Source organism: Pan paniscus, chromosome 2 (assembly GCF_029289425.2).
Source record: "Pan paniscus chromosome 2, NHGRI_mPanPan1-v2.0_pri, whole genome shotgun sequence".
NCBI lineage: Eukaryota > Metazoa > Chordata > Mammalia > Primates > Hominidae > Pan > Pan paniscus.
Window position 1 is genome coordinate 148408532 of NC_085926.1, and position 139510 is coordinate 148548041.

The 139510-nt window shown below is 38.9% G+C and overlaps 3 protein-coding genes, 1 long non-coding RNA gene and 1 pseudogene across 4 annotated transcripts; 2 read left to right on the top strand and 3 right to left on the bottom strand.

Annotated features, from left to right (window-relative positions):
• Nucleotides 1–22137: 22137 nt before the first annotated feature.
• SERP1 (stress associated endoplasmic reticulum protein 1) lies at nucleotides 22138–26318 on the bottom strand. The gene is made up of 3 exons (XM_034957596.3): nucleotides 26184–26318; nucleotides 25835–25910; nucleotides 22138–24634 (listed from the first exon to the last, which is right to left on the bottom strand). Exons 1-3 carry the CDS (start codon nucleotides 26265–26267, stop codon nucleotides 24594–24596), a joined length of 201 nt encoding a protein of 66 aa, XP_034813487.1. The 5' UTR covers nucleotides 26268–26318; the 3' UTR covers nucleotides 22138–24593.
• Nucleotides 26319–26745: 427 nt separating this feature from the next.
• Nucleotides 26746–64478, top strand: EIF2A (eukaryotic translation initiation factor 2A). Its single transcript, XM_003826469.6, has 14 exons — nucleotides 26746–26962; nucleotides 32517–32586; nucleotides 38521–38595; nucleotides 42695–42813; nucleotides 43683–43782; nucleotides 44466–44548; nucleotides 47863–47936; nucleotides 48072–48216; nucleotides 48351–48467; nucleotides 52137–52708; nucleotides 55840–55953; nucleotides 61851–61979; nucleotides 63438–63503; nucleotides 64081–64478. Exons 1-14 carry the CDS (start codon nucleotides 26935–26937, stop codon nucleotides 64144–64146), a joined length of 1758 nt encoding a protein of 585 aa, XP_003826517.3. The 5' UTR covers nucleotides 26746–26934; the 3' UTR covers nucleotides 64147–64478.
• LOC134729909 (uncharacterized) lies at nucleotides 44544–47855 on the bottom strand. Its single transcript, XR_010111468.1, has 2 exons — nucleotides 47072–47855; nucleotides 44544–46289 (listed from the first exon to the last, which is right to left on the bottom strand). It is a non-coding gene; the product is annotated as an uncharacterized LOC134729909 (long non-coding RNA).
• Nucleotides 64479–83467: 18989 nt separating the features above from the next.
• SELENOT (selenoprotein T) lies at nucleotides 83468–110570 on the top strand. Its single transcript, XM_008951872.6, has 6 exons — nucleotides 83468–83622; nucleotides 102510–102620; nucleotides 103168–103294; nucleotides 104946–105033; nucleotides 107144–107297; nucleotides 107793–110570. Exons 1-5 carry the CDS (start codon nucleotides 83486–83488, stop codon nucleotides 107266–107268), a joined length of 588 nt encoding a protein of 195 aa, XP_008950120.2. The 5' UTR covers nucleotides 83468–83485; the 3' UTR covers nucleotides 107269–107297; nucleotides 107793–110570.
• LOC100984282 (histone deacetylase complex subunit SAP30-like) lies at nucleotides 91342–91983 on the bottom strand (annotated as a pseudogene).
• Nucleotides 110571–139510: the final 28940 nt, after the last annotated feature.

A 139510-nucleotide genomic window follows, 5' to 3' on the forward strand; every position in this document is an offset into this window, starting at 1 on the left:
CCACTGACTTCTTCAGGGTGGTCGTTCGCGGTGGTCCTAAGGCGCTCTCATCCTCCACACCTCGCTGGGGTACCGGCGATCTCCTCCAAAGGGTCGCCCCAAACCCCGGCCGCGCCACCCCCAGCTCCAGGGGACCAGCAGCTGGCAGCTCCGCTCTCCCACCCTCAACAATGCCGGGTTTCCTCGCTTCTCCGGCTTTTACAAGAGGTCGGGAGAACGTTTGAATTGTGGTTGCTTCTTCTTTGAATCTTGCAACATTCCTGAAAGCCCTACGGAACCGAAATTTGGAGAGAACACAAATAACAAGTCTAAAAATTATCTTGCCACAGGATAGTAGGTGCTTCCTACCATTACCTAAGTAATTTGACACCATATATTATTTAATACACTTCAGGGTTATACATAAAGGTAAAATGTGATAGCTTGCAACTAATAATTACAGCAATAAGCAAACACATGTTTTTCCTCTTTAGTTTCGCTTTTTAAAATTATCAAATTATTTTTATGGACATAGTAATCAAAATAGAAACAATTTAGCCTAGGAAATTTAGCAAGACTCCATCTCTACAAAAAGTTAAACAATTACTTAGGTGTGGTGGCTGGTACCTGTAGTCCCAGCTACTCCGAAGGCTGAGGTGGGAAAATTGCTTGAGCTGGGGAGGTAGAGGCTACAGTGAGCTGATCACACCACTGCATTACAGCCTGGGCAACAGAGACCTTGTCTCAAAACAAGCAAACAAACAAATATATTAGACATTTTTAAAAAACACCCACATAACCCTATCACAAAAAAATCCACCAAGCTAATATTTTCATATTCTTTTCCCATTTTAGTATGTATATATCAGTACACATATTTTATGTCCTGCCCTTCTCACTTATTATTGATTTCCATGTTACCAAGTCACCTTGTTTCCATATAAGCTTTATGAAATTAATTTACAGGAACTACATGACACTGATTATAATATGCACATATCCTTCAACCTATTATTTCCACTCCTCAGATTCTACTTAAGTATTCAGAGCAAAATTATCAGTCTTTTCTCCCCTGTAAGTTTTTCATTTCTTCCCACATTTAGAGGAAACAGAATGCTTTCCACATCTTACTGCACCCCCTGGCTCTCTTCTGCTCAGTAACAGCAACTGTCTCAGTCAAGCGCCTCTCTGTGGAACACTGCTGTTCCTTCACAGACAAAGCCATAAAATCAGTGAAAAGCAGAGCCAGCTGCTCGCCCACTGCTAGAGGAAGAGGTCATCTCTCTTGCCTTTTATCCCATCTCAAAACATGTTATCCCTCTAATGCCTTTAGAGTTCCCTGGGCTGGGCATACAGAGGTGTCCCCAAAGTGTTTTCAGAACTCTGATAATATAGGAGCAAAATCTGCTGAATCTTCCTTCCTAGAAACAAAAGTGATAAGGCCCAACCTTGAAATCTAGATGAAAATCCTGAATGTAACTTCATCTTTCAAGTTTCTGCAGTGGTTTCCAAAATGCATTTCACAGGGAGCTGTTTGGCATAGGTCAATGAAGAATGGATTTTCTGTTCCCAGAACCTTAAAATATTTATACTCTGTGCATATTCCAGAAATCAACAATAGCCCCCTACTGCCCATCACCAATTCTTCCATAAATAGATAAAGCACCTAATAGGTAACTCCCTGACAGTGGCTAGAATCAAGTGTTCATTTAATGGCCCCTTAGAGTTTCTCAGAAGTTTCTGGAGAAAATGGGAAGAATGATGTTAAAGTGCAGTCAGGTGTCACTTAACAGGAACATCTGAGAAATACGTCACAATTTCACCATTATGTAAACATCTTATGCTGTACTAAACCTAGATAACATAGCTTACTACACACTTAGGCTACATGGTATAGCCTATTGCTTCTAGGCTATAAACCCATACAGCATGTTGCTGTACTGAATGTGGCAGGCAATTGTAACACAATGGTAAGTATTTGTTTATCTAAATATATATAAACATAGAAAAGTTAAAGCATTGCATTATGACATTACGATGGCTTATGACAGCTATGATGTCACTAGGAAATAGGAATTTTTCAATTTCATTATAATTTTATAGGAGCACCGTCATATATGTGGTCAAATGTTGACCAAAACATTACTATACAGTACCTGACTATAGTTCCTTTGCTTTATCCCTGACTCCTACTCCAAAGTTTGGCTCTATCAACTGAGCAAAAGATAGAGGAAAAAATACTGTTTTCTTTCACTATGAAGGTAAAAAATATAACAAAGTCTTCTCGGAAAAATTCCTATAAAATCCAAGGTTAGAACATTTGGAAATAGCAAAAAAGATTATTGGGTATCTCAAATGGAAAACTAAGCACTATTTAGAACCCACCTTTCAGGTTATCTGATTGTACCTTTCCATTGCTTTTGAATTATTTTACAACTCTGTAAATTGTCAATAAGTGATAACAATGCAAAGTTAGTGTTGTTTACAAAGACATTTTGTTAGAGATCCAATTTTCTGCCCCCTGTTGAAAAAGTCAGTTTCTCCATCCATTTGTAAATTCATTTCAGTATTGCTTTGCTCCACATAAATTTGTGCTTCTTTGACTTCTCCTTTGAACTCATTGTTTAACATCTTACTATTTCTTCATTTATAATGACTTAAATAAAATCTTTAACACATGTTCATTTTATATCTGTATAGAGTCATAATTTTACCCCTCTGTGAAAATCATCCTTGGCCAGGCACAGTGACTCGTGCCTATAATTCCAGCACTTTGGGAGACCAAGGCGGGAGGATCACTTGAGCCCAGGAGTTTGAGACCAGCCTGGACAACATAGTGAATTCCCTGTGTTAATTTCACTTAAAAAAAAAAAAAATTTTCCCCTCGTACAAACTCTCAGTCTCCCTGTGACTGAACATCACCAATGATGTTCTGAATGACTCAGGTGAAAAGTGAAGGATTGAGGTAGAATTTGTTGTCTGAGAACAGATCTAACAGCCAGAACAAATAAGTCCTGCATAGGAAGCCAAGTTGGGAGCCAGCGAGGAAGGATAAGGGGGCAGGGACTCAAAGTAGGTGGTCCACTTTCCCTTTGGGGGTAATTTCATCCTTTGGGGGTAATTTCATCTCTACAAAAAATAAAAATAGAAATAAAAATAAAAAATTAGCCAGATGTGATGGCACATGCCTGTAGTCCCAGCTACTCAAGAGGCTGAAGGGGGAGAATTGCTTGGAGGTCAGGGCTGCAGTGAGCCGTGATTGTGCCACTGCATTCCTGCCTGAATGACAGAGCAGTGCCACTGTGACAGAGTGTGCCACTGCATTCCTGCCTGTCTCAAAAAAAAAAAAAAAAAGTGAAAATCATCCTTTAACAAGGTCAAGCCTTCCAATTTCAATAAGAGGACTGGGAAAATCTACCCCTACGTTCAAAGAATTGCTAAATAAAATACAACAATAATTCTCTTGAGTAGCTAAACTCACAAGTTATAAAGGAGAATCTCCAAGTGCCAGAGTGAAGAAGGAATGGAAAACTGAGCACAGCAGATAATCCTGTGGCTGTCCTAGAAGCTACAAAGGGACTAGAGATAAACTCTTGAATCCACAAAGGTTAGGGAGGTGAAGGTGAATAAATTGAGATCTTTGAGTTAAAAAGTGGACCAGCATGAAATGTATCTACTACCAAGTCAGAAAGATGCTTAGGAAGCTTATCTTCCTCTTTTCTGGACTTTGGAGTCCAGAAAATAAAACGTATTTATTTATTTATTTGAATTTTAAAACTTTGGGCCTAATTACCTCAACTCAGATCTGGTGTAAAATTATTGTTATTATTATTATTATTTGAGACAGAGTCTTGCTCTGTTGCCCAGGCTGGAGTGCAGTGGCACAATCTCAGCTCACTGCAACCTCTTCCTCCCGGGTTCAAGTGATTCTCCTGCCTCAGCCCCCCAAGTAGCTGGGATTACAGGTGCCTGCCACCACACCCGGCTGATTTTTGTATTTTTAGTAGAGACGGGGTTTCTCCATTTTGGCCAGGCTGGTCTCAAACTCCTGACCTCAGGTGATCCACCCACCTAAGCCTTCCAAAGTGTTGGGATTACAGGCGTGAGCCACCGCACCCAGTCCGGTGTAAAAATTTCAGAATCCAAGAACTTTAACCCCCAAACCTCGGCTGAAAAATTAACATAAAATAATGTGAGATTCGCAATATCCTTGGGTCCCATGGCTCTTTGCAAAGCCAATGCCCGTTTATGAAAAAATATTTCTACAATTCAAGCCACTGACAATTTTCAAGGAAAACACAGCCCCCACTAAAGATGGGCTACTGTAGAAAATTGTTAAAGCACAATGAATTATTCCACCATAAGTGAGAGTCAGTAAACAAGTACCAAAACTTGAGACAATAAAAAAAAACTGGAAGAAAATAAAATAATTATGTTTAAAATTATTAAAAACATGTTTTTAAAAAAATCACAACCTCTGGTATGAAGAAAGCCAAATTAAAAAAATAATTAAAAAAGAAAAAGAAAACCCAAAGAAAATACGACCTTATTTAAAAAACAAGCAAGATTGCAGAAAAAATCTTAAAAGGAATCAAATAGAAATTTTAGAAGTTAGCCGAGCATGATGGTTCACACCTGTAATACCAGCACTTTGGGAGGCCAAGGTGGGTGGATCACTTGAGGTCAGGAGTTTGAGACCAGCCTGGCCAACATGAAAAAACTCCGTCTCTACTAAAAATACAAAAATTAGCCAGGCGTGGTGGCGGGCACCTGTAATCCCAGCTATTCGGGAAGCTGATGGAGGAGAATTGCTTGAACCTGAGAGGAGGAGGTTGCAGTGAGCCAAGACTGTGCCACTGCACTCCAGCCTGGGCAACAAAGCAAGATCCTGTCTCAAAAAAAAAAAAAAAAAAAAGAAATTTTAGAAGTGAAAAGGAATTATCGGAACTTCAAAGCCACAAAAGACGAGCAAAACAACCCATTAGACCAAACTAAAGAGATCATTATCAAGCTAGGAGGCAGATGAGAAAATGACCCAAAATATTGCTGAGAGATAAAAAGAAGGGATTGCAATGAAGAGATTAGGAAACATAAAGACAACACGAGAAGGTTAAACATATTTTAATAGGAATTCTGGAGGGAAAGAAGAGAATTCTGGAAGGAAAGAGAGAGAAATTTGAAGAGATGAGCTAGGCACACAGTGGCTTGCATCTGTGGATCACTTGAGGCCAGGACTTCAAGACCAGCCTGGACAACATAATGAGACTCCCAATTCGACAAAAAAAAAATTTAAAAATTAACCGGGAGTGGTGGCACAAGCCTGTAGTCCTAGCTATTTGAGAGTCTAAGGTGGGAGGATGGCCTGAGCCTGGGAGGTCAAGGCTACAGTTAGCCCTGATGGTGCCAATACACTCCAGCCAGAGCAACAGAGAAAGACTTTGTCTCTGAAAAATAAAATAAAACAAAGAAATAAAAACGAAGAAATTTGAAGAGATAAAGGGCAGAAAAGTTTCTAGCCTTGGTGAAAGACATAAACCCCAGATTCAAAGATCACTATGTTCACAAAGTTAGAAAAGTAAAATAGACCTACTGTCCCACGTAACTTAGTGAAACTTCAAAACACCAAAATCAAAGATAAAGTCTTTTAATACATTTTAAAGACGCTGAGAAAAAATATATATTACAAAGAAGGACAATAAACTGGCTAGGCACAGTGGCTCACACCTGTAATCCCAGCACTTTGGGAGGCTGAGATGGGCAGATCACTTGAGGTCACAAGTTCAAGACCAGCCTGGCCAACATGGTGAAACCCCATCTCTTCTAAAAACACAAAAATGAGCAGGGTGTGGTGGCACACACCTGTAGTCCCAGCTACTCAGGAGGCTAAGGTGGGAGGATCACTGAGTCCAGGGGGGTTGAGGCTGCAGTGAGCTGTGATTGTGCCACTGCACTCCAGCCTTGGCGACAGAGCAAGACTCTGTCTCAAAAAAAAAAAAAAAAAAAAAAAAGGACAATAAAACTGATAACTGACTTTGTAACAGCAATAATAGAGACGCCAGGAAATAATCTGATCGGCGACCATGGTGACTTGAGACCAGCCTGGGCAACAGGATGAAATCCCATCTCTACAAAAAATACAAAAATTAGCCGAATGTGGTGGCATGCACCTGTAGTCCCAGCTATTAGGAAGGCTGAGGTGGGAGGATCACTGAGTCCAGGGAGGTTGAGGCTGCAGTGAGCCACAATCACGCCACCGCACTCCAGCCTGGGCGGCAGAGTGAGACCCTGTCTATAGATAAATAAATAGAATAACATCTCATGGCTGAGGGAAAATTATTGTCAGCCTAGAAGTGAATACCCAACTCATTCAGGAGAGAAGGCAAATTAAAACATTTTCATATGAAGAGATGAAAAAACTTGTCATTGATAGTTGCTGAAAGAACACTAAGGAATGTACTTCAGGAAAAAGAAAATGGAATCCAGAAAGAATAAGATGCAAGAAGGAATGATAAGCAACGTAAAAACAAAAAAAGCACATGGTTAGAAAAAACAATAATAATAGCTAATTTGGGCAAAAATACTAGATGACATTAATGTAAAATATGGAAGAGATAATTGAAATCAAAGTATTTTACAGTCTTTGGTTCAAGAAGAAAGTAGAAATAAAGATTCATTTTAGACTTCATCAAATATACCTGATTATGTTTAAAAGGTGTTTTTGAGAGAATAGAGATAGAGCATGTAACTATGAAAAACACAGAGGGGAGAATATCATAAGGAAATCTCAAATGGACGCTCTCCCAAATGCGCCAGCGTTCTCCCATACGCAGTATCAGGCCTCCTGTAACTGCTGTGCCCACACACCACAGAGGGAGATAGAGACCCAGCCCTCCACCCAGCTCTGCCCAAGAACAAAGGTAAAAATAGGTATGGTGGTAAGAACAAGAATGAATCTGAAATGAGAATGAATCTGAGAAGGAGAATGGACCAGTAAGCTCAGATAATCTACATGTTGGCAAATGGACAGTTAGAAACAACATTGCTTTGTTTGTTTGTTTGTTTGAGATGGAGTTTCACTCTTGTCACCCAGGCTGGAGTGCAATGGCACAATCTCAGCTCACTGCAACCTCCACCTCCCAGGTTCAAGCGAGTCTCCTGTCTCGGCCAGGCTGGTCTCGAGCTCCTGACCTCAGGTGGTCTGCCTGCCTCTGCCTCCCAGAGTGCTGGGATTACAGGCATGAGCCACCGCATCCGACCGAAACAACATGTTTTGTTGGTCAAAAGAAATTGAAAGAAAAAGTTTGGATAAAGACTTCGGACATTATATGGCTGGGCTTGCAAGACTACTAGACAACAAAGTTACATAATTTTACATTACATTACAAATAAAGCTGGACATCTAAAGGTCCAAGTTGAGCTTCCAGGACAAACCACTGTCAAAAGCAGGTTACGTCTGTTCCAGGAGAGGATGCCTAAATCCAGTCAATGACACTGGAAATGATGAAGACACCGGGGATATTTAAATTGAACTCAACATTTTACATTCCAGTTTTTCAGAGAATTGCTGCACAATTTGGATGATAGCCACAATCCAGGAAGAAGACTTAAAAGATCATCAGAATGAGTGAAGTTTGTTAAAGCAGACTGATTTTTGATGTTTGTTTTAAAATTGTATGTTTCTTTCACAACTTATGATACTGATTTACCTTAAGACAAATGTTAAGCCTACTTGTTCTTTTGTCGTAAGGAATTTATTTGGATGAAAGACAATAACATCTGCTGTTTAGAGAAAAAAAGGAGAAAATGTGTTGCTAGTTTTCCTGCTGTGACCACTTCACCTCCAGTAAATGGATGTTTTGAATAATTCTATGCCCTATAATTATCATGGACTATGTATAAACCCCCAGTTTTAACTAGTTTGTGTACTGATTAAGGTCCTAGGGGAGGCAGAAATCTGCATTTGATATCATAATGCATGGGTCTGGTTTCATATTTTAGTAGCTTGTGGCTATTTTTCTTTTTTACAAATGTTGATATTATACACATTCTTCTCGTAACCTTATGTTACAGAGCAAGACTGTGTCTCAAGAAAAAACAACAATCTTACGTTGTCACCACAAAAAAAAAAATCAACAAAAAGGCATTTCTAAATACAGCTGTAGGAAATTGGGTTTGAATTTGTAAGATTAGTAGTTGCGAAAATTGAACAGTGGGGGGCACCCAATCATTATAAAAATACTAACATTTATTCACTTTTTAAAATATAATGTGATTGAAAAATTTCACAAAGAAGAGATTTTTGTAATCCTTTGCTAAATATGGAGTTTAAAACTTTTTATTTGGAAATAATTTCAAAGTTACAAAATGTTGCAAAAAAATTTTTTAAACTACCAAAAACAGCCATATTTATCCTTTACCCAGATTTACCTATTCAACATTTTATACCATTCACTTCATTATTTTCTCTCTCTTTCTCTCTGGATATAATTATTTTCCTGAACTATTTGCGGGTAAGTTATATACGTCATGGGTCTTTACCCCTAAATATTTTGGCGTGTATTCCCCAATAATGGGGTTATTCAAAAGAGTCTATCTTTTGACAGTAAGCATTACATATATTATTTTTCCAGTACAAAAGATTATGATAAAAATGTCATTTTCCCCCCAAAATCTACATGGTAAGCTACAGTTTTCTGTACTTTATGTAAGTGTAAATTATGATTTCTAAATGAAAAAACAATTTCATATTAATTTCTACAAATTAAGACTTTCTCAAATTATCCCTAAAGTGGGAGAGAGGAAAGAAATACAACTTAATCACCACCAGTTTCTGAAATAGAAGAGCCACAGGTAAACACTACAGTAAATAAAATGTTGCCGGGCATGGTGGCTCACACCTGTAATCCCAGCACTTCAGGAGGCTGAGGTGGGTGGATCACTTGAGGTCATGAGTTCGAGACCAGCCTGGCCAACATGGCAAAACCCTGTCTCTACAAAAATACAAAAATTAGCCTGGCATGGTGGCGCATGCCTGTAATCGCAGCTACTTGAGAGGCTGAGGCACAAGAATCGCTTGAACCCAGGAGGCAGAGGTTTCTGTGAGCCGAGATTGCGCCACTGCACTCCAGCCTGGGCGACAGAGCAAGACTCTGTCTCAAAAGAAAAAAAGAAAGAAAGAAAAAAGAATATGCCATGCTGGAAATCCCAAATCCCAATCAATCCAACAGAAGGAAGTTAAAAGTAAGCAAAATAATAAAAACTAAAATGTACAGTAAACAGAAAGGCAATAAATATGATAGTAAAAATAAATCCAAAACATTACTAATTTTAATATATGCAGATGAATTAAACAGTATTTTTAAACTACATAAAAACATAATTATAATCCACATGTTTATACTAGATACTTAAAACACAAGGACATGGAGAGATTGAACATAAACGAGTAGAAAAAAATACTTTTGGATGCAAACTGCATCCAAAAGAAAGGTGAATACATATATTTATTACACATATTATTTGAATATATAAATATATATTTGAATATGTATTTTTCAGTATGTTTGAATGTATACAGTTGCCCTAGGTATCCATAGATTGGTTCCAGGACCCTGGCAAATACAAAAATCTGTGGATGCTCAAGTCCCTTATATAAAATGGCACAATATTTGAATATAACCTGATATATATTCAATATATGTATATATAGAATATATAATAAAGTATATGGCATTCTCCCATATACTTTAAATCATCTTTAGATAACTTACAACATCTAACACAATGCCTGCATATCATTTCATTCATGTAAATTCAACACAGTACTAGGCATGGTAAGTTCAAGTTTTGCCTTTTGAAACTTTATGGAATTTTGTTCTGAATATTTTCAATCTTTGGAGGGTTGAATTCACAGATGCACACAGATATGGAGGACCAACTATGTATTTGAGTATATACATATCTGTGTGTGTGCATATATCTATATATATATATACACTAAAGATTATATGTAACCGTAATATCAAATATAATAGACTGTAAGTGAAAAAGCACTATTAGAGATTCGGATGGATGTTACATAATGAAAAAGAAATAATCTATCAGAGAGATATCTCTAAATTTGAATATACCTAACAGAGCCTCAAAATATTTAAAGAAAAATATACAGAAATATTGGAAGAAATTTACAAGTCCATAAATCTCTATCAAAAAGTAAAAAACTGATAAGAATCTAGATGTAAACAACATAATTAACAACTTGAACAAAGAAACAAACACAGAACTGGCACCAAAAACTAGAGAATACACTTTTTAAATTATTATTATTATCATTATTATTATTATTTTGAGATGGAGTCTTGCTCTGTCGCCAGGCTGGAGTGCAGTGGTGCGATCTCAGCTCACTGCAACCTCTGCCTCCTGGATTCAAGCGATTCTCCTGCCTCAGCCTCCCGAGTAGCTGGGATTACAGGCACGTACCACCACGCCCACCTAATTTTTGTATTTTTGGTAGAGACGGGGTTTCATCATTTTGGCCAGGATGGTCTCGATCTCCTGATCTCGTGATCCACCCATCTCGGCCTCCCAAAGTGCTGGGATGACAGGCATGAGCCACCACTCCCGGCCTATTATTTTTAATCATATATAGTACATTATAAAAAGTAACCACATAGGGATACCGTCACTCTGATACATTGCTGAAGGGAATATAGAACAGAATAACCTCAATGGAAGGGAATTTGATAATACTGAACTGCATTTATCCTTTGGCTCAGAAATCTTACTTCCAAGAATTTATCCTAAAAACACACTTTCACAAATATGAAAAGATATAATACATAAGGTAATTTATTTCAGTTCTATTTGTAATGGCAAGAGACTGTAAAACTAATGTCTATGAATAATGACTGGTTAAATAAATCATGGCACATCCTGATCATGGAGCTATAAAAAGAAGTGAGGAATATCTCTATACACTTACATGGGCTGATGCCCAGGATATATATTTTTTGATTTTGGTTTCCAGGATATATTTTAAGTGGAGAAAGCAAGATAAAGAAAAGGGTATCTGTGCAATCCTACCATTTATCTAAGAAAGTGAATATTTATATATCCCTATCTCTATTATCTATCTCTTAATAAAAGCATAAAAGAAAGCCTTTTTAAAAAAGGTTATCTAAAACCCAAGAATTGTTCCCCTAGGTACATACCCAAGAGAAAAAAGAAATCACATATGTCCAACACAAAAACTTGTACATGAATGTTCATGGCAACATTATTCATAATAGCCCCCAAATGGAAACAATCCACATGTCCATCAACTGATGAATGGGGAAACATATCAAAAAGAATGAAGTACTGATTCATGCTCTAAAATGAATGAGCCTTGAAAACATTATGTTAAGTAAAAGAAGTCAATCACAAAAGGTCACATACTGTATTATTCCATTTATATGAAAAGTCCAGAGTAGGCAAATCTAGAGAGAAAGTAGATTCTGTGGTTGCTAGAGGTTAGGGGAACGGGGAGGAGCAATGAACATCAATAGGTATGGGGAAGGGAGTGATAGATACAAAGTTTATTTCTGGGGAAATGAAGTATTCTGAAATTTGGTAGTAATGATGGTTGCATAGCTTTGTAAAATATACTAAAAACCATTGAAATGTACACTTTAAAAGGGTGAATGTTATGCCATATTAATCTCACAAAATATTGTAACCTTATCAATAGGAAGAGACAAGAAAGTAGAAAGAACAAGAATAGGAACTGAAGGCAGGCACGGTGGTTCACACCTGTAATCCCAGCAATTTGGGAGGCTGAGGTGGACAGTTCGCTTGAGCCCAGGAGTTGGAGACCAACCTGGCAACATGGTGAAACCCCATCTCAGCACACACAAAAAAATTACAAAAAATTAGCCCGGCATGGTGGCACACATCTATAATCCCAGCTACCCAAGAGGCTGAGGTGGGAGGATCACCTAAGCCCAAGAGGTAGAAGCTGCCTGTAGTGAGCTGTGATCATGCCACTGCACTCCACCCAGGGCAACAGAGTAAGACCCTGTCTCAAAGAAAGAAAACAAGAAATAAGAACTAGATTTCTCTGAATATACCTGGTTTAATAGATTTGATATTAAAACCAAGAAAATATAATATATAGTTACTAAACTGAATTAAAAATATAAAAGCAACCACTGAGATTCTCTTTCTGGCATGGCAACCTGAGGACCTCCATGGACCCACCCCACAATGAAACTGGTGAAAATCATTAAAAAACAAAATTTAAATTCTCTAGAAATGGTCTTAAGGCCATACAGCAAATGAAGAAACATTTATTCGAGAAAACCTACTAAAACTGGCTGGGCATTGTGACTCATGCCTGTAATCCCAGCACTTTGGAAGGCCGAGGCAGGCAGATCACCTGAGAGGTCAGGAGTTCAAGACCAGCTTGGCCAACATGGGGGAACCCCATCTCTACTAAAAAATACAAAAATTGGCTGGGCGAGGTGGTGCATTCCTATAGTCCCAGCTACTCAGGAGGCTGAGGCAGGAGAATCGCTTGAACCCAGGAGGAGGAGGTTGCAGTGAACCAAGATGATGCCACTTGCACTCCAGCCTGGGTGACTGAGTGAGACTCCATCTCAAAAAGAAAAGAAAAGAAAAGAAAACCTACTAAAACTAGTTAGGAATGGTAAGGGTCTATGGCATTTGAGTCATGACCAATTTCCTTCCCCTTCCATATTCAGAGTGATGGGAACCCTACTCCAGGTAGACACAGCCAAGAACACAGGGCTCCCTCTGCCCTCACCTCCCATCTAGAGGGCTGCAGTATCTTCCCATCAGGGCAGCATGTCTCCATTTCTCCTCCTTTCCCAGCTACCTGTTGCAAAGGCTAAGTTCTGGGTGGTGTAGCCGAAAGGTGGGAGCCCCCTTCTTCTACCCAGCCCCCACTCGTGGGATACAGAATCTACTGAGAATACTGGGTCCAATCCCCATCACTCCTGCCCATTCATATAGCAAAGGTTCCATGCCAGCACAGGCAAGTCAAGAATACCAAGGGCTATAGAGCAGAAATTGAAGAAATTGAGTACAGAAAAACAATAGAGAGAATTAATAAACCTGAAAGTTGGTTCTTTTAAAAGAGCAACAAAGTTGACAAACCTTTAGCTAGATTAACCGAGAAAAAGAGAGAAGGCTCAAATGAAAGAGGAAATGTTACCATTAATGTTACAAAATAATAATGATTATAAAGGAATATTGTGAACAACTGTATGCCAAGCAGATAACAGACAAAATGAACAAATTTCTAAAAAGACACAAACTACTAACACTGAATCAAGAAGAAACCAAAAATCTGAACAGACCTCTAACAAGTAAAGAAATTGAATTTGTGGGTGGGCGCAGTGGCTCACACCTGTAACTCCAGCACTTTGGGAGTCTGAGGTGGGAGGATCACTTGAGCCCAAGAGTTTGAGACCAGTGTGGGCAATATAGCGAGGCCCCATCTCTACAAAACAAAAAGTAAATAATTAGCTGGGCGTGGTGACATACACTTGTAGTCCCAGGTACTTGGGAGGCTGAGACAGGAGGATTGCTTGAGCCCAGGAGGTCAAGGCTGCAGTGAGTCATGATCGTGCCACTGCACTCCAGCCTAGGTTACAGAGGAAGACCCTGTCTAAAGGTGGGGAAAAAAAGAAATTGAATTTGTAACAAAACAACTATCCACAAAGAAAAGCCTAGGCCCAGATGGCTTTATTGGTGAATTCTACAAAACATACAAAGAATTCATGGCAATTCTTCACAAGCTTTTCCAGGAAACCAAAGAGAACAACTCCCGACTTATTCTACGAAGCCAGTATTACCCTGATAACAAAACCTACACAACAAGAAATGAAAACTACACCAAGATCTCTTACGAACATAAATGTAAAAATTCTACAGAGATACTAGCAAACCAAAATCTCTACCTGAAAAAGGGCATCTACAAAAAACTCACAACTAACATCATACTTCATGGTAAACAACTGAATGTTTTCTTGTTCTTGTTAAGATCCAGAAGAAAACAAAGATGTCTACTGTTGCCGCTTTTTTTTTTTTTTTTTTTTTTTTTTTTTTTTTTTTTTTTTGCCCAGGCTGGAGTGCAGTGGCAAGATCTCCGGTCACTGCAACCTCTGCCTCCCAGGTACAATCAATTCTCCTCTCAGCCTCCCAAGTAGCTGGGATTACAGGTGTGCACCACCACGCCTGGCTAATTTTTGTATGTTTTGTAGAGACGGGGTTTCACCATGTTGGCCAGGCTGGTCTCGAACTCCGGACCTCAGGTGATCCACCTACCTTGACTTCCCAAAGTGCTGGGATTACCGGCGTGAGCTACCGCACCCAGCCCACTGTTGCCACGTCTATTCAATATTGTACTGGAGGCTAATTCTGACCAGGGTAATTAGACAAGTAAATGAAAGATAAGGCATTCAGACTGGAAAGGAAAGAAGTAAAACTATCTCTATTTGCAGATCAATCTTGTGTGTGGAAAATCCTAATTCACTAAACAACTATTAGCACTAGTAAATGAGCTCTACAAGGTTGCAGGGTACAAGATCAATATACAAAAACAACTGAATGTCTATACAGTAGCAGTGAGCAAAAAGAAAATAAAATTAAGGAAAAAATTCCACTTACAATGGAATCAAAAAGAATAATGTACTTAGAAATAAATTTAACAAGAACAAAACTTACATTCTGAAAACTACAAAACATTGTTGAAAGACAGGAAGGAAGGCTGGGCAAAGGGGCTGTTTGTAATCCCAGCACTTTGGGAGGCCGAGGTGGGAAGATCACTTGAGCCCAGGAGTTTGAGACCAGCCTGGTCAACATAGTGACACCCTGTCTCTACAACAAAGTACAAACAATTAGCCAGCCATGGTGACGAGTACCTGTAGTCCTAGCTATTCAGGAGGCTTACGCAGGAGGATCACTTGAGCCCAGCAGTTTGAGGCTTCCGTGAGCTACTCCACTAAACATGCCTGGGTGACAAAGCAAGACTCTGTCTCTTTAAAAAAACTTTTTTTTAAAGGGATACAAACATAAAATTAAAGACATAAATGAAAACCTATAGTCTTACATTTGAATTGGAAATATCGGTATAAATTATACCAGTATAAATAACAGCATAAATTTTCTCTTAAAAATACATATTTTATAAGCTATGTTCACTAAAAGTCTTAGAAGCAGTAACAACACAGCTGCAATGGACTCCCCTAGAGTCCAGGTTGAAATCTCTAAATACCATATCCTGATAAAAAGAACCAGAACTCCTGGGAAAAAAGGCTGATTCCAAGTTTAGAGAAGGAAATATCTCAGATGAATCCAGGGCATCTTGTTACAACAGTCTCATTTCTATGTGTTTCACATATATAAGCTCATTTAATCTTTATTTTATAGTTGAGGAAACTGAGGCTTAGATTGCCCAAGGTCATATAGATACAAAGTGACAGAAAACAGATACAAATCCAGGCTTCAGAGCCAGCACTTGAAAAGTTACTCAACCTTACTAGTAATCAGAGAATGCATATTAAAACAGTGAGGCAACTTTACCTTCTTATTAGATGGGCAAAAGTTAATATCTGATAAAATGAAATTTTAGCAAGCACTTGAGGATAGAGGAACTCTTGCACATTGTTAGTGGAAACAATGTTTTTTGTACCCTCTTTTGGATAGCAATTTCACCATACCTCATACATTTGAAGATGTACGTACCTCATGCCCAGACATTCCAAATTCCAGACTAGAGAAATTCTGTATACAGTTAAACAAGGAGAAAATATATTAATATAAACACCCATATTCATTACAACCCACATTGCAAACAAGTGGGAATAAGTGGAAACAACTTCAGTATCCCTCATAAGGAAGTTAGATAAACAAATGTGGCTTATTTATAAAAAGTATACTCTATAAAGCAATTCAAATGAATGAAACAGATCCACTGAAGAAACCTCAAAATGATGTTGAGTGTAAAGTTTCATACGACAATGTACAGTTTGATACCACCTCTTTAAATCTTAAAAGTGTTCAAGGGTATGTTTTATTTATAAATGTATACATGTATTCTAAAAGTATCAGGAAAATATGTAAATAGCCTACATTGACTTTAGGGGGCAAATAAGGGGTATTTTCATCCTACCTGTAACATTTTGTTTATATTTTTAAAAAGAGATTTGAAGCAAATATGGCAAAATTTTAACAACTGTGGCATATTGATAATGACATGTAGACATCTCATGTTATTTCATGTATATTTGAACCTTTTATAATTAAAATATTTAAAAATCTAGCATACTGAATTTTTATCTGATATCTGATATGAGGCACAATTTGCTCATTACTAAAAAACAAACAAACAAAAAAGAGGGCCAGGTGCAGTGGCTCATGCCTGTAATCCCAGCACTTTGGGACACCGAGGCAGGAGGATCACTTGAGGCCAGGAGTTCTAGGCTGCAGTGAGCAATGATCGCACCACTGTACTCCAGCCTGGGTGACAGAAAGAGACACTCTCAAAAAAACCCCCAAAAACAAAAACAAACAAACAAACAAAAAGACTGAAGGCTACATTGAAGTGTGGTAACTTTGAGGGAATCCAGAAACAGAAAAGGGTCATTAGTGGAATATTGGTGAAATCCAAATACAGTCCTAAGTTAGTTAAACTATTATTGCTGTACTGTTAATTTCTTGGTTTTGAAAAATATACCATGGATATAATAAGATGTTAATATTAGGGGAAGTGGAGTAAAGGATATACAGGAACTTTCTATGCTATCTTTGCAACCTTTCTGTAAATCTAAGTTTATTTGAAAATGAGGAAGGTATAAAATCAAATTCCATTTTGTTTACTTATTTTGAGACAGAGTCTCACTTTGTGACCCAGGCTGGAGTGCAGTAGTGTGATCTCAGCTCACTGCAGCCTTGACCTCCCAAGCGATCTTTCCACTTCAGCCTCCCAGGTAGCTGGGACTACAAGCATGAGCCACCACATTTGGCTAAGTTTTTTATTTTTTATAGAGATGGGGTCTCACTACATTGCCCAGACTGGTCTCAAACTCCTGGGCTTGAGCAATCCTCCCACCTTGGCTCCCAAAGTGCTGGGATTAAAGACATAAGCCACCACATCCAGGCCAAATTCCATATATTTTCTCTAAACATTTTTCTGTTTTCTTTTAATGGGAATTCAACTTTTCAAGGACAAGTTTTAAGAGCCTATATATTTGCCGAGTGCCTTTTTCATGTCCAGGATGGCATTACCTGTAGGTACAATCACCGCACTTCCCACTGATGGCAATTTTGATGTAAGGTAACAAAAGGGGTGTCATAGGAGCATCTAAAGCAGGGCTAACTAGTGTGGAAGAGTAATCTTTGAGACCAATATGCTCTCAACCTGCTACATGCAAAACATTTTTTAGCGGAAGCTACATAGCAGAATATGATGCATAGTCCTATACAGTTTGAGAAGCCATTTGGAAGGCAAAACTTTGGAAAGGTAAAAGTACAATTTGAGATCTACAAATAGCTAGTGATCCTAGAATGGTAGGTGACTTTCAGCCAAGCCAAATATCAATATGAAGGCTATGATTTCTTTTTGTTTTTAGTCAGGAAGGTCCTTCACCCTATCAAAGCTCTATTGGTTTTGCAGCTCACAAAGTCAGTGGTATCTTATTTGCATAGAATATTTCTAATTTTTCAAAGTGATTTTACCATCATTAGACTTCACTGTATGAGGCAGGTGGGTGTTTCGTTTTCCTCAAGTGAAATGAATGAAGCTCAAGGAGGTTTTGGGATGCAAGACTATGGAACTAGTTAGTGCCAGAGCTGGAACCAGAACTCAGGGCCCTTTTCAATACTTCTCAAAGTTTTGTTTGCAGATAGATCACCTGAGGATCCTGTGAAAATGCAGATTCTGATTCAGTGGGCCTTTGGTGGGGTGTCTGAGACACTGCATTTCTATCAAGCTTCCAGGTTACTGCTGGTCCTCAACCTACACTCTGAGTAGCAGATTAGATCAGGCTGAGTTTTTGTTTTTGTTTGAGTTTTGTTGTTGTTGTTGTTGTTTTGTTTTTGACAGGTTCTGGCTCCATTGCCCAGACTGGAGTGAAGTGGTGTGATCTCAGCTCATTGCAATCTCTGCCTCCAGGGCTCAAGCAATCCTCCCATCTCAGCCTCCCGAGTAGCTGGGACCACAGGCACACACTACCAAGCCCAGCTAATTTTTGTATTTTTTGTGGAGACAGGGTTTCATCATATTGCCCAGGCTGGTCTCGAACTCCTGAGCTCAAGCAACCCACCTGCCTTGGCCTCCCCAAGTGCTGGGAGTATATAGGATTGAGCCACCGCGCCTGGACAAAATCAGGCTGAGTATTAAACTCTGCTGGGTCAGCTTTCCCTGTGTGTATTTGGCAACATAGATGAATTTTAGTGGGATGTTTACAAAAAGAAAAGAATCTGGCCTTGAAAAACATCTTTATACTATTCTCAAGAAAGAACAAATGACTTTCCGGATGACATTCATTGTCTGTGGTACATTTCTTCTCCACTTAATCCACGAGTAATTAACAGGCAGGTTGTGCACCAGTAACTAGGGCTGGAGCTAGGCAGAAACATGCTTGGATACTCCCACTGTAAAATCACCTTTATGATTTAGGCTTTATCTGCAATTACAATCTATCTCAATCCCGAATGTATTTGTGCTTTAGGATCTGCAGTTGTGCGTTTATTGGTGCTGCACATGTCAAACAGAAAACAAAGTTGCAGCGTCTTGGTGGTTTACCCTGGTCTCATGGCACTTCTGGGTGCCAGAAGCTAAATGTGCTGAGTAGGGTGCTCTGTGTGGCTCCATGGATGACACTTTCCCAAAAGGGTGCTGGAGTCTCCTTTGCCCAATGTGAGACTTGGTTTGGCAGCCACACCACATCCTAAATGATAGTCAAAATGGTGTGGACTTACAGTGGGGAATTCCTTTGTGAGAACAAGCTATCTCTACTCAGGGACTGGATTTGGTTTGGAGTATACTCGCCTGGTTTGCATGGGTCTGGCACAGAGAAGGGTGCACTGGTGTGGTGTCCTTGTACCGTCCTATACCCTAGGATGGGGCTGAGACAGAGGGCAGCTGACAGCCCACAAGCACCTGCTCTAACAGCAAGTATGGCTGTTTGACTCTTTCCTTATAACTGGACTGACCAGTGTGGTAAAGTGTCAGCTTTCTTTGATAAAGTGCTTTTTTGTTTTCTCAATGACACATTATGAACCGTTCTCAAATACAACTGAAAGACAAATATCACACTGTTGAAGTACTTCCAAATATCAAGCCTATCCTGGAGGAGTTTGTTTAAAGGGTAAAGAAACTGAATTCTGGTGCTGAGCCCAGTCATCAACCAGAGGTCACCAAGCTTGGAAGTAGTTGGGACGACTGTTATACCAGGGTTAGGGGATTTTACAAAAAGACCTGCTTCTTAAAGATTATTCTGATATAAGGCATTCATCGATCTTTTTCACTTTATCCCTCAACAAATATGTTGAACTCCCACTATATGTGTAAAGCTCTGTACTAGCCAAGGGAGTGATGACGGTAGATGAAGAAATAAAGAAAAGATATGGCCTTTGTCCTTGAGGATTCCATGTCTGAGAAACTAAGAAACAAAAATAATAAACATGTGAACGTAATAAAGCTAACTGGTCCAGAGCTGTAAGCCCCAAAGAGAGTCTTCCTGAATCCCACATCAAGAGAAAGCTTTACAGGAGAGGTGAAATTAAAGCTGGAAAGGGTAGGTAGTATTGTAACGCAGGAAAAGTGGGCAAAACAACCTTAAGTTCAAGGTATCTGAAAAATCAGGGCTAGAACAGTTCTATGGAGGGAAGCTGTGGGGGACAAGGCTGATAGGTAGGTTGTGAAGCCTCCTGAAAACCAAGGCAAAAAGAATTATTTCTTCCCAATGGCAGTGGAAAGCCATTTGAGGTTAATAAATGTTCGGATTTTACCACCATGGAGAACTCATTGAGTTTCGTTAGATTAATACATAATCTTCAAAGGTAAAAGGAAAACATTACATTCTTAATATAAGTGTTTTAAATTGCTAAAAAAAAAATAGAGGAGACATGCTTAAAGCATCATAATTCCTTGACATTCAACATACTAAGTGCCAATTTCATCATTACAAAACCAGTTTTCTAATCCTTGCTCTGCCATTGCTTTATTGGTGTTAGGAAGGACAGTATCTCTAGGCCATATGTCCTCAAATGTAAAATAAAAGGCCCAATCAAGATCATTTCTAAAGCTCCTAAATCAATTATTTCAGTTCAAAATAAATTACTCTCATTCTCCGTTTGGCAGGCTTTCTCCATAACACACTGTTAGAAAATAAAAATTTGTTGTTAGTCCATGTAATGATACTGTAATGTTTTAATAATTTAAATACACAGATGTATTCTATCTGCACTGCAAAGTAGAAATCTGCACACTGGAAAATCTTCATTAAACCCTTTGTTATAAAAAGTATCTCTGGGGAGCACATTGCTTCATTTTTCAGACTACTGGACTGCCTATTAAAAATTTTTATTTTGGCCAGGCATGGTGCCTCTTGCCTGTCATCTCAGCACTTTGGGAGGCTGAGACAGGAGGATCACTTGAGCCTAGGAGTTTAAGAGTAGCCTGGGCAACATAGCAAGACCCCACCTCTATTTTTTTAAAAATTAAAAACAAAATAAAATAATTTATTTTACACTTTTCAACAACACAGATTAAAAAATTTTTAATTTTTTTTTTTTTTTTTTGAGATGGAGTTTCTACTCTTGTTGCCCTGGCTGGAGAGCAATGCTGCAATCCTGGCACACTGCAACCTCCGCCTCCCAGGTTCAAGACATTCTCCTGCCTCAGCCTCCCAAGTAGCTGGGATCACAGGCATGCGCCATCACACCCGGCTAATATTTTATTTTTAGTAGAGACTGGGTTTCACCATGTTGGCCAAGCTGGTCTCGAACTCCTGACTTGAGGTGATCCACCCACCTCGGCCTCCCAAAGTGCTGGGATTACAAGCGTGAGGCACCGCGCCTGGCCCAGATGAAAAATTATTAAAAACTCTAGCAAAATAATTTTTAAAAATGTAACCTTAAATGTATCACAGTGGTAACATTACTAGCCCTTGCATTTTTGTGCTGTACAGGGAGCACCAATAGTAAATTTGTCACTAGTTTTTTTTTTTTAAATGCACCCATAAAAGGACAGATTCCTTTTTCCTTCAAATTGGCAATTTAAAAAAAATTAAAGAATTTCTGTAAAAGCAGAAGCAAAGAGCTCGTGAAAACAGAAGTGTTCTAAGTGTAAGTTTTGCAATCATTCCTATTACCATAAAGTACAAGAAACTTTGGTTCATTTCTGCTCTCCCCCAATTAGCTCTGTGATTGAAAAAAACAAAAAACAACAAAAAAAATTTATCTGGTTTTACTTGTCCTTTGACATACTTATTACAATTGTAGTTATGCTTTCATTTTGTCTGTTCCTTCTCTACTGGTCTGAGATATTTCAGTGTCAGGACTATGTATTCACAGTTCCATACCTGGCATATAAATTGTTCACTGACTAAAATGCATGTTTTTGTTAATCTGTGAATTGAAGCAGTTGGATTAAATTTTCCATGTCCCTTCTTTGTTTCTGTGATATATATTTACTTTGAATTACCTAAGCCTAGGCAGTTAATTTTTCCCTTAATTTCTAGCCTTTTATTGCTCATTAATCCTCTTTCTAAATAAGGACATGTGTCCTAATTCAATTTGAAAATAAAGTAGTACAAGTAGCTACTGTGGTACTAAGTAAGTTTAGACAGGAAATGCTTCTCTGAGGGAGTGCCATAGAGTTTGCTGTTGAAGCCAATCAACTCCTACCTCTTGAAGTTAGGGTTTGCATCTAAAAAATAAATTAAAAAACTACAAAGGCAACTAAAGGCAAATCAAACTTAAGAACAATTTCTAAATGGAGAATCTGATGCTCTAAGTTTCACAAATAAAGCACAATAAAGTTTTGCTGGTGAACCTACTAAGCCCAGGAACATAATCCAGCTCTCCATGGTCGTCCTTTGTACCAACAGAACTCCAGTAACCTCAGTGAGAAGAGTCATGGCCCTGCAGTTGACTATCCACATTTCTTTAATGTAAGTCAAAAGCCCATTACAATGCATCCTGTTACAATGGAAATCTTATTTTTGGAAGTCCACTTAATTATTTTGAGCAACATTATATACAACCCAACAGATACAATAATTGACAACTTGTTGAAATGTTAGAGCTAAACCACAAAGAGTAACTGAGTAATGTTGACAACCCCAATATTTATTCTCATACTGTGCTCAACATTAGATGATCTATAAAATTCAACTGGCAAAGGGAGATCAAAGAATTGTGCTTCATCTTGAGCTTGAATTGGATGACAAGGAGATTAGGAAATCCTAAGTGGAAAAATATTCAAATCATTGTGCTTTCTATGTATTTTTCTTACCACCTATTTCCAGTTATAAACCTTACATCTGTGCCTCTGCATACCATTTAAGTACAATACTAAACATTCTTTAAAATCATTTTCTACTAACTATAAAAGGTACACTCAGATAACTGTAAAATCATTTCCTTTTAGAAGAAAAGCATCAAATATTCAGGGAACTTTATTTTTAAAGAATAAATCAAGTAAGACACAGCTTTCGTTTACCTAAACATGCATAATCCAACCTGAATATAAAATGCACTTAATTGGTGAATTACACATGAAATACAAAGGGAATGCAATTTTACATATGTAAAATGATTGCTAGCTATAGCAATTTAACAGTCAAATTTATCAGAACATTGTACATTAAAAAACACAACAACTTAAAGCCAAATATCTATAGTAAACCAAGGAAAATTCTGATATGGAATGGTTTGACTAAAAGCAAAGAATAAGGCACCTGCTATGAATTTAGCACAACCATAAAACAGAATTAGTTAACCAAGACACTTGTTTCAAAAAGGGAAACAAGTACAGAGACTGATTAACTGGGTGAGAAAGGCAAGTAACAATTTAGTTAAAAACCTGCTGGCCCAAGGTCAGTTGATTCATTTCTTATTCCAGAATAGTTAAGTTCCTGAAAGTCCTTAACCACTCTGCTCCCTTACTGTTCTCCATGTTTGAGGGTATCAGAAGCCCCCTGTGAGGTTCACGCTGTGTATAGACTAGGTAGCAGATTTCCCTTCTGTTCCTCTTAAAACAGCTTATTTTAAAAGAAATATCCTGAGGCAATTAACAAAGCAAACACAAGCAGCTTTCTTTCCAACGCATTAATACATAGACACTGCTCAGGTTTTTTTTCACCGAGTTATGGCTAAGTATACAAATAGCCAATACTTGCAGTTTTCAACAGTACTAGAAAACCCAAAACCTGCCCTATGACCCTCACCCTTACCATTAGTAAAACGTAAATTTGATCAATCATAACCTATAAAGTCATATAACAAAGGGAAGACTAAAGACTGATCATTATCAGTAAATCCATTCAATTCCAGATGCCACTTTAGGCTGATGTGTCTAGTACCCTAATGATTGAAAAAATCATTAATCTAGAAAAAGCACTTCCAAACTAAGGATAACTTCGCAGTTGATGTGCCTTTTTTTGCTATTAAAAGTGCTATTTAACATGCTAAAATGTCTTATGGCACATTGGACTCAACAGCATGTTCTGATGAGTCATCCATTTTTAGCAGTATTTTTCCCTAGAATTTTGTTTGGCATAGTAAACCCCTTTGATATATTAAAATAGTTCTGGTGAAATAAATGTAACATAAACAAACCTTCCCTGACTGACTTCACTCCACCACGGTAGCTTTTAGTGAAACCACAGTAACTGATTAAGTCAGAAAACGATCAAGTTTTTTTTTATGGCATCTTGGGTTACTATACTCACTCATGCAAAATCCAAGGTAGTGTAATGGAAACAATATTGGTAAAATAGATGTTGTGGCTATAAGCATCTCCCTTTATATTAGACATTTAGAAGCTTTTAAAAATTTTTAGATGCTAAAGGTTGTGGCAAAACTAGGCTGTGTAGTTGTTCCATTTATAAGCACCTTATTACAGGACAGTTACATGAACCTATAAGGGAGTGTGCTTTCAGTTCAAAAGAGTAATAAAGTGCCTAGCTATATAAAAACCACAAGACTTCAAATTGTAATTTAAGCTAACTGCAGTTATACATTAGGGTTAACAAAATCTAGACCCTGTCTATGCAGAGTTAGACTAATTGTTCATACTGTTTTAATAACCACATAAAAAAACTTACTCTTAATTGACTGAATAAGTAGGGTCCACTACTGTATCTTAACAATCAAATTTTATTGCTTTATTCATGTGGTGTTTTTTGCAAGGCACTGTGGTATGGACTAGAAAACTTGGAATGACTCATGAAGAAACCTTGGAATGACACATGAAGCATGATAGGAAAGTCATTCTGAGGCAGGATGCTTTACTGAATTGTTTTCAACCAGGGTATCAAACATCAGGAATGAGTTCAAGTTAAAATTCACAGGAGAATGGAAACATCTTAAGGTCAGTCACTTCACATGCCCATCCTGATACTTTGAATAATCTGGAAAATTGCTGTAAAAAGAAAGAGCAAATATTAAAATAAGCTTTGAATAAAACAGGTCTGGTGTCTAACAAATATTTATTAAGGTAGCTGAAGAATCCAAAGGTACTCTTACATTTGCAAATGGTACATAACTTCAGTATAATAAGAAGTGAAGACAGGCCTGTCTGAATAGATAAAACAATGAAATATCCCTGAGTTATTTTTTTATCTTAGCTTCGCTGAACTTTATGTCTAAGTATCCAAGAGAACTTGCAGATAAGTAATCATTTTACAAAGAACTTAAAGCACCAAAGCCAACAGGTTTTTCCAGCATAGAATTATTTTGGTTTATAAGCATCCTTTTAAGGCCTGGCCTGTAACACATGCATGTTTCCTCATTCTCACAAAGCTGAAATTCAATCATCTTCAGGTTATATAAACTGCTTGGCTCTCAACCATTTATCAGGAAAGCTTCCAATTGGTAAGTGAAGAAGAAAGGCAAAGTGAAACGTTAAACAGAAATCTCAGTAATTTTAGAATGTGGAAAACAAACATCTACTTCAATATTAACAGCTTGCATATTAAAATGATAAATGAAGAGAGGAAAGACCTTTTTTTTGTAATCTATTTGCAAAGGCAAGTGTCTGTTACTCTTACAGCAGGCTACCCCGACACTTTTTTTTTAAACCATGTATCAAACGTTTCTTTTATTAACCTAAAAACATTTGACTCACACATTAAAATGCCAATCAGGTACATTTCCTCTATAGTGAATCAATTCTTTGCACAAGCTTTATTTTATAAAATATACTCAATTTTGACATTAAGACATTAGATTCTGGTATATGTTAAATCAAGTTCTAACATCTATAGTACATATTTATAATTTTCTTTGCAAAGACTGATAATGGAGTTACAAAACATTCTAAATTCTCATTTCGTTAGGTTTTGTCCGGTCTTAACATTTATTCCAACTGGATCATTACCAAGACCTGACCTCCTTTTTGATCTCCTGTGAGTACAAATTAAGCTGGGAGAAGTTTCTGGAGCACCACCCTCTGTGCATATGTGGAACAAGTAATTTGGTTCAGACGAAACAGAATTATGTGGAGTCCGCGGCAGGTGGGTTGAGAACTACGCAGGTAGGACTCACTACTGACCGGTCACCACGTCATCCCAAATCCTTTCAACCCAAGACTCTACCTGATGGGAGCCCCCAAGCCACTTACCAGAACCACAGACAACAAAAATGAAGAGAGCCAATAACCAGGGTCCTACAGACGCCTTCTCTTCGGGGGCATTTCTCTGCAAAAGCGAAAATCCACCATTTCAGATGCAGAGAAACCACTCGGACCCCAGGCTCCCACGCCTGCACGCCGGTCGCCGGCCCCCTCAACTCACAGGTCTCCCCTTCCGTTCCCGAACCCCCACATTCTGGCGGCTCGCACACTCGGGCCCCTACCCCTCCACGGCACCAGCCCACGGTCGGCCGGATCCGGGAGAAAACGCGACGCGGCCCCAGGGACCCGGACTCAGCTCCGGATGCGGAACGCAGAGGGGCGCCCGCTCTTTCCTTACCGAGGTCTTGGCGACGTTGCCGCGCTGGGTGATGTTCTTGCTGTGCTTCTCGTTGGCCATACGGATCCTCTGCTTGGCGACCATCTTCGCGGCGCCACCACCTGCCCCGGCCACCCCTCGGACTCGCTCACTCGCCTGCCTCCTCTGGAGCCGCTGCGAGGCGAGGCTCGTGGTGCCCGCACCGCCGGAGCGCCGAGGTTCTCAGGACAGACGCTAGCTACGGCCGCTGGGCCTGGGCGCCGCAAGCGCGAGGTCTGAGCACAAGCCGGGCGCCGGCCGCCGACTGACTGACCGAGCGGGGCAGGTGCGCAGGAGGAAGAGAACTGGCCGCCGGGTCGTTCTCGCGCCGCCGTCGCCGCCGCTTTGGCCGCCGCCGTGAGCGCGGAGTGAAAGAGGAAGGAAACGCAACGCAACAACGGGAATGTGCAGCCCGCCGCCTCGATCTACTTTGGGTTCGGCTGCCAACGTCAGCACTAGACGGACTCCGCCCCGCGGAAGTGCGCGCCCCTCCCGCTGGAGAAGGAGGGCGAAAGCAGGCGCACCCTCCCAAGCTCTGTCAAGCGTCGCCCTAGATTTGCGCGTGCGCGTTCGGGCGCCTTTTCCGCGTCACTCCGTAACCGGAAGTGAATTGGCCCCGAGGCTGATGGCTCCGGAAACACCAATTCGCTGTCTCCACGCATGAGGAGACGTGTAGGGGCCGGGTTCGGCCCTGGTGAACTCTCACCCGAGCGGTTTCTCTTTCCGGGACAACATGGCGCCGTCCACGCCGCTCTTGACAGGTGAGTTCTGAAGAAGCGAGGGACTCTCTTTCTTCAGACTAGTTTCTTATTTTTGTCTTTGCCTTTGAGAACTACCCGAGGAGCCGGGGAGTCTGATCTGCCTTTTCTTGTGGCTTGCGGAAAGGCCAGACTGTTGGCTTTTTTGATGTAGCGTGGCAATCGGAAGTGAAGTCTCCGCCTCTGGGCTTTCGTATTCCCCCTCCCTTTCACCCATCCATCATTCTTGCCTGCGGATTCATCTTCTACAGAAATAGAAGAAGGGGGAGAAAAACAATGTGCTAATTGAATTTGTGGCACATGGGTCTGCAATACTGGTGTTACACGGGCCCTTGTGAAGTCATTTAGGTCTACAATAAGAACAAAGACAAACATGAGTTAGTCCTCTAGAATGATCACGCACTTTAAATACACCTGGACTTAAGTAATTCCAGATTCTGGCCTTCCTGCCTTAATGAGGTTTGTAGGACTGAATAGGGAGAGTGGAGCTGTAATGCAGGTTTCAAATGATGAAGGTGTGGTTGGGAGAGGGTGTAGCAGTGAGCATGATAGAGATATTCTAGCAACATTTGATTTTGAAATGGTTATGAGCATATTAGAAATAGAACATTAGAGGACTCTTGAAATTTTGAAGCTAAAGACTGTAGTGTTGGAGGAGATAATAAACTTAGATTGGAAAATGCTGGGGAAGTTGCTTTACTAGGGTGTGGCTAAGAGTCTTTGCATATGAGTATTACGTAAGGAAAAGAGAGTCGGGAAGGAAAAGAAGGCTTTGGTTAAGTTCTGATAACTATATAGAAGGAAAAAGTCATTAAGAGAAAGGTTGTCTGCATTTAAGGAGGGAGGCTATTCCCTCCCTTCGCCCCCCCGAAAGGAACCTTAAAACATTTTTGCACTTTTTGCCAGTCTACATTTCTATTTTTACATCTTAAAATCTTTGTTATTAAGCGCCATGCCCACTGATGCTCAGTCTGTCTTCTGCAGTTTAGTCATCATTTATCAAACGCCGAGTATAATCTGCTAGATAATATGCCAGGCAAAGACTGTTTAAAAGGCAAAGTTATATAATAAATTTTTTTTTAGGTTCGTAAAGGTAGCTTGTTATTCACAATTTTTAATACTAAATGCTTATTTGAACTCTAATGAAAAAATTACATTCTAAAATCTGATAAATAACCCCTCCTTTAAAAATGCCTACAGTAGGTAGTTCCTCTCTGCTTACAGGGTAGATTCCATCCTATGTAGCATAGTTATGTAACCATTTATAATCCTTGAATTGCTCTTGAGACTCATTTATTTCCTTGCCATCCCATCTTATTTTGTGCTCCATCAATACTGAACTGCTTCTGAGTCCCTTTGAACAACCTGTTTCTTCAGTCTAGTACTATCCTATGCCTCTTGTTGATTTGGCAAACTCTTTTTCATCTGTTGAAATTAAAATTCATTTTAGATATCATTGCTCTGTGAAGCCTTTCGTCACTCTACCCAGATAGAGTCAGTCACTTCCTGGGCTATTTTTGTACCTGAAATATATTTGAAATTTTATTTCACTTACTAAGTAGGATAATTAGACATTCACTTGCCTTTCTCCCCTGCTAGACTGTGAGTCCTTCAGTGTCAGCGACAGGGTCTTATTCATATCTGTCTTCTCAGTACTAGTGAAGTGCCTGGTAGACAATAGATACTCTAAATCAGGGGTCCCCAACCCCTGGGCCGGACTGGTACTGGGCAAGCATTACCACTTGAGCTTCCCCTCCTGTCAGATCAGTGGGGGCATTAGAGCCTCATAAGAGCGCAAACCCTATTTTGAACTGTGCATACAAGAGATCTAGATTAGATTTGTCTGTTTAGACTATCCTTTTAAATTAATGAAGGATAGCCACTTTATAGTAAATTAACCAAGGATGACAATTGTCTTACAGTGCTTACAATCAGGGACTTTGTAAGAGCTTAAATGTTGTCTGTTCAGTCTACTCTTCATATTCTCATATTCTTAGAGGCCCAGAGAGATTAAGTGGTCCGATTCACACTGCAAATTGGCAGGATTAGGATTATACTTATTCAGATTGTTCAACTCTGTGGTCCATTTTTCTTTCACTAGAACAAACTTTAATCTTTTAAACATTCTCAATGTACATATTTCATTCAACAATAGATTATTTTACTTCCAAAATCTTTTGTTAAATTTAGACTCGTGGGATTTTAGAGCTGTGAATAATTTGCAGATTAGCCAGTAAATTTTGTTAACCCCAACTCTTAATTGGGAGTGACAAGCCAAAGCAGGTGAAGAAGGGATTTTTTTTTTTAAACTCGTATAACCTAAAAGCCTCAGTACTGCTAGATCCAGATACGCACATGGCTTCAGAAATCTGTTTTTCTTTCTTTCTTTCTTTCTTTTTTTTTTTTTTTGAGATAGTTTCGCTCTTGTTGCCCAGGCTGGAGTGCAATGGCGCGATCTTGGCTCACTGCAACCTCCACCTCCCAAGTTCAAGCAATTCTTCTGCCTCAGCCTCCTGAGTAGCTGGGATTACAGGCGTGCACCACCACGCCCAGCTAATTTTGTATTTTTAGTAGAGTTGGGGTTTCACCATGTTGGTCAGGTTGGTCTTGAACTCCTGTCCTCGGGTGAGCCACCCGCCTCTGCCTCCCAAAGTGCTGGGATTACAGGTGTGAGCCACCATACCTGGCCAGAAATCTGTTTTTCTTCATCTGTAGGTTCTTGCTTTCCTCCAGATTAAATTCATCTTTAAACTGACATTCAACCAAATGCCCAGCTCCAAAGGAAAGAACACATTTTTGCCAGTAGTCTCAGCAAAAATCTCAAGGCTAGCTGCCTTTGACTTTGCTTGGCTCACCTTTGTATCAGTCAACTTTTAATCATGTAGTCAGGACTAAATTATCTTCCCACTCCTCGATACTCCTGAAAAGAAAATGAGCGCCTCCTAAAGAAGAGGAGCTGGGTGCTAGGCACATAAAACAGCAATGTCCATTACGTGAAATTCACATTGTCTAATCTGCTTGACCAGTTGAAGTCACAGAGATAATTTATTCAAAATTGAGTGATTTTCCTAAACTAATACATAGTTCAGTGAATGTAAGAGTTGGGAAAAGTATCGTATTTTAAAGATGACTACACCCCTGCCATGGGATCCTTGTTTATTGAAGCCCTGTGTTTTTCTCTCTCTAACTCAGGCCTAGAGCAATAAATAGTATATGAATGTCTAAAAAGGCTAGTAAGCTTGGAAAAGATTATGTAGATGTTTAATGTATTTCACACAGCTACTGTGTGAAACTGGCGTTTATTTGTCGTCTTAATGAAAAGAACTGCTTGCATTCTAGATTTTTCTTTCTGCTAGAACATATTGCCAATCCTATTTGATTGAAGAGGGAAATCACTAAAAACAGGGAATCACACAAACTCAGAATATACTATATTAAGCTAACTACGCATTGTATTTAGTTTCACAGATACTTGTAACTAAAAAGGATTCCTTGTTAGAAAGTTACATGTAGAAAAAAATTGTTTCAGTATTGAGAAGTTTTTTAGTCCCTATTTATTTTTGCTTTTATTAGTTTAAAACAGTTTATGTTCTGTTATGGACCTGATTTTGTGTTTTTTCTAATAAACTTTGTATCACAGCTTATCAGGAGTAAATTAAACTGTATATGCTTTTATTAAATTTATTTAATAGAAAAACTAATTAAATCTAGCAAGGCATCTTAGAAGTACAAAATGTCAGTTTGGGCCAGGTGGCTTACAGTAATCCCAGCACTTTGGAAGGCTGAGGGAAGCAGATTGGATTGCTTGAGCTGAGGAGTTTAAGACCAGCCTAGGCAATGTAGTGAAACCTCGTCTCTACAAGAAATATAAAACTTAACATGGCTTGGTGGTGGGTGACATGATCATGGTTCACTGTGGCCTTGACTTCCCAAGTCCAGGTGATCCTCCTGCCTCAGCCGTGCGAATAGCTGGGACTACAGGCATGTGCCACCATGCCCAGCTAATTTTTGTAGAGACAGCATCTCCCTATGTTGCCCAGGCTGGTCTTGAATTCCTGGGCTCAAGCCATCTGCCTGCCTCGGCCTCCCAAAGTACTGGGATTACAGGTGTGAGCCACCACGCCTAGCCTGAGCCCTATTTTGTTTTCCAGCTTCATCATCCTCTAGCCACACAGGCCTTCTTTCCATCCCCTTGACGCTCTGTCATTTTTCTTTCCATGGGGTTTTTGCACTTGTTACTGTTCTCCTTGCTTGTTAACTGCCATTGATCCTTTACATCTCAGTATACAAAACACGTAAGGATGCTTTCCCTAACCTTCCATTTTTAGGTTAAAACTCTCTTTTATACCCTCAGTGGTACCATATACCTTTCCTTTGAAGGACTAAACACAGGTATACGATTCCGTATATTTGGCCAATTATTTGATTACTGTTTGCAAAGTTCAATGAGGTCAGAGACAAGGCTGATTTTCTTTCCTATTATTTCGCCAATGTTCAACACAGGGCCTAGGAGGTAGTTTGTTCGTTTTTTTCCCACTAAGCATTTGTTGACTAAATGAATCTATTTATTTGGTTCAGCTTTAGAAGCATTTAATTCAACCATTTAAAAAAGTATAGTCTAGGCTAGGTGCGGTGGCTCACACCTGTAATCTCAGCACTTTGAGAGGCTGAGGAGGGAGGATTGCCTTAGCCCAGGAGTTCGAGATCAGCCTGGGCAACAGTGTGACTCTGTCTCTACAAAAAAAAAAAAAAAAAAAAAAAAAATAGCCAAGCAGGGTGGCACATGCCTGTAGTCCCAGCTACTTGGGAAACTGAGCCAGGAGCATCACTTAAGTCCAGGAGTTTGAAGTTGCAGTGAGCCTTGATCATGCCACTGTACTCCAGCCTGGGTGACAGCCTGGGTGACAGCAAGACCCTGTCTCAAAAAAATAAAATAAATAAATTTAAACATAGAAATAAGAAGTATAGTCTAGTTCTGTAGATGATTATTTAATCTTGAACTTTGTTTCCACTTAATTTTTTAGGCTATTACTGTCATTGGGGCCTTAATAAATGAATATGTCTCATTCCACTTGTTCTCTTAGTTTGAGAAATTGTGAATATATTAATATTGCCTTATATTTCTAGAAACTTTAAACATATACTTTTTTTGTTACTTTATATAAAGCATACAGCTATCCTGTGTTCTAATATTTCCATTTTACAGATTAGGTCACAGATTCAGAGGTGGTAACGTATCCAAGGTTCCACAGGCAGTTATAAACTTAGGTCAGGCTCTGAATTCATGTCCTCTTTACCACAAGACAACTGCCTTTCTTTCAGTGGTGACAAAGTTTCGAGTTTTATTTAAAAAGTTACATATTTCTCAGCAATTATATGATTTTATGTAACAGAGTAAGAAAATATGCCCTTTTGTTGCTAATATTCTATAGTTCAATGAAATATTTAATGATTTCATTAATATTTTGACTAAAGCTGCTTTTTTAAAAAAGACATTTGTGTTAACTGAGTCTTTATTAACAAAGTAATTGTGGTTCTTTTTATTTTACTTCTTTAGTCCGAGGATCAGAAGGACTGTACATGGTGAATGGACCACCACATTTTACAGAAAGCACAGTGTTTCCAAGGTATGATTTATTTTGTTAAGTAATGTTATAGGGAACATACAGTACAATCTAAAATGGTTTTGTTGGTGGTGTATTTTGAACAAGAAAGGAAAAGAACAGATGAACTCATTTTTATTGTATAATATTAACCGAAGATGAAAAGAATACATATTCTCTATCAAGGAAAATGATCTTCAGATCTGAAAATAGTAACTTAAGCCTATTTATAAGGTAGGGGGAACAATACTAAGAAAAAGTGTAGACACTAGTGTAATTGAATACAAGCCTTTATTTTACAAGAGTTTTATCTTAAGGAATGAGAAAAACTTGCAAATTTGATAGCCAAATCACGGCCAGTAATCTTAGTGAAATCATAATGAAAAAGATATTAAAAAGGGAGGACATATATATGCACATAGTATATAGCTAGCTAGATTAATTTTTTTTCCCCAAAGAAACAATGGACAAGTAAACCAAAAACTAGTTAAAAATGCTTATCTATAGGGGGAGAGAGTTACAGGATGCAGGGGACACATCTGTGAAAGAGCTTTGGTATAGTTTTGACTTTGGACCATATAATTGTTTTAAATTTAAAAATTAAATTAAAGGCTGGGCCCGGTGGCTCACGCCTGTAATCCCAGCACTATGGGAGGCCAAGGCAGGCCAGATCACCTGAGGTCATGTTGCCAGCCTGGCCAACATGGCAAAACCCCATCTCGGCTAAAAATACAAAAATTAGCCGGGTGTGGGGGCAGGCGCCTGTAATCCCAGCTACTCTACTCGGGAGGCTGATGCAGCAGAATCGCTTGAAACCCGGAGGTGGAGGTTGCAGTGAGCCAAAATCAGGGCACTGCACTCCAGCCTGGGCAAAAAGATGAGACTCCGTCTCAAAAAAAAAAAAAAAATTGGGAAACTAAAATAAGTGATTCTAGCTTTATATCAGGTTGGTGGCATAACCATGTGAAGACCTGCAAAATTCTTTTTTTTTGAGACTGAGTTTTGCCCTTGTTGCCCAGGCTAGAGTGCAGTGATGCAATCTCGGCTTAATGCAACCTCTGCCCCCCAGGTTCAAGCGATTCTCCTGCCTCAGCCTCCCAAGTAGGTGGGATTACAGGTGCCTGCCACCATGCCTGGCTAATTTTTTTGTATTTGTAGTAGTGACAGAGTTTCACCGTGTTGGCCAGGCTAGTCTCAAACTCCTGACCTCAGGTGATCCACCTGTCTCATCCTCCCAAAGTGCTGGGATTACAGGCGTGAGCCACCATGCCTGGCCTAATAGTTTTCTTTTTAACTGAAAGTTGATATTGTCATTTGAATCTACTATAGGATAGAGTAAATTAATTGTATTAATGTCATTAGGCACCAAGATTTTTCAGCATTAGAGTGAAAAGATAGACTTGCCTATATCAGTATGAACTCATGATTTCTTTTCATAAAACATTTGCATTTCCTAGTTCTGGCCAATGAAAAGGCCTGGAAGCAGCGATAACACAGTAGCAGTGAATACCCCATCCTCACAGATTGTGATCTCTAAATACAATTCTTCACTAAAAGGAACCACTTCCTTGGAGAAGTGGTCAACTCTAGGTCTGGGACAGAAAATGTACAAGTTGAGGTAGCGACTTTTGTGCCAGAAAGCAAAGCTATAAAAGACTAATGAGATTTTGTTAAAGGGTTGTAGGAAGCAACTTGAAGAGATTCACACCAACCTAAGATGGGAACATTAAGAATTATGAATAGAAAGATAAAACATGTCAAGTATATAAATGCTCCCCCAAAAAATCCCCCCTCCATTTAAACCTAACTGGTCAGCATTGGTGGTTGATGGAGTCCTCACTCATTACTTTGAAAATTGATAAATAAAGGGAAGGAGTCAAGCATTTATCTTGCCTTTCTTATACAAACTGTTTCTCAGAGTAACCAAGTGGTTGATGAGAAAAAGAATTTTATAGACGAATTCCAGTTAATAAATGGAGAATGGATGCTGGATCAGACAATTACCATTTTGTAATCCTCAAGAAATGGATCTAGGCCACTGGTTCTCAAACTTTACCAAGCATCAGAATCATCTGAAAAGCTCGTTAAAATCCAGATTGCAGCTCTCTTTCCAAATGTTCGGATTCATTAGATCAGCGGTAGGGCCCAATAATTTGCATTTTTAACAAATTCCCCAGTGATACTGATGCTGCAAATCTGGGGACCCCCCTTTAAGAACCACTGATCTAGGCAGATGATCATCAAAAGATGCTGAAACCTTTAGCTGAACTGTTTGATGACTGTTAATGGGGAACTTTATAATCAGGCTGTTGTCATCTGACTCTACTGACCAATTTTTATTAGGCCCAGTTCTCTAGAACCTTGCTACAGGAAGCATGGGCCCAACCAAGACCAACTATATTGGCATCACTCCTGAGCCAGTACAGAAATGCATCTCAGGCCCTACCCAACTTACTGAATCAGAATCTGTATTTTAGCTAGATCTTCAGATGATTTATATGCACTTTTTTTTTTTTCCAGAGTCTTGCTCTGCCGCCCAGGCTAGAATGGAGTGGTGTAATCATGGCCCACTGTAGCCTCAATCTCCCAGGCTCAAACAATACTCCTGCCTCAGTATCCCAAGTAGCTGGGACTATAGGCGCATGCCACCATGCCTGGCTAATTTTTGTATGTTTTGTAGAGATGGGGGTCTCACTATGTTGCCCAGGCTGCTCTCCAACTCCTGGGCTCAAGAGATCCAACTGCCTTGGCCTCCCAAAGTGCTGGGATTACAGGCCTCAGCCACCATGCCTGGCCTGTATGCACATTATTTATTTATTTACTTATTTATTTATTTATTTTTTGAGATGGAGTTTCACTCTTGTTGCCCAGGCTGGAGTGCAATGGTACAATCTCGGCTCACTGCAACCTCTGCTTCCTGGGTTCAAGCGATTCTCCTGCCTCAGCCTCCCAAGTAGCTGGGATTATAGGCACCTGCTACCACACCTGGCTAAATTTTTTTCATTTTTAGTAGAGACGTGGTTTCACCATGTTGGCCAGGCTGGTCTCGAACTTCTGACCTCAGGTGATTCACCCTCCTTGGCCTCCCAAAGTGCTGGGATTACAGGTGTGAGCCACCACACCCGGCCCTGTATGCACATTAATGTTTGAGAAGCACTACTCTAGAAAACCCAGTCTGGCTGGGCGCGGTGGCTCATGCCTGTAATCCCAGCGCTTTGGGAGGCCAAGGTGGGTGGATCACTTGAGCCCAGGAGTTCAGGATGAGCCTGGGCAGTATGGCAAAACCCCATATCTATTTAAAAAACAAAAAACAAAAAAAAAACTATGGCAAAGTTATGTGCTACACTTCATTAGGGTATGCTAGTCCCAAGGCTGCAGGAGTAGGGGAGAAAGGGAAATGAGACAGGGAAGGAGTTAAAGCAAGTATGATGGGATATACTGAGCTGACCACAAATCCACAAAATATAGCCAACTTGCTTGGTCATGTGTGCAAAATGTCTCCAGAATGGCTGTATGGAACATTTGTACTTCAGAACAGTCTGTTGTGTGGAGACAGGGTAAGAAGTTTACTGCAGCCTCTTAGCCTGTTTGGGTTGAATCTGAGTGCCAGAGCTCCTCCATGTGCTGCCGCAGTGCATGGTGGAAGCCATGTGGAAGTATGGCCCTTAACTCTGCAGATTCAAAGACAACCAGTGGCGTTAGGAGATGAGGTCTCTTCATTGAATAGTTGAGGCATGGCAGCAGGAAGAGTTAGGTAGATACAAGGAGGCACATGACTGAATCCAGTACAATCTCAGTATCACTAAGAGTAGAACAGAGAGATATTTATGTGTCTCCTGGTGAGTTACTATACAGTAGGAACTGTGCTGTACATATCTTCTACGAAAGTTAAAAAAACTTCAAACTCAGAATTTAGTCAGTCTTTTACATGAGTAGTTCTCAAATGTGGCTGCACAATAGAATGACCTGGGGAGCTGTTAAAAAACCCAGATATCCAATCCAAGTATTGGGTATTAAATGATATTAAGAAGTTAATTTTGTGAGATGAAGTGGCATGGTGGTGATTATGTTTTTAAAAAAATATACTCACTGGTTAGAGATGCATAATCAAGTATAGAGTAATATGATAATGACATCTAGTTTTTGCGTTGGAATGTTGTGGCATGAAAGATAAAAGTGGGGAATAGATAAACAAAATTGGCTCTGAGTTAATAGTTACTTAAGCTTGATGATGAGTGCATAGGTGGATTATCATACTTTTTCTCTATTTTTTGTGTATGTTTGAAATTTTTCATTCAAAAAATTATACCAGAAGGAAAGAGGCAAAATTTCCCAATTGCCAAGACCAAGAAAATAATCGAATTCTGGATTCTGTAGTTTAGTAAGTTTATAATCATTGCGATAAGGGGGTGTTTATTAAGTCAAAATGAGCTTCCTAAGAACAAATTGTTTCAAGCTTATCTTGTTTCCTTTCTGGGTAGAATTTCCAGACAGAATAATAGAATACACATTAGAATAATAGAACTGTAAACATAATTTTGGCAAAATATCTGAGAAATGAGAAAGTCTTTGGGTTGCATGATGATGACAGAATTGTCATTGGTTAAGGTCAGTAAAGTCAGCTGATTAATGAGTTAGTTTTAATTTGAGGGAAGGACTGTTGGTGAGCCACAGGATCTTGTTCAGAGCTCACTGAACAGTCTTATAAATAATTTAGATGATAGCCTAGTAACAGTTTTATAATTTATACATTACATACTTTCGTATGTAATGTAAGGACTGACTAATGTTTTAAAAGAGAAAATCAAGATTTAAGTAGGCCTCAGTAGGCTGAAATGATAGGCCAAAACCTGGGTGGAATTTAATAAAGATAATTGTAAAATTCTGCCGTAAGGTTCAGAAATGAGTTGCATAAGTGTAGGGTAGTATAGGATGGGGAACATCTTGATCATAGCTGTTTATGTGGGAAAGATTTTTTTTATTTTTATTTTTTTGTGTGGTGGAGTCTCACTCTTTCGCCCAGGCTGGACAGTGGCGCAGGGGTTCACTGCAATCTCTGCCTCCTGGATTGAAGCAATTCTCCTGTCTCAGCGTCCTGAGTAGCTGGGACTACAGGTGCCACCACCACACCTGGCTAATTTTTGTATTTTTATTAGAGACAGGGTTTCGCCATGTTGCCCAGCTGGTCTCGAACTCCCGACCTCAGGTGATCCGCCTGCCTTGGCCTCCCAAACTGCTGGGATTACAGGTGTGAGCCATTGCACCATGAGAAAGAGATTTTAAAAATGTTTTATTATCTATAAACTGAGTGTAGGCTGTCATTATTGTGTGATTGCAGAAGCACAAATGTCATCTTCATTTGTGCAGATGAATTAATGCAAAGATAGTGTAAGGGATGTATCAGTCAGTTCTCAATGCTTTTGTTGTTATTTAGCAATTCAAATTATTTTTTAGCCAGGAAGTTCTCATCTCATGTTGTGACTACACTAATGTACATCTACATGTGCACAGATACAAGTTTCTATTTGGGTATTCATTATCACTGGGTGATGTATTCATAGTAAACATCTTCACTTCGGAGATACAGTACTTAGAGTTTTGATTACTTGATAGAATATTCCCAAGTAGTTAGGTGAAGAGCCTCTTATTTTTGTTATACTTTCTATCTCTACACATGAGAAATTGATGGAAGGCCTACCACACAAACTTATTCACCCAAAAGGGCTCTATTTTTTTCTTAAAATCCATCTGTTAGTATGAAATCATTTTCCAGCTTACTTTACAGTGATAGCATTGCATTTTAAAGTATTTTGGCAGATGAAAGCATTTTGGAATTTTCTGAAATTTGTGCAAGTTCTTAGTTATTAAATTGATAGTGAAATGATTGACTTTATAATCAGATTTTTTTGAAAAGTATTAATGCTTATTCATTTAAACCTTTTTTTTTGTCATTTTCAGGGAATCTGGGAAGAATTGCAAAGTCTATACCTTTAGTAAGGATGGGACCTTGTTTGCCTGGGGCAATGGAGAAAAGTTAGTGTTCATTTACATAACATATTTTGTGTGTCACGAATATAAACACAACTGGCATTATTTGAATAACAGATATTTGAGTGTCATTAATAAAATCCGTCTTTTAATGTCATGATGTAGTGAGATATTACCTCTCGTTACACAAAATACCTTCAAAGTTGTTCGTTTCTATGTATATGCCATGACTTGTTTATCTAGTTACTTAGAATTAAAAATTAATATATGAAAAATATAATTTAATGCTAAAGAAGTTGAGTTGTTTTAAATAGTGCTCTAAGTTATTGGTTGGAGTTTCCTAAATCTGCAGTAACACTGAGAAAATAATTCTCTTTACTCATTTAATCCTAGATGTAGATACTTTTTTATCTTTGCTGTTAAATTACTAACAACTGCCTGCAGTTATTATTATTAGTCTTATGTATATAAAAGTGTATGTTATTCAAAAGAACGTTTAGTATAATATATGTTACATAAAATACCAGTTTACAAAATTGGTCTTGCACAAAAAATTATGTTGATTAAATGCTTATATTTTATTAAGAAAACCAGTCCTTTTTAATTTTTCAAGAGTTACTACAACATTTTATTTCATAGACCATGCAAATGCCCAAATATTTGTTGCTTGGCTTAAAGTTATCTACATTGTTTTAAACCACATATAATACTGTTAGGTTTTTCAAAGGGGAGAAACTGCATGCATTAGTTTGAAAAGTAAATTTTAAACATTGTTCTTTACAATGGTAATGTATTCAGAAGTGTTTAAACTACCCATTAATACTTGCTTTTTAAAAATTGACTACTAAAGAGAACATGTTGAATTAGTTGATTCACCTTTTATGACTATAAGTAGATGGCAGAATTAGCTTTTATAATTTAAAAAATTTGGTCTTTTATTCTTTTTCTTTTTTCTTTTTTTTTTTTTTCAATTTTAATAGAGACAGGGTCTTGTTATGTTGATCAGGTTAGGCTCAAACTCCTGGCCCCAAGCAGTCCTCCTGCCTCGGCCTCCCGAAGTGTTGTGATTATAGGTGTTAGCCACTATGCCCAGCACTTTTTTTTTTTTTTTTTTTTTTTTTTGAGACAGGGTCTCACTCTGTCACCCAGAGTGGCATGATCTCAGCTCACAGCAACCTCCGCCTCCCAGGTTCAAGCGATTCGCCTGCCTCAGCCTCCCCAGTAGCTGAGACTACAGGCAGACAACACCACATCTGGTTAATTTTCGTATTTTTAGTAGAGATGGTGTTTCACCATGTTGGTCAGGCTGGTCTCTAACTCCTGACCTCAAGTGATCCACCCGCTTCATTCAGCCTCCCAAAGTGCTAGGATTACAGGCATGAGCCACCTCACCCAGCCTAAATCTACTACTCTCAAATCATTAATAATATAATTATAATGAGTCTTACCTACAATGTTAACAGTTTTAATCTCAGCCTCAAAAAGTAGGATGTGATCTCAAAATTTCTTACTCTTTTTTTGTGTAACCTATTGTGGGTACTTAAATTTTATTTTTTAATCCATATTTTAGTTTGTATTATTTGAGTAATGAGTCAATAGAAATTTACTACCTAATGGGCTATACTATACTTCTTTTCATTGTCTTTTTTTGTTTGTTTGTTTTTGAAGTATTCCTTGTTCTTCTAGCTTAGAGTTTGTTGAATAAGTCTGTTTTTACCTTGGCAGTTATTGTTAATAGTTCACTCATATCCACACTTAACCTTCTATGGGATTCAACTCTGAATCTTTTTAGTATGTCCCCATATGTCATGTCCATGATTTTAATAGATATCTTCTATATTAAGTTCTAGCATTTATTTCATTAAAGTGCTGTGACCACAATGGTACTTATTGTTCTGGGGCAAGAGAACTAGATTTCATGTATTGATTGTGGTCTTTGTTCAGTTTCTGGTTAACTAAGTCAGAAACCGTTACTGATTCTTCCTTAAATATGTTTTTTCTTAATTAAAATAAACATCCTTCATTAAACTAAGAATAACTCTTAAAGACCATCAATTCTGAGTAGGCTCCGGTTGCAAAGCAAAGAAAAAAATAAAGGTTAACAGCAACAACAAGAAAACAAGAAAGCGTCTTGTAATTCTAAAATAGGTTATTTGCAGCAAGTTGTAAAGATTTCCATGTTAGGTGTGTGTGTTTAAATACTATGTGGTAATTTTTCATTCTTTTCAGTGACTGCTTATCTTAACCTCAGTTATCTTCCTCAAACCTGAGTAGAACAAAGTTACTTACAGCAACTTCTGGAATAAGATGGAGAGTCTTTTTTTTTATTTTTTTAAACACCCCAGAGTGTTTAGTACATAAAAGTAAGTCAGGCCAAACTGATTTCAAAGCTTGGCTGTGGCATTTATCAACAGTATGATCTTGAGCAAATCGTCAAATCATTTTATTTTTCTAAGCCTAAATTTCAGCACTTGTAAAACAGAAATGATGACATTTGTAAGATTGTTGTAAGGATTAAATGAGAAAATGTACATAAAGTGGTTAGGTACACAGAAAACATCCCAAAATGGAACTGCTTTTATCATACAATTATTGTCATTTTTGTCATTGTACCATAATTCTTAGAATCATATCTTTTAGAGATTGCTCTTGAGATTGTAGTAGACATCAAATGTCTCCTTACTGATTTCCCTAGCTGCTATAGCTTCTATTTATTTAAAAAAAAAATTTTTTTTTAATTGAGAGATGGGATCTTACTATGTTGCCCGGGCTGGTTTTGAACTCCTGGGCTCAAGCAGTCCTCCCACCTCAGCCTCCCAATATGCTGGGATTACAGGTGTGAGCCACTGCACCTGGCCCATTTATTCAAATTTAAAAGTATACTTTTGCGGGCCGGACACAGTGGCTCATACCTGTAATCCCAGCACTTTGGAAGGCCAGGGTGGGTGGATCACCTGAGGTCAGGAGTTCAAGGCCAGCCTGGCCAACATGGTGAAACCCCGTCTCTACCAAAAAATACAAAAATTAGCCAGGCATGGTGGCATGCGCCTGTAGTCCCAGCTACTCGGGAGGCTTAGGCAGGAGAATCACTTAAACCCAGGAGGTGGAGGTTGCTGTGAGCCAAGACTGTGCCACTACACTCTAGCCTGGGTGACAGAGTGAGACTCCATCTCAAATAAAAAATAAAACAAAAGTATACTTTTGCCATTTTCTCTAGCACCTCTGCCTTTCCTTTGGTTTGATAGACCTCAGCTTCTCTATAGATTAGTTTTGTGTTCACTTAAAGGCGTTTTTTTCCTTTTCAGCTGAAGGTGGAATCATCCATGTGTCTTCTATTTTATATCATTTCCCAGCACTAGCCTTATATAGGAGCCTTTTGGTAAAATATACTTTTTTTTTTTTTTTTGAGACAGAGTCTCACTCTGTCACCCAGCCTGGAGTGCAGTGGCATGATCTCAGCCCACTGCAGCCTCTGCCTCCCGAGTAGCTGGGATTACAGGTGCCCACTGCCACGCCCGGCTAATTTTTGTAGTGTTAGTAGAGACAGAGGTTCTCCATGTTGGCCAGGCTGGTCTCAAACTCCTGACCTCAGGTGATCCACCCACCTTGACCTCCCAAAGTACTGGGATTACAGGTGTGAGCCACTGCACCTGGCCCTTTTTTTTTTTTGAAGTTAAGGTATTTCCCGCATATTTTCTAGAACCAACTTAAAGTTGATTTTTATGAAAAATGAACATTTTGGGCTGGGCATGGTGGCTCACGCCTGTAATCCCAGCACTTTGGGAGGCCAAGGCAGGCGGATCACGAGGTCGGGAGAGCAAGACCATCCTCACTAACACGGTGAAACCCCATCTCTACTAAAAATACAAAAAATTAGCCGGGCGTGGTGGCGGGCGCCTGTAGTCCCAGCTACTCGGGAGGCTGAGGCAGGAGAATGGCGTGAACCCGGGAGGTGGAGCTTGCAGTGAGCCGAGATCGCGCCACTGCACTCCAACCTGGGAGACAGCGAGACTCCATCTCAAAAAAAAAAAAAAAGTGAACATTTTGGAGTGATCTGTATTTAAAAAGAGGTATGAATGTTTTGGTTAGTGTTGACTACTATAAAACAGTATTTCATTGCTGAAATAATTTCTTTTGAAACCAGAGTAAATATTATCAGTGTCACTAACAAGGGACTACTGCACTCCTTCGACCTCCCGAAGGCAGTTTGCCTTGAATTCTCACCCAAAAATACTGTCCTGGCAACGTGGCAGCCTTATACTAGTAAGTATTTTCTCAGTGTAAAAATACTCTGACAGGATCAATTACGTTTAGTGGGGGGGAAAAAGTTATAAAGTTTATAACCTCATAAGAAAGTAATTAGTCTTTATGATAGTAAATAGTGTTTGTGAATATTTATGATCTACAGTGAATCTTGTACTCTCCAAATAAACAATGTATTGAAAGTAATTTCAAGGTATATGGTAAGTTAGTGTAAAGAGCCATTATGAGCTAAAGGAAAAGAAAAAGCTCAAGGGAAAATTCAGGAAGTAAATAACTGCTGGATAGAGATTTCTGAAGATTAAGAATAATAATGACTTTTAAAATCAAGACTTAAATAATTATTATGTGAAAGGAAGTACAGTAGACAAAACATCTAAGGGATGTGTATGGTATAACAGAGTCGAAAATGTTGTGCCATTTTCCAAAATATTTAAAGAGATACCTAATGATAATACATTATATGAACATTTCATATAACTGTGTTTCATGTAATAAAATAGTTATAGGGGCTTATTTTAAGAAACATTTTCTAATAATGTTGATATTTTTGAATAAGTAAATGATAATAGGTCATTATTGGCTTACAAACCTCCTGAGTTTTTGTTCTTTCAAGAGGTATGAACTCTAATGAATCTAATTTTTCCAAGTAAATGAAAGAGATACTGAGAATCAGTTGAGAATCATGAGTGGGTTATGTAACCTTTTATTTATTTATTTATTTATTTATTTATTTATTTTGGTAACACAGAGGCAAGCTTTCATGATTTAACCCATTTGATAGTAATCCATATCAAACTTAATAAATAAGAAAAATAATCCTTTTACAAATGTTACAAGGCAATTACTGAAAAAAAGAATTTTTATTGCAGCTTCTAAAGATGGCACAGCTGGGATACCCAACCTACAACTTTATGATGTGAAAACTGGGACATGTTTGAAATCTTTCATCCAGAAAAAAATGCAAAATTGGTAAATAAATGGTTTAAAATACTAATTTTTTACATAGTATTTTTAATGTCATCACTGTATAATATTTGTTTTCCTGATATTGATTTAAAAAATAACTTATCAGACAAAAATCTACATTTTTAAGGATTTTGTATGTAGGAATGTAATAGAGCAAAAACTTGATCCTTCTTTCCTTTAGTATTAAGTGGAAAGGAACAATGTTTTCTTTTTTTTGTTTGTTTGAGAGGGAGTCTCGCTCTGTTGCCCAGGCTGGAGTGCAGTGGCCTGATCTTGGCTCACGGCAACCTCTGCCTTCTAGGTTCAAGCGATTTCACCTGCCTCAGCCTCCCAAGTAGCTGGGACTACAGGCACGTGCCACCATGCCTGGCTAATTTTTGTATTTTTAGTAGAGATGGGGTTTCACCATGTTGGCCAGGCTGGTCTTGAACTCCTGACCTCAGGTGATCCACCTGCCTTGGCCTCCCAAAGTGCTGGGATTGCAGGTGTGAGCCACCGCACCTGGCCTTTTCTATTAACATATATTGACTAAAACTATTAGTAACTGACTTAATATCATATTTATAAGTGTTTATAAGTGTTTTTCCTTAAATGGTAACCAATATCATAAATTACTTTAACATGTTAATGTGATGTTACATTGTGTCTGAATATTTTTTATACTTTTTTTTTTTTCATTGACATAGGTGTCCATCCTGGTCAGAAGATGAAACTCTTTGTGCCCGCAGTGTTAACAATGAAGTTCACTTCTTTGAAAACAACAATTTTAGTATGGAAAGATTTATGACATAATTTTATTACTTACTGTAATCGTATACAGTTTCCATTAACTTTTATGACATCATAGGGTTTTCCTAAATACTGTTAATCTATTAATCAATAATTACTCTTACATTCATTTGCATAATTCTTTATAAGTCTGAATTCAGTGAAAATCTGTAACACAAAGGTTTTCTTTTACAATAACTTTTTATTATCTGGTAATTGCTATTGAGACATTTGAATATCTTTTCCTGAATTTAATTGCTATTGAAATTCTGTGACACAAATTTTTTAGATATTTTATCGTGTAGAATTTTAAACTTCAGACACCTAGTTCTAGTAACCATCAGCTTGTGGCCAATCTTATCTCATCCATACATCTCTCCAGCTACCATCTCTCTTACTAAGTGAAAGCAAATCCCAGATATGGTTATACTTTTACATACTTGTTAAATATGTAATTGTAAATATTTCAGAGTAGATTTCTGAAGATTGGGGCCTTTCATTTTTTAAACTTAGCCACAAAACCATTATCACAAATTATTAAATATGTGTTCAAATTTCTACTAATTGCAAATGTTAACAATTTTTTTTAAAACTCGGGATCCAAATAAGGTACTGCACATTGTGGTTGATTGATATATCTTTTATGTTTCTTTTGGTCCTATAAGTTCCCACTCTATCTGTTATTTTATTCTTCATAATTTATTGTTTAAGAAACAAGGTTATTTGTCTTTCACGTTTTCCCATAGTTTGAATTTTGCTTTTGTATCCCATGGTATAATTTAACATGTTCATCTGTCCCCTATAAATTGCAAGTTGGCTCTAGAGTTTCAGCTTCAGGTTCTTTTTTAGGTGAGTAAGGGTAAGACTACATTATAAGGTGATGTTCACTTCTTTTATCAAGAAGCACATAATGTCTGGTTGTCTTTAATTTTGTAGGCTTAGCTGACATTAATGTTTCATGCCTGGATGCATTATTTCATCAGTGGTTGCAAATTATTGATACTCTGGTTTTTTCTCCCTCACTTATTTTTCAGCTATACTGCTTCTATAAAGAAAAATTTCCCCTTCTACTATTTGGTTACCTAGTGCTGCATTTATATAGAAAAGGCGGGATAAATATTCTTACTCTTAGCAGTTTTAATATAATGTATTCCATCTCTAGCAACCTTCATTGTAACCAATTAGCTTTTTCCCCATTCTTGTTTTTCGAGAGTGGGCCTCATTCTTTTGTCCAAGCTGAGTGCAATCATGGCTCGCTGCAACCTCGACTTCCTGGGCTCAAGCAATTCTCCTGCCTCAGCTTCCCAAGTAGCTGGGACTACAGGCTTGCACCACCATGCCCGGCTAATTTTTGATTATTTGTAGAGACAGGATCTCATTATGTTGCCCAGGCTGTTTTTTAGTTCCATTCTTTTTTTTTTTTTTTTTTTTTTTTTCGAGATGGAGTTTCGCTGTTGTTGCCCGGGCTGGAGTGCAATGGTGCGATCTCGGCTTACCGCAACCTCCGCCTCCCAGGTTCAAGCAATTCTCCTGCCTCAGCCTCCTGAGTAGCTGAGATTACAGGCATGTGCCACCATGCCCGGCCAATTTTGTATTTTTAGTAGAGATGGGGTTTCGCCATGTTGGTCAGGCTGGTCTCGAGCTCCCGACCTCAGGTGATCCACCTGCCTCAGCCTCCCAAAGTGCTGGCATTACAGGCGTGAGCCACCGTGCCTGGCCTTTTTAGTCCCATTCTTAATGAGCTGTGGATTTAAAAGGTATGTGTTTCAGTCCATTGTAGTTATTTTTCTTATTGATGCTCAAATTGTCTCATCTTTGATCAATTAGTCCTTAGTGACTTCTTTGCTATATGGTAAGACAAGTCATTCTAGGATTAATTTGTACATTTCTAACCATTACACCTAGAACTGGCTAATTTTTCAGGAAACCCTGTCTCCTTTTTGGTGTGCTACTTTTGAATAGCTATTGATCTCTGAAATTGAACAAAGAAAAAGTATTAGCTCTTGATCTCATTGAAGGAAACATTAAAAGGAAATAGCGTTTCTTGAAAAATTGGCTGAGTCTAGCAAAAAAAAGGTATTTAGGTTCTAGAGATTCTTATTTGCTGTTGCATTGATCATTGTTTCTAGGCCTTTTTTTTCTATTTAAAAGATGTAACAATCATAATTTTATTTAAATTAAAGTTTTATACGTATAGTTTTATTTAAATTGAAGACTACAAGGTTTTTATTTAACTTCTATCTTATTTGTATTGCCTTCTGTCACCACCAAGAATCTTGTTACTCTGGAATACCAGGGATGATAATTTGAGAATATCACATTCACATAAGTATTCATTTGGTTTGTTCCACATTATCCACAGGGTATTCTTAGAATCTTAATACCAAAAAGTAACACTGTTACTGAAAATAATTTTTTAAAAAGGGTTTGCAGTTCTTTTGTCTTTAGAGCATCCCATTACTGATTGTACAGTTTTGAGTATATCATAGTTAGAATAGGAATTGGTAACTTTGTTCACACGTACCAAAGATGGCATGTAGGCTGATTTTGAGCAGCATCCAATCAGTATAGTTATGCATTTTATTTTCCTGTGTTTGAGGTGCACTGTCACCTCACTGTTTCTGGGTTAGCTTGCTTTCTTGTCTTATTCTCCTCTTTGTGAGCATGTCAAATGAAGAGGGATCACCACTTTGACAGTTTGGTGTGCTGCTTTTGAAAAGCCATTGATCTCTGAAATTGAACAAAGAAAGTATATTAGCTCTTGATCTAATTAACTAGGGTGGCAGTTTTATTAATAATAGCATGGCTCAGACTGCCTGGAATAGAGTAAGCTCTTAATATCAGCCATTGTTACTGTGGTTGTGATCATCATTATCATGCATCTGTTTATCACATTAAGTTACAGAATTTCCATATCCACATTCTGCAGTAGCAGGCCAAGGTTGATCTTTTCCTTCTAATAGGCTCTAAGACCACTTTATTTCAGTGATTGAAGAGAGGATAACTGACATTTATCAAATACCTACCATGTGCCTGGCACTCTTCTCTTAAAACCAATTACTGAGAGTTGGGTGGTATAATCCCATTACTTGCCTAAGCTCACACTGCAAGTAAATGACTGAGTAGAAATTGAAGCCTACATTTGTCTTGCTCCTACCCCATGCTTTTTCCACTGTGTTACTGTATCTCACCAGGAGGAGACTACAGTGAGTAGTATTGGTGTGTAGTTATAGTGATCTTTGATAATGTATTCAGAGTTTAACATGTTCCTTTTAGGTTCTCTCATCAATCTGATTTAATTTACTCTTTTTTTAGACACAATTGCAAATAAATTGCATTTGCAAAAAATTAATGATTTTGTATTATCACCTGGACCCCAACCATATAAGGTAATCGCTGTTTTTGTTTATGTGTAATATTATGTGTTTAAACCTTTTCCTAGTTTTTTGTGATTGTAAAAACATGTCCATCTCAGTTTTTATTCTTCAAAAAATTAAGTAATGATTTATGTCTATGTATCTTAGGTGGCTGTCTATGTTCCAGGAAGTAAAGGTGCACCTTCATTTGTTAGATTATATCAGTACCCCAACTTTGCTGGACCTCATGCAGCTTTAGCTAATAAAAGTTTCTTTAAGGCAGATAAAGTTACAATGCTGTGGAATAAAAAAGGTATGTTAAGTATATTTTATCCCTCCCTTTGTTTATCAGTTGTTAATTTAGGCTATATTCCTATGTGTATAACAGAAGAATCAATGCCCATTTAATTTGTGTTTTAAATCTAATTAAAGTTTTTACTGTTATAGCTACTGCTGTGTTGGTAATAGCTAGCACAGATGTTGACAAGACAGGAGCTTCCTACTATGGAGAACAAACTCTACACTACATTGCAACAAATGGAGAAAGTGCTGTAGTGCAATTACGTGAGTATTCCAGCAGTCTTCCTTTGATTAGAAACAATGATAGTAAAAAATACTATGCCATAAAGATGATATAATCTAAATTCTTGATCAAAAGATAGAATTCATATGCCTTAATAACCTTTAAGATAAAATTCTTCTTAATTAAGAAACTTAAAAATCATCCTCAAACATACCTTATTTTGGCAGAATACAATTAGTTATTTGAGTTACACCATCGTTTTAGAAGTGAACTTCCTGAGTGAGGTAATTCCATTGTAGTAGCTCTTTTGGAACTTACTTAGCTAATTATGACGGCAAATTGCTTAATACTGTCTTTAGAATTGTTAGTAATATGCAAGAGGCCAGGCATGGTGGCTCGTGCCAGTAATTCCAACACATTTTGGGAGTCTGAGATGGGAGGATCATTTGAGCCCAGGAGTTCAAGACCAGCCTGATCAACATAGTGAGACCCTACCTCTACAAAAAATAGAAAAAGTTAGCCAGGCATGGTGGCGTATGCCTGTAGTCCCAGCTCCTCAGGAGACTGAGGCAGGAGGATCACTTGAGCCCAGAAGTTCAAGGCTGCAGTGAGCTATGATCATGTCACTGTACTTCAGCCTGGGTGAAAGAGCGAGACCCTGTCTCAAAATAATAATATCCAAGAATGTTACCACTTCATCTGTTGTTTTAATGAACTAAAACTTTAAAATAATAGTTTTAAAATACTGATAGCGTCCTAATTTTCTCATTTTGAATTGAACATGTGTAAGTAGGGTAATCTATCTTTTAAAAAAACTATTTCCATTGAAGTCAGAGAAAAAACAAGGATGGCTCCCCTTTTCACTTTATTTTAATAACATTCTGAAATACCTAGTCACTATAATCAGCAGAAGTAAAATATATACAGTTTTGAAAGAAAACAAAATCATCTCTGCTCATGTAGATGAAGTCACACTGTAACAGCTACTTTAAAAAAATGAAAGATTCCATATATAGCAAAAATTAATAAGAACAAATATATAGGGCCAATGAGAAGAAAACTTTAAAACTCTTCAGAGAGACAAACTATGACCTTTACTAAGAAGAATTATTTTTATGAAGATGTCATTTCTCTCCTGTCAGTCTAAAACTAAATTTAAATGCTAACTGATTTTTTTTTTAACTAAATAAACTGGCTGTAAGGTTGGTGTTGAAAAATGAACACACAAGAATATTTTGGAAACTTGTGTAAAAGAAGAGCAGGGCAGGGGAAGTTATCTGGAGTTCTGACACTACCAGATATTAAAATGTACCCAGCACTTTGGGAGGTTGAGGCGGGCCGATCATGAGGTCAGGAGATCAAGACCATCCTGGCTAACATGGTGAAACCCCGTCTTTACTAAAAATACAAAAATTAGTTGGGTGTGGTGGCACATGCCTGTAATCCTAGCTACTCGGGAGGCTGAGGCATGAGAATTGCTTGAACCCAGGAGTGGGAGGTTGCAATGAGCCAAGATCGCGCCACCGCACTCCAGCCTGCTGACAGGGTGAGACTCTGTCACAAAAAAAAAAAAAAGTAAGCCAACTGTAATTAAGACAGTTTGGTTGTGGTATATGGATATACTGGTAAAACTGATAAATCAGTGGAAGAGAACAGAGTCCAGAAGTAGATCCATACTTTTGTAGACATTAATATATAATAAAGTCAGCATTTGAATCAATGGAGGAGAAAATATTGGTCATTTAATATGTGGTTTGGGATAACTGGCTAGCCATTCGAAACAAAAGGTTATTATCTTCTTCACAAAATAAATTCTGGTTGGGTCAAAAACTTATACATAAGACTGCAGAGGAATTAGAAGAATATATGGGAGAATTTTTTTTCTAATCTTAAGAGTAGAAAAAGACTTTTTAAACAAGATAGAAGTACTAAGGGGAAAAAATAATGAATTTGACTAGAGAAGAATAATGGATTATTACAATGAGAGAAGAAAAGAGTCCATAAATTAAGCAAAATGAACAAAAAGTTGGGGAAAATATATTTTTTAAATAGTCAAGTGATGAGTATGAGGAAGGTCAAATTTTCTTAATATATCAAGTAAGCCAAGTAAAAGACCAATAATTGGAGAAAAATAAAATAGTCATAGGATAGTAAAAATTAGTCCTCAGAGCCGGTGCGGTGGCTCATGCATATAATCCCAACTATCTAGGAGGCTGAGGTGGGAGGATTGTATGAGCCGAGAAATTTGAGGCTGCAGCGAGCTAAGATCCCACGGCTGTACTGCAGTCTTGGTGACAAAATGAGACCATCTCTTTAAAAAAAAAAAAAAGAAGAAAAAAAATCAGCCCATAGAAAAAGAAATAAAATTACTTACAGTAAAAGATGCTTAACTTATAATTTAAAAAATAGAAATGAAAACAAGATAGACATTTTCACTTAGTAGGCTGATGAAGATAAAAATATGAAACTACACAGTATGGTTGAAGTATAGTGAGGGGGAAGCCTGCATCATCAAAAACTGCTGACAGAGGCTGGGCACGGTGGCTCATGCCTGTAATCAATCCCAGCACTTTGGGAGGCTGAGGCAGGTGGATCACCTGACGTTAGGAGTTCAAAACCAGCCTGACCAACATGGTGAAACCCCGTCTCTACTACAAATACAAAATTAGCCCGGCGTGGTGGCTCATGCCTGTAATCCCAGCTACTCAGGAGGCTGAGGCAGGAGAATTGTTTGAACCTGGGAGGCAGAGGTTGCATTGAGCCGAGACCGTGCCACTACACTCCAGACCGGGCAACGAGAGTGAAACTCCATCTCAAAAACAAAAAAAAATTCTGAAAGGATATCCAAGAAATATAACAGAGGGTTGCCTTTGTGTAAAGTGACCTGTGTTTGTGGCTTTTTTTTTTGAGATGGAGTCTTGCTTTGTCACTGAGGCTGGAGTGCAGTGGCACGATCTTGGCTCACTGCAACCTCTGCCTCCCAGGTTCAAGCTCTTCTCCTGCCTCAGCCTGCTGAGTAGCTGGGATTACAGGTGCATGCCACTGTGCCCAACTAATTTTTCTAGTTTTAGTAGAGATGGGGTTTCATCATGTTGGCCAGGCTGGTCTCAAACTCCTGACCTCAGGTGATCTGCCCACCTTGGCCTCCCAAAGTCCTGGGATTATAGGCGTGAGCCATCACACCTGGTCTTATGTGGCATTTTTAAAAATATAGGGCACAGTGGCTCATGCCTATAATCCTAGCACTTTGGAATGCCAAGGCAGGAGGATCCCTTTAGCCCAGGAAGTTGAGGCAGCAGTAAGCTGTGATCATGCCACTGCACTCCAGCCTGGGCCACAAAGTAAGATCCCATTTCTATAAATAAATAAATAAACAAATAAATAAATAAAATAGTTTGTATTTTGATTACCATCTGCACGTATTACCCCTTCCAAAAAAAATTTGTTTATTAATAGTAACAAACTATTACAATAAGGCCATATTACCAAAATGTTTAAAAGAAATTAAGATTCAATAGGGGTTCTTAAATAAATTTATGATTATACATTAATCCCCCTAGTATATAATGTAAGAGTATTTTAATGTTAACATTCCTTGAAATTTTTTTATCTGTTTGATGTGTTTGTGAGTACTATATGATGGTAACTTTTGCTAACAAATATTTATATAGTTCTTTATTGCTAATTTGGGCTTTATATTCTTTTTCTAGCAAAAAATGGCCCCATATATGATGTAGTTTGGAATTCTAGTTCTACTGAGTTTTGTGCTGTATATGGTTTTATGCCTGCCAAAGCGACAATTTTCAACTTGAAATGTGATCCTGTATTTGACTTTGGAACTGGTCCTCGTAATGCAGCCTACTATAGCCCTCATGGACATATATTAGTATTAGCTGGATTTGGAAATCTGAGGGGACAAATGGAAGTGTGGGATGTGAAAAACTACAAACTTATTTCTAAACCGGTGGCTTCTGATTCTACATATTTTGCTTGGTGCCCGGATGGTGAGCATATTTTAACAGCTACATGTGCTCCCAGGTTACGGGTTAATAATGGATACAAAATTTGGCATTATACTGGCTCTATCTTGCACAAGTATGATGTGCCATCAAATGCAGAATTATGGCAGGTTTCTTGGCAGCCATTTTTGGATGGAATATTTCCAGCAAAAACAATAACTTACCAAGCAGTTCCAAGTGAAGTACCCAATGAGGAACCTAAAGTTGCAACAGCTTATAGACCCCCAGCTTTAAGAAATAAACCAATCACCAATTCCAAATTGGTAAGTAAAGTTTTACTACTTTTATAGAAAAAAGTTTATTTTGGGCCAGGAGTGGTGGTTCACATCTGTAATCCCGGCACTTCGGGAGGCCGAGGTGGGAGGATCACTTGAGGTCAGGAGTTTGAGACCAGACTGGCTAACATGCTGAAACCCCGTCTCTACTAAAAATAACAAAAATTAGCTGGGCATGGTGGCGCATGCCCGTAGTCCCGGCTACTCGGGAAGCTGAGGCAGGAGAATCACTTGAACCCAGGAGGTGGAGGTTGCAGTGAGCCAAGATCGCACCACTGCACTCCAGCCTGAGCAACAGAGTGAGACTCCATCTCAAAAAAAAAAAAAAAAAAAAAAAACCAACCTTTCTCTTGGACTAAACAAAACGTATGACTGGTCTGAAACTTCTTAATTTCCATCGAAATGTCCTATTTAACCAGTATTGTTTTATTTATGTAAAATTATATAAAGACATAACACATGATATTTATTTGTATTTATCATATTTATTTAGATTTAAAAAGAAAGTATATAGTAGACTTCAGATTTTTCCTATTTCTGTATTGGAATTTTCCTTACCTCAGATAAAAACAAAAGTAACTCCAACCCATCCTGCTTTCTGAATCTGTGCATGATGGCACAATTCTTTGATCCATAAAAGTAGTAGGTTTATTTTGGTGAGGGGGAGAAATTGATACAGAAAATAATACTTTGAAAATGGTGATGAAATTAGGTAAGAACTTAAAATCAGGATTTTTTTTTGAGACAGAGTCTCACTCTGTCATCGAGGCTGGAGTGCAGTGGCGCGATCTCTGCTCACTGCAACCTCCACCTCCCGGGTTCAAGCAATTCTCCTGCCTCAGCCTTTTGAGTAGCTGGGATTACAGTGCCTGCCACCAGGTCCAGCTAATTTTTTTATTTTTAGTAGAGACGGGGTTTTGCCCTGTTGGCCAGGCTGGTCTGGAACTCCCGACCTTAGGTGATCCACCCGCCTTGGCCTCCCAAAGTGCTGGAATTACAGGCATGAGCCACTGTACCCGGCCAGGATTTTTTTGTTAACATTTAAGATTTCTACTAAATTGTTGCTTTTTTATGTGGCGTGATGATTGTGTGGTCCTGTCAAATCATTTTAGTTGAAGTAGCTATATGCCCAGTAATTAGAAATGTTTACATGTATCTAATTCCAGAAACGAGCTAAATTACAAAGAAAATACTGTCAAGAAATTACTAGAAACAAAGACAGCGTAGTAGATAACTTCACAAAGGAGGAGAGTTACACAGCAGTAGGGGAAAAAAGGTGTTGGGGTTCGTCCCTCACAGAAAAAAGTTTTTTATAAGTAAAAATTTATATATAAATTATACTTAAAGAATATTTATTAGCTTTCCAAAAAAACCTTCACCTTTTAAAATGTGTTCGTTGGTCCGGTGTGGGGGTTTCCATCTGTAATCTCAGCACTTTGGGAGACCGAGGCGGGTGGATCGCCTGAGCTCAGGAGTTTGAGACCAGCCAGGGCAACATGGTGAGGCCCCATCACTACTAAAAATGCAAAACAAATAGTTGGGCATGGTGGTGTCTGCCTGTGATCCCAGCAACTCGGGAGTGTTGAGGTGGGAAATTCACTTGAGCCCAGGAGGAGGAGGTTGCAGTGAGCTGAGAAATTAAAATGTGTTCATCAAAAACAGTCCCATAATAATTGATATAACTGAATAAACAAAGTTTATTAATAAGAATGAAATTATGCGTAATGAGCACATAGTACCAAAACCAGAAAAAACTCATGATTTATAGTAGTTGTGTGGATTTTTTTCGTCTCAAGTGAAAGGCTCTCAGTGGCTACATGATGCTCATAAGTGTGGAAGAGACTTGTAACTTATCTTTTCTTCTTGTATCATTTTTCATCAAAGTTCTGAGCAGAAACTTTTCGGCCAAAGTAAACTACTACAGAAGAGCCCACTATTGAAAGAATTTTCATATTATGTATAAAACAAATGTTCAGCAAATATTGTATAACTTAAGTAGCATTTTATGCAACATGGATAAAAATGAAATGAAAGAGCCTTGCACTCCAAATTTGTCTGCTGTTCTACAAATGTGGGTTCTCATAATATTCAGTTTGTTTCAAGTAGAATATGAACATACCCAGAACTTTGATGACCTGAAATAGTTAATGCATTTGCTAAGATAAGGTCACTTTATGGTTTCTTATTTATTACTCTGCATCTTAAGTGTTTGAGCTCTGCTCATTTCCATATAGGACTTATAAGTAAAATGCGGATCTGAGACCTAGTACTCAAGAAACTTCATGGAGAGCTGGTACTTTTGATGTGCTGAGTTATAGTAGAGTCTAAGAGACAGTTAACATTAAAATAATAGCAATATAGATAGAAATCAGTAAGTACCTGAATCTGATAGAGAGTTGTAGTGCCATCACTTATACTGTATGTTGTCTAAAACTGTTCTGGAGATACATTGAACCTATAATTCACCATCTTTTCTATTGTGGAATATAGTTGTTACATGGTTACATGAATATCTGATGTTGGAAATGATTGTCTTCATTGTGTAATCTGACAAGCCATGTAATTTTTTTTTGGTCTCTTCATATGTCAATCCCAGATTTGTAATTATCTAGTTAATTACTCCTTTCTATTTCATTTATTTTCTTATAATCTATTCTTGTTTTTTCATTTGCTTTTATTTTTAATCTTCTAATTTCTGATTTTACAAGTAAAGATCTAGCAAGTAATTCTTTGTGTGAAGAAAACAAGCGAGGCAACTGGGTTTCTGTTGACAATAGTTAGAACCAAAAAGGCCTCAGAAGAAGCTGTTGTTGGTATCTAGTTTTCATAAGAATCATGTGTCTGTAGTAGTGCTAAGAAAAATTCTGTTTGAACAAAACTAAAGTGAATTTTGCCAGCTCTGATATGATTGAAAGATATAGCAACTAATAGGAAGACCCTAATTAAATCCATCCTGACAGTTGGAGTGTGCCACTACCAATGAGTTTCAAAATAATCTTTGCTAATGATCTTAAATTTGATAAAATAAGTTTATCCTATATTAGCAGAAGTGTATAATTTGTTGTTGTAGGTGTTTACAACATGGACTCCATTTCAAAATTATTTTACATTTTCCATAGCATGAAGAGGAACCACCTCAGAATATGAAACCACAATCAGGAAACGATAAGCCATTATCAAAAACAGCTCTTAAAAATCAAAGGAAGCATGAAGCTAAGAAAGCTGCAAAGCAGGTATTTGGGGCACTAATCTCATAACAAAACAAATAGTCAGTTATGGCCAGGTGCAGTGGCTCACGCCTGTAATCCCAGCACTTTGGGAGGCTGAGGCCAGTGGATCACTTGAGGTTAGAAGTTCAAGACCAGACTGGCCAACGTGGTGAAACCCTGTCTCTACTAAAAATTCAAAAATTAGTTGGCCATGGCTTATAATCTCAGCTACTCAGGAGGCTGAGGCAGGAGAATTACTTGAACCTGGGAGGTGGAGGTTGCAGTGAGCCATGATTGCGTCACTGCACTAGCCTTCCAGCCTGTGCGACAGAGAGAGACTCCATCTCCAAAAAAAAAAAGGCAGTTAAGTTAGCTTTAAGCCTTAAAGTTTAAAGAATTGTGGTCCTAAATACTTGACGGTGACCAGGTGTGGTGGCTCATGCCTGTAACCCAGCACTTTGGGAGGCCAACGTGGGAGAATTGCTTGAGCCCAGGAGTTCGAGACCAGCCTGGGCAACATACTGAGACCCCCATCTCTACGAAAAATTTTTTGCTGGGCACAATGGCATGTACCCCTTAGTCCCAGCTACTTGGGAAGCTGAGATGGCAGGATCACTTGAGCTTGGGAGGTTGAGGCTGCAGTGAGCTGTGATTGTACCACTTCAGCCTGAGTAACAGAGCAAGACCATGACTCGAAAAAAAAAGAAAAAAAGCACAAAAAACCTTGGCTCTTACGTTATAAAATGTAGTTGGAGTTAGACTTAAATAGGCAGAATATCTTTCTTTTGTCTTTGCCTATGAATTTCTAAGTAATCCTGTCTATATGATGGGTGACAAAAGAAACTGGACTTGACATCATAACCTGAGACACTAATGGTATTATCTAAGCATGTTACTTGCTGTAGACCCTTTTGGTGGCACTTGTGTGAAGTGGTGTAGTTTGCTTTCCTTGAAGCATGTATTTACTAAGAGAAGCTGGAAATTACATGACTAGAAAGCCATTTGGGCACTCAGTATTATAGACTATATGAAATTATTTAACTGGGAATCAAAATACCAGAAGTACCCAAATAATGGGATATTTCCAAAATAGTTTCTTATTTGATTATGTAGTTGAAAAGCCACACCAGTGTAAATAATTGACAAATTGTGATATTGTATAGCTCATGGTGATAATGTGATTGGCTGGGCTGGGGATGTCTGGTTAGTGAAGTTATGGTGATCACATTTTTGCAATTCAGGTAGAGTACATGTCTCAATCCATTCAGGCTGCTACCTTATACTAGGTAATTCATAAACAAATTTATTGCTCACAGTTCTAGAAGCTGGGGCGCTGGCAGATTTGGTATCTGGTGAGAACCCGTTCGTCATAGATGGCACCTTCTTTCTGTGTGTCCTCCCATGGTGGAAGGGGCAGTGGAGCTCTCTTTGGTCTCTTTTATAAAGCTACTAATCTCATTCTTGAGTGTGGAATCCTCATGACTTAATCATTTTCCAAATGCCCCACCTTTTAATACTATTACATTGGGTATTAGGTCCCAAACTATGAATTTGAGGGAAACACCAATATGTCAGACTGTAGCAGTGGGGTAGGGTTTTTGGATGTTTTGTTTTTGTTTCTTTTGAGACACTCTGTCTCACTCTGTTATCTAGGCTGGAGTGCAGAGGCATGATCACGGCTCACTGCAACCCCAGACCCTGAGCTCAAGTAATCCTGCCTCAGCTTCCCAAGTAACTAGGACTGTACATGTACACCACCATTCCCAACTAATTTTTTTATTTTTGTAAAGAGAGGTTATCGCTATGTTTTTCAAGCAGGAAATGGGGGTAGGTTTTTTTGGTTTGGTTTTGGTTTGGTTTTTTTTTTTGAGACCGAGTTTTGCCATGTTGCCCAGGCTAGTCTCAAACTCCTGAGCTCAAGCAGTCTGTCCACCTCAGCCTCCCAAAGTGCTTGGATTATAGGCGTGAGCCACTGTGCCCATCCTAGAAAGGGCAGATTTTTAACAGCTGGTTGCTATATCAGTATAGTCTTGCTGATAATTCTTGAATTTTGACAGGTCTAGGCTGGTTATGTGTTTTGGGAGGCAGTTACTATTTTAAGGTGTAGAATTGTATTATGCAACCATATTCTGCTAAAATCTGGACTTTTAGAAAAACCATTCTGTTCATTTGTGGTTAATATGTTTCATCCCCAGAAGTATCTTAATTGGTCAGCTTTAGGTTATTCCAAGTAAAAATGATCTATTCCATGCATTTGATATTAGATTTGTATAAAAGCAAGTCTTGTCCCTTCATCAGTACAAGTAGGGACCTCTACTGGCCCTGGATATTACAACTCATTAGTAGTATCCTTACAACTTGATAACTAAGATGCCCTTTGAGTTTTAGGGCCTCTCTGAAACACACTCAACTTAGAATTCTATTTTTATAAGCAAAGTTTCTTCCATTTTATCAAAAGATATTTTTAATATGACCATTGGTGATACTGGACTAAGATTCCTTTATACTTATTATATAAATAATTACTTACATAATTACATATGATTATAATTATTAATAATTATAACCATTAATTAATATACTAAATTATAATTGTATTAATTATATAAATAATATACAAATTCTATTAGTTTATACATTTTATAATATAAATTATTTGATAATTATTTCACATTTAATTAATATAATGAAATTATTATAAATAATGGTTATTTGTAACTCTTATAAATGTGTAACTCTTTATAGCTCATGGTAATAGTGTGATCAGCTGGGCTGATCAGTTATCAATTTACAACTCTCAGTTATATGTTTATACCTGTCAGTTTTTTTTAAAAGAGCCAATACAGTCATCAAGCACCTACACACGTTTTTTACTAAAGATGATACCAAAGGTGATACCAGTAATCCCTCATTGTGGAATTGCTTTTTGAGTTGTTTTTCCAGTAATAGCAAAGGTTTTCAACTTGCAAGATAAACTATTCAGTATGTATTTTGGGGACGACTGGCTGAAGTTAGTAAAAGTTGTGGCTGTGTGATGGAACAAAGCTAAATGGCCCTTGACAGAATCTCACCTTATCCAGACCTTCTTAGTCCTGACTCTGAAGTAAATAGTCAAAGATAGAGCAGTCAGATATATGTAATCTAACTAGTATTTTTGTAAACTGGTGATAATTTTATAAGTTTGTTGACTTTACCAAAAAAGAGTTGAAACATAAGAATTTAATCTTACCATATATACGTCCTTTCTAGAGAATGGCTAGAATTTAAGTATAATAATGCAGACATTTCAACTTGTTCTTGGTTAGTTTGTGGGGAAAAATAAATTTTATATATCACTTAATTTTAATGGTTTTTCACATGATAACATTAACCTTTCTTCCTAGAGAGCTATATTCTTAGCTCATTACAAACAACTAAAATTTTATATTTTTAAAATCTGATATCAAAAGTGAATTTTGATAGGCAGAATATCCCCTCTTCTTTTATTTACTCTTCTACTTTAATTTTATATTGTGAAAAATATAAAACTGCCTATTACCAGAATTTACTGGCTCCTTAAGAGGAGAAACTTAATATTTTCTTTCGAATTCTCAAAGTGCCCAGTAATTTGTTTTCATGTAGAAGGTAAATAATTGTTTATTAAATAGTACCAAAAAGTGAAACCAACATGACTTTAAAAAGAAAAATTGGCTGGATGCAGTGGCTCACACCTGTAATCCCAGCACTTTGGGAGGCCGAGGTGGGTGGATCACCTGAGGTCTGGAGTTCGAGATCAGCCTGGCTAACATGGTAAAACCCCATCTCTACTAAAAATACAAAATTAGCTGGGTGTGGTAGCAGGTGCCTGTAATCCCATCTACTTGGGAGGCTGAGGCAGGAAAATCGCTTGAACCCGGGAGGCGGAGGTTGCAATGAGCTGGAATCGCACCACTGCACTCCAGCCTAGACTCTGTCTCCAAAAAAAAAAAAAAGAGAAAAATTGACTTCAATTCTGTATTTTCTAAAAACTCTTAGGCAGACTTTTAGAGTTGAATATCTAGAAGTGATACCCTATTCTATGTTCCCTGAGGATCTGAGGATGCTTTAAAAGTTCAGAGTATCCTACCCAGAACTCTGAGTAAAAGGTTATGGAGACCTGGAACATTATATATATATTCCACTGGAAATTCTATAAGAAGTAGAAACCCTACGTTGGAGCCAATAAATACTTATATAATTTTTTTCCCCTCTTACCAAAATATATATCTTGTCATAATTATAAAGGAAGAGTCATTCCTTTATTTTTTATTTATTTAGCCTGTGCAACGAAGCAAGTATTATGCTAGAGGCTCAGTTCTAATGGGGAATGGTAGAATATGGTGTTACCGTAGGGAAAAATACTGGGCATTATGAGAGCCTGGGAAAGGTGCAACTATCCAGTCTTAAGGTGGGGAGATTTTCCAGAAGACTTAAAGGATAAGTAGGGTTCAGCCAGGTGACTTGTGGGGGAAGGTGTTCTAGGCAAAAGGAACAATATATAGTAGTCTCCCTTTATCCTGGAGGGGCAGAGCTATGCCTGAAACCACAGATAGTACTGAACCCTATAGAGACTGTGATACACAGTAAGAGATTAACAGTAACTCATAAGAAAATAGAGCAATTAATATACTGTAATAAAAGATATGTGAATATGGTCTCTCAAAATATCTAATGGTGTTGTATTCACCCTTTTTGCGACAATGTGAGATGGTACAATGCTTGTGTGGTAAGATGAATGACCACGGCTATAACCTGCAGTTCGAGGCGCAACTGCAAAACTAGCACTATCTCTTTTTTCTTCTTCCCAAGTTCATGGATAGGTTTAATCTTACTGTAAATCATAGCAAATCAGCATACAGTATTTTTTATTCCTTATTAAGAACTTTCACCTTTTCACTTAAAGGGAGCACTTTACGGCTTCTCTTTGGCATATCCGAATTGCCAGCATCACTACTCTGCACTTTGGGACCATTATTAAGTAAAATAAGGGTTACTTAAACACAAGTACTGTTGATACTGTGACAGTCGATCTGATAACCAACACAGCTACTACTGAAAAATAGGTGGGGAGCGAATACACTGTGGATACACTGGATAAAAGAATGATTCTCGTTCTAGGCAGGATGCTGAGAGATTTCATCACACAGCTTAAAACTTATGAATTGTTTATTTCTGGGATTTTCCATGTAATATTTTTGGGCTGCAGTTGACGCTTGGTTACTGAAACCATGGTTAAGGGAGACTGCTGTACACAAAGGCCAGGGGCAAGAGTATACAGCACCTTAGTGGAAATAAAAGTGATTCAGAATCAGTGAGGAGGGGCAAGGGTATACAGCACCTTAGTGGAAATAAAAGTGATTCAGAATCAGTGAGGAGGGACAAGAAAAGTTATCAGAGGTCTGATCATATTGGAAGCATTATGGCATCCCTTTAAGGGGAAAAAAGTTTTGTGGTACTTTGTTGCAGAGCTGAATTGATCTGATTATAAATTAATATCTGTAGGATTCTTATTCTTGTAGCATAATCCATTACAGGTACTTGATCATACATATTCTTTATAGTTTTGGAGAGAGCCTTGTAAGAGTGAAACTTTAAACACCTTAAATAGAAAAGCCCTCTCATATGTTCAAACCGTCTATCTACTGGCACATCTCAGAATATGCAAAAGTTTGGAATGCTTGTTGGCTGGTACAGAAACCTCCTGGTTTACTCTGATAAGGTCATTTTATTTCTAACATGGGAGTATAGCATACTTCATGAGACCTTTAATTCAGATTCTTTATATAAAATGTCGATAAAATCACATATTTAGTTTCTGTATTTCATATGCCAAAGCTATGTTGATTTAAATACTGTAATGTTTTTGGTTTTTAAAATTGAATTTAAAAAAATATTTCCTGCAGGAAGCAAGAAGTGACAGGAGTCCAGATTTGGCACCTACTCCTGCCCCACAGAGCACACCACGAAACACTGTCTCTCAGTCAATTTCTGGGGACCCTGAGATAGACAAAAAAATCAAGAACCTAAAGAAGGTGAGAGACTTAAATGAAAAACAGACGTGCATATTGAAAGGTATACATGAAAATTATATAAGTAAGAGAGTACTTAGATGCCTAAAGACAGGTATCTAAGAAGTTGGTATCAGCAGTTCTCGTTGTTTTCTCACTATGAAGCACTGTTCACTTAGGAATGGTATTGATTTTAGTTCTATTCATAAATGTCTGAAGACTCTTAGTACTTTGATTTTTGGAGTAATAAAATTCAGTGTGCATCAGCATAGAAATATACTGAACACTTTTTTTTTTTTTGAGACGGAGTCTTGCCCTGTTGCCCAGGCCGGAGTACAGTGCCACAACCTTGGCTCACTGCAACCTCCGCCTCCCAGGTTCAAGCGATTCTCCTGCCTCAGCCTCCCGAGTAGCTGGGACTACAGGTGTGTGCCACCACGCCTGGCTAATTTTTATATTTTTAGTAGAGACGGGGTTTCACCATGTTGGCCAGGCTGGTCTCAAACTCCTGCCCTCAGGTAATCCACCCGCCTCGACCTCCCAAAGTGCTGGGATTTGTGAGCCTCCTCGCCTGGCCACTGAACACTTTTTAATTTAATTTAATTTTTTTTTTTGAGACAGAGTCTTGCTCTGTCGACCAGGTTGGAATGCAGTGGCGTGATCTCGGCTCACTGCAAGCTCCGCCTCCCGGGTTCAGGCCATTCTCCTGCCTCAGCCTCCCGAGTAGCTGGGACTACAGGTGCCCGCCACCACACCTGGCTAATTTTTTGTATTTTTAGTAGAGATGGGGTTTCACCGTGTTAGCCAGGATGGTTTCGATCTCCTGACCTCGTGATCTGCCTGTCTCGGCCTCCCAAAGTGCTGGGATTACAGGTGTGAGCCACTGCACCCGGTCACTCAATACTTTTATACTCAGTATTTCATTAGATACCTTGTGATAATTAGGGGCAGATATTTATCCTAGTTTTGTAGATGACGAGACAGAGACAAAAAAGAAGTGTATTGATTTGTGATATTGCAGCCAGTGTGCTGGGGTGGCCCTGGGGATAAAAAAAAGGTCTCTAGAGCCCTTCACAGCTGCATTATGAGGTTTCTCTTTCATTCACTTTTTATCGGGCAGGACTTTGGACCAACAATCTTTCAGAATGCTCTCATTGAGATTTCTCTCAAAGCCAGAAACATCACCCAGGTCCAATGGGGCATTGAAATGTGCCATTACTGATACATTTATATATACACATGCATACACGATAACATTAATTAAAAGCCTGAGAATAATATTTTGCCAAATCTCATGTTTTTAACATTTACAATTTTGCATTTAACTTTAAAAAACAGTTTATCCTAGCATTTTAACAGACCATTGTTGATACAAATCTAAGATAATTAATCTCCTTACTTGAGTTTCACATTCTTAATAAGGAAATTTGCATTTGAAGTGACTTTTCTTCCTTGCTCTTGACTCATATTTGATGTTTGCAGAAACTGAAAGCAATCGAACAACTGAAAGAACAAGCAGCAACTGGAAAACAGCTAGAAAAAAATCAGGTTCTTTCTGCATTTTTCATTTAGGCTTGTGGTGACCACCAGCCTTCCCCCTTTTATTATAAACAAGTATTTAGTCAGGTAAAAGAGCACATGGAGTTTAAAAACTTATTTTGAAAACCATATGCCATATTCTTTTTAATGTTTTTACTTTTAAATAGCTTTACTCTTAAATAGAAGAGATATGGTATTGATCATGTGAATGAAAAAGTCAATATTCCTAAGAGGCATACTATGTTATTACTGCTGAAAATAATAGCAATTTGTTATATTAGACAAATATAAGATTCTCTCAAGTTGTACTGCCCTGTTTGCCTTTTCCCTCCTCCTGTCAACATGTTTAAGCCCAAATATAGAATTGAAAATTTTGGGGGCCCAAAGGGATGCAATAAGACAGTGTCCTTTTCACCCTCGATTCATACCAGATAACAAATTAGAATTTGTTTCTAACCTGTATTTTAAAATCTGTGTTTACTAGTGAACATAATAAATTGTCAGAAATACCATTTTTTTCTGTATTATTTTGGTTACATATCCAGTAATTATTTCATAATAACTTCATTGTTTCAAACTTTTCTAGTTGGAGAAAATTCAGAAAGAAACAGCCCTTCTCCAGGAGCTGGAAGATTTGGAATTGGGTATTTAAAGATTCACGGAAAGCAAGTTGATGACCAGAAATCAGTGCAAACACATCTTCTGTTAAACCCACTGGTATACACAGAATATTCCTGTGCCCACACTTAATGTCAATCTATAATTTTAACCATTTATCCAAGATTCTACTAAGTGTAAAATTATTTAATAATGTCTATTAAATTGATATTTATATCTTGCATCCTATATCATGTCAATATGTGATATAGAAAAGAGATACGTGAATTTTTTAGCTAAGCTTGACAGATTGAAAGACAAGTGTCATTTTTTTTTTGTAGAGGGTGATATATACCATGTAAATGAATAAAGACATTTTAAATTTAATCACTTTGTTTTTATTGTAAGTTCCTTAGTTCAGATATCCTTTATTAATTTATAAGATGTGTAAAACTACTTAATTCTCACAAGACTCTATGAAGTAATTCTTTTAATCTCTATTTTATAAATGAAAAAAACTAAGGCCATAAAATTAAGAAATTTGTCAGTGTCTCAAAGCTAGGAAATGGCCATCTAATCCCAGAGCCTATGCTTTAGGTCACTATGATATACTACTCCTGTATCCTCAAGTAATGTATCATTTAGTAACACTAAGCACCCTGCTTAGTTTTCATGGATACTGCCAAATTGCCCTATCTCAAGCTTTATACCTGCACCATTTAAAGTTTTCCACACTGTTGTCAATATCAGAAGTGATAAGGCTTTGAAATGTTCGCCACTTTGATAAAGAGGAAATGATAGTTCGTTACTGTTATATACATGTATTTTTATTAGAGATGGGTTATGAACTTTTCCACGTTTGATAGTTGGTTGTATTTCTTTAGTGAATTGATTTTTCTTTTCCTTTGCCCATTTTTCTGTTTGGATGTTTGACTTTCTTCTTAATTTGTAAGAGTATCCTATGTAGTAACAAAATCCTTTTTTAAAAATTTTTAAAGAAAAAGTATACACACAGGACTTTTTTTTTTCTGATTCAAAAAATACAAAGGCATGCAATGAAAACTAAGTCTGTTCCACTACCACATTTTCCAGTTTTTTGTGTATCTTTCTAATGATAGATACCATATGAGTATTCAAATATACATACACATACACTTAAAAAAAAAAGATGGCATATACTCACTGTTCTGTTTGGGGCTTTTTGGTGGTGGTGTTTGTTTGACAGGGTCTCACTCTGCCTCCCAGGTTGGAGTGCACCTTGAACTCCTGGACTCAAGTGATCCTTCATCTCAGCCTCCCAAGTATCTGACACTACAGGCTTGCATCACTATGCCCAGCTTATACTCACCATAGTGGTTCTGTACTCCCTTAAAATATTCTGGAGGCCAGGCATGCTGGCTCACACCTGTAATCCCAGCACCTTGGGAGGCCAAGGTGGGTGGATCACCTGAGGTCAGGAGTTCAAGACCAGCCTGACCAACATGGTGAAACCCCATCTCTACTAAAAATACAAAAGTATCCGGGCGTGGTAGCACATACCTGTAATCCCAGCTACTTGGGAGGCTGAGGTAGGAAAATTGTTTGAACCCGGCAGACAGAGGTTGCAGTGAGCCGACATCGTGCCATTGCACTCCAAGCCTGGGCAACAAGAGTGAAACCGTCTCACACACACACAAAAAAATATTTTGGAGCTCCTTCTATATGAGTCTCTCTCTCTCTCTCGGGATGTGTGTATGTGTTTGTTTCTCTGGAAAACCCTGACTAATACAGATTAGCTATGTATTAGGTAATACATAATGCCTAATACATAACTAATATATGGACAGGAAGTTAATAGACTGACTGTGCCACCTTAAAACTCATATGTTGAAGCCCTAACCTCCAACGTGATGGTATTGGGAGATGGGCCTTTTGGAAGGTAAGTGTTGTTTGAATGAGGTGAAGAGGTTGGGGACTTCGTGATGGGATTAGTGTCCTTGCAAGAAAAGACACCAGAGAGCTTGTTCTGTCTCTTTGGGCCATGTGAAGACATGGTGAGAAAGCAGCCAGCTGTAAGCCAGAGAGTCCTCACCAGAACCTAACCATGCTGGTGATATCCTCATCTCAGACTTCTAACCTCCAGAACTGTGAGAAAATAAACTTCTTTGTTTAAACCACCTAGTCTGGTATTTTGTTATGGCAGCCTGAGCAGACCAATATAGATTGTATAAATTTCAGTTTGTTTAAAAGGACAGGCCGGGCGTGGTGGCTCACGCCTGTAATCCCAGCACTTTGGGAGGCAGAGGCGGGCAGATCACAAGGTCAGGAGATCGAGACCATCCTGGCTAACACAGTGAAACCCCGTCTCTACTAAAAATACAAAAAATTAGCTGGGCGTGGTGGCGGGTGCCTGTAGTCCCAACTACTCGGGAGGCTGAGGCAGGAAAATGGCCTGAACCCGGGAGGCGGAGCTTGCAGTGAGCCGAGATCGTGCCACTGCACTCCAGCCTGGGCAACAGAGCGAGACTCCGTCTCAAGAAAAAAAAAAAAAAAAAAAGTAAAGGACAACTAATGAATCAAGGAAGACTTTATGGGAAAAAGTAAGATTTAACATGCTCTAAATAGAAAAATGGTTTGCTTTTTTTTTAAGGTTTAACGTGTTTATCATGGTTGGCAGCTAAGTAGAGGAAGAGCCAAGTCCAGAATCTAACATTTGGACTTCCCCTCATTTAAACAGTGGCGTTTTGCCACGTTGCCCAGACTGGTCTCAAACTCCTCAGCTCAAACAATCTGCCCACCTCGGCCTCCCAAGATGCTGGGATTACAGTCATGAGCCACTGCAGCCAGCCTACATTTTTAAATGGTTGGAAAATCAAAAGATTATTTGATGACATGTGAAAATGGTATAAAACTGTGAAATCTATTGTCCATAAGTAAAGTTTTCTTTGAACACATCCATGCTCACTCATTAACTTATTTTCCATGGCTGCTTTCATGCTGCAACTGCAGAGTTGAGTATTTCCAACAGGTCATGTTTTTGCAATGCCTAAAACATTTACTCTCTGGCATTTTACAGAAAAATATTGCTAATTCCTTTGTATTCTGTAGAAGAATAAAAAATAACATGGAAATAACCACATAATTATGTTGCTTCTTGTATTCTCCACTATATAAACTCCTAGAAGTGGAATTCTTGAGTCATGTCACATTAGAAAATTTAGGCCAGGCACTAATTTAGGCTCATGCCTGTAATCCCAGCACTTTATAAGACTGAGGCTGGAGGATCACTTGAGCCCAGAAGATTGAGGCTGCAGAGAGCCATGATCATGCCACTACACTCCAGCCTGGGTGACAGAGAAAGACCCTGCCTCCAAAACAACAACAAAATGTAAATACTTTTTGTTGTTACTATTATCATCATCATCTTTATTTTACTTGCTGATTTTCTCCTTCACTATGTTTGGGGTTTTTTTACTCAATTTATTTTCACATTTGGTACTGTTATTACTCTGAGACTGTTGTTTTTATTTAGTGGAAGCATAATCAAGTTAAGTGAATCAGATGTGACTCCGCAATTGGCATTTTAACATCTAAATTTGGGACAGAGTCTTGCTCTGTTACCCAGCTCGATCTCAGCTCACTGCAACCTCTGCCTCCTGGGCTCAAGCAATTCTCGCACCTCAGCCTCCGAGTAGCTGAGATTACGGGCATGCACCACCACGCCTGGCTAATTTTTGTATTTTTAGTAGTAGAGACGGGATTTCACCATGTTGGCCAGGCTGGTCTCCAACTTCTGGCCTCAAGTGATCCGCCTGCCTCGGCCTCCCAAGCTTAGGGATTACAGGCATGAGCCACTGCTCCTGGCCTTAAACTTTGTTTAAAAAAAGAAATAAAGCAATGGGCCAGATTGGTTTTGACACAGATTGAACAATTTAAACACTTATTGCTCAAAAGATTAATGAAGATCATGGGCCACTAATCTGCTTCAGACAAACTGTTAAACCAGTTTTTAAAAAACTAAATTGAACATTTTCTGAATTTATACCCCTTGCCAAGTAAAACATAATACACATAAATTCCAAAATAAATTTAATATCAGAAATTCTGTGATGTTTATGTTGCAATCCAAAAAGGTGAAAAGGTAAGATGTTGAGTTTTCCAAAAGTAAATTATAAGGTGAACATTTTATCCTTGGCTTTTCAGCTCTCTATGGAAAGACACAATCCATTAATAGTCATAGACTTGCTGACTGTCTGTAACCCCTGCATCAGATCAGTGGTAAGTCATAGGCCCAGCCATAAGATTACACCTCTTCAGGGACAGCTTAGCCCTGTAGAGTCGATGAGGTTAAGTGGCAGGCGTGGACACGGCGGCAGTTGTGAAGAGCTGCTTACACCAAAGCCTTGCCCGGAATGCAGGGCTGATTGCCTGCTCACAGTTGGTCTTGTGACTGGCAAGTGTCCTGTTAGTGTCGCTGTAGGATGACAGGGGCCTCACAATTTCCAAAAAAAATTATTCTGTAGGGGAGGAGCATTTTTCTACTCTTCAGGACTTTGAGGAGGTCTACATCATCTGAGGCTCAGTACTGTCTTTGGAAAGCAGTTTGCAGGACTGCAACCAGAGGAAATGCTTCAACCATTTGTTCTCTGCACCTGGGGGAAGAAAGTCTTTGCCCTGAAGTGTGATAGCCAGTGATCTAATCAGCTACAGTTATGTGCCACATAAAGACGTTTTTGTCACTGACAAACTGCAAATATGATAGTGGTCCCATAAGCTTATAATGGAGCCGAAAAATTCCTATCTCCCAGTGGCACGATAGCCTTGTAATGCCCTAGCACAACACATTACTCACTTGTTTGTAGTGATGCTGTTTGTAAACAAACCTGTGCTGCCAGTCCTATAAAAGTCTAGCACATACAATTATGTACAGTACATAATACTGGATAATTATAAATGACTGTTACTGGTTTATGTATTTACTATACTATACTTGTTATTTTAGAGTGTACCCCTACTTTAGAAAGTTAACTGTAAAACAGCCTCAGGCATGCCCTTCAGGAGGAGTTCCAGAAGGCACTGTTACTGTAGGATATGACGGCTCCATGTGTGTTATTGCCCCTGAACACCTTCCAGTGAGACAAGATGTGGAAGTGAAGACAGTGATATTGATGATCCTGATCAATAGCCCCTACATGGCTGGGGCTAATGTATGGGTTTGTGTCTTTAAAAGTTAAAAAAAAAAAATTAGAGGAAAGCTTTTAGAGCAAGGACATAAAGAAAAAATATTTTCGTACAGCTGTATAATGTGTGTGAATGTGTTTTTTGGTTTTTGTTTTGAAACAGGGTCTCATTCTGTCACCCAGACTGGAGGGCAGTGGCACAATCTTGGCTCACTGCAACCTCTGCCTCCCAAGCTCAAGCAATCCTCCCAACTCAGGCTCCCAAGTACCTGGGACTACAGGCATGCACCACCGCACTCAGCTAATTTTTTTACTTTTTGTAGAGACGAGGTCTCAGTATGTTGCTCAGGCTGGTCTTGAACTCCTGGGCTCAAGGGATCATCCCACCTCAGCCTCCCAAAATGTTGGGATTATAGGCTTGTTCTGGCCACCGTGTGTTTTAAGCTAAGTGATATTGTGAGTCAAAAAGTTATATAAAATTAAAAGTTTATAAATTTTAAAAGTTACAGTAAGCTAAGGTTAATTGATTATTAAAACAAGAAAAATATTTTTAGCATAGCCTAAGTGTACAGTGTTTATAAAGTCCATAGTAGTGTACACTAATGCCCCTGGCCTTCATGTTCACTGACCACTCACTCACTGACTTGCCCAGAGCAACTTCCAGTCCCACAAACTCCATTCAAGTTAAGTACCCTATATGGGTGTACCATTTTTTATCTTTTATGCCATATTTTTACTGTACCTTTTCTACGTTTACATATGTTTAGATAGACAAATATTTACCACTGCTTACAGTATCAATACAGTAACATTGTATTGCTTAGGAGCAATAGGCTATACCATCTAAGTTTATGTAAGTACACTGTATGTTCACACAGTGAGGAAATCGCCTAGTGACACATTTCTCAGAACCTATCCCTGTTAAGTGACACACGGCTGTTCTTGAGCTGCTGCTTCATAGGCCACTCCCTCCCTCTGTAATGCTCTGTTTTGTTCTTGGAATCTCTCGAGTACTTCACATCTCCAAACTTCATTTCACCGCTGGTATATTGTGGAAATTATAGGTAAACCAATTAGTATGAATCCATCTACTTTCTGTTTTCTAGAGTTTTTAATACAGTTTCTGAACCACTGGTCCTTCTTTCCTGGAGGTATTGCAGTTTCTGGACCACTGGTCCTTCTTTCTTTTCAGTGTTGCCACAAAATTATTGCTTGTACCACTTTCCTGTCATGTCACTCAGATCCTAAGAAGGGGGAGGCAGATGCATGTGCTTAGTCTGTTGTCTTAAATTGGAAGTCAGACAAGCACACTTCTAAAGGTTTTTTGTATTTGATAATATATGTATACATTTTGAGACTGGGTCTTGCCTTGTTGCCTAGGCTGGAGTGCAGTGACATGATCACGGCTCACTGCTCAAGTGATCCCCCACCTCAGCCTCCCCAGTAGCTGGGACTACAGGCATGCACCACCATGCCCAGCTAATTTTTGTATTTTGTAGAGACAGGATTTCGCCATGTTGCCCAAGCTGGTGTCAAACTCCTGGGCTCAAGCAATCCACCGATCTCAGCCTCCTGAAGTGCTAGGAGTACAGGCATGAGTCACTACATCCAGCATATATATATACACACATATATGTGTGTATATATATATGTATATGTATATATATGTGTATATATATGTGTATGTATATGTGTATATATATATATATTAAAAACATGAATGTAAAAATTAAAAGCATTTTACTTGGTTCACCTAAACCAATTCCTCATACGGACACTAGAGGGTTCTAAGGATCTGGAGTATGGGGAAATTAATGAGGAATTCAAAATTTTAGAACGTAACTGGAAAATATGTTCGCTCACTTAAAACTTGCCATTTTAGTAGCCTGGATTACTGCTATTTATTTATTTATTTAGAGACAGGGTCTTACTCTGCTGTCTAGTCTGTCTTTTCTCATTGTCAAACTTAACCCTCTTTAGCCTTTTGCCATCAGACTTATTCCCACCCTCCTGCTAAACTTGTTCTGTAATAGTGGTCTCTTATTGGTGCAAATGAATCATATTCCAACAGTTTGTTTAGAAGTCAACCATTTGCAGAGAGGACTATGTTTTCCCATTGAAAGAATATTATAAATTGTCATTGGTGTTGAGGTGAGCCTGTGAAAACCTTAAATGCAAAAACTGGGTATAGGCTCATTAAAAAAAAAAAAAAAAGTTGAAAATCACTTAAATTTTCAAGAGAATGAGAAGCCACAGAAAATATTTGCAAAAGATGTATCTGATAAAGAGGTATTATCCAAAATATACAAAGAAATCTTAAAACTCCACAGTAAGCAAACAACTTTGTATATTAAAGTTGAAAATTCATTTAAAAATATATAAAAGTTGTTTAATATATAAAAGTTTGATTAAAAATGGGCCAAAGACCTTAACAGACATCTCATCAAAGATGATATACAGATGGAAAATAACCACATGAAAAGATGCTCCACATCATACATCATCAGAGAAATGCAAATTAAAACGATAGTCAAATACCTCTTTACACCTATTAGAATGGCCAAAACCAAAAACACTGACAACATCAAATGCTAATGAGGATGGGGAGCAGCAGGAACTCTCATTTATTGCTGGTGGGAATGCAAAATGGTACAGCCACTTTGGAAGACAGTTTGGCAGTTTCTTACTAAACTAAGTATAGTTTATTACTATACTTTTAACATACAATACAGCATGTCACTCCTTGGTATTTACCTAACGGAGTGGAAAACTTAAGTCTACACAAAAACCTGCATACATCGATAGCAAACGTATCTATAATTGCCAAAACTTGGAAGCAACCAAGATGTCCTTCAATGAGTGAATAAACTGTGATACATCCAGACAATGGAATATATTTAGGACTAAAAAGAAATGCGCTAACAAGCCATGAAAAGACAGAAGAAACTTAAATACATATTACTAACTGAAAGAAGCCAATCTGAAAAGGCTTCATACTGTATGATTTCAACTACATAATATTCTCAAAAAGACAAAACTATGGAGACAATGAAAAGATCAGTAGCTGCCAGGTATTAGTGGGGAGGGTAAATATTTAGGACAGGGAAAATATTCTGTATGATGCTGTAATGATGGATACATGTCATTAAACATGTTTCCAAATCCACAGACTATACAACACCAAGAGTGAACCCTAATGTAACCTATGGACTTTGATTATGATGTGTCAAGGCTGGTTCATCCTTTATAACAAATGACACATTCTGGTGGGGGATATTGATAGTAAGGGAGGCTATGCATGCAGGGGGTATGTGTGAAATGTGTACTTTCTGCTCAGTTTTGCTGTGAACCTACAACTCCCAAAAAATTGTCTTTAAAAAATTATTTAATATTTAAAAATTAATGCCACAATAAGAAATAAGAAAATAGAATGAAAATTCTTGTTGAAAGTTTGAATACTTTTTTATTTTAGAAAAAACAGATTAAAATGAAGGAAAAAGTATGGGAAAATAATTTGTAGGAGATTCCCAAGGATGCTTTTTGTGCTTTAGATACTGATTCTTTAGGACAAACATATAAGCTTATCTTCTCTTTTCCCTGGTATAAATTTCACCATTCTCGAGCTTAACCATGATTGAGGTAATCCAGCATTTACAAACAAAATGACGGAAGGGAAAGAAAACATATTTTTCTAAGATCATTAAGCAAAAATTGGAAATGAGGAGAGAAAGAGAGAAAGGCATTATGGAGAAAGAGATATACATAAGAGGGACAGAGAAAGAGAGAAGGAAAGGGGGCAGTGAGGGAGAGATAATGCAATTAAGTGGGAGCCATCACCCAGGACACCACCTCAGTTTCTTGTTTGAGGATTTAATGGGAGAGCTGGGAATGAGTACTCTTGGAACTGAGAGGAACTGGCAACCAGGAATGGGTAACCCAGGGATTTACCCCAGAAGTAGTTGCAAATCAGGCACTATACGATTGGGAATACATCCACAAACCTTCTAGGACTTAAATTCCTTTTTAAAGTAAAGTCAGCTATATTTTTTTAGAGTCTCAGGCCTGGCAAAGCAGAGGTTTTTGCCTTTACACTATTGGGCAAAATTACTTCCAGGCACAGTTTTGTTTGACTATGTTCATTGAAGCTAAAGAGCAAATCCTAGAATTGTGATTTCACTGGAGAGAATCTTTGTGCCTACTCTGTTTTGTTTTTGCATCTTCTTCCCTCTTCCCAGCAGGGACATCTAGTCCCCATTTAGGGAAACTGAAGTCCCTAGCTTGTGGCGCTTCTCTCACTCCCCTAGTCATATCTGAGACAATACACTCATACTTTTTTTTTTGAAACAAGGTCTTAGTTTGTCATCTAGGCTAGAGTACAGTGACATGATCATGGCTCACTACAGCCTCAACCTCCTGAGTTCAAGCGATTCTCCCACCTCAGTGTCCTGAGTAGCTGGACTACAAGTACATGCCACCATGCCTCGCTAAATTAAAAAAAAAAAAAAAATTGTACGCCAAGTTTGGTGGTTCATGCCTGTAATCCCAGCATTTTGTGAGGCCAGGGGAGGTGGATCACTTGAGGCCAGCAGTTGGAGACCAGCTTGGCCAACATGGCGAAACTCTCTCTCTCCTACAAAACACAAAAAAAATAGCTAGGCATGGTGGTGCGGATCTGTAATCCCAGCTATTTGGGAGGCTGAGGCAGGAAAATCACTTCAACCTAGGAAGCAGAGGTTGCAGTGAGCTGAGATCGTGCCACTGCACTCCGCCCTGGGCAACGGGCAAGACTGTCTCAAAAAATAACTTTGTGTTGTTGTTGTTGTTGTCTGTAGACACAGGGTCTCATCATGTTGCCCAGGCTGCTCTTAAACTCCTTGGCTCAAGTGATCCTCCCTTCTCTGGCTCCCAAAGTGCTGGGATTACAGGTGTGAGCCACCATGCCTAGCTTATAGTTTATTGATTGAAATAATACATTTAGATCACAAAGTTCAAGCAGATATTTGGATTTTAAACACTGGCAGTGAAAAATTTTTTCAAGGAATTTCAAATGGACAGTTTGGTAATATTAACAGTGGTAGAGAAGCAATCAGCCTTGGGCATAGAAGTAGGACCGGCTTCATAATTTGCAGCGCCCAATGCAAAATGAAAATGTGAAGTTCTTTATTCAAAATTATTAAGAATTTCAAAGCTGTGACAACAGAGCATTAAACCAACTACAGGGTCCTGTGTGACTGCATAGGTCACATACCCATAAAGCCAACCCTGCATAGAAGCTACTGAAACTCCACCTCCCTCTGACCTATAAGAAGTTCTTTAGTTTGTTTCTGGACATCCCCCTGTTCCCTAGAAGAGGAAGAGGTAGTGGCCAATCACACCAAGACTGCTGGCTCTGGATTGGTAGCCGCTAAGAACTGAGGAGATTTTCGTTTTCTACTTCTCTATTTTTTCTTTGTAAATTTTTATTTATTATTTTTTAAAATTCGTGGGTTTTGTTGTTGTTGTTGTTGTTGTTTTTGAGACAGGGTCTTGCACTGTCACCCAGGCTGGAGTGCAATGGTGTGATCATGGCTCACTGCAGCTTCGAACTCCCTGACTCAAACGATCCTCCTGCCTCAACCTCCTCAGTAGCTAGGATTACAGGTGTGCACCACCATGACTGAATAATTTTTGTATTTTTTGTAGAGACAGGGTTTCATCATGTTGCCCAAGCTGGTCTTGAACTCCTAGACTCAAGCGATCCTCCCCTCCTCAGTATCCCAAAGCGCTGGGATTACAGGCATGAGCTACCGCGCCTGGCCTATTTGGTACTTTTTTTAAAGATGGGGTCTTGCTCTGTCACCCAGGCTTGAGTGCAGTGGTACAGTCATGGCTCACTGTGGCCTCAACCACCTGGGCTCAAGCAATCCTCCCACCTCAGCCTCCCGAGTAGCTGGGACCACAGGTGCGTGCCGCCATGCTCAGCTATCTTTTTTTTCTTATTACCAAAATAACATATGTTTAACAGGAAATATAGCCAAGCAAAACATTTTGATCCATATCTTCCTATTTATGTACTTTAAAAAATACATAAATAATAATGTGATAACACTTTACTGTTTCGTAATCCAATTTTAACATTCTATGTTGAGCACTTTATTTTTCATTGAATTCTAAAACATGTATTTACTTTTTGAATAAGTATTACAAGACAACAGCACACAATTTTAAAATACAAAAGTTACTTATGCAATAAGAATAACTTCTCTCCCATCTTTGTTCCCTAGTCACTCTGTTCCCTGTTCTCCTCTCAGGAATCAACCACTTTTTGGTTCCTTGTATATTATTCTTTTTTTCTGAAACAGAGTCTCACTCTATCGTCCAGGCTGGAGTGCAGTGGCGCAATCTCAGCTCACTGCAACCTCTGCCTCCCAGGTTCAAGGGATTCTCCTGCCTCAGCCTCCCGAGTAGCTGGGACTACAGGTGCCTGCCACCACGCCCAGCTAATTTTTGTATTTTCATTAGAGACAGGGTTTCACCATATTGGCCAGGCTGGTATTCTGCATGTAACTTATACACATATAAAAATTTATAAGTCATTTTTAATGGTTATTAAAATGCCACTAAATTAATATACCATGATTTATTTAATGCAGTGTTGGACACTGAAATTGTTTCTGATTTATAAATTTATAAAATAACATTGTGATGAATATTTTTGTAATTAAAATCTTTAGCTATACATTATTATTTCTCTAGGTTAGATTTAGAAGTGGAATTGCTGGGTCAAGGTTCATGTACATTTTAAGGCTTTGGGTTTATGTTGACAGATTGTAGTTCCAAAAAACTGGACTTACTTATTTTCCCAAGTTAGTATAACGGAGTGCCCATTTTCCTACAAAATCACAAAAACTGAGTATAGTTTTTTTTCCTGTCCCACAATTATTACAACTTGATAAGTGAATATATTTTGTTTTCCTGATCAGCTTCTTCCAAGGCCCTAGGCTCACCAGGTCCTCCTCTATCCTGTACTCCCTGAACTCCTCCCATGCCTTCTGTTTCAGCGGTCCCATGACCCAAGTTCAGTGATTAGGTAGAAAGACTCACAAGATGGAATAGCAAGTAATATTCGTGGTAAGGCTTATTACAGCAAAGGTTACAGAGCAAAAGCAGTGGGAAAAAGATATGCATCAAGGGAGTTCAGAGAGGCCAGGCACAGGCTTCCTAAGCATTTCCCATTGGGGACTACATAGGAGTTCCCTCGCTCTCACTTTCTCTCTCTGGCAGTGAATTTGGGATATGTCTCTGCCCAGGGAAGCCCCTTTGAGTTTCAGGATCTGAGACTTTTATGGAGGGGCTGGTGACTTAAGCATATCCTACTATCCCTCCAGCACAGTAACCAAAACTTAAAACTCCAAAAATAAAACCAGGTATATACATCATTAGTCTTTTTTATTTTGATTTTTAGTAAGTCGAAAATAATATCATACATCATTAGTTTTTATGCTTGTGCAAAGCAACCTGATGATAGTTATGATTCTGTTTGTTCTTACATTTGAGCCCTGTGTTTTTTAGATAACTAGACTTCAAAAGTCCTTGTTTCAGAATTTTATCATAGGCCTCTTACTCTAGCCCTTTCCTCATACAGAGGTCTGGCCCTTGCTTTTTAAGCTTGCTGGCCTAAACAACTTGCTGGCTATGGTTCTTGCCTCTGTGTAATGGCCTCCCAGACATGGACAGTCTACTATCTGAACTTGCAAGTATTGCCTTGTCTATAATTCTGTTTAGGAGTTGGAGGTGGGAATGGCAACAGTTAGAAAACCTAAGCAAGGCTGGGCACAGTGGCTCACGCCTATAATTTCAGCACTTTGGGAGGCTGAGGTGGGTGGATCACTTGAGATCAGGAGTTCAAGACCACTCTGGGCAACATGGTGAAACCCAGTCTCTACTAAAAATACAAAAATTAGCTGGTCATGGTGGCACATGCCTGTGGTCCCAGGTACTCGGGAGGCTGAGGCAGGAGAATTGCTTGATCCCAGGAGGCAGAAGTTGCAGTGAGCTGAGATCATGCCACTGTACTCCAGCCTGGGCAACAGAGCGATACTCTGTCTCCAAAAAAAAAAAAAAAAAAAAAAAAAAACCCTAAGCAAGACTCAAAGAAGGAAAGATAAAGATAATACAGGGCTCTAAGTTAGGGTTCTTGGTTTGCAAACAAAATGTGTGGTAACTCATAGAGTCAAAGGAAAAGATGAAGAATGAGGCCCTGGAGAAGACAATGCCCAGAGTAGTTTGGGGTCTAGAACTTTCCTTAGGGTTCTTCTGTTAGAATTAATCAGCTTCAATACCTTTTGGCTTTGGACACAGGCACACCTCTGGTGGGAATGTTTTGAGTACCTCAAGTAGTAGTCCCAAGACTGTGTGCAATGGGGTCTTTCTGGTCCCCTGAAGAGAAACTGAGGTACCATTACCAGAAGGAGGAATAGATGCTGAGAAAAACATGTATCCACTTTTTTATTATTATTATTTTATTTTTATTATAAGGAAGCCACCACAAGACAATTGAGCTTGCTAATCAATTTTTGTATGGGGTATTTTATTTCTTACTTTTGATATTGAAATGGATACACTCGGCCTCCCAAAGTGCTGGGTTTACAGGCATGAGCCACTGCTCCCAGCCACTTTCACTATTTTCTGACTTGTTGAATTCCTTCCCGAGATGGTATCAAGGGCCTGGACACCAGCCAGCGTCAGGGTCCCACCAGCGTTTGGAGATCTTCCCTAGCTCACCAGTATCAATACTACCATGCCATCTTAGTGCCAGAGTTTTGCTTTTTGTTTATAATTATGTTGTTACCAATTTACCATCTGTTATTTGCAAGGGTTATGTTAAATGGCAATAATCTTTCTATGTCTGTTCTTTTACCCATGTCTAATTTTTAAAATAAATTATGAAGATAAAACACCTTTTTTACAGTCTTGCTGGAAGAATTTAAACTTAAAAGTGTCCAGTCCTCTAGCTGTAACTACTAATTTACAGAGAACACACAGGACACAGATATATATTAAAGTACACCCTGGCAGGGCACAGTGGCTCATGCCTGTATTCCTAGAACTTTGGGAGGCCAAGGTGGGAGGATCACTTGAGACCAAAAATTTGAGAACAGCCTGAGCAACATAGTGAGACTCCATCTCTATTTAAAAAAAAAAGGCAGGCCATGGTGGTCCCAGCTACTTGGGTGGCTAAGGTGGGAGAATTGCTTGAGCCCAGGTGGTAGAGGTTGCAGTGAGCCAAGATGGTGCCACTGCACTCTAGCCTGGGCAACAGAGCAAGACCCTGTCTCAAAAAAAAAAAAAAAAAAGGGCAGTGTATGGGTTTGTAATCAGCAGCAAAACCCATAAACACATGGTTTCTTCGGCAAGTAAGTCGCAAGGGAAAAAAGAGACAAAGAGGCAGGGCAGGTTGGGAGATACATAAATAAAATAAATTGCAAAAGAAAAAAAGATATTTAATTTTGTTTAAGCACAGACCAAAAAAAGGTCACTGAGCTACCCACAAAACACCAAACATTCCTTTCCTTGGCCACGAAGAGGGACTGCTGCTGCTTTAACAATTAGACCTGAGGAAAGGAAAATAGCTGAGTAGCCTGAGCTATATCAGGTATGCAAATTTTTTTTTTCTTTTTTTTTAGAGACAGAGTCTCGCTCTGTCACCCAGGCTGGAGTGCAGTGGCACAATCTCGGCTCACTGCAAGCTCCGCCTCCCGGGTTCACACCATTCTCCTGCCTCAGCCTCCTGGGACTATAGGCGCCCGCCACCACACCCAGCTAATTTTTTGTATTTTTAGTAGAGATGGGGTTTCAGCGTGTTAGCCTGGATGGTCTCGATTTCCTGACCTTGTGATCCGTGCGCCTCGGCCTCCCAAGTACTGGGATTATAGGCCTGAGCCACTGTGCCTGGCAATGTATGCAAAATTTATCAGGTCCAGGGAAACAGGAGTATGGAACTTCAGTCGCACCAACCCTCATGCCTGGGGGCAATTGTTTAAAGACATTTTATGGCTAGCTGTATCACCCATTATCTTATTTTTTTTGAGACGAGGTCTCACTCTGTCACTCAGGCTGGAGTGCAGTGGCACCATCAGGGCTCACTGCAGACTCGACCTTCCTGGCTCAGGTGATCCTCCCACCTCAGTCTCCTGAGTAACTGGGACTATAGATGTGTGCCACCATGCCTAGCTAATTTTAAAATTTTTTGTAGAGGCAGGGTTTCATCATGTTGCCCAGGGTGGTCTCCTAGGCAGAGTGAGACTATGTCTCAAAAAAAAAAAAATCTAATTTTACTGGAAAGGGGTTCTGATCCAGACCCCAAGAGTCAATTTTTGGATCTCACTCAAGAAAGGACTGGGGGCAAGTCCATGGAGTAAAGTGAAAGCAAGTTTATTAAGAAAGTAAAGGAATAAAAGAATGGCTACTGCATATACAGAGCAGCCCTGAGGGCTGCTGGTTGGCTATTTTTATGGTTATTTCTTGATTATATGCCAAACAAGGGGTGAATTATTCATGAGTTTTCTGGGGAAAAGGGCAAGAATTCCCCAGAATAAAGAGTTCCTCTTTCTTTTCAACCATATAGGGTAGTTTCCAGGTGTTGCCATGGCATTTGTAAACTTTCACTGCACTGGTGGGGGTGTCCTTTAGCATGCTAGTGTGTTAAATTAGCATACAATAAGCAGTAAAGGAGATAGCATGCGAATATATTATAATTAGCAAGAAGTCACTTTTGTCTCTATCTTGGTTTTGGCTTCTTTACTGTATCCTGTTTTATCAGCTGGGTCTTTGTGACCTGAATCTTGTGCTGACCTCCTATCTCATCCTGTGACTAAGAATGCCTAACCTCCTGGGAATGCAGCCCAGCAGGTCTCCAACTCATTTTACTCAGTCCCTACTCAAGATGAAGTCACTCTGGTTTGAACATCTCTGATAGTAGAACCGCTCAGCACCCCAGCTCCATTTTCCAAATCATCCAATCAAGCCCCAGATCCTAACACCTCCTAATTGAGTCTTCTCTTGGTTTCCCATGGTGTGCGTTCCCCCGTCTTAGTCCATCTTGGGCTGCTATAACAGAATAACTGAGATTGGGTAATTAATAAAGACAGAGATTTATTTCTTATAGTTCTGGAGGCTGAAAATTCCAAGATCAAGGGCTCCACATCTTATGGGGGCTTTGTGTTGTTATCCAATGGAGGAAGGTAAATGTGCAGGAGAGTGCAAGAGTGAAAGAGCAACAGATAGAAATCGAAGCCTTAAGCCCTTTCAAAATTGGCATTAATCCATTCATGAGGGTGGAGCCCTCCCATTAGGCCCCATCTCCCAACACTGTTACATTGGGCATTAAGTTTCCAACATATGCTTTTTGGGGGACATATTCAAACCATAGCATCCCTCTTGCTGCAATTAATAATAAACAAAATTTTTCAATTACTGGTGTGTTCCTGGTCTTAAAAGTCTTTGACTTGTCCTAAAAGACCCATCAACCAATGACAATGTATAAATTTCATTTTGATTCTGATTTTAACAAATGAACAGTAGGAAAATAAGTAGTTATTGAGACCACAGGATATTTGAACACTGACTAATATTACGCAATTACTATTTTTTAAAGGTGAGACAATGATACTGTGTGTCAGGCCTCTGAGCAAGGCCGTACTTCCAAAGGAAGTTGAGTCTCACTGCAACAGCCATCACAAGGCATCAGATCTCACTGCTCAAGGCAACGCTTATGCTGATAAGGTAGCTAAAAAGCAGCTAGCATTCTAACTTCTATCCTTCACGGCAGTTTTTCTCCTTCTCATCTGGTCACTCCCACCTACTCCCCCACTGAAACTTCCGCCTATCAATCTCTTCCCACACAAGGCAAATGGTTCTTGGACCAAGGAAAATATCTCCTTCCAGCCTCACAGGCCCATTCTATTCTGTCGTCATTTCATAACCACTTCCATGTAGGTTACAAGCTGCTAACCCGTCTCTTAGAACCTCTCATTTCCTTTCCATCGTGGAAATCTATCCTCAAGGAAATCACTTCTCAGTGTTCCATCTGCTATTCTACTACCCCGCAGGGATTGTTCAGGCCCCTCCCTTCCCTACACATCAAGCTCGGGGATTTGCCCCGCCGAGGACTGGCAAATTGACTTTACTCACATGCCTCAAGTCAGGAAACTAAAATACCTCTTGGTTTGGGTAGACATTTCACTGGGTGGGTAGAGGCCTTTCCCACAGGGTCTAAGAAGGCCACCGCGGTCATTTCTTCCCTTCTGTCAGACATAATTCCTCAGTTTGGCCTTCCCACCTCTTCTCTTTCCTTGAAAATCACTGAGGCCTCGACTTACTCACTGCTGAAAAAGGAGGACTTTGTATATTTTTAAATGAAGAGTGTTGTTTTTACCTAAATCAATCTGGCCTGGTATATGACAACATAAAAAAACTCAAGGATAGAGATAGAGCCCAAAAACTCTCCAACCAAGCAGACAACAACGTTGAACCCCCTTGGACACTCTCTAATTGGATGTCCTGGGTACTCCCAATTCTTAGTCCTTTAATACCTATTTTTCTCCTTCTTTTATTCGGACCTTGTGTCTTTCATTTAGTTTCTCAATTCATACAAAACTGCATCCAGGCCATCTCCAATAATTCTACACGACAAATGCTCCTTCTAACAACCCCACAATATCACCCCTTACCCCCAAATCTTTCTTCAGTGGAATCTCTCCCACTGTGGGTTCCCACGCCGCCCCTAATCCCGCTCAAAGCAGCCCTGAGAAACATCGCCTATTATCTCTCCATACCACCCCCAAAAATTTTCGCTGCCCCAACACTTTACCACTATTTTGTTTTATTTTTCTTATTAATATAAGAAGACAGGAATGTCAGGCCTCTGAGCCTAAGCTAAGCCATCATATCCCCAGTGACCTGCACATATACATCCAGATGGCCTGAAGCAACTGAAGATCCACAGAAGTGAAAATAGCCTTAACTGATAACATTCCACCATTGTGATTTGTTTCTGCCCCACCCTAACTGATCAATGTACTTTGTTGATCAGTAATCTCCCCCACCCTTAAGAAGGTTCTTTGTAATTCTCCCCACCCTTGAGAATGTACTTTGTGAGATCCAACCCCTGCCCCCAAAATATTGCTCTTAACTCCACCGCCTATCCCAAAACCTGTAAGAACCAATGATAATCCCACCACCCTTTGCTGACTCCCTTTTCGGACTCGGCCCGCTTGCACCCAGGTGAAATAAACAGCTGTGTTGCTCACACAAAGCCTGTTTGGTAGTCTCTTCACACGGACATGTGAAACACTGTGGTCAATTTTTTTTCTTTTTAATAATAGTTCTTTTTTAGAAATATGTGCTTAAATAATTGTAAGCCAGGCATAGTTGCCTGTGCCTGTATTCCTAACCACTTGGGAAGCTAAGGCAGGACTGCTTGAGCCCAGGGGTGTGAGGCTGCAGTAAGCTATGATCACGCCACTGCACTCCAGCCTGTGTGACAGTGAGACCGTGTTTAAAAATATATATATACAGATGAAATGATATGATGTCTGAGATTTGCTTCCAAATATGCCTAGGAAGGGAAGAAGTGTTTAGAGATATAGACAAATCAAGATTGTCAAAATGTATAGTAACTGTTAAAGCTTGCTAAGGTAGTTATTCTATTTTTGGATATGTTTGGAATTGTCCAAAGGTCTCCTAAAACTTATGTTTAATATTCTTTCAGGAGAAAGCAATATTGTAAGATCAAAGAAAAGGCCATAACAGGGCACCCAAAAAATTTCAGCATTACCATTCTGAGGGTCAGGAGTCTCCTCCCTTCCATCCGCCAACACTTGAATCAGGGCTATCAAGTAGGTGTTTCCAAGTCTCAGGCAGGTAAATGGATAAATTGCAAAACTGGATGCAGAACTCACATCTGCCTCATACATAGGCCCTGTGACACCCCACCAGCTCCTTTGCTCCCTTTCTGCCTTTCTCATGCCGTCCCAGAGTCTTGCACACTACCAAGATGGTGGTGAGTCAGGACAGTGAAACAAGTCGGCTCTTCACTCCAGGAGTGTGCGCGGGCGCCGGGCCGCGCAGGCGCATTACTGCTCCCCTCCCCCGACCTTGGCTGATCGCGCCTGCGCAGTGGGGAGCAGCTCGCTCCTGGGCTTTGGGCTGGCTGCAGTCTGTCTGAGGGCGGCCGAAGCGGCTGGCTCATTTAAGATGAGGCTTCTGCTGCTTCTCCTAGTGGCGGCGTCTGCGATGGTCCGGAGCGAGGCCTCGGCCAATCTGGGCGGCGTGCCCAGCAAGAGATTAAAGATGCAGTACGCCACGGGGCCGCTGCTCAAGTTCCAGATTTGGTGAGTATGTGCACTGGGCCCCGGCCACCCCGCCGCGCCTCTGCCGGGCGCCATTGGCTACGCGAGGCCCCGGCTTCGCGGCCTAAATGGCCGCATCTTCGCTGGCCTCGTAGAACTGTGCCGGCGCCCTTCCACAGCCAGCCTTCTCGCGGGCCCTTCTTAGCGCGGTCAGGCCGCCCTCCTTTTCCAGGTATAACTGCTCACTTGTTTTTTGCCTCCTAGAACAGTGGGAATGGGGAAGGAGGGCGCGAGAAGGTTAAACGCTGAAAGGCGAAGACTGGGGGACACCTGTTAGTACGGAGGACTGGTTGGCGGCGTCACGCCATAGCCACCCCGGCTGCCTGCGGAGATGGGGATGAGTAGGCGCCGCGTCGGCGGAGGAGCGCCAACCGTTTGTCAGTTCACTTTTTCTGCCCTCTTTTCCGGGGTAATGCCGGGCGGCTTCGCTGCCTGGCTAGATGAAGGTTAATTCGGGTCATTGGAGAGGATCCGGGAGTGACAGACGCCGTTTTTCTCCTGGACTTGCTGGGGGGACTGTTGAGTTTGCGAATGGGGCGTCTGACAGCTGGAGGGGGTGGAAGGAAGGTCTGGGGATGCTGGTTCTGTTTGCCATTTCCAAAGTGTCAGGAAAGGAGCACGTTGTTCTTCTAAACATTGACAGTTCGCTCGCATTCCCTCCTCACCTGCCTCCCAGGAGTTGCCTGCTCTGGCATCTCTTTCTACCTTTCAGTTGTCTTGTGTATGCAGCAGATCTCGGCAGTTTTCGACAGTGTTCTTTAAATGATTTTGTTTTTAACCTAATTGTTAGAAGCAGGGCAATGATGCATTTTATACGGTAAGTGGGGTTGCAGGTGGGGATTGAAAGGCCCTGAAGATGGGGGAAAAAACACCAAAATTGTAAAATTATAGAAATGAGAATCTTACACCTCCAAAGATGACATTTTCTCAGGATAAACTGACCATCCCAGTATAGCCAGATTAGTAAATCATCAGAGTCCTGATACATTGGAATGTTGGTGTTGGACATCATTCATTTAAAACCTTCTTTTAAGAACTTCATGTATTAGTATATTAAAGTTTTGATTTTCTACTTCTCCAACTAGCTTTTTACTTACTCACTGAAGACCAAGCAAATCTTTAAAATAATTTTTAAAAATCGGCTTAAGGTGATGTTTGAGTTAGAAAATAAGATGGTGAGACTTTATTTTTTTGAGTGAAAACTAAAACATTGCAATTTCTCCTGATTAAAAACAAACAAGGCTGGGCTCGCTGGCTCACGCCTGTAATCCCAGCACTTTGGAGGCCGAGGCTAGCGGATCACCTGAGGTCGGGAGTTCGAGACCAGCCTGACCAACATGGGGAAACCCCCATCTCTACTAAAAATACAAAAATTAGCCTGGCGTGGTGGCGCATGCCTGTAATCCCAACTACTTGGGAGGCTGAGGCAGGAGAATCGCTTGAACCCGGGAAGCGGAGGTTGCGGTGAGCCGAGAACGCACCATTGCACTCCAGCCTGGGCAACAAGAGCGAAACTCCGTCTCAAAAAAAAAAAAAAACCTCCCTGTACAATGTACTATGTTTCTGGAATATATCATCTTCCATGTAATACTGCAAATAGGAGAATGGTTTATCCATTAACTTTTTTCCTTAATTTTTAAATTAGAAGGTGGTAATCATTTTACTAACCTAAAGATTGTTAAGGGTTGTGATACTTACGGACTTAAGTGTTAAAAAATTGAAGTTTTCAAATTATATAATTTTTCTGTATCCTACTTTTATCTCTTGGTTGTATTTTTGCTTTTCCAAAATACCCCTTTTACTTTTGCTTTTTTTGGAACACTTGTCACAATAATTTACCAGGTGTATCTTCCACCAAGGCTGTTCATAGCAAGGTTTTCAAAATGTGTAAACAAACGTAGGGAAGGGCATTCAGTCCTTCAAATTAAACTTTAAAAAAAGTAGTAAGTACTTCAGTTAAACTTTTGATACTTTGTTTTTCTTTGTTTTTAAGTACAGACCTGTCCCAAAAGTCTAATAATTTTCTTTTACGGTCACTCTGAGCATGTTATATAACAAAAATGCTTCCATTTAAAAAATTATTTTTATTTTTATTTTTCTGACACCATCCACCGGAGATAATTTTTTGTTTAATCTGTAGATGGGAAATAACGTTATTAATAAGACCCACCAAATACAGATCAACTTAGCTTGTTGTTTGTTGCTTTTCCCCCCAGAGATTAATCTGTTTATGGTAAAGTGAATATTGGGTTTCTGGTTTTGCTAGAATCTTGTGGACATTAATTTGCAAGTTTGTTTGAGAAAGGACAGGAAGCTAATACATTTGAGGATAAACATGAGAATTTTAAAATTCCATTTGAAGTCAGTATTATAAAATGCAGTTTTTCATTAATTACCACTGCTAACAATCAAAAGAGAACTATTTTACCTTCATTTCCACTGACTTTTTCCCCTTATATTGATCATGAGTATTTTATCAAAAATAACTATACCTCAATATATCACCTGGTAATTGTACCACTTTTGCAATTGTTAGTCAACACAATAGCAACATAGTGCTGAGAGATCAAGCTTGTAGAGTAGCTTAAGACAGAGTTTCCTATTCTCGTTTTTTTTTTTTTCCTTTCTTCCTTTTTTTTTTTTTCTGAGACAGAGTCCCGCTGTGTCACCCAGTTTGGAGCGCAATGGCATGATCACGGAGCCTTGACTTCCTGAGCTCCGATAATCCTCCCACCACAGCCTCCCAAGTAGCTGGGACTGCAGACGCGCACCACCACGCCTGGCTAATTTTCATATTTTTTGTAGAGACCTGGTCTTGCCTTGTTGCCCAGGCTGTGTGTGATACCTGCTGTATGCCAGGAATTAAGCATGCTAAAGATGTGACCATCTCAAGAAGCCTACCAGACTGGCACAGTATTACTTGTGTATCTGAGTCTGTGGTTTATTATGTTGATTGAGCAATATAATTAAGATACTTTTGATTATATTGGCTTCATACTTGGAAAAAAATTTATTCTGCTTATTTGGACGTTTAACACTTAACATAGAAAAAGGAAGTTCTCTAATCAGAGCTTAATATTCCATTGTCTTTGAGACAGTGTTGCTTTGTTGCCCAAGCTGGAGTGCAGTGGTGTGATCTCAGCTCACTGCAACCTCTGCCTCCTGGGCTCAAGAGATTCTCATGCCTCAGCCTCCTGAGTAGCTGGGACTGCAGGTGTGCACCACCACGCCTGGCTAATTTTTGTATTTTTAGTAGAGACGGGGTTTCACCATGTTGGCCAGGCTGATTTTGAACTCCTGACCTCAAAGTGACCTACCCACCTTGGCATCCCAAAGTGCTAGGATTACAGGTTTGAGCCACTGCCCCCAGCTGAAATTCCCTTTTTGTGTTTTCCTTTTATTGATTTTTATAAATTTGTATTGATAGTTACTCTTAGGCATGATGTTTGTCATACATACTTTCTCCGTATATGCGATTTAACATGTAATCAGATCTACAGCATTTAATTAGTTGCAATTTAAAGAGATTATTGGCTACAACCCTTTACAGTTAATATTTACTTGAACATTTGACAACTGAATTGCTGAGAATAGTAGATTAAATGAAATTGAGATTTCAAAACATAAGTAGAATATGGTGGGATTTTCAAAGTTTTGTTAGTTTGAGAATCTACTGCTGTAATTTTAGGACAGCCAACTTCTAAATGTAATTTTAAGAGGTAAATGAAACAACTGTACCAAAACAGATTTTTATTTAAATTTACAACTACTCAGCCTTGGCTTTCATAGTATGACAGCAAGAAAATAAAGACCTAAGGTTGATTTGGATGTTGATACTCATCAAGATTAGTAGTAAAATGCTGAATTGGAGAAATTGTGAGTTACAGAGATCATGTTGGTTACTGTAGACTTGATATTTGCATATTCAACAGATATTGGAGCACTTACTCTGTGCAGGCACTTTGCTTCCTGCGGAGAATTCAATTCAGTGCTCTCGTGGACTTCACAGGCAAGAGCAGATGCAGACATTAATCCATGGACTGACCACACAGATAAAATTCAATTGGTGTTAAGTGCTGTGAAGAAAGATTATGTGGTGGTATGAGAGATGCCTAGTCGGGATCAGGGAAGGTTTCCATGAGGAAATGAACTTTGAACTGAGATTCGAAGGATAAGATTTATTTGGCGAGAACTTTCCAGGCAATGGGAATAACATGTTCAGTGTACTTATAGTAGGAAAGACCACAGTTTTACCAGAGAAGCCTAAGCCTACTGACCTCAGAGACCTAAAAGAAGGTGCCGTTAAGAGCTTGAGGGTCTGGCAGGCCATGCTTAACAAAGACCGTTTGGTTTCCTTGTGGAAAAGACATTCCAGGAGACAAAGAATTGATGGGAAACCATTTAGGGCGGCTTTTGGAGTTGTCCAGGCAAGAGATAATGGAACTTGGAAAAGTAAGGAGGTGGTAGAAATAGAAAGAGATGTATTTGAGAGATCTTTATGTGGTAAATTTAACAGCTCTTAATGATGAATTGTATGTTTGTGGGGAAAGAGAGGTAGCATGAAGTGAGAGATGTCAAAGATGATTCCTGAGTTCTGTGGTGATGCTATACCATTCACTGGAATGATAATTAAAATAAACAAGTATTATGAATGTTTTTGGTGGGAGGGAAGGAATCCTGATTTTTGAAGACTAAGGACATAGTAGCCAGGGGAAAACCCCCACAAAGAAATTTTTATCTCCAAAATAGCCATGATAACTGGAACTAAGAAACTTAAATTAACAGTTACTTTATTACATCAAACCTAAAATACATAATGGATTGTAAGATGTACCATGATTTTATATGCCATTTAGAAGAAAAAAATACTGCCATTTAAACGGACACACTAATGATTATAAGATAAATCCTGTGGCTTTTTTTGTTTGTTGTTTTTTTTTAATTTATAGAGATGCTACATATAGCCACGTTTAGTGGCTTACACCTGTAAATTCCAGCTACTCAGGAGGCTGAGGTGGGAGGATTGCTTGAGGCCAGGAGTTCAAGACCAGCCTGGGCAACATAGCGAGACTTTGTCTCTAATTTTAAAAAAAGGAAAAGTAGAGATGCTAAATATGGAAAAGTACGCTTATTGGTATCAATGAAATAAAGGAGTAGCAAGAAGTTGGTGTAGATAGCAGGTTAGTAGTAGTAGAGTGTTACCATTAAAAAAATAGCTGTAGCATGTAATTGAACACCTTGCACATAATAGTTGTTTCCACTTAATAATGAATTAAGTACTTAGTTCAAAGCTTTTAGATATAGGTAAACATGACTGAATGATCTTAAAGGTTTTATATCCTTTTACAAAAAATTGAAACATAATTTCCTAACAGTTTGCCATTAAGGCAAATGCTGGACAATTGCGTTGAATATATTATTTAGAAATACCAAGATAACCCCTAAATTTTGATTAGTACAGTTTCTTTCTCTCGCCTGATTGTTCTGCCTAGGACTTCTAGTATTATGTTGAATAGGAGTGGTGAGAGTAGACATCCTTGTTTTGTTCCAGTTCTTAGGGGGAATGCTTTCAACTTTTGCCCATTCAGTATGATATTGGTTATGGGTTTGTCAGAGATGGCTCTTACTATTTTGAGGTATGTTCCTTTGTTTAAGTTGTTGAGGGTAAAACTTAAGTTTTGAATACACTGCGCCATCAGTAACTTTTTGGCCTGGCCTCCGTGCCTCTACAGGTGGGACTATAAACTTCCAGAATTCTCTGTGCTACTGCTAGTCCTTTTCCTGCTGCCCTGAAACTGACACACCCTTGCTACTTATTCTGTTGATGTTTTCTTTTTCTTTTTCTGAGACTGGGTCTCACTCTGTCACCCAGGCTGGAGTGCAGTGGTGCAGTCATTGCTCACTGTAGCCTCGACTGCCGAGGCTCAAGTCATTCTCCCACCTCAGCCTCCCAAGTAGCTGAGATTACAGGCGCGCACTACATGCCTGGCCAATTTTTGTATTTTTTTGTAGAGAGGAGGTTTCACCAAGTTGGCAAAGCTGGTCTTGAACTCCTGGGCTCAAGCAGTCCTGCCTCAGCCTTCCAAAGTGTTGAGATTACAGGCAGGAGCCCCCTTGCCCAGCCTTGGTGTTTTCTTTCTTTTTAACACATCCTCTGTCAGGATATAGAAAGTTGGGAATGGGAGCATGGATAGTATCTTACTTCACTGAAGTTGACCAGCTATTTGGTTCTCCCTTTGGGATGAGCCTTAGATCTGTGAGCTTTCAGATAGGAATTTTCCTGAAGCAGAGTTTAGGTAATTTTTCTTAATCTTGACCTTTCTGTCTACCTTATAATTAACATAATTTTCTCCTAGATTTTGTCATTAGGTTGTTGGTTAAAGTGTCAGTGTTTGGTATGATTTATTTTTGTGATTTCAGAATTTGAGTAGGAATTTGATAGGGGCTATGTACCAAAATTACATTACATTAGAGAATTTCATTAGTTTAATGTTTTAAAAGATAATTTTGGCTGGTAGAAAAAAATGAGGAACAGAGTGAATGATATCAAAGATTCCTAGTAGTTATGTGAATGAAAATGGAACCCAGCTGTTTTACTTATGATTGGTCTCTATTGTCACATTACAGTGCTTACTTTTGAAGGTAGCTGAACTAATTTTGTTATAGTTTGGCATTATGAAACCTAGCATTTGTACCACAAGCAAGACAGTCTTTTCATTAGGTATAAAGGTACCCTTTTCTTTTCATTTTGACAAAGGTGTTCATTTGATAAGTAGTTGTGTCATTAAGCAGAACTACTTATGATTGATTTGATTTGGTTATCTCAGCACTACAAATTCAGGATGGCACTGTGTTTGGTTTTTCTTCAAGTTTGCATCTTAGTAACCAAAAACAGTCTTAATATTTCAATCAGTCTATTAGACTGGGTTCATGTTTCATTATTTTCAATTTTGCTGGTAGAGAGAAGGAAAGGATAGAATATACATAATTGATGACCTAAGAGAAGTGTGATAGAAAGATACACCAGTGAAATTATTGTTCTTTCTCTTCTTGCTCTTTAATTTGTGTTTGTAATTTGTGCACTGCTTTCTGGGCTTGCTTCTGCATTACCTTATAATTGTTCCCCAGGGTTTGCTGTGTATTTGTCTCTCTGAAATTAGATTGTGAACTCTTTCAGGAAAGGAGACTAAAAAATGTTTTACTAACATTTAAAGTATCCAAATGCTGTTAACATTTTTCTAATAATGGTGATAACCTACCTACATACATGTGTCACTTTTACATGCCTTATCTCTTGAGTACTCTGAGAACTACCTGTGTACTGTAGGTGTCATCCTACTCATTGTACAGGTGTGGATACTGTGACAAAAGCAGGTTAATGGACTTGACCATTGTCTTGTTGGTCAGTGAGAGAGCTGATTTCCTGACTCTGTATTTAATGGTCTTGCCACAGTACTATTGCATCATGAGTCGTGTGTGTGTGTGTGTGTGTGTGTATTTGTTTTTGTTTTCTTTTTTAATAGTAATAACCTTTATTTAAAATAGTTTTTAATTTAGGAAAGCTCATTTTACATGTTTCCAACTAATTATTAGAGTCAGAAACAAAGAAAATAAAATCAGAAAATCTTTTGCAGAAAAAATACACAAAGAACATTTCTACATGTGAAAAAGCGGTAAACAGTGTTAACATCCAAGTTTTTAGTCTCAATTCCACATCTAGTGAACACCACTATCAACCTTGAGATCTGATTTGTTCTTGTCATTCTTCACTGATTAGATGAAATATGTTAAGGTGTCTTTTTCACTCACTGGAATAGACCTAAAGTGGCAACCAACTATCTCAACAAGTTGTGCTTTAAGTCCTGGTCTGGTTGGTGGCTTTAAGTGTCTTTTGTATCTCCTAAGTGTATTTACTTGTAATTGGTATAAATCAACCTCTGGGGTATCGAAATCTTGAACAGGTGAATCACCTCCATCATCATCATTCCCTTTTCTCTTCTGTTTCGAATACTCTGAATTAAGTTTTTATGATAATCACATATGTAAAGATGCCTGCGCTCTTATCCAGCTCGATCTTCACCTTCTGGGATATGCTCTTCTGGATCCTCTTGCTGAAGCTGGCGTTGCCTGCTGCCCGACCGCACCGCTCACCATCCTCCGCAGGCTGCACAGTTGCCAGGAGCCCGGCCTGGCCGCCCCCAGGGGCCCAGCCGCTGAGACCGCCCCTGCGCCCGGCCCCTTAGCCCCGATTTCCCGGACGAGGCACTGGCGACCACAGCGGCCACTGCGGCTGCCGCCTCCCCACTGCCCAGGCGTGAAGCCGTTCATGTCTCCGAGCTCCGGGGTACCGGCGCTGACAGAAATCCCCACTCTCCTGGCCGCTCCGTCGGCGGCAGTTCACTCTGCACACCAAGTTAGCTGCATGGCAGAACACCAACTGGGCCTGCTGCTGCTGGCGCCGAAACAGTGGACAGTGCCGAGGGCCGGGACGCAGAGTCGAGCGTCTCCTGGAATGGAGACCCAGCTCACTGTCACATGGGGTCTTCAGCTTTTTTTTTTTTTTTTGAGACAGAATCTCGCTCTGTCACCCAGGCTGGAGTGCGGTGGCGCAATCTTGGCTCACCGTAACCTCCGCCTCGCGGCTCAAGCTATTCTCCTGAGTAGCTGGGATTACAGGCGCCCGCCACCGCACCCAGCTAATTTTTGTATTTTTAGTAGAGACAGGGTTTCGGCATGTTTATCAGGCTGGTCTCAAACTCCTGACCCTAAGTGATTGGCCCTCCTCGGCGTCCCAAAGTGCTGGGATTACAGGTGTGAGCCACCATGCCCGGCTATATATATATTTTTTAATGTTGGTCATTCTTTCTAATGTTAAGACATATCCTTTGAGGATAATTAGATTTTGGTGTCATGTAATTTGGGTGGTCTCACATAATTTCGTTCATATTCTGGATCTGCCACCTATTAGTTATATGACTAAAACAAGTTAACCTATCTGAGTCTATTTGCTCATTTATAAAGTGGGCATGACAGAACTTCACAGGATTGTCTTGAGGGTTTAATAAGAATATAGCTAGCTAGCTAGTTTGTTCAAGGACATAAGTATCTGATAAATCTTAATGTTTCCCCTGTTGGTGAGTCAGAACAGAAATAAGAGTTGAAACTGCTGGTAAGCCTATTTTATCCATCTTCTTATTTTGCCCATAGTTAAAAAGCCACTTTTGTTATATTCTGCACTAACTTCCAAAGTTCATTTTGTTTTAGCTTTTATTCTTTTAATTAGACATATTTTCTAAAACCAAAAAGTCATGTTTCTGAAGCAGAGTTTTTAAAAGATACTTTATATTTCTCATTAAGATTGTGACTAGACAGAATCCCTCCCCACACACAAACTCCAGCTTATCTATTTTTCAATATCTAAGTTAGAGTTCTTGGCACTATTCACATTTTTACTGTACCTTCTTGAAGATGAAAGAGTCCGAAAGATTTAAAGATTTTTGAGCAGAATTAGACATAAAAAACTGTCATAGTTTGGTGTTGCTATAATAGAATATCACAGACAAGGTAATTTATAAAGAAAAATTTCTTTCTCAGTTCTGGAGGCTGGGAAGTCCACTGTCAAGGTGCTGGCATTTGGTGAGGGCCTTCTTGCTGAGTCAGCTCATGGTGGAAGGTCAAAGAGAGGGCAAGCGAAAGCAGGTGATTGAACTTGCAGCCTCACCTCCCATTAGACCCTGCCTCCCAACAGTGTTGCATTAGGATTATTTTCATCCTATGCTTTTTGTAGGACATATTCAAACCATACATAGCACAACATACTTGTTAAAATTTTAAATCACTGTTAAAGCATGTTTCTTTGTTATATGTGGAAAGCATTGCCTAGTAATAACTTACTAGTCTTAAGGTAGTTTTCTGAAAAAAAATATGAGTGGACGTAGTACAAACATCTTAATACATTTTTTGATTTGTTTCGTGGAGTGTTATGTGATATAAATTGCAGTTGCACAAAAGTGAATAAAGGAAGATAATTGTAAAATCTGATGCAGCAAAGGTTAAATACTTTAGGGACGTTCTCTTCACTAAATTATGCAGAAGATGGGAACTTTTTTTTTTTTTTTTTTTTAGAGAAAAAGACCCAGAGATGATTGAGAGGTTCAGGTTAATTAACATGAGGGTGCATTCATCTCATTAGGTTCCCTAAGATTCTCAACACATGGTGTGTTGGCCACTTGATTGATTCACAGGTTTTTTGGAGAGAGGATCTTTGCAAGATAGCTCTTCTGCTCTTGAAGACTGGCAGTAGTTACAGGTAGAGATAGATATGTTACTGGTTTTGTACAAGATGCAAAAGATAAGTGGTAGTGAAGCCACCCTGGCCACAGGAGAAAGCACATGCAGGAGAAAGCACATTCATCAAGAGACAGTACATTTTAGGTTTATTTTTTTTTTTTAATCCAAGGCTTTGGGATCAAGAGAAGGTAAAGTGCTATTGAACAGTTTTGAGTAGTGGCCCCACAGTGCCAGAAAAAGATAAATTGGGCTTATAGACGCTGTTATAATAAACATTATAAAATGAAAATGCTAACAAGTACAAAGAAAATAGATACATAAAACTTTTATTCAAGTTAGCTGGCTATTCTGTTGGAGATTCTTAGGAGCTGTGAATGGAGGCAGGTAGGGGATGACTAGTGAGAGGAAGCTCAAGTGAGGCACATCCTTCCTATTAGTAATTCTTAGAAGCTACAGATTAGCTTGTCAGATTTAAAATGTTAGTCAAAATAAATATACCTGAGGTTTCTTGATTGGAAAAGCAGGTCAGATGTGACTAGAAATGGAGGTGGGTTTTTTTTTTTTTTTTAATGGAGGATTTTAGAAGGCAATAGTGTAGAATTTAGAGCTAGAAAGGATCTTACACATGAAAATACGAAAAGTAGACTTTGTAGGTTTATCTAAGATTTTTATTTAGTGACAGAGCTAGAACTAGGATCCGGGGTTTCTCTTTCATGGTTAGTTCAGCTAGGAAGAATATTTAAAGAAGCCAGGGTAATTAAGATGAACCTTGATAGGTATAGGAAAGAGGTAAGAGAACAAAAATCCAGTAGGTAAGAAGATGGAAGAACTTTAAAATCATTTTTGTAAGAAATAGATATTATTTATTTAGAATTTATGAGATGTTTCACAGAGGGCTTGAAGTGGGAAAATAATTGAAATTATATAGACCATATAAATACTTCTATAAAACATTTGTTAAAATTGATTCTATAATTCATTGTCATTTTATTTATTTATTTATTTTTTATTTTTTATTATTATACTTTAAGTTTTAGGGTACATGTGCACACTGTGCAGGTTAGTTACATACGTATACATGTGCCATGCTGGTGTACTGCACCCACTAACTCGTCATCTAGCATTAGGTATATCTCCCAATGCTATCCCTCCCCCCTCCCACCACCCCACAACGGTCCCCAGAGTGTGATGTTCCCCTTCCTGTGTCCATGTGATCTCATTGTTCAATTCCCACCTATGAGTGAGAATATGCGGTGTTTGGTTTTTTGTTCTTGCGATAGTTTACTGAGAATGATGGTTTCCAATTTCATCCATGACCCTACAAAGGACATGAACGCATCATTTTTTATGGCTGCATAGTATTCCATGGTGTATATGTGCCACATTTTCTTACTCCAGTCTATCATTGTTGGACATTTGGGTTGGTTCCAAGTCTTTGCTATTGTGAATAATGCCGCAATAAACATACGTGTGCATGTGTCTTTATAGCAGCATGATTTGTAGTCCTTTGGGTATATACCCAGTAATGGGATGGCTGGGTCAAATGGTATTTCTAGTTCTAGATCCCTGAGGAATCTCCACACTGACTTCCACAATGGTTGAACTAGTTTACAGTCCCACCAACAGTGTAAAAGTGTTCCTATTTCTCCACATCCTCTCCAGCACCTGTTGTTTCAGATTTCCTATACACCAACAACAGACAAACAGAGAGCCAAATCATGAGTGAACTCCCATTCACAATTACTTCAAAGAGAATAAAATACCTAGGAATCCAACTTACAAGGGATGTGAAGGACCTCTTCAAGGAGAACTACAAACCACTGCTCAAGGAAATAAAAGAGGATACAAACAAATGGAAGAACATTCCATGCTCATGGGTAGGAAGAATAAATATCGTGAAAATGGCCATACTGCCCAAGGTAATTTATAGGTTCAATGCCATCCCCATCAAGCTACCAATGACTTTCTTCACAGAATTGGAAAAAACTACTTTAAAGTTCATATGGAACCAAAAAAGAGCCCGCATCACCAAGTCAATCCTAAGCCAAAAGAACAAAGCTGGAGGCATCACACTACCTGACTTCAAACTATACTACAAGGCTACAGTAACCAAAACAGCATGGTACTGGTACCAAAACAGAGATATAGATCAATGGAACAGAACAGAGCCCTCAGAAATGATGCCGCATATCTACAACTATCTGATCTTTGACAAACCTGAGAAAAACAAGCAATGGGGAAAGGATTCCCTATTTAATAAATGGTGCTGGGAAAACTGGCTAGTCATATGTAGAAAGCTGAAACTGGATCCCTTCCTTACACCTTATACAAAAATCAATTCAAGATGGATTAAAGACTTAAACATTAGACCTAAAACCATAAAAACCCTAGAAGAAAACCTAGGCATTACCATTCAGGACATAGGCATGGGCAAGGACTTCATGTCTAAAACACCAAAAGCAATGGCAACAAAAGACAAAATTGACAAATGGGATCTAATTAAACTAAAGAGCTTCTGCACAGCAAAAGAAACTACCATCAGAGTGAACAGGCAACCTACAAAATGGGAGAAAATTTTTGCAACCTACTCATCTGACAAAGGGCTAATATCCAGAATCTACAATGAACTCAAACAAATTTACAAGAAAAAAACAAACAACCCCATCAAAAAGTGGGCAAAGGACATGAACAGACACTTCTCAAAAGAAGACATTTATGCAGCCAAAAAACACATGAAAAAATGCTTACCATCACTAGCCATCAGAGAAATGCAAATCAAAACCACAATGAGATACCATCTCACACCAGTTAGAATGGCAGTCATTAAAAAGTCAGAAATTCATTGTCATTTAAATAAAGTGGGCCTGTGTCAATATTAATCAAGTGCTATTTGAATGTCTACTTTCAAGTAGCTGGGACTACAGGTGCATGCCACCATGCCCAGCTAATTTTTGTATTTCTTGTAGAGACGAGGTTTTACCGTGTTACTCAGGCTGGTTTCAAACTCCTGAGCTCAAGCAATACACCTCCTGCCTTGGCCTCCCAAAGTGCTGGGATTACAGGCGTAAGCCACTGCACCCAGCCAAAGTGAGAAATGGTTTTACACAGGTGAATACTATGATGGAATCTACACTCAGGCAGCTGAACTGATTGGAGGAAGGATAGGTAGAAAGCAGCATACCAATTATTATAATAGTTGAAAGGCAGCTATGGGCATGTGGTGGTAAGCCCAGTTGTAATAGAAAAAGCAAATAACAGCTGAGTTGGAGGACTGTTTTAAGAGAAGCAGGCTGGATATGTAAGGAAAATTATATTCAGAGTGCATTTGTTTCAGTCTGTGTTCCTTTTTTTCTCATCTCTTGCCAACCTGTGTTTCTTATAACTAGTCTTAAATCTTTTCTCTTATTTAGTAATGATGGAAATGCTAAAAAAAAATTTTTGTTTTAACAAATTGAGGAAAGGCATGGTAACTCATGCCTATAATCCTAGCACTTTGGGAGGCCGAAGTGGGAGGATCACTTGAGGCCAGGAGTTTGAAACCACCCTGGGCAACATAGTGAGATCTCATCTCAACAAAAAATTTAAAAATAGCTGGGCATGGTGGCACATGCCTATAGTACCAGTTACTGAGGAGACTGAGGCAGAAGGATTGCTTATTTCCTGTTTATCTTGTACTTTTACCTGTTGGTTGTAGATTGATTTCAGGTGACATTTGAATAAACCCAATAAAGAAGCCAGGACCCTCCACATCTTAGAAGCCACGTTAGGCTCATTTTGTGTGTATTTCTACACTGGTAGACACTGTAATGCTCTAAGAGTGCTGCAGCTGTAAGAGAAATCACCTGGTCTCATATAATATAGTTCCTTAACCTGATAAGCTACTACTTGTGTAGTGTTGTTTATGCAACTTAAAAAAAAAAACAAAAAAAAAACTGAGCACGCTTTTTATCTTCATTCAAAGTGTTTGCAACTGGTTTGGTTTGGTGTGGTGTGGTGTGGTGTGGTGTGGTGTGGTGTGATGTGGTGTGATGTGGTGTGGTGTGGTGTGGTGTGGTGTGGTGTGGTGTGGTTTGGTTTTTGACAGTCTCACTGTCTCCCAGGCTGGAGTGCTGGAGTGCAGGAGTGCAGTGGTGCGGTATTGGCTCACTGCATCCCCCGCCTCCTGGGTTGAAGTGATTCTCATGCCTCAGCCTCCCAAGTAGCTGGGACTACAGGCACGCGCCACCATGCCCTGCTAATTTTTATATTTTTAGTAGAGACAGAGTTTCACCATGTTGGCCAGGCTGGTCTCAAACTCCTGACCTCAGGTGATCCATCCGCCTCAGCCTCCCAAAGTGCTAGGATTACAGCACTGCACTGGCCGATAGTCACTTTTTAAAATCCCAGTTCTTCATTTCTAGAGAAGGAACTCTGTTTGGATCTTCTTGTTACAGGTTTGTATTTCTGGAACATCAGCTATGACAAGGAATTAGGCCTCGTTGTGTAAATGGGACCCAATGCTATGCGTGGATGGCTATTGTGAATCAAACGAGAGAGTGAATTGGAGAGATTGTGAAAATAGAAAACCACAAACAAGTATTTATTTTGTAACAATAAATATCTGAGATCTTGTTCATGTTGTCTTTTAATGAGGCTGCGAGAGATTGGGGTTTATGATGGGCCTAGGTTTGATATAAGTAGGCATTTGACTCCAATTAGCAGCAAATGTAATAGAGAAGGTGAAAGTGGAATAGTTGGCACTATGAATTAGGACACTGAACACATACTGCTCTGTCATCCAGGCTGGAATGCAGTAGTGTGATCTCGGCTCTCTGTAGCCTTGACTTCTTAGACTCAAATGATCCTCCCACCTCAGCCTCCCGAGTAGCTGGTACTTCAGATATGTGGTACCATACCTGGCTAATTTTTTCTTTTTTTTGTAGAGATGGAGTCTCACTGTATTGCCTAGGCTGGTCTTGAACTCCTGGGATCAAGTGAACCTCCTGCCTCAGCCTCCCAAAGTGCTGGGATTACAGATGTGAGCCACGATGCCCAGCCTATGATAGACTTTAAAAAGCACAAAACCAATTTGAAATAGCATGGACAAGAGATTTTGCTGTATTTTCGAAATTTCCTTTCTGTTCTGCATAGATCATCTAATATGTAAGCAAGATCTTCTTTTAGAAAAGTACTGTTTCCAAAATATTTTAAATCAAGCAATTGCAACAGTTGATTCCGTATAGTAAGGTATATCTGTGTTACTAGAAAGGGATTTGCAAAGTGATAGCACTTAAACTTAAGATTTCTTAGCCGGGTGTGGTGATGGGCGCCTGTAGTCCCAGCTACTGGGGAAGCTGAGGCAGGAGAATGGCGTGAACCCGGGAGGCGGAGCTTGCAGTGAGCCGAGATCGCGCCACTGCACTCCAGCCTGGGCGACAGAGCGAGACTCCGTCTCAAAAAAAAAAAAAAAAGATTTCTTTTTGGCTAGGCATGGTGGCTCACGCCTGTAATCCCAGCACTTTGGGAAGCCGAGGCGGGTGGATCATGAGGTCAGGAATTCGAGACCAGCCTCGCCAACATGGTGAAACCCCATCTCTACTAAAAATACAAAAAAAAATTAGCTGGGCACGGTGGCGGGCGCCTGTAATCCCAGCTATTCAGGAGACTGAGGCAGGTGAATCGCTTGAATGCGGGAGGCGGAGTTTGCAGTGAGCCGAGATCGCGCCACTGCACGCTAGCCTGGGCAACAGAGTGAGACTGTCTCAAAAAAAAGAAAGATTTCTTTTCAGGAGTTAGGTTTAATTCCTGAGGACATTTAGTCCGGAGCAGAAGGATAGGCAGCTGATGCAGCATTTTTAGTGTGTTCATATACTTATTTGGAGGTGTACTGAGAGAGGCAGTTTTAACTCATTGACCCAAAAAGAGTGGAATAATTTGAAAGAAATGGGTGAGATGGTAGAGGTGATGGTTACTAGCTCTTTACCATGTATACCTTTAACATTTGTCCACCTTGGTATGTTACATTTTGGAAGACATCTGTTAGCAGTAGTGATTGCTGCTTCACAACAGAAAAATTATTTTAGGGAAAGCAATTATATAGGAAAAAGGGTTCCTTGGTTTTCACAAGTCTGGAAGCAAATATAAGGAGGAATATGCATAAGTAAACTTGTCTAAAAGTATGATGTGGCTATCTTATAAACTGCTTTATTTTTCAGAAGTAAGGAAAGTTCAGTTTTAAAGTCCTTTTTGGAATCAGATTATTAGCTAAATTCTATTTGGAGTTTCACACAAAGGTCTAAGACTTAACTGAAGATTTAGGGCCTGATGAACCAAGTAGATTTATGCTTCTAAACACATTAGCCAGAAAAGTGGGTAACTATAGGGGGAATCTGACTGTTAGTTCAGCCTGCGCATATGCACATCTCTAGTTGAGTCTCTTAGGGTTTCCCTTAAGGGACTTCTTGGGGCTCATAAGCTTGGTCTTCTCAGAAGAATCTCTATATCTTCATCATGGAAAAACCCAGGAGGCCAATTGTATAGGTACCCGATGGTGGCATTGTGGACAAAGGGAACTTACTTCCTGGACATATGAAGGATAGCTCTTGAATCATCTAATTGTTAAATTTGGGGTCTAGTGGAAAGGGCCTAGGACCCCAAATCACAAAGACTGTGTTCTGGTCCCATCCCTGGCACTCAGTGAGGACAGGACCGTATCTGTGTTACTCACCACTAAATACTCACTGCCTACTACAGTGCTTACCATGTAATAAATAGGCATTCAGTAAATATTTGAGTGAGTGAAATAATACATTGGATGCATAACTTCAGAAAAGTCACGTTATCTCTCTGGGTTTCATTTTTCCCCCGTTCATCTATAAAATACAAGTTTTGACTAACCAAGTCTCTAGTTCTCAAATTACTGCATTAAAAGTTAGAAAGATACAATTATTTTAGATAATCAACTCCATTGTAAACACCAGTGCAAACTTGGGCATTGATATCAGGTGGCATTTCTTGGTTTTAAGATAGTTAGGCTTATAGGTTATCTAGATTATTTTTGTAAAACAAAAGCAATATTAAACTTTTTTTATATTTGCCTTTGCTTTTTTGGTATAAAGAAAAGATTAATACATTTTTTTGCAGAGAAAGCAATTGTGGCAGAATATTAATATATGATGAATCTAGATGAAGTGTTTATGTAAGATCTTTATACTAATATTACAACTTTTCTGTAAATTTGAAATTATATTAAATTAGTAATTTGAACTCAGAAAAGCCCAGCATGTAGTGAGAAAGAATAAAAAGTACAACAATGGTAATAATAAAACATTAGGTGGATGTTAAGGATAGTATTTGGAGATTCATAAGTTCACTTAAGTATAGAGATTTGTATCTCTTTGTGAAATACTTAGACTTGTAAGGGACATTCATTCTAAATGTAAAGGAAATATTCACTGTAAAGAAAGACTGGTGAATTTCTCACTTACCGTTCCCTCACACCCCCCCAAAAAAACACAGGTTTTCTTAAATTGAGATCTACTAACATTTTTTACCATTTTACCGTGTCAGATAGAAACTCCATGCTGTTCCTTTGGCTTGGTAGTAGTGGTTATCATTTTTTTTTTCCTTGATTGACAAAGCTGGCACCTCAGATTTTACTGTAACTTAATTCTGACCCTGCTTCCTCTGTACCAAGTGGTACCTTATGATATTATCTGTTCCTTAACTTAGAATTTAGTGAACTTTAGTGTTTAACAATATTACCTGAATTTGTAAGTTCTTCTGTTGATATAAATGTACCATCTTCTTTTTTATCTCATATGTACTCTGGTGGCATATTTCCTTTTTTTTTTTTTTTTTGCTGGGGCAACATCTATCTGAAAGTGAGTTGCTTAGAGACTTTAGAGACTTTAATCTCCAGAGTAATTATAAGGATTTTCTGTCCATATTATTGAAAATTATGTTCCCAGTCTTCGTTTTCCTTGGCAAAGTAGTATCAAATTTTAGAGTTAAAAGGGTTCTAAGTTCCTTTTCTTGTGCTTGGGCAAACAAGTTTGCCTGGTTAAGGGCAGAATGGGAATAAGAACCAGAGTTTCATTCTCTCATGCCTTGATTTTTTTTGTTTGTTTGTTTTTTGTTTTTAAAGTCTTGTGTCCCAAATTGGAAAGTCTGTAGTTCAGATGAATAAGAATTGTTTTCATTTCACTGTTTATACAAGTAATTGATACTCCCCCAAAAAGGCCAAATCTGTGTGAGAGCTCAAAGTATGCTGAATGTGAATAGGTATTTGCTGTTGTCCAACAGTAACCCAAATCTATAAAGTTTAATGTTTTTTTTTTTAAACTTAAAAAAATCAGGCCGCATTACTGGCATATATAAAGTTTAAGGTCTTAATGGAAGGATTTGAGGGGGTGGTAACTGAAATATGTGAAATGTATTTAAAAAACTCAATGTATTTGTCATCCTGGTTCAATTATTATGAATTTGTGACTGATTTTGAGAAAAATTTGTAATCTTGATAATTTTTAGGCTTTAACTAACTACAAAATAAATCTAGATATATGCTAAATGACTTAATGGAAACACTTATTTTTCTGCAGTGTTTCCTGAGGTTATAGGCGGGTGTTTGAGGAGTACATGCGGGTTATTAGCCAGCGGTACCCAGACATCCGCATTGAAGGAGAGAATTACCTCCCTCAACCAATATATAGGTAAGAAATTTTAATAACTTAAAAGGAAAACAATGTATTTGACTTTATAAGTGTTTGTGAATTGGTTTAATTAGCTATCCTTAGTTATTGTAATTACTTAGTTGGTTATAATAATATACAGAGAATGCTGTTTTATATATAACAAGTTTATTTGACCCAATATAGAAGGCTTTTTCTGTAAGAAGGAAGAGGGTCGTTTCAGAGATGGCAACCCTTCTAAAGATGTGTTTTCATATGTATTTTTAATTGTGGAAATAGAATAACAATCCTAAATTTTTATAGAAAGTGGTATTAAATTCTGTATTTCATAAAATAATAGTATTTTTAAAGACCAATTCTGTATAAATTTGTAGGTTAATTTTTCAGGTGATTTTAAATATATTAAACATTTTTGTTTTAAAACTGCACAATAAACTTTAATTGCTTTTTCTATAAGTAACTTTTAGATTTGGTGTCTAGAAAATCTTTACATACACTTGAATTACTAAATTTTAAAGTAGATTGGAAATTGTGGCTTCTGATGATTTTCTTTCTTTTCTTTTGATAGACACATAGCATCTTTCCTGTCAGTCTTCAAACTAGTATTAATAGGCTTAATAATTGTTGGCAAGGATCCTTTTGCTTTCTTTGGCATGCAAGCTCCTAGCATCTGGCAGTGGGGCCAAGAAAATAAGGTATGTAACTTAATAGCTTTGGTAACTGTAGGTTTTTATGTTATCAGTGAAATATTCTAATAGATTTTCTTATTTTGAATACTTGGTATTGATTCACCTGTTAACATGTATTATTTTAATTTATACCAGTTTTATCTCTGGGGAAGTCACTTAGCCTCCCTTCACCTTCATTTCCATATTGATATATTAAGAATGATTAGGTCTTAACCTTTTTATTTTGGGGGGATAGGGAGGTGTTAGTTTAGTATAACCTGGGCACAAAATAATTTGTTATCTGATTTTGATTATATTAGTTAGGTCAAACCATATCCAGCAAAACATAATATATACATAATGCAGGCCTTTTAAACGAATTAATGTCATATTAGTGGGTTGATTCACATTAAAAAGGGGATTCCCATTAACTTGTTCTTATCAAAACTCTCTCTCTCTTTTTAAATTATTTGTCCTTTGCCTCTTCTGTTTATGGATCTGTTTGACTAATTGCCTGAAAGAAACAATATAAATATACTTAAGAACTTTGTGCTGTTTCTCTTTTCCTTTTGTAGGGTCTTGTTGCCACATACATTCTTTCTAGATTACTCTGATTTTAACTTATTTTACTTTTAAGTAAAATATTTTAATATTTTAATATTAAAAATGATTTTAATCATTGTTTCTGGAGGGCTTACTGTCCTGTCTAAAATGGGTCTAATTTTTATTTTTCTCATGGATTAGATTTTTCTAGGCTTCCTTTTATGAAGTCTTCCTTTTTGGAGTCTTCTATCTGATCTTGTCCTTTAATTCTAGGCTGAATACCTTTAGCAGACTCCTGCATAGCTGTGCTTCTTTTTCTTTGGGAACCATTTCTTTCCAGTAACAGGCAGGACTTCTTAATATAAATATCTTCAAGTGGTATCTCTAATTGAAATATATCTCTACCCTGTAGGTTTTATGACATTTCCTTGTGTATTGTTCCCATGAAAATAGACTTAACATTCCCAAATTGTAGAGTAATTCCTATAAAAACAAACCCCACCTAGCTCCTGTGGGGCAGTAGGGAAAACTCTCTCTCATCTGCTGTGAACATTTGATTTATTTTTCTGAAACAGCTTGCTGTGCATTGGCATTCTCACTGCATCCTACTTTTAGTCCTGTGATTTTGTTAAAGTAAAATTTTCTGTCCAACAAGAAACACTTAGCCGCTTTTGGGAGAGAGTATAGATTTGCCTTTGAAAGGTGAATGAATGTACTTTAATATGCCTATGCTTTCTAACCTACTTCTTTCTTAGTTTGACTTAAAATGATTTGTTTGAAACATATACAGGTTGTATTGAATATTATATGGAGTTACTAATTTTGCATCACAAGTCTCTTATGAATTCATATATTATAAAAATGGTAAAGTGAACTCTTATGCTTGTATTCTTTTGTTTAACTTATTAAGACTATTATGAAATCTCTCAAATTCTGTGTACATTATGAATATCATCTATAAGTGCTTCAGCATGTATGGAGCTGCAAATTAATATTGGTTTACTTTTGCTCTATGTATGTTATCTGAACATATGGAATAGCAGTAATAGTTTTTATGGGAACTTTTAAAGTAGATTAAAAAGAGCATTTACCAAAAATGACTTTGCCTGTTGTGCTTAATTATATTTTCTTTTAGGTTTATGCATGTATGATGGTTTTCTTCTTGAGCAACATGATTGAGAACCAGTGTATGTCAACAGGTGCATTTGAGATAACTTTAAATGGTAGGTTCTGAATAGTTTGCATTTTGTGATTGATTTTAAATGATTTATAATGAGTATCAAGCTTTTATCTTTTATAATAAGATAAACTTCTTTAGTGTTTGTATAAAAGTAAGTTTATTTGAAAGAAATTGAAAATTCAGGAGATAGAAGAATTTAGAAAATTTTAACTTTTTTTTTTTTAATTTGCTCCCTCAACTTAATCTCTTTACCTCTGCTTGAACTTCACACCTTCGAATTCCTTGAGGAGTTGGCCCTGTTCTTATATCAGATTGTCTCTGTGAACTTTATCTACTCCCATGGCTTTAAAATAACATCTGTATGATGATCCCTGAATGTATATCTCTCGATCTCTCTCCTAAAATGCTATGCTGAAGAATCTTAAACATAACCTACTCTAAAATAAACTCTTGCTTACTTCACCTTCCTATAATGTCTGTAAACTCTTTTGCTCCTCCTTTGACATTTCTCATTTATTTAATGATACCATCATTTGTCTACTCAGTTGCCCATGCCAGAAACCTACGATAATATCACCGTCTTCCCTAGTCCCCCTATTTAATGGATTACCAAGTCTTCTCAGTTCCACCTCCTAAATTTCAAAAATCTACCTTCTGTTCATCTTAACTGCCACCACCCTAGTCCAGGACACAATTAACTTGTTACCCTCTTCTGCATTCTCTAAACCAAGGGTTGGCAAATACGGCCTATGAGCTAATAATGTTTTTTACACTTTTTGGTTAAAAAAAAAAGAAACTAATGTTTTATGACACATGGAAACTATATGAAATTCCAACTTCTGTGCTTATAACTAAAGTTTTGCTTTGCATCAATGAAAAATTTGTAGAAATTTATCTTTATATTATGTAAGTACCTACATAATGTTCTTGATTTTTATCTCTTGGTCCATAAAGTGTAAAATATTTACCATCTGCCCTCTTACAGAAAAATTGACCAATATCTGTTCTAAACAATAACTTTTTTTTTTTTTTTTTTGAGACGGAGTCTCGCTGTGTCACCCAGGCTGGAGTGCCGTGGCGCGATCTCGATTCACTGCAAGCTCTGCCTCCCAGGTTCACGCCATTCTCCTGCCTCAGCCTCCTGCGTAGCTGGGACTACAGGCGCCTGCCACCACGCCTGGCTAATTTTTTGTATTTTTAGTAGAGACGGAGTTTCACCCTGTTAGCCAGGATGGTCTTGATCTCCTGACCTTGTGATCCGCCCGCCTCCGCCTCCCAAAGTGCTGGAATTACAGGCGTGAGCCACCTCGCCCAGCCTAAACAATAACTTTTTTAATGCAAATTTTATCTTGCTGCTTGAGTGTTCCCAATTCATTAAATGACTTGACTTTGTTCTCAAGATAAAGCCCAGAACATTTAATCTGGCCAAAAGGCTCTGCATGATCTAGTTCAGTGGTTAGCAAGCTGTGGTCCTATGGACCATATCCTCTGCTGCTTGTTTTGTAAGTAAAGCTTTATTAGAACACAACCATGTCCATTTGTTTGTGTATTGTTACAGCTGCATTTAGGCTACAAGAGTTGAATAGCTGTGGCAGAGACTATGTATCTTCCCTAGCCCAAAATGTTTACTTTCTGTCCCTTTACAGTTTATTGACCCCAGTCTAATCCTTTCCACCTTCCCATCCTCCCTTATATCACTCCTCTTCTATATTTCCCTCAGCTATGCTGATTTTCTCTTATTTTCACGTGCCAAGCTACTTTCTGGTCTTTACATTTCTGTTCTCTCCCTCAAAGGTTTTCTACTCTCATGAATCCCCACTCTGTCTTGGTAATTTTTCTTTATCTTTTAGATCTCAATTTAAATGATACTATTTCTCTGACTAGACAGGGAGAGCCTTGTGTATATGTCCCTCCTAGTACAGTAGTGCCTTTTAGTTTTAGTTCTAAGTACACAATTGTAATTTTGTAGCCATTTGTGTAGTTCTTTTGACATTTCCCCTACTGGAATGTAAAGTCCCTGAGAGCAAGCAGTGTACTTTTTTGCCTACTTTTGTATCCCAGTTGTGTACATAGATGATAAATATTAGTGGGATGAATGCATATTATAAAATCATCTTTAATTTTTTGGGGGGCGGTGCCATTTATTTTTATAGATGTACCTGTGTGGTCTAAGCTGGAATCTGGTCACCTTCCATCCATGCAACAACTTGTTCAAATTCTTGACAATGAAATGAAGCTCAATGTGCATATGGATTCAATCCCACACCATCGATCATAGCACCACCTATCAGCACTGAAAACTCTTTTGTAAGTTGTTTAAAATATAGCTAATGTATAGGTTTCTGTTGATTCTTATGACTCAGCAAGTTAGTAAATATTACATGTATTATCACTTGAGTTTCCAATTTAAGATTAAACAGAGGGATGTATTCTTCATTAAAATGTTGAAGTGTATGAAGAGAGTTCGGCCCTGCCAAAATAAAGTCAGGTTGTTAGTAATTTTATCTTCAAGGCTTAATGATTGGGTCTGTAACCTTATTTTCTTTACTCTAAATTCCTAATGGCCAGAGTTGATATATTATGCTAGAGGTGTGTATACTTCCTGTCCTTACCTTCAAGTAATTAGTTCCTGGGAGTATGCAAATTCTTTGAACATACTCAAGATAAAAAATTTATAGGCAAATGTGTGAACACAGAGAGGTATTAGTTAACTTTTTCTTTGTGATCAATGAATTCACTTTCTAAAGAGTTTTTATGAGTGATTTTTGCAATAAAATATTCTTTTTTCTGTATATCTTTCAGGCATTAAGGGATCATTGCAAGAGCAGCGTGACTGACATTATGAAGGCCTGTACTGAAGACAGCAAGCTGTTAGTACAGACCAGATGCTTTCTTGGCAGGCTCGTTGTACCTCTTGGAAAACCTCAATGCAAGATAGTGTTTCAGTGCTGGCATATTTTGGAATTCTGCACATTCATGGAGTGCAATAATACTGTATAGCTTTCCCCACCTCCCGCAAAATCACCCAGTTAATGTGTGTGTGTGTTTTTTTTTTAAGGTAAACATTACTACTTGTAACTTTTTTTCTTAGTCATATTTGAAAAAGTAGAAAATTGAGTTACAATTTGATTTTTTTTCCAAAGATGTCTGTTAAATCTGTTGTGCTTTTATATGAATATTTGTTTTTTATAGTTTAAAATTGATCCTTTGGGAATCCAGTTGAAGTTCCCAAATACTTTATAAGAGTTTATCAGACATCTCTAATTTGGCCATGTCCAGTTTATACAGTTTACAAAATATAGCAGATGCAAGATTATGGGGGAAATCCTATATTCAGAGTACTCTACAAATTTTTGTGTATGTGTGTATGTGCGTGTGATTACCAGAGAACTACTAAAAAAACCAACTGCTTTTTAAATCCTGTTGTGTAGTTAAAGTGTCATGCCTTGACCAATCTAATGAATTGATTAATTAACTGGGCCTTTATACTTAACTAAATAAAAAACTAAGCAGATATGAGTTAAATTTAAAAGTTTCAATTTATTGCTCAATGTACCTGTTAACATTATATTTAACAATTGCTTAAATTTTTGTTTTTGATTTATGGATAATTTCTTAAGAGTACACACTTTAGATACACAAATAATCGTTCATTTACCATCTTTAGGATCATTGAAACTCATCTCACTAAAGAAAGTTCACTTGAACCTCTTTATAGCATTGATACTAGGTGAACAGAAATTACCTGACTAATAATTTGTCTAACATCGTATATCAGAATTTTATTGTATATGATGAACAAAACTTAAAATTTTTTAAATTTAATTTTTAAATACTGTTTCAGAGTTCTAAAAAGGCAGTTTTTAAAAAAACTTAAGTTGATAAAAACTGTAAGAATAATTTAGCAGAAATAGAACCAGAATGTAGAAGAGTAGTCATGTAACAGCAGTAATAACATACTTCAGCTTCCATATAGGAATAGAAGTGGTAGAGCCAAAAGTGATTTAGGAAAAAGTTATAAGGTACAGGTTGAGTATCCCTTTTCCAAAAATGCTTGGGACAAGAAGTATTTCAGATTTCATAATTTTTTTCAAAGTTTGGAATATTTGCATTATACTTACCAGTTGGGCATCCCAAATCTGAAATCTGAAATGTTCCATGAGCATTTCCTTTGAGTGTCATGTTGGCACTCAAAAAGGTTCAACATTGAGTCCACTTAACACTTAGGTGTTAGAAGACCTAACTTTCTGTAACAATTAACCTTATACTTTGTTTGTCATCGAATATTTGTTGAATGCATGTCAGGTAATGGTCTTGATTGTGATAGCTTCAAGGTGGAACATACTGTAATCTCCAGATGCTAGGAAGTTAGTCTAATAATTCACTGCAGAAAATTGATTAAGTGGCTGTCCTTTTAATTAAGAGTGTGGAGTCATAAACTTAAGTTCTTCATATAGTGACAGGAGTCCTTAGAGATCGTTATTCAAGTTCCTTAGAAATTGTTATTTAGGTATAATATCATCTTGTCTTTGACTAGAGCTTGAAACCTTGTTATCTGATTGTGTACCACTCCAAATTCCCTGCCTTCTGCAAGTTGAATGTCTTGCTGAATGTGTCTAGGGGTTCATCTTCAGTAATCGACATTCCACTAGTGCCATAGTTAACTTCATGACATGTAATCATTCAAAACTTGAGCCTTGGATGTTCCTGTGGACCTGACAGTTAAAAATATAAAGAACCTAGGATTCAATTCCAACTTTCTCTGTTTGCCTTGGGTTGAATAACTTATCTTTTGGAGAACAGCTTTAAGTGGCTTAGACACTGATAAAATTCAGCTGTGTTGTTGACGCTCATCTCTTTTGTCTTATGCTTAGCCATATTTAAATCTTGAATTTAATAGAGTCTAGTGAAAAAAATGAGTGGGAAGAATGAATATAAAAGTAATAATATAAGGAAAAAGGGAAAGTAAACTATTTAGAATGTAGTTTTGTTATATTCCCAGCATTTCAATATTTATTAGTTACTTGTAAATTACTGTGGCTGTGTAGTTTATAAATGTCTGTGCACTATATTAATTAGAAGACCATAGAACATGCCAGCAGGTTGGCTAATGCTATGGGGGTTTTTACCACAGTTGCCATTGTGGAAGAAATTATTTGGTACATTAATAAAAAAAGTTGGTAAAACATGGTTTTATACCTCAGTGTATAAGATGTGCAAGACAAATATGCTTATTTCCTTTTCTAGAATATAAGTGATATTATTTGCGTATGACACTAACACTATTAATGACAGGAGTCAATCAGCCTTTACAGCTATCAAAATATAATGAGATCCCAATGATGATTCTTTTTTACTTTGAATGTTAATTAGTTTGGGACTTTGATTGGCTGGCAAACATTTTATCATTGTCAGAATTTACTTTAGATTTCAAAAATAGGTTACAGGATTTTAAACATGGTGTGGTATTCTAAAGCCTTTTTTTAAAAAAAGAGATCTTTTTGAGAGAATCAAATGAGGATTGTAAAGTTTGGAGACTTACCTCTGTAGCATTGTGAAAATAAACTTTGATTAAGCTGATTTGAAAGGAACTCCTACTTTGTGGAATTAAATCTACATTAGAGCACTTTATATGGTAACTATACTCACAAAATTTTGCATTATAAAAGTTATTATCATTACTTTTTAATGGCTTCTTAACCCGACCAGTGTTTATGACTCACTATCAGTCTGGCACTCAAGTCTTACCATACTCTTGGACCTTATGCTACTTCTCAAGCCTTACGGTCTACTTGTGCTTCCGTGCTGCTGAACTGTCAATAGCTCTGTGATGTATTCTGTGCTGGAGTGGAGCAAAGTGGAACAGTTTACATCACTGTCTGTCTTTACCCCCAACCTGCAGAATTCCTGAAACATTCACACTAACATCCTTAAATCTGGAGAGAAACAAAATGAATGTTTTTCCTCTATTGACTGGTATAGACAATTTAACAATCTCAGAAGAAAGAGCAAATATCAGATTTTTTTTTTTTTAATTCAGCTGGCTCCTTTTCCCCTAGGCTTCAGAAAAGCAAATAGAAACAAATAGATCCACAGGCCAGGTGCAGTGGCTCATGGCTGGGAGACCAAGATGGGTGGATTGCTTGAGCCGAGGAGTTCAAGACCAGCCTAGGCAACAAGGTGAAATTCCATCTCTACAAAAAAAAAATTAGCCAGGCATGGTGGCATGCACCTGTAGGCCCAGCTACTTGGGATGCTGAGACAGCAGGATCGCTTGAGCCCAGGAGGTTGAGGCTGCAGTGAGTCAAGATTGCATCACTGCAGGTGACAGAGCAAGACCCTGCCTCAAAAAAAAAAAAAAAAAAAAACCCAGCTCCAAACTGTATCTTGAAGAAAAATATAAACTGGTTTCAGATACAGTAGAAAGCTGTAAAGTCATCCATTCTATAAGACTAACAGAATGTTTTCTTTTGCCAATGTTAAGCATGAGCAAAATAAAAAAGCATGCAGACAAACAGTAGTGGTTTTAAAATTTTAATGTGCTTAAAAATCACTGGGACAAATTTCTGGATCCCACTCCTAATGGTTCTGATTTAGTTGATCTGAAATGGTACCAGGTAATTTGCATTTCAAACAAGCTTCAAAATAATTCTTTTTTTTAAAATTTATTTTTTTATTGATAATTCTTGGGTGTTTCTCACAGAGGGGGATTTGGCAGGGTCATGGGACAATAGTGGAGGGAAGGTCAGCAGATAAACAAGTGAACAAAGGTCTCTGGTTTTCCTAGGCAGAGGACCCTGCGGCCTTCCGCAGTGTTTGTGTCCCTGGTTGCTTGAGATTAGGGAGTGGTGATGACTCTTAACGAGCATGCTGCCTTCAAGCGTCTGTTTAACAAAGCACATCTTGCACCGCCCTTAATCCATTTAACCCTGAGTGGACACAGCACATGTTTCAGAGAGCACAGGGTTGGGGGTAAGGTCACAGATCAACAGGATCCCAAGGCAGAAGAATTTTTCTTAGTACAGAACAAAATGAAAAGTCTCCTATGTCTACTTCTTTCTACACAGACACGGCAACCATCCGATTTCTCAATCTTTTACCCACCTTTCCCGCCTTTCTATTCCACAAAGCCGCCATTGTCATCTTGGCCCGTTCTCAATGAGCTGTTGGGCACACCTCCCAGACGGGGTGGTGGCTGGGCAGAGGCGCCCCTCACCTCCCGGACGGGGCGGCTGGCCGGGCAGGGGGCTGACCCCCCCACCTCCCTCCCGGACGGGGTGGCTGGCCGGGCAGAGGGGCTCTTCACTTCCCAGTAGGGGCGGCCGGGCAGAGGTGCCCCTCACCTCCCGGACAGGACGGCTGGCCGGGCGGGGGGCTGACCCCCCCACCTCCCTCCCGGACGGGGCGGCTGGCTGGGCAGAGGGGCTCCTCACTTCCCATTAGGGGTGGCCGGGCAGAGGCAAAATAATTCTAATACTGTTAGTCTGTGGTGTATACCAGGAGTCCCCAGTCCTTGGGCCATGGACTGGTGGTGGTCTGTGGCCTCTTAGAAAACCAGCCGCACACCAGCAGGTGAGTGGCAGGCAAGCAAGCATTACCTCCTGAGCTTTGCCTCCTGTCAGACCAGTGCATTAGATTCTCATAGGAGCCCGAATCCTATTGTGAACAGTGCCTGCGAGGGATCTAGGTTGTGCGCTCCTTATGAGAATCCTAATACCTGATGATCTGAGGTGGAACCTAATACCTGATGATCTGAGTTTCATCCCAAAACCATCCCCCCAACCCCCTGTCCGTTTATGGAAAATTTGTCTTCCACAAAAGCAGTCCCTGGTGCCAGAAAAGGTTGGGGACCGCTGGTCTACACTGAGTAGCGCCATACCACAGAGCAGAATGCAGAAGATTCATCCTAGATGCATCCTAGATGCGTCACGTGTAGAATGACTTAACACAAATTCAGCAAAATGGGAGCTCAGGAGATAAAAAGAATGATATGAGAGGGAGATTATGTTTCTAAGAAAACACTGACTTAATTGTCCCAGTCTTATCAATGCAACACATCCTTTCTTGTTATCACTTTACAACCTTTTGCATGAATTTCTTTTAGAAGGAAGTATTAAATCTTTGAGTATAATATAAAATAACTGGTTTGAATTGCCAGATTTTCTCAGTGCAAACCAGGCAATAGCATACCTACATTATCCTTAATTTACAGTGACAACTGATTTTGATTTTCACATTAAGCAAAAATCTATGTAAATTCTTGTAATTCTGAGTAGAGAAAAATTTACATATTTAGCTTTATTAGAGTAATTAACCATAATAGAACTGTTTAAATTGCCAGGGAAACCCAATCTACTATTTTATCCCCACCAGCCCCCCTAGAAGGATTAATTAGTTCATGTAACTGAGAAAGTCCAATGTAGAATTGGCTTCAGGGATTCAAATGAGAGAATCAGAACTCTCCTCTAAATCGGCCTCATTTTCTCCATGAGAGAAATTATAATTAGGGAAGAGAGTTGGGGTAGGGGGTGAGAAGGGGAGATGATGAGGAGGGGAAAGGAAGAAGGAGAGCATGGATCAAAGTCCCAGAAAAGTACTCTGGTCCAACTTGTGTGTCACATTTCCTATCTTGGAACTTTCTCACTTGATATCTACTCCCTGATCATTTTGTCATCTGTTAATCCCTTTTTCCTTTATTGACCCCTTCCACCCTTTATTGACCTCCTCCTCATTCAGGGTTATAATTGTTTAAGACAAGCCTATTGCTTTGTGGTTACAGGCTGCTCAGATCAAGTACTGCTCAGATCAGGTAGCTATTTAACCTGTTTGAGAGTTGTCTAGAATGGATGGAGCCAGCACTTGATTGCTTGGTTAAGAAACAAAAATATTAAGGCCTCGGGAGGTTGCTACCAACACTCCCTTGGGCCACTGGCCATACTCATCTGTTTTGTGTACTAACAACTCTTACAAGAGGAAAAAAACCATTACAGCTCCTTTATTACTCTGGAGTTGCTAAGAGCAGATCTGTTTGAAAGAAAGTGTGCCATTGACATTTTTCCCTAAGCGTTGTAAAAAATAGTATTAGAAAATGCTGCTGAATTTTGTCTTTTAACAGCTCATAAAATCTAGGAATAAAATTATTTTTTAATATATTAAAATACATAGTGTATATAAGCAACAGGTGACTCATAAATGTGATTCTTCCAGTAAAATTGTGTTTTATACAGATATATAGAAATTTGGTGTTGAGATCTACTTCAGTACTTGAATTTTCAAATTAAAAAAAAGGCCAAGAGAGGTTAAATGTCTTGCCCTGGTTATATAGCTTATGGCAACAAAACAAAACCAAACAAACCCTACACCCTTGGCGGGGCTTGGGGAAAGCAGAATAACAGCAGAGGACTTTGTCAGAAATTAGGTGGGAAGAGAGAAGACAGTAACAAGGCAATTCTACAAATTTAATCTCAATTTCACTTCACATGTACGCTTTAGCTAAGATGGGCTGAAATTTTTCAAATAAACTAAAAAAGGCAGGTGTATGTGTGTGCAAGATACATCAGAGGAAGGCAAGTTTACATAATAATTTCTTATCCTAATATAACGAAATTCAGGTTTCAGATTGACTGGATCAATTTCCCCACTTGGAAAGATCCTTCCCCGAAAGCAGGTTTATAAATTGCAGTTCTTCAGACGACTCATCCTGTTCACTGATTACGTGATGAGAATTGAAAACACACAGAGATTACTAGCTATGTGTCCCAGGCAAGATGGCTACCTCACGTGTAAGGTAAGTTTAAAAACAGCACACCTGGCCGGGCTCAGTGGCTCACGTCTGTAATCCCAGCACTTTGGGAGGCTGAGGTGGGTGGATCACCTGAGGTCAGGAGTTCAAGACCAGCCTGGCCAACAAGGTGAAACCCCATCTCTACTAAAAATACAAAAATTAGCCAGGCGTGGGAGCGCATGCCTTGTAGTCCCAGCTGAGGCTGAGGCAGGAGAATTGCTTGAACCGGGAGGCAGAGGTTGCAGTGAGCCAAGATCGTGCCACTGCACTCCAGCCTGGGCGACAGAGCAAGACTCCATCTCAAAAAAAAAAAACAACAAAAAAAAACCAGCACACCTGCTTCTCAGGTGCAGTTTGGATCACATGTTTTCTCAACGCTCTTGCCATTTTAATTTGGTGAAATGCTGTGTTCAACTGGATCTCAACTTTGCTGAAGCACTGGCCTGCCTGGGACCATGGCCTAATGTGGCCCATTGCAAAACACAATTTTGTTGATGTCTCATTTTAAAATTCATGCCAAAAATCATTTTATTTCAAATTGTTCATTGCTGGGTTTAATATAAAAATGTTGTTTTATTGTTCTTAACTCCCTAAATCTTTAAGCAAAATGGATGCTTGGGAAATTTGTTTCTCTTGAGGCTGCGTGTAACCCCGGCATCTTATTCCCCATGGGTTTGGAGGAATGCGTGGAGGAATGTGTGTGTGTATGTGTGGACAGCATCTTAAGAAATAAGGTGATCATTATAGAGTCATCTTCTTCAAATTTGTATAAGTTTTCTAGATAATGTGTAGTACAGCCTTCTGCTTAAGGATTATTGCAGTAACATAAGCCAGGCACAGTGGCTCACGCCTGTAATCCCAGCACTTTGGGAGGCCGAGGCAGGCGGATCATGAGGTCAGGAGATCAAGACCATCCTGGCTAACACGGTGAAACCCCGTCTCTACCAAAAATACAAAAAATTAGCCGGATGTGGTGGCAGGCGCCTGTAGTCCCAGCTACTCGGGAGGCTAAGGCAGGAGAATGGCATGAACCCAGGAGGCAGAGCTTGCAGTGAGCCGAGATCGTGCCACTGCACTCCAGCCTGGGCGACAGGGCAAGACTCCGTCTCAAAAAAAAAAAAAAAAAGGATTATTGCAGTAACAGAAGAAGATGTGTTTCCGGAGCTTTGTATCCAGAAAATGCATGTGGGAAGATTATACGGAAAATGAAGATAATGAGTTTTAAAATAATACACAAAGTTACAGTACCAGAAAAGCAGTTAAATACCGTACAAAGTAATGAGAAACATGCTGAAAACAGTCTTGAGGAAGGCTAAAATTGTGGTTCCATACGTTGACTGACTGAATGAATATGGTTAAGGCAGTGGTTCTCAACCGGGGTTTTACTCTCCAGGCTCATGCAGAGTGGCCTCTTTGGGTCCTGTAATGGTCCTGTTCTTAACCACCACCGCTAGCTGGGGCCTGGGGTGGAAGAGTCTTATCCTAATTGGTCCCCAGACGGGGAGAGGGCAGTGCTTGTTTCCTAGCCACTCTGAAAGGCTGAAAGCTGTTAAGGAGGCTTAGTGTCATTTCAAGCAGTCTTCCTTGCCTCTGTGAGTAGTTTTTCCATATTTATGCTTAAAACAAACAGAGGAAGCTTTTCATTCCAATAATGAAATAAAAGGCTAAATTCAAGGTAACAAACGTTTTAGTGGGAAAGATTGTCAAGGATAACAAACCAACAAAGGGAAATATCTCTTATTAGCTCTTTTCTTCTTTTGATTAGAGAAAAAAGCCAAAGAACTACTTTTGGGGCTTTAAGTGGCTAGTGGACTATCCCAGAGGACACAAAGAAAGAGGGTTCTCAGTGTTTCTAGGGCACTTCCTGTTTTCTTTGAACTTGTGTGGGAATGTGAACTGTGGTGAGAGGCAGCTTTGAAATGTGACCAAAAAAAAAAAAAAAAAAAGACTGGTTTTAGTGTAGTTTATTTATTTTCTTTCAAAGCATTTGTGTTAATGAGTTGGATGGTAAGAGGTGATTAACCTTCCAGATCAGTAGATTTCAGAAATGTCTTCCAACAGTGAAAATAACTTGTGTTAATCCTCCAAGCTTTCACCTTCACTTAGGCTGACTGAGGGGTGGGAAATAGCTTTGGAATATTTACTGAGGACCAGGCAGATTTACAGTTTGAAAGTCAATCCTATTTAATTTTCCAACTTCTCCAGAATATTGTTTCCATTTAGCTTCTTGAGAGCATTTCTGGAGGGATTGCTATGTGCTAGGTACCGTGGGGGGTAACAGTTGTGAAGATGTGTGGCACAATTCCTGCATTCAAAGTGCATATGGTATAGCAGAGGAGAGAATCACAAAAATCTTACAGCAAAACGATAAGAAGCCTCATGAGGCCTATAGGAGCAGAAGGGAGCATTGGTTCTAGATGCTTGAGTATATAATTTTCCATAAATGGGGGCAGTGCACAGGAGAAGCAGCACTTCAAGGATGAGAAAGCAGAAGCACAGGGTTTCTGTGATAATTCCTATAGGGAAGGTGGCTGGACCGTAGTATATATTGGTGCGGGTGGAGGGAGATATGCTGGGAAACAGCCTGCGGGCATTGACTGCTGAGGTGAGGAATTGGACTACTTTCTATAGATGATAGCCAAGGAGAGTTTCTGAGTTGATGAGCCATCAGATCAGATCTGGCTTTTAGGGGTGAATCTGTCTGCACTGAGGCTATGGTGGGCGGAGAGGAGGATGAAGAGGTAGAGGTTCTAACAAAAGCACTGTGGGCACTTTCAGCATCGCACTCCAGACATCTTTGGCCTTGGATTAATAATTTATAAGTAATATATTCAATTTAAAAATTAATGTCAACTTTTGTGGTTACATTCCCCTTCTATCCTCTGAGTTTTCTTTTGTCATGCTGAAACCTATACTCCATTAGAATTATCCTTCTTAAATCTAGTCTCATCTTCCCAATTTAGCTTTTAAACTTTGGGTAACATTTACATTTTTTTGTCGTCTATTTTCTGCTCATTGGCTAAGGAGCCTTTTTCCTGCCCTGAGAATATAAGATTCATTGCAATTAAAGAGCCTAGTGGCTTAATGTGATTATTCTTTCTTGTTTTTCTGAGAAGTATCCTTGTGTTTTGTGGACCAGTCAATCCTGACTTTGATCTCTAGGGACAATACACTGTGAGTATTTATTTCAGGAAGGACACTGATCCTAGATATTCACTTAGAGGATGAATTTTGCTCATACCAAGGAAAATTGTAAGGTAGAATTTTTTTTTTTTTTTTTTTGAGACGGAGTTTCACTCTTGTTGCCCAGGCTGAAGTACAATGGCGCGATCTCGGCTCACTGCAACCTCCGGCTCCCAGGTTCAAGCGATTCTCCTGCCTCAACCTCCCGAGTAGTTGGGATTACAAGCATGCACCACCATGCCCGGCTAATTTTTTGTATTTTTAGTATAGATGGGGGTTTCTCCATATTGGTCAGGCTGGGCTCGAACTCCCAACCTCAGGTGATCTGCCAAGCCCAGTCTCCCAAAGTGCTGGGATTACAAGCGTGAGCCACAGCGCCCAGCCTGTATGATAGAAATTAAACTGATTACCCTTGTGAACTGAATGAGAACCTCCAAATTCTCATTCAATACAAGCATGAGTAGGACCTAGACATCTTATCTTGCTGAAATCTGGCAAGGCATACGGGCTGCCTGGTATACAATATATAGGATGCTCCCTCCCACCCCAGCCAAGATGGCATGATGCACTTACTTGTCCTTCTCTGGGAAGATAATGAGCAGTGACGGCAGATTTCTCAAGGGTCCCTTATGATGGAGTTGCAATTCCCCATTCTTTTTCCCTTCTCAGAAATTTCTGAAACTCATTTAGTTAAAAGATTAAAGAAACACATTGCAAAGGGACTTGAAGTAATTGGGACCCGACTCACCTTCCTGATATAAATAACTAGAAGTAGACAAAATATGTGAAACAACTACTCTCAGAAATTGGACAACAGACAGTGCAGGGCCTTGATCCCCAAGAGAAAGATAAATAGCAAGGAACTACACAAAATGTTTCGAGGAAGCTGTATTAATTAGGTAGGGCTGTCATAACAAAATACCACCGATTGGGTGGCTTAAACAACAGAAACTTATTTTCTCATAGTTCTGACAGCCAGAAGCCCAAGATCAAGGTGTTGTCAGGGTTCGTTTCTTTTTAATTTTTTAATTTTAAAAAATTTTTGTGACAGAGTCTTGCTCTATCGCCCAGGCTGGAGTGCAGTGGTGTGATCATAGGTCATTGTAGCCTTAATCTCCTGAGCTCAAGTGATCCTCCTGCCTCAGCCTCCCAAGTAGCAGGGACTACAGGTGTGTGCCACCACCTGCCTAATTTTTTTGATTTTTAATAGAGGCGAGGTCTTGCTATGTTGCCTAGGCTGGTCTTGAGCTCCTAAGATCAAGCATTCCTCCTGCCTTGGCCTTCCAAAGTGCTGGGATTGTAGGTGTGAGCCACTGCACCTGGCCAGAGTTGGTTTCTGGTATGGCCTCTCTAATTTTTGTAGAGACGGGGTCTTGCTATGTTGCCCAGACTAGCCTCAAACTCCTGGCCTCAGGTGATCTGTTTTGGCTTCCTGAAGTGCTGGGATTACAGGTGTGAGCGACCGAGCCTGGCCAAGGGACACTTTTTAGACTAAGGTACAGAGAGGGGGATCCCAAGCACAATACAGTCATCTCACTATTGGAGTTCAAGAAGGTGATTTAGAATTGGCAGGGCAGACAACTGTAGAGAACAGAGCTATGCAGAGAAGGAACTCCAGAAGTCCACACAGGAGTTTGAGTATTGCTGAAATTCCATGAGCTAGGCACACTTTGCCCTATGCATCTCTTCCACCTGGCTGTTCCTGAGTTGTATACTTTATAATAAACCAGAACATTTTAAGTAAAGTGTATCCCTGAGTTTGTGAGCCATTCTAGCAAATTATTGAACTTGAGGGTTGTGGGAACCCCCGATTTATGTCTGATTGGTCAAAAGTATGGGTGGTCCAGGACCTGCAACTGGTGTCTGAAGTGGGAACAGACTTGTGGAACCGAACACTTAACTTGTGGGATCTGACACTAACTCCAGGTAGATAGTGTTATTAATAGAAATGAATGGAATGTCAGGACACTCAGCTGGTAAGTGTGGGAATCTTTCCCCCCTCAATATACACATTTGATATCAGAAGTATAGTGTGAGTAGGGAAACAATTTTTAAAAATTTTAAAAAGTATTTTTTACTTTTTTATTTTTATTTTTTGATTAGAAATAGAGATGAGCTCTTGCTGTGTTGCTCAGACTAGTCTCCAGCTCCTGAGCTCAAATGATCCTCTTGCCTTAGCCTTCCAAAGCGCTGGGATTACAGGTGTGAGCCATGCCCAGCCAAGAAAGTTTTCTTTTATGGTTTTAAAACTTTTTCACTTTGAAAGCCTCATAGTGATCCGAGAAGTAACCCAACAGCCTCACAGCACAAAGTCTTAGATCCATTGACAAAAATAACAGAATTCAACACTCCTCAATGTAGAATTTGCAGTGTTAATCCAGTAAAAAATTACTACACACAAAAGCAGGAAATATGAACTTTAGACAGAAGAAAAATCAGTAAATAGAAACCAACCCAGAGGCCAGATGGTGACTCATGCCTGTAATCCCAGTACTTTGGGAGGCCAAGGTAGGCTGAACACTTGAGCCCAGGAGTTCGAGACCAGCTGGGCAACATGGCGAACCCCGCCTCTATTTTAAAAAGTTTTTTAAATTTAATTTAATTTAAAAAACCAATTGGAAATGACAAAGATGATGGAATTAGCAGACAAGGATTTTAAAATAATTTATGTGTATGTGGTCAGATATTTAAAGAAAAACATGAATAGAACAAGAGAAATTGAAGATATTAAAAAAGAACCAAGTGAAACTTCTAGTATTTAAAATACAATATTTTATATGAATAATTCACTGAGACTTAACAGAAGATTAGACACTGATAAAGAAAAAGATTAGTGAACTTGAAGAGAACAAAAGAAACTATGAAAACGAAGAAAGAGTACAAAGACTGAAGAATCAAGAGAGTATCAGTGACCTGTAGACAACATTATGAGCTATAACTTACAGGTAATTAGAATCTTAGAGGAGGCAGGGATCAGAAAAAAATATTTAAAAATAATAGTGAAAAATATTCTGAAATTTTTAAAAATAGAGACAGGGTCTCACTATGTTGCCTAAGCTGTTCTTAAACTCCAGTGATCCTCTTGCCTCAGCCTCCTGAAGTGTTGGGATTAGAGGTGTGAGCCACTATGCCTGATCATTTAAAAAAAATTTTTTTGTTTTGAAATGGAGTCTTGCTCTGTCACCCAGGCTGGAGTACAATGGCGCAATCTTGGCTCACTGCAATCCCTGCCTCCTGGGTTCAAGTGATTCTCCTGCCTCAGCCTCCCAGGTAGCTGGAACTACAGGCGCGTGCCACCACCTCCCACTGATTTTTTGTAATTTTAGTAGAGATGGGGTTTCACTGTGTTAGCCAGGATGGTCTCCATCTCCTGACCTCGTGATCCACCCACCTCCGCCTTCCGAAGTGCTGGGATTACAGGCGTAAGGCACCGCACCTGGCCAAAATTTTTTCATTGAGACGTAATTCACATGCCTCACATGCTAATTCACCCATTTAAAATCCACAGTTTGATGTTTTTAAGTGTATTCACAGGTTTGTGCAACCATCGCTACCACCTAATTTTAGAACATTTTTGTCCTGCCTAAAACAAGCTTCTCCAATTACCACAGTCAATTTTAGAATATGTTTATTAACTCAAAAATGAAAGCCTGTGCCCTTTGGCTATCATTTCCCTATCCTGGCATCCTGTAGACTTAAGAAACCTCTAATCTATGTTCTGTATCTACACATTTGCCTATTCTGAACAATTCATATAAATTAAATCATATAATACGTAATATTTTGTGGCTGGCTTCTTCCACTTTAGTGTGGTATTTTCAAGGTTCGTCAATGCTGTTTAATTTATTAACACTTCATTTTTTAATTGCAAAATAATATTTCCGTATATGAGTATATCACATTTTATTTCATTAATTGGTGGGCACTTGGGTTGTTTATTTTTATTTTTATTTATTTATTTTTTTAGAGACAGGGTCTTCCTGTGTTGCCCAGGCTGGTCTCAAACTCCTGGGTTCAAGCAATCCTTCCACCTTAGCCTCCCAATGTGCTGTGATTATAGGTATGAGACACTGTGACCACTCAGGTTGTTTCTTTTGGGCTGCAAGAATAGTGCTCCCATCAGGTGTGGTGGCTCACATCTGTAATCCCAACACTTTGGGAGGCCAAGGTGAGTAGATCACTTGAGCCCAGGAGTTTGAGATCAGCGTGGGCAACAAGGTGAAACTCTGTCTCTACTAAAAATATAAAAAATTAGCCAGGCATGGTGGCACACACCTGTAGTCCCAGCCACTCGGGGTTGGGGTGGGGGCTGAGGCAGGAGGACCGCTTGAGCCCAGGAGGCTGAGGCTGCAGTGAGCCCTGATTGTGCCACTGCACTCCAGCCTGGGTGACAGAGTGAGACCCTGTCTCAAAAAAAAAAAAAAAAAAAAAAAAAAAAGAATAGTGCTCCCAAGAACCATAGAATGTACATTCTCATTGCACAAAGAACATACTCTAAGATTAACCACATGCTCAGTCACAAAGCAAATCACAATAAATTCAAAAAAATCAAAATCATACCAAGCATCTTCTTGGACCACAGTGAAATAAAAATAGAAATCAATACCAAGAAGAACTCTCAAAACCACACAAATACATGGAAACTAAACAATTTGCTCCTGAAAGACTTTTGGGTAACAACAAAATTAAGGCAGAAATCAAAAATTATTTGAAACAAATGAAAATAGAGACACAACGTACTAAAACTTCTGGAATGCAGCAAAGGCAGTCTTAAGAGGGAAGTTTATAGCACTAAATTCCTACATCAAGATAATAGAAAGATTAAAATTAAAAGCCTAATTTCACACCTAAAGGAACTAGAAAAACAAGAACAAACTAAACCCAAAGCTAGCAGAAGAAAAGTAATAACTAAAATCAGAGCAGAACTAAATGAAATTGAGACCCCCCAAAAAATACAAAGATTAACAAAATGAAAAGTTGGTTTTTGGAAAGGATAAATGAGATTGATAGACCACTAGCTAGATTATCAAAGAAAAAAACAAAAAGAGAGAAGATCCAAATAAGCAAGTCAGAAGTGACAAAGGTGACAGACATAACAACCAATCCCACAGGAATATGAAAGATTCTCAGAGACTACTATGTACATCTCTATGTGCACAAATCAGAAAATCTAGAGGAAATGGATAATTCTCTGGAAACACGCAACCTCCCAAGATTGAACCAGAAAGAAATTGAAACACTGAACAGACTAATAATGAGTTACAAAATTGAATCAGTAACACAAAATCTACCAACCAAAAATGGCCCTGGGCCAGATGGAGTCATGGCCGAATTCTACCAGATATACAAAAAGCTGGAACCAATCCTACTGCAACTATAAGAAAAAAGGAGGAGGGACTCCTCCCTAACTCATTTTGTGAAACAAGTATCTTTTTCTTTTTTTTTCTTTTTCTTTTTCTTTTTTTTTCTTTTTCTTTTTCTTTTTTTTTTACCAGCATCATCTTGATACCAAAAATCTCCCAAAGACACAACAAAAAAGAAAACTGCAGGCAATATTCCTGATAAACATAGACACAAAAATCCTCAACAAAATACTAGTAAACTGAATCCAGCAGCACATCAAAAAGATAATTCACTACGATCAAGTGGGCTTTATCCTTGGGATGCAAGGATATTTCAACACGTGCAATTCAGGCCAAGCACAGTGGGTCACACCTGTAATCCCAGCACTTTGGGAGGCTGAGGACAGTGGATTGCTTGAGTTCAGGAGTTTAAGACCAGCCTGGGCAATATGGTGAAACCCCATTTCCACTAAAAATACAAAAACTTAGCTGGGCATGGTGGCATACGCCTGTAGTCCAGCTACTGGGGAGGCTGAGGTGGGAAGATTGTTTGAGCCTGGGAGGCAAAGTTCGCAGTGAGCCGAGATCAGCCACTGCATGCCAGCCTGGGTGAGAGTGAGACATCATACCAAATGGGCAAAAGTTGGATGTATTTCCTCTAAGAACTGGAACAAGGTAAGGATGCCCATATCACTACTCCTATTTAACATAGTACTAGAAGTCCTAGACAGAGCAATCAAGCGCGAGAAAGATATAAAAGACATCCAAACAGGAAAAGAGGAAGTCAAATTATCTCTCTTTGTTGATGATATGATTCTATACATAGAAAATTCTAATGATTCCATGAAAAGACACCTAGACCTGATAAATGACTTCAGTAAAGTTTCAGGATATAAAAAAAATCAACGTGCAAAAATCAGTGGCATTTCTATACACCAATAACGTTCTAGCTGATAATCAGATCAAGAATGCAATTCTATCTGAAATAGCTACACACACACACACACATACACACACACACACAAAACCACACAAAAATACTTAGGAATACATCTAACTAAGGAGAGGAAGGATCTCTACAAGAACTCAAAAACACAGCTGAAAGAAATAGATGACACAAACAAATGGAAAAAATATTTCATGCTTATGGATTTATCATTAAAATGTCCATACTGTCTAAAGCAATCTACAGATTCAATGTAATTCCTATCAAATTACCAATGTCATTTTTCACAGAATTAGAAAAAACTATTCTAAAATTTATATGGAACAAAAAAATAGCCCAAATAGCCTAAGCAATCCTAAATAAAAAGAACAAAGCCACACAGGCATCACATTACTTGAGATTATTGTCTTTTTTAATATAGGTCTTTACATCTACAAATTTTCTATTGAGCACTGCTTTAGCTGCATCCTGTGTTTTGGTATATTGTGTTTTGTTTTCATTTATCTGAAATGTATTTTCTACTTTCCCTTGTGATTTCTTCTTTGGTCCATGTGTTATTTAGGAATGTATTTTTTAATTTACCATTTACAATAGCATCAAAAAAATATAAAATAGGAATAATTTAACCAAGGGGATGAAAAATCTGAAAACTACATGATATTGATGAAAGAAATTGAGGCATTAGCTGGGTGTGGTGACTGGCACCTGTAATCCCAGCTACTCGGGAAGCCGAGGCAGAGAATTGCTTGAACCTGGGAGGCAGAGTTTGCAGTGAGCCGAGATGGCACCACTGCATTCCAGCCTGGGTGACAGAGCTAGACTCTGTCTCAAAAAAAAAAAAAAAAAAAAAAAAGAAAGAAAGAAAGAAAGAAACTGAGGAAGACACACATAAATGGAAAGATGTCCCATGTTTATGGATTGGAAGAATTAATATTCTTAAAATGTTCATGCTATCCAAAGAGATCTATAGATTCAATATTATCAAAATTCTGATGGTATTTTCCACAGAAATATAAAAAAGCAGTTCTAAAATTCATAAGGAACCAAAAAAGACTGTGAATATCTAAAGCAAACTTGAGGAAGAAGAACAAAGCTGAGGCATCATACTTCCTGGTATACAAGCAGGAAGCTATAGTAATCAAAATGGTATGGTACTCATATAAAAAGAGACGCATAGGCCAATGGAACAGAATCAAGCACCTGGAAATAAGGTCATTCATATACAGTCAGCTGATATTTGAAAAGAGCATTAAGAATATACAATGGGCCGGCCGGGCGCGGTGGCTCATGCCTGTAATCCCAGCACTTTGGGAGGCCGAGACGGGTGGATCACGAGGTCAGGAGATCGAGACCATCCTGGCTAACACGGTGAAACCCAAGTCTCTACTAAAAATACAAAAAATTAGCCGGCCTGGTGGCGGGGGCCTGTAGTCCCAGCTACTGGCAAGGCTGAGGCAGGAGAATGGCGTGAACCCGGGAGGCGGAGCTTGCAGTGAGCCGAGATCGCGCCACTGCACTGCAGCCTGGGCGACAGAGCGAGACTCCGTCTCAAAAAAAAAAAAAAAAAAGTATACAATGGGCCAAGTGTGGGGGCTCACGCCTGTAATCCCAGCACTTTGGCAGGCCAAGGTGGGTGGATTGCTTGAGGCCAGCAGTTTGAGACCACCCTGGCCAACATGGCAAAACCCCGTCTCTACTAAAAATACAATAATTAGCCGGGCATGGTGGCACATTCTTGTAATCCCAACTACATAGGAGGCTGACACAGGAGAATTGCTTCAATCGGGGAGGTGGAAGTTGCAGTGAGCCAAGATCGCACCACTGCACTCTGGCCTGGGTGACAAGAACAAGACTCTGTCTCAAAAGAAAAAAATATATATATATACAACGAAGAAAGGATAATCTCTTGAATAAATGGTGTTGGGAAACTGGATATCCACATGCAAAACTATGAAATAGGATCCCTGTCTTACACCACTCACAAAAAATTAACTTGAAATACATTAAAGATTTTAATGTAAGACCTGAAAATGTCAAACTCCTATAAGAAAACATAGGGAAAAAATCTCCTTGACATTGATTTTGGCAATGATTTTTGGATATGACACCAATAGCACAGACAACAAAAGCAAAAATAAACAAGTGGAACTACATTAAACTAAAATGTTTCCGCACAGCAAAGGAAACAACCAAAAAGGCAAGCTACAGAATGGGAGAAATATCTGCAAACCATATATTTGATGAGAGGCAAGCATCTAAAACATATAAGAACGCATACAACTCAATAACAGCAGCAACAACAACAAACCCAAAACAAATAATCTCATTAAAAATGGGCAAAGAACCTTAACAGACGTTTTTCCAGAGAAGACATACAAATAGCCAAGTACAGAAAAATAGTGCTCCACATCACTAAACGTTAAGGAACTGCAAATCAAAACCACGATGAGATGTCACCCCACTCATTATGATGGGTATTAACAAAATAACAAAAGATAGCTATTGATGAGGATGTGGAGAAAAGGGAACCCTTGTGCACTGTTGGTAGAAATGTAAATTGGTACAGCCATTATGGAAAAGGGTATTGAGGGTCTTCAAAAAATTAAATTAAAACTGTCATATAATCCAGCAATCCCACTTCTAGGTATGTATCAAAAGGAAATAAAATCAGTATCCTGAAGAGATATCTGCACCCCCATGTTCATTGCAGCATTATACACAATAACCAAGATATGAAATCAACTTGTGTCCTTTGACAGATGAACAGATAAAGACAATGTGGTATATACTTATACAGTAGAATATTACTCAACCATTAAAAAAGGAAAATCTTGCCATTTGTGACAGTATGGATGAATTTTGAAGGCATTATGCTAAATGAAGTGGGTCAGACAGGAAAGACAAATACTGTATGATCTGAAATCTGATCATATATTTGTGCAATCTGAAAAAGTCGAAGTCATAGAAACAGAGAATGGAATGGTAGTTGCCAGGAGTTTAGGGGTGGGTGAAATGAGAAAGATGTTGGTCAAAGAGTACAAACTTTCAGTTATAAGATAAATAAATTATAGGGATCTAATGCACACATGGTAACTGTAGTTAATAATATGGTATTAAATACTTGAAATCTGCTAAGAGAGTAGATCTTCAATGTTCTCACCACATAAAAAATTGTTAACTGTGAAGTGATGTACATATTAACTAACTTGATTGTGGTAATCATTTCACTATATATATATAAAATTATCAGGTTGTATACTATAAATACATACAATTTTATTCATTATACCTTAATAAACTTGGGGGATGAGGAATGACTAAAATCCATCTCCACCCCAACCAATTTATGTTTATTTTTTTAGAGACAGGGTTTGTCTGTGTTGCACAGGGTGGTCTTGAACTCCTGACCTTAAGTGATCCTCCTGCCTCGGCCTCTCAAGTGCTGGTATTACAGATGTGACGCACTGCGATCGCCCCAACCAGTTTAAATTTGTAATCTCTGGTAGTGGAACCAGGCCGTGTGTGTGTGTGTGTGTGTGTAAAATTGTGTGCATATATAAAAATTTGAAATATATGTGTGTGTTTTTAACTTATATGGAAATTTAAAAATACATATCAAAATGGAGAGAATTGTATAAGGAATCCTCATGTACCACTTACCTAGCTTGAAAGATGATCAATTCATGATCATTCTTGTTCCATTGATACTTTCGTCCTCCTTCCTCCCCTGCTGAATTATTCAGAAGCAATTCTTAAATATCATATTCTATTCATATATCGGTATGTGTTTCGATAAGAATGACCCCTTACAAAAATAACCACAAAAGCATGATCACATTTTAAAATTTAATATTAATTTTATCAGTGACCTGGGGAGACTTCCAATTTCCCAGGCAGAGGGATTTGAAAGGCTCCCAGGGTGATTCTAATGTACAGCCAGAGCTGAGAACTACTAGATGCTGATCCATGCTCCTCAAACTCACAGCGAGCACACACAAATCTACTGGATAACTTGTTAACATGCAGTTTCTGATTCGGGGCTCTGAGATTCCACATTTCTTTCTTTCTTTTTTTGTTTTTTTCTTTTGTTTTGTTTTTTGAGGCAGAGTCTCGCTTTGTCGCCCAGGCTGGAGTGCAGTGGCGCGATCTTGGCTCACCGCAAGCTCCGCCTCCTGGATTCACGGCATTCTCCTGCCTCAGCCTCCCAAGTAGCTGGGACTACAGGTGCCCGCTACCATGCCCGGCTAATTTTTTTGTATTTTTAGTAGAGACGGGGTTTCACCATTTTAGCCAGGATGGTCTCGATCTCTTGACCTCGTGATCCACCCGCCTCGGCCTCCCAAAGTGCTGGGATTACAGGCGTGAGCCACCGCCCCCGGCCGAGATTCCACATTTCTAACGAGCTCTTGCATGATGTCCATGCTGCTGGTTCAAGGGCTACCCTGAGTGGCGAGGCTATAGACCACAGGGTCTTTGGGGGAGTGGTGTGGGTGTGTGTTGATAGGACTAACATGCTACCAAAATGGCATAAAGATTATTTTAAACTGAAAATTTTTTAGTTACAGCAGATGCAGAAATAAATCTTGTCTGCATGCCCCATATCTGACTAAAGCAAAGCTCCCTGAGAATTCAGTTGCCATAACCCACTGCCTGCCCTCTCCAAGAGAGTCTTCAAACAGAGAAGCAACTGACCTTTAACACAGTGACATTCCAAGAATATTGTGTAAATGAGCCTCGCAGAATCTTCCATATATTCCCACTGAAGCCCATTTTCACCTAAATCCTTACCCTTAGCTGTTTGGGAAGTCTGTCCTTCATTCCCGCCCTCTCTCCTGCTCTCTCTCAGGTGCTTGCACATGTGTAATACACTTTTCTCCAGGTTCCATGCTCTAGGACATAAGGTGGTAGGGAAGAAAGTTTTCCTCCCTACAGTGTGTGCAGTGTGTGTGTGTGTGTGTGTGTGTGTGTGTATAATAGTCTTTACTTTATGACCAGAAAGAACCTCCATTTTGCACCTCGCAAGGGTAGGAAAATTGGTTATACTATATGTGGGGTGTCAACTTTTCTCTGGATGTTCAGCCAATGCTTTCCCCTCAGGGGGTGGTCTAATTTAGTGATCTTCAAACGAGATCTGAGGACCTTCAGGGGTAAAGGCTTCTTAGGGTATCAGTTCCCATGGGCTCAGTATCATGCCTTCTCTAAATGGGAATGGACAGAGATTGTGTGTGTAATGAAGCTGTAGGCTCTTTCTTCATCTCCCATTTACGACGAATGGCAGACCCCTCACCATGGTGTCTCACTGAGGGAGTGTACCAGGTGCACAACCCTCCAAGGCTCCACCCAAGGGATCCATGTTGAGAAAATCAGTGACCCTAGTGACTGGTAAACATACATGTTAAGCAGTTTGTAATTCTTTGAGTTTAACCAAATTTAAGGAGAGTGAATCATACATTTCCACTGAAACTTTACTTTCATCAAAATTTGCTATGTTGTTTTGATCAGTTATGTGCTAACAATAATTGTAATGTTAATCAAAGGATTTTTTTGAACGCAGAGCCTTAAGGTCATAGAAAGTAAACTTTTACATTTTTAAATTCTAATATATTATTTTTGTAGTCAAGAAATATGAGAAGATGATCAGTAATAGATTTTCAAGCGTAAAAATATATCACAGCCCAAATAAACTTCTTTGGAGGAAGTAGGATGAAACTGTAAGTTCAAAAGAAAATTAAAGGAATGTTGCAGAATTTCTGGCTGTTAAAAAAGAGCTAGTTCATATATTTTTTAAATGGTTAATGTCAAGTATTATATTACTGTGGTATTTAGATTCCATTGGATTCATTTTGGAAGGTAATGTTTCTTTCAAAATGTCAAGATTTATAATACATTGAAAATGACATTTTTTGCAACCGCCTAAATTTATGATGAATCATTATAGATGTCAATTGAAAAATGTGCAAGGGGGAACATGCATTAAAATGTTTTCTTAAGGGCATAAAATGGGAAAAGTTTGAAGATCACTGATCTGGACTGATTGGTTCCTTCTGAGGGGGCTAAGTGCCATTCACTAGAATGTAATTTATTTTAAACCATGTCTGTTTTACATATGCTATTGTAAAGAGAAAATTTAATGAAATAGAAATTGATCCATACTTTACAATGTCCTTTGTTTTAAGATTGGTAAACAACACTACAAAAACTTAAATGTGTGCTTAAGGAAATTGTTTGGGTACATTTTATGTAGCACTTTCTGTTTATTCTCTGTGGGTAAAGGAGAAACAAATATGTTTGTATGGTACAAAGTTACTTCTATTATTGTTAGTACTTATTAACATCATTTATTTTAATACTAATAAATAATTCCTTTCTGATGTGAGCTTTCAGTTCCTACTAAGTCTCTCATCTAACATAACTGTAATTATTTCTTTTTTTATATTATAAACTAGAGATGAGGTCTCACTATGTTGCCCAGTCTGGTCTGGAATTCCTGACCAAGTGACCCTCCCACCTTGGCCTCCCAAAGTGCTAGGATTTTAGGCATGAGTCACCACACTCAGACTCTACAATTATTTCTAATTCTTTGAAGCCGCAGAAGAAAGGTGAGTTAATTCCTTGGTTTGGTTAGAAGGACTGTGTCAGTGAGAGGCTGGGGTCTCTGTAATTATTACAGTAGTTTCCATCACTAAGCACAACTACAGCAGGCCAGGCACTGCACACATATTCTCTCTAGTGGCCAGACATACATGTTAAGGTCTGAAGGTTTGTGTTCCTCCCCAAATTCCTATGTTGAAATCTCAACCCTCATGATGGTATTTGGAGGTGGGGTCTTTGGGAGGTGATTAGGTCATGAGGATGCGGCCTTCATGAATGGGATTAGTGCCTTTACAAACAGGAAACCCAGAGAGGTCTATAGCTCTCTTTCCACCATGTAAGGATACAGTGAGAAATTGGGAGTCTGCAACCCAGAAGAAGGTCCTCACCAGAACCTGATCATGCTGGCACCCTGATCTCAAACTTCCAGCCTCCAGACTTGTAAAAGATGTTTATTGACTAAACATTTATCCAGTTACCCAAACCACCCAGTTTATGGTAGTTTGTTATAGTAGCCCAAACTGAATGAGACACTACAACCATGAGAAGTTGATTTTATCTTTTTCAGTTTACAGCTGAGAGAACTGAGGTTAAGGAAGTTCAGTAACTTGCCCAAGGGCACACAGTTAGTTGATGGAGAGCTGGGACTTGCCCTGGGATAGTCTGAGTGATATACTCTTTGGACCCCTCTGGGATTTGGTCCTTGGCAAAGTGAGCCCTGGTGAGGAACAGAGGGAAGAATATTTGATGGGGTCAGATGACCTGGGATCACTTTCTAACTCCACTTGCTGCTTAGCTGTGAGACCTAAGAAGTCACTTGCCATCTTTCAGTCTTAATATCTTTGCTGAAAATTTGCAGTATTGTGAGACTCAAAGTATAAGCAATATATGAGTATGAAGGAGGATTATTTTATCCTATCCTCTGGCCCAGATTTTGTTATAAAATTGACAAAAAAAAAAATGATATCACCTTTTGATCCCCGAAGAGTTCCCAAAACCTCATCTGAGTTTGTGGAATTGGGAATTGGGTTATGTTTTTCCATCTTTGTTGAATGCAAAATGATTGTATCCATCAGCAAATGGATTGTCAAAACTTAGAAGTGCATGGAAGTGTGTAGTATCCCTGCCTGATTTGGGCACTGGGAAAAGAAATCAGGTAGTGCAAACACAGGAAAATGTAACACATCTTTTTAGATAGAGACACATTACCTGTGTGCATTATAGGTAATCCATGAATTGAATGAACTCAGGTAGAGAATTTCTAGGTTGTTTGTGTTAAGTTCTAAATCTGGTCTCCATCTCTAGAGAATTATGTAAGCGTAGAGTTAAAAAAAAGTAAAGATATACTTTGTATTAAAGAAAGTTCATCTGTTCTCTGGATAAGATGAAATGTCTAAGTTCCAGCCTTGGTGGCCTGATTCCCTAATCTACTTTGAAGAATTCAACTAAAGCCTCTGCTGACTCACAGAATTGTTTGCTTCTCCCCAGTAATTGCTTCCAGTCTCCTTTTTATATTTACTTGCTTGCTTCTGGCTAGTCTTTTAAATATAAAAAGAGAAATTTCAGATATTAAAAAAATATAAAGAATAGTTAATGAAGACCTCCTGAACTTACCATGTTGCTTAAGAAATAGTCACAGCCCGCTGTATACCTCTCGACATCACATAAAGCTCCAGTGGTAAGCACCATCCCAAAACTTGATATCAAGCATTCCCGTGCATTTCTTTATACTTTTCCTACACAAGTATGTCCTACACAAGTATGTCTACCTAAATGATACATGGGATCATTTTGCATATTTTAAAACTTCATATAAATAGAATAATACTGAATGTGTTCCTTTGCCCTCTTGCTTTTTTCATTCAAAGTGAAAATGTTTTTCAGATTTGTTCATATTGATGCAGTTCCTAGTTCATTCGTTTTCAGTACTGTGTGGAATTCCACTGTGTGAATACACTACAATTTACCTATTCTGTTGATGGACATTTTGTTGTTGCTGTTGTTTTTCTATTACAAACAATGCTTCAGTGAACAAGCTTGTTTTTGTTTCACTGAGTAAACGTGAGTGATATGGTTTGGATCCGTGTTCCCACACAAAGCTGATGTTGAATTGTAATCCCCAGTGCTGGAGGTGAGACCTGGTGGAAGGTGACTGTATCATGGGGATGGTTTCTCATGAATGGTTTAGCACCACCCCCCACCTTGGTACAGTGTAGTGAGTGAGTTCTCATGTGATCTGGTTGTTTAAAACTGTGTAGCATCGCCCCCCAGCCCTCTCTCTCTTCTTCCTGCTCCTAGCCATGTGAAGTGCCTGCTCCCCCATCATGCTTCCTGTCCAGCCTGCGGAACTGTGAGCCAATTAAACCTCTTTTCTTTATAAATTACCCAGTCGCAGGTATTTCTTTATAGCAGTGCGAGAATGGACTGATACAGTGAGTTTCTTTAGGATATCTCTATTTAGGAACGGAACCTCCTTGTGTTGGGTAGGCACATCCTCAGCTTTATTGGCTAATGCAATTTGCTCTCCAAATGATGATACTAATTTTCATTTTCTCCAAAGGTATTTGAGTGTTCCCATTGTTTTTCCATCCTTGCTCCTGGATCATCATTATTGGGTAGGATAGAGAAAAAACGCATAGTTTGATCAACTCTGCAGGTTTTAAAAATTGGCACCCCTTCAAGAAAAAGACAAGCATCTGTGGATTAAAATCCCAACTCCTTACCCTAGTGCACACAGCTGCCTTCACTGGCTCCTCCTACCTCACCAGCCTCACCTTGCACCACGCTCCCTGTCATGCACAGTGGCCTCCTTTCTAGCCGTGGAGTGTGCAGCCAAGCTCATTCCCATCTCAGAACTTGATGTTCTTTCTTTCTGGAACACTCTTGTCTCAGCTCACTGTGCAACTAGTTTCTTCTCCATTTTTACATATTGGCTCCTCAGAGAGGCCTTCTCTGACTACATATGTAAAGTAGTCCCCTGCTTACCTGATTACTTACTCCTAACACATTCTGAAATTATTTCCCACTGGAATATTAACACCACAAGTGCCATGTACAGTGCCTGGCATGTGCTAAATTTGTATTGAATGAATGAATGCACACACTGATGCCTTCTCTACCATGCAAACCTGTTACCCTTTCCTATCATTTCATTCTTCATCCTTCCTGCATTTTGCTGATCACTGGCATATAGATTAGGGAGAATGCAGAGGAACCTGGTAGTGTCCTAAACAGAGGCTCTAGCCAGTGTTGCCTTTCCTTCTGAATGTCCCAACATCTCATGCGTTGGTTTCATCCACCACTGAACCTTTCACTTTGCGTTGGTTTCATCCACCACTGAACCTTTCACTTTGGATCAAAGCCAGGCCATCTCCTTCTACCCTCAGTGCCTGAGATGAAGCTTGTGACTCCTTCTTTTGCTCTCTACCTTTCCAGAGGTCATTGTGGCCTCCTTCAGTACTTGGTCAAGGACAGGATTTGCCTGAATCATTTCTGGCCCTTTCTTGCTAATCTGATGGTGTGGGCAAGTCCTCAAGGGGTTGAGCACATACTTATTATCATCTGGGTATTTGTGACTTTCTCGTCATCATTTGAGTCACCTGTGATTCTGACTTCCAGTCAACATACTCATGGGTTAATTATTGCTTCTGGAAAAAATTCTATGATCATTCTGAGATGGGTCATTTGATTCCTTTGCCTTCTTTGCTCCCTCCTCCCTCCACCCGCACATGACATCTACTTCCTGAGCTGAGACATATGCTCTCCTTTTAGTGCTCTCTGTACTTCTTTTTGTCACTGAGCATACCTCATTGTTTTGTCATGGCCTCTTCTTGTGTCCTGTTTTTCCTGAGGACAGGAAACTATGAGTTCTAAGTTTGTATCACCAGTACTTGGTATGAAATAAGCAATGAATAAATGTTTATTAAACATATGAACAAATGAATGGATGGAGTAAACTCTGAACCTGGAATTAAAACTTTTATTAACACATTCGGTTTATATAGAGACAGTGCCAGTGCCAGCCATTTTTCTGAGAAATTTGTTACCAGTGGCAGCTCAACTCCAGAGAAAGCCAGGTTTTTCATAAAAGGATTGAAGTGGGAACTAGGCTTTGATATGAATCTATTTTAATCTACTTTCAACCCACTCTGTCAAGCACTGAATAGAGCAGCAAAGAGACAGTAAGAATTTTCCTCCATGGCCATGTATATCTCTTGTAGAGATTTCACTTTACTTGTTCATTCATTCATTCAACATTTGTCAGGTGCTAATACGCATTCATACAAACAAGAGATCAAGGGGTTGATTATGTTTCCAGCGTGTTGCCCCTTTGCTTAATAGTTTAACAGAGGGAAGCCTCTGTGTTATTTTGAAAACGACACAATTGGGCATCGTCTCTGAAGAGTATGGATGGATGTTACACTGTGGTTTTCATTTCCCGGTGTCAGTCCTATAGAGCAAGTATGTGAAAAGTGGATCCCTGGACTTTTCTGTGCATTGTCTAATGCTGGGTCACACGACAAGGTGTACTATAGATGCTCTAGTGATTTTCTTGCGTGACTGTGAACACACACAGTCTTCTCATTACCTGCTTTACACTTGCCAGTTTGGCTCAAATCAAGGTATTCCTAACTCCGGGATTTCACTCTGTGTTATATGGGAGAAACTGAAACAACACTCTTTCTAAGGAAACGTGTAGCTCGAGGAGGCCGTAATCATTTGTTGGTTATCTTCTCATTACAGATTGTATTATCCCAACCTAGCAAGGGTATTAGATCTTGTGATTTTTTTTTTTTCTTCTTGAGACAGGGTTTTGCTCTGTCCAGCCCCTTACGGCATTTTGAAAACAATCTTACTTCTCATTTCATATCTCATTTCATATTATTTTCTACTTGCCTCACTGATATTCACCTATTTTTAAAGTATTTTATTTTCCTATGTTGGATATATTCCTAAAAGGCACCTTATATCATTTCTGGAATAAGACAGAGATAAGAAAAAAAAAGCATAATATTTGTTGTTTTGCAGGGAAATGGAACAATAGAATGACAGAATGAACAGGACAAAATTACTTGGTTTGAAGTAAGATCTATTGTTTACTTGCCCTTGGTGTACCCTCTAACATAGTTGGAGAAAAATACAGTTCATTTCTGTTTTTTTGTTTGTTTGTTTTTGCTTTTTTGAGACAGAGCCTCACTCTGTTGCCCAGGCTGGAGTGCAGTGGTGTGATTACAGCTCACTGCAGGCTCAACCTCCCAGGCTCAGCCTCTCTAGTAGCTAGGACTACATGCCTGGCTAATTTTTTTGATTTTTAGTAGAGATGAGGTCTCACTATGTTGCCCATGCTGGTTTCAAACTCCTGAGCTCAAGTGATCCTCCTGCCGCAGCCTCCCAAAGTGCTGGGATTACAGGTGTGAGCCACCATGCCCAGCCAGAAATTCTGTGTTTCTAAGAAATTTTTATTATTATAGTATAACATTTGCTTCTGAATGTTATTGGCCATCCAAATCCTATTAATTTTATTTAAATACATCTATTAAAACAAAGTAGACTCCAATAGCCTTTGCTTAATTATTTTTTTCATAAACTAGTAGTAAATTTACTGTGAAAATGAAAATCCTAACAGTTTCACAAGATATTTATTTCCAGTTTACTAACAAACAATGTGCATTTAATTTTGTTGGCTTATTTTGCAGTTCTATAATAGAGTTTTTCTGTGGCTTTCTTTTGGGAACAAAAATTCCATTTACTTTCTATCTTTCAAAATTCTTATTGGCAATGACTAATTCCCCTGTGTGAAATTTCACACACACACGCACACACACACACACAGAGAGAGAGAGAGAAAGGACTGGAATGAAATTGAGCACAATATTAAAGATGGCTATCTGGCCCAGTGCTGTGGCTCACACCTGTAATCCTACCACTTTGGGAGGCCCAGTTGGGTGTATCACTTAAGGCCAGGAGTTCGAGACCAGTCTGGGAAACATGGTGAAACTCTGTCTCTACTAAAAATACAAAAATTAGCCAGGTGTGGTGACGTGTGCCTGTAATCCCAGCTACTCGGGAGGCTGAGGCACAAGAACCACTTGAACACGGGAGGCAGAGGTTGCAGTGAGCCGAGACTGTGTCACTGTACTCCAGCTTGTGTGACAGAGTGACACTCTGTCTCAAATATAAAAAAAGGTTTATCACTATTGTTATTTTGAATTATTCAGTTCCCTTAAATAAGTCTAACTGCCTTGAAATATGAGACCGATAGATAGATAGATGTTTTCCACTTGGGAATATTTTCACTTTTAATAATTTTTAAAATAAGTAATGTAAATTTCTTATAAATCAAAGAAAATGTAAATCAAATTAAATGACTGAAATAAGTCTCAATCATTTTAGAGGCTTATTTTGCCAAGATTGAGGATGCACCCAGGAGAAAGGAGCACAAAACCACAGGAACATCAATGACCCATTATTTTTCGAAATAAGGTTTGAGATTTCAATATTTATTTATTTGAGAAAAGTCTGGCTGTGTCACCCAGGCTGGATCCGCCTGCCTCAGCCTCCCAAAGTGCTGGGATTACAAGCGTGAGCCACTGCACCTGACCTGAGATTTCAATATTTAAAGGGGAAAGAGTGGGTAGTAAGGGAAAGAGGAAGGAAAAAAAGGGGGAGGAAAAAAAGAGGAAGGAATAAAAGGGGCAAGCAGTTGCATCTTTTGCGTCTTTGATCAGCATTCACTGAATCCACATTTTACACGGGAAAGGAGGGGATATAGGAAAAATTATGCATTCATCTCATGCTGGTGGATCTGCATTTTTATATAAGATAAACATAGAGTAGAGGAAGTAGTCAAATATGCATTTGTCTCAGGTGAGCAGAGGGATGACTTTTCCCTATGCCTGTGATGAGAAGCTGTTAATTTACATTGTCAGGTTAACATTCAATGAAGCTGTTTTAGGGTAAAGATTTTGGGGCCCCCCAAAAGAATTTCCTTTTGAGTAAATTGTGAAGGAAGTATGTAGCCTTTTCTCTTTGTAGCTATCTAATTAGGAACAAAATAGCAGTTTTGCGTGACTTAGTTCTCAAGCTTGACTCTTTCCTTTGGCATAGTGAGTTTGGAGTCCTGAGATTTTTATTTTCTTTCACACCCTTATTACATGTCATTAATTATAATTTAGTAAAGTAAATAACATTCTGGCATTAGACATGAAGCAACATGGTAAAAGACGCTGTCCCATTATCCTGCTAATCTCAGCAAATCAAGGCCTTTGGGGCTCAGCAACCCAAAAGTGGTTTTTAATGATGTACAAAAACAGATTTCAATTAGGGCTTTGTTGCAATTTGCCCTTATGTGCAAATTTTTAGTGCTATTCTGATACATTTTAGCTCAATTATTTTAATATCTCACTTGATAGAAGCTAAAAGTTTACTCATCAATGAAAAGGAAGAGGCTAAAGGCAAAATGAAAAAAGAAAAAGAGAGAGACTTTAATGTAGATTAAGATGTGAATCTAGGAACCTCTTTTTCACAACGATAGCAGTGGAGAATGGCAAAAGTGAAAATAAAAAATAAAATAAAACAGAATCCTCAGTATTAACAAAATTCCTAGAAAGAAGGCTAACTAAAGGCAGGAAAAGAAAAAAAAGGAAGTTAATGGATTAGTAGCAAGAACCAGGCCCCCTATCTCCCAGTCACTCAGTTTCCCTGGAATACTCTATGCTTCCACTTACTCCATTCCTTTCCATTCTCTCTTGTAGCTCTTAGCAGGGAAACGATATAATTTGACACTAGTTCGTGAATGGTGGGTAGGCCTAATCTCTCTTGTTCCACACTAGCGCCAAATTTGGAATTCAGTGTAAGGAGTGTCCCCTGAAACTACATTTCACCCTCTCCCAAAGAACAAAGAGTTGAGAAGTAAGTCCCAGGAAGTGCAGGAGCTGCAGAATTCTGGCGCCCTTCTATGTCTTGAGGGTCCTCCACCTCCAACTCTCAACTTTGCTTTCTGTTCTAAAGCAACCCTATCATTGAACTGGCTGAGGTGGTAGGATCACTTGAGCTTAGGAAGGTCGAAGCTGCAGTGAACTGAGATTGAGCCACTGCACTCCAGTCTGGGTGCCACAGCAAATCCCATTCTCAAAATAATAATAATAATAATAACAAGAGGCATTCTTGCGTTATTAGGCTGGGGTGGCTCATCTGTAATTTCAGCATTTTGGGAGGCCACATTGGGAGGATAGCTTGAGCCCAGGAGTTCAAGACCAGCCTGGGCAACACAGTGATATAAGAGTTAAAAAGGAATTACTTAGGCAAATAATGAGGGTAAGGATGTCCTCAGTAAGGTTTTCCTTTTAATGAAAAGCAGCCCCCAAATGATTTTCTTTTCTAACAAAGAGCAGCCTGTAAAATTGAGCTGCAAACATAGACAAGCAAACTGAAAGCTTGTATGGGTGAATGCTGGCAGCTGTGCCAATAGGAAAAGGCTACAGGGACTAGGCATGTTCAAAATGGCGGCTCCATCTTCCCTTCTCTTTGCCAGCCACGTGTACAGTAAGAAGCAGGCAACATGGTGCCTACCAGGCAAAGACTCCATTTGCATAATAAGATTAGGGTGGGGCAGCCAGTTTCCCTGTGCATTATGTAAACATCACACCTAGTCCAACCAAACTATGGGCCCTAT

Excerpts from the sequence above, each read along its gene's own strand:
- SERP1 (XM_034957596.3), bottom strand. The coding sequence starts at position 26,267 with ATGGTCGCCAAGCAGAGGATCCGTATGGCCAACGAGAAGCACAGCAAG. Across the intron at positions 25,911-26,183 it reads GCAACGTCGCCAAGACCTCG|AGAAATGCCCCCGAAGAGAA; the intron begins GTAAGGAAAGAG and ends TCGCTTTTGCAG. Across the intron at positions 24,635-25,834 it reads TTTTGTTGTCTGTGGTTCTG|CAATTTTCCAGATTATTCAA; the intron begins GTAAGTGGCTTG and ends TTCTTTTTACAG.
- EIF2A (XM_003826469.6), top strand. The coding sequence starts at position 26,935 with ATGGCGCCGTCCACGCCGCTCTTGACAG. Across the intron at positions 38,596-42,694 it reads GCCTGGGGCAATGGAGAAAA|AGTAAATATTATCAGTGTCA; the intron begins GTTAGTGTTCAT and ends TTTTGAAACCAG. Across the intron at positions 47,937-48,071 it reads CTGGACCCCAACCATATAAG|GTGGCTGTCTATGTTCCAGG; the intron begins GTAATCGCTGTT and ends TATGTATCTTAG.